This window comes from Pelodiscus sinensis, chromosome 18 (assembly GCF_049634645.1).
Source record: "Pelodiscus sinensis isolate JC-2024 chromosome 18, ASM4963464v1, whole genome shotgun sequence".
NCBI classification, from domain to species: domain Eukaryota; kingdom Metazoa; phylum Chordata; order Testudines; family Trionychidae; genus Pelodiscus; species Pelodiscus sinensis.
Genome location: NC_134728.1, coordinates 23,998,263 through 24,139,685, shown reverse-complemented (window position 1 = coordinate 24,139,685; position 141,423 = coordinate 23,998,263). Strand labels below are relative to the sequence as shown.

The 141,423-nt window shown below is 49.4% G+C and overlaps 3 protein-coding genes and 1 long non-coding RNA gene across 14 annotated transcripts; 2 read left to right on the top strand and 2 right to left on the bottom strand.

The window, feature by feature from the left end:
• Positions 1–24,546: 24,546 nt before the first annotated feature.
• Positions 24,547–68,372, bottom strand: RBPJL (recombination signal binding protein for immunoglobulin kappa J region like). Of its 5 annotated transcripts, none has more exons than XM_075901288.1 (12): positions 68,039–68,370; positions 54,700–54,814; positions 42,197–42,322; positions 38,357–38,427; positions 35,973–36,088; positions 32,431–32,605; positions 30,773–30,910; positions 28,367–28,476; positions 27,734–27,931; positions 26,550–26,705; positions 25,732–25,835; positions 24,547–25,067 (listed from the first exon to the last, which is right to left on the bottom strand). In XM_075901288.1, exons 1-12 carry the CDS (start codon positions 68,058–68,060, stop codon positions 24,794–24,796), a joined length of 1,605 nt encoding a protein of 534 aa, XP_075757403.1. In that variant the 5' UTR covers positions 68,061–68,370; the 3' UTR covers positions 24,547–24,793. The 5 variants fall into 5 exon arrangements, with proteins under 5 accessions (XP_075757403.1, XP_075757404.1, XP_075757405.1 ...); XM_075901289.1 differs by having other exon boundaries at positions 27,734–27,874; XM_075901290.1 differs by lacking the exon at positions 42,197–42,322.
• On the top strand, positions 54,646–90,956 carry MATN4 (matrilin 4). 2 transcript variants are annotated; one of them, XM_075901286.1, is made up of 12 exons: positions 54,646–54,782; positions 56,388–56,439; positions 73,447–73,564; positions 77,010–77,579; positions 80,646–80,768; positions 81,817–81,939; positions 82,802–82,924; positions 83,488–83,610; positions 84,716–85,129; positions 85,641–85,793; positions 87,942–88,046; positions 88,578–90,956. In XM_075901286.1, exons 3-12 carry the CDS (start codon positions 73,489–73,491, stop codon positions 88,634–88,636), a joined length of 1,869 nt encoding a protein of 622 aa, XP_075757401.1. In that variant the 5' UTR covers positions 54,646–54,782; positions 56,388–56,439; positions 73,447–73,488; the 3' UTR covers positions 88,637–90,956. The 2 variants fall into 2 exon arrangements, with proteins under 2 accessions (XP_075757401.1, XP_006121967.2); XM_006121905.3 differs by lacking the exon at positions 56,388–56,439.
• Positions 90,957–94,926: 3,970 nt separating this feature from the next.
• Positions 94,927–108,974, bottom strand: LOC142818800 (uncharacterized). Its single transcript, XR_012896452.1, has 3 exons — positions 108,555–108,974; positions 99,990–100,098; positions 94,927–95,031 (listed from the first exon to the last, which is right to left on the bottom strand). It is a non-coding gene; the product is annotated as an uncharacterized LOC142818800 (long non-coding RNA).
• Positions 108,975–110,371: 1,397 nt separating this feature from the next.
• LOC102445729 (uncharacterized) lies at positions 110,372–138,618 on the top strand. Of its 6 annotated transcripts, none has more exons than XM_075901282.1 (14): positions 110,372–110,493; positions 118,833–118,979; positions 120,259–120,405; positions 121,685–121,831; positions 123,111–123,257; positions 124,537–124,683; positions 125,963–126,109; positions 127,389–127,535; positions 128,675–128,815; positions 130,491–130,637; positions 131,178–131,324; positions 133,298–133,444; positions 134,549–134,695; positions 136,264–138,618. In XM_075901282.1, exons 1-14 carry the CDS (start codon positions 110,412–110,414, stop codon positions 136,266–136,268), a joined length of 1,845 nt encoding a protein of 614 aa, XP_075757397.1. In that variant the 5' UTR covers positions 110,372–110,411; the 3' UTR covers positions 136,269–138,618. The 6 variants fall into 6 exon arrangements, with proteins under 6 accessions (XP_075757397.1, XP_075757398.1, XP_075757396.1 ...); XM_075901283.1 differs by having other exon boundaries at positions 128,669–128,815; positions 130,497–130,637; XM_075901281.1 differs by having other exon boundaries at positions 128,669–128,815; positions 131,184–131,324.
• The last annotated feature ends 2,805 nt before the right edge of the window (positions 138,619–141,423 follow it).

Sequence of the window (141,423 nt, the reverse complement as noted above, 5' to 3'; positions counted from 1 at the left end):
AGGGCAGCCTTGTCTTCTGTTTCTCTTAATTTCCTTAGGCAAGTCCTTCAGGAGGATGCTCCCCACCCATCCATCACCCCTGTCACTCCTGTCCTCCTGGAATTTATCATTGGGCCCCTTTCTAGTGGGCCTTCCTAGCTGCCCTGACACACCACAATATCCAGCCTGTCTGCCTGTGAACCACACCCAAAGAAGATCTGTACAGGCCGATGCTTCATGCCAGCCATCTCCTCGCTCGTGTGTCCCATCCCAACACCACGTGGGGAGACTTGATGCCACCTATGCAGGGTGAGGAACCTGGGGGGAGGGGCAGTCTGTACACCATGCTGGTTCTGTGTCCCATGGGAGATATTGGCAGCTCCTCCACGGGGCAGTGAGCATGTCCTGTACCTGGAGCAGCTCACAGACTCCACTGACAGTTGTTCCTATTGGGGTGAGAGGGAGACCCTGGCCCACACCTGTGCAGGGTACATCAGACTGCAGCCCTTTTTCTACCTCCTCCAGATCCCCTCACTGAGGTTCTGGCTCCATGTCCTCCTGCGCCTCCTCCTTTATGTGCACCACACATGGCCCCCCAAGTCACAAGACCATCCCATCAAGGAGGAAGATGCTGAACAGGGTAGGTAGGGGAGCGCTCTGTGAGGGTGGAGCCTATTTCAGGTCCCATATTCTATCATGCGTCTAGGCAGAGTTCCTCTGGGTAAAGTTCACTGACTACCCCGGTGCTTTTGAGGAGCAGCGGGTGCCCTCAGGAGCTATCCTCTGGATTTCTCATTTTCAAACTCTCACCCCATTCCCTTGAATATTTTTTCCATTTGTTGCCTCCACTAATCAATTGTAACCTGGGCTTAGTGGTTCTCCCCCTTTAATATAGGAGGAAGGACCTTTCTTTGAAGGAGGCCTAGACCTGCTGGCCCCAGTACTGCAAATGGAGTAAGTAGGCTAGTGTGACACCCGCCATCCATGAAACACAAGACAGAAGCAGCTCCAGCACCTGCATTACATCATTGCAGGAGTAGCTCATGGGCTAATTGTACCTTTTGGGGAGTTATTTAGCTATGAAAATGGGCCAGCCACCTCCCAAATGCCTCTTCATTGCTTGAGGTGGCCCTGCAGGTACCCTGCCCCAGTTTCCCTCTTCAGTTCAGCACATCATAAATCAACCTGCCCAAACTCTTCTCTGATTCAGCTACATCCCTCTCTGGCACTGGATTCACTAAAATAACAAACAAACAACCCCCTCAAACAAACAAAAACAAACACAAATTAAAAAAAAAAACCTCAAAATCCTCAACAAGTCCATATGCCCACTCTACAGCTAGGGGTCTGACTGAACCGAAGGCAGTCTTCCCAAAGACTCAGGAGTTCATAGAATTATAGAATCCTAGAACTGGAAGAGACCTCAGGAGGCCATCACATCTAGCCCCTGTCCCCTACTGGAACTCCCTCAGTCCTGTAGCCTCTCCCCCCAGCCAGCCAGCCAGCCCCTGCCATGTAGCATCCTGCTGCTCTTTATAGGAGAACCAGCTCTTCCATGCACAACTTGTTCTAGGAGGAAACATGCCCCACCAATCCTGGGTGTGGCTCACAGAGCTAATTGGATTGGGCTGGGTGGCTCCAGCTCTTAAAGGAGCAGCGTCTCACCAATTACAAGCAAGTGCCGATTAATTTGTCTGTGGTTATTTCATCCCACATGCTGACTGCTCATGGCAGGAAATTTCCTACAATCTCACGTGCCTAAAAAAGCTGAGGGTATAACTGAGGTGGCCAAGGCAGGTTACATGATGCGACACAGTGAGACCTTCAGCCAGTTTCAATGGCAGCGAACAGGCCAGTAAGGGGAGGAAGTTGTTAGTGTAAGCGGGGGAATGATCCCGCTATTGTGGGGAACTTTCCTGGCTTCTATACCACCCCGGTGAAATGAACCAGCGAAAGGATCTGAGTCCCCGCTCCCACTTCCTTTACCCCACGGCTCCCTGATCCTGAGGGCTCCCCCTCCACTCTCCTGAGTAGCAGAGCCCTTGAAACCCCAACAAGGCTGGGCCCAGGTTTCCTGGGGCTTAATCCCTGACCTTGTAGTCACTTGGGGCAGGAGTTAGGGTGTCCCCACTCCGAGGTGCTCTCTTCACACTGCAGGCCTTCTTGGCCCAGCGATCACTTCATAAGGTTCAAAGCAAATACAATTTATTAAACAACAACTGATTAAAGAGAAAAGAATAAGACAAAATGAGAATGGTTAAATGAGAACACACAGCCCTGCTCGGTAGCACAGGGACATCAAAACAGCAGTCTGCAGAGTGTAAGGACAGTCCACAGTCTCTTTCTTAGAGGCCCTGGATATGCTGCAGGGGGCTACAGGCTGGACACGCTAGCTCTGGTAGTGACCACACAGTCTCAAGCTCGAAGTGGCCAGACCCCTCTCCCAGTCCAGAGCCTTTCCCCACACTTTGCTGGTCCCAGGTGCTCACCACATCCAGCTGCAGGCTGTACTGCTTGGCCAGTTCCAGTTCCTTGTGTTGCTTCTCTGTTCCTTTTGGCTCTCTGAGCACTGCCAGTCTGCTGCTCAACACAGGGTCTGCACTCTCTGTGCTGTGTATGCCTGGCTCTGCTGCTGCAAAAACTGCCCCTCAGCACAGCTTGCTCCTCTTAGCAGTCTCTCCGCTCTCTGTTCCTTTGGCAGGACGACTTCTGCACACAGCTTGCTCTGCTCTCTCAGCTCTCTCCTTGCTCAGAGAGACCCAGAACAATCCCTGCTCACAGGGAGGACCGGGCCTGGCCTCTCACTGTCCTCACTGGCCTGTCCAACCTGTCAATCAGGCTGAGCTGGAGTGTTGGCTGCTTTCCATTGTCTCTGGGGTCTGTCAGTCTCATGAACTCTTCCCCTTCAGATACTGCAAGCTGGCAAACCAAAAACTCCCACAGAGTTTTAGTAAGGGGTAACAGTCCCCTTACATTAGCAAATAGTCAACAAAACTGAGACCAAAGCTATGTCTAGATTGCTGCTTTTTGTCGGAAAATAGTACGCAAATTGCGCTCTGCAATTTGCATACCTTTTTCCGATTGTTTTTTCAGAAGAAGCTTTTCCAAAATTTGGCCCGTCTACACTGGGCCAAATTTCGGACAAACCCTCCTCTTTCAGAAGAACCCTTCTTCCTGGTAAAATGAGGAAGACAGGACTTCCGAAAGAGCGTGTCTGCTCTTCCACAAAAAATGTTGGAAGAACAGACGCATTCTCTGGATGTGGCGGAGTTTTGGTATCCCGGAAAAACTCTGTAGTCTAGACATAGCCCAAGTGGACTCGCTAGCCTGGTCCAGCTGCTCCATGGGGCGTGTTCTGCTCAGCAGCCAACAGAGGGCAGTAGGGCAGGATCCAAAGTGAGAAGTGATTTTCTCAGCCTGCATCAGTGTTAATGGGGCAGCTGGAGAATGCTCATGGTCATGGCTGTCAGTGAAGGCTCCTAGAGCAGGCAGCTCATTGCTGCCACCCAGACAGAACAGAGGCGCCCCCAGGAGGAAAGCACCACTGTGAATGAAAGCAAACAGGCTGAGGCTGGCTGGGCTGGCATCCTCTGGGCACAGAGCCCTGGCCGGCCTGCCACTAGTGTTTGCTCACTGCTGCTGCTCTGTGTAGTTACTGAGCAAAGAGTAGCTGGAGTGACTGGCGGTCCTGACAGCTAAGGCTCCCTGCATCCAGGGCAAGATTCATACGGCTCAGGAGGGCTTTAAATGCACCAGAGGCTGCCTTGTCCCAACGGGGCCTCAACACAGCTTGCAGGTGCAGTGAGATATCTCAGTTGCCCAAGAGTCTGAGATGTGGTGGACTTGATGCCAACGAGGTAAACCCAGCATTCCTAGGGCAGAAGTAGCTCCCTCCCTCTGTGCTGGGTCTCTTTGGGGCATAGCACCCAAGACAAATAATCACTGAATGCTTCATGATCTCCTGCAAGGTAACCACACAGAGCAGCGCAGGGAGGGGAACAGGCTGGACTAGAAATGGGTATATTAGTGGAGGGGAGGGCAGGGAAAAACCAACAGCATGAAGACTACATGCCCTCCCCTTCTCCCCCTACAGCAGGTGGTAAGAGGAGGAGGGTGCCTGGGAAAGGCTGCTCCAGTGCCCCAGAAGCTCACGTTCACCGGCAAGGAGGTTCTGATTTCAGCTGAGCATTTCCCAAAGTGCCTGAGCCTGGTCTACACTACATGGGAAGGTCAAAGTAAGATACGCAACTCCAGCTATGTAAATGATGTAGCTGGAGTTGACGTATTTTGCATCGTGTTTCTGCACTGTCCACACAGTCAGCTTCCCTTAGTCCTTGTGAGGAGCAGGAGTACCGGTGCCGACGGGGGCGCTGTTTGAGTTCCATCTAGTGGCTCTATACTACACCCACTAAATGAAACCCCAGAAGATCAACAGTGGCAGCGTCGATCGTCCATGTAGTGTAGATGTGCCCTTGGGATTTGACTCATGGTTTCTGGAGCCTGCCGAGGGCATTTCCAACCACTGAGGCTCCTCCTTCCTTGAATTGAGTTGGATGGGGGAAGTGACCTTGATGGGGGGCAGTCAGGACCCAGTCATTCCTTCCTAAATCCTGGATATATCAGGGACATAAATGCTTGTCTAAGCTGCAGGTATATATATTAGAGAATGACAGTGACTCTGCATGGAAATTAGGGCTGCATTTGCCATGTCCAATTGTTTATCTAAGCTGTTTAAAAATTTGCCCCCTTGCTCTAGCGAACCCTGAGAAACAACTTCCCTGGGTTTCTTTTTAAACAGGATTAAACAACATTGCCAGCAAACTATGCATGCTGCTCCTCAGCATTGTTCTCCCATCCGGGTGCCCCTTCCGAGACTCCTCCCTTCTTTACTGCCCCTCCCTTTAACGCAACATTGGCTTTGCAGCCGGCAAATGCTTAGGAAGAGTCCTTGCCGGGTTTGCGCTCCTGCTTTTATGTATGAATGAATCATTCTTAGGGCTGAAGCACCAGACAGAATCATAGAACACTATAGAACTGAAGGGACCTTGAGAAGTCATTGAGTCCAGTCCCCTCCCCTCAGGGCAGGATCCAGTACCATAGACCATCCCTGAGAGATGTCTGTCTAACCTGCTCTTAAATATCGCCAGAGATGCAGATTCCACAACCTCCCTAGGCAATTTATTACAGTGTTTAACCACCCTGACAGTGAGGACGTTTTTCCTCATGTCCAACCTAAACCTCCCTTGCTGCAGTTTAAGCCCATTGCTTCTTGTCCTATATACTGGGGTCTAGATACTGGGGTATGGCCAGTTTTCCACTAATCTCCCTCAATGGGCATGAAATGGAACCATAACTAGCTAATTCCAATGAGATCAATGGCCGAATCTAGCTTCCTTCACTGCCTTCAGCTGTTGGAAACAGCTGTAAAAGCCCATGGGCAATTGGGGATGATTCCTACCTGGCTCTAGCCAGCTATTGAGCTAAGATCCTCAGCATGAGGACTGAGAGCCCTCGTTGGAGCAGACCCTAGGAACTAGTCTACAGTGTAGCTCTTCACAGCCATTGCACACAGAGTCTGGTGTGAGGTGTTGCTGTTCTCCCATGATCTCACCTCAGATATTCTGGTCACAGTATCCATGAGACCCTGTGACATTTATCCCCTGCTTCTTGGATGGAGGACTCTGTCCTGCTGACTCTTGGAGGAAACAGGGCTGTTTGGAGCTTCTAAAGCCATTTTAAAAACTGACTTCAGTACAAGAGTGCTGGGTGTCCAAGAAGGACCTGCCAGCTCTCATGGCTCATGTGCTGGGGAGGGAGCAGCAGGGACATGCCCTGCAGTCAGAGCACTGTGGATCTCTGGCTTTGGGAGAATCGCCAATAATACCAGAGCCTGGTGGCTTGAACCATCTGTTATAATTTTAGTCCTGGTTGGTATCTGCCCCACTCTGTGATTAAAGCTCGTTATGTGTGATTCTGGTCAGCAAGCACATATGCATAGGCTGTTCTTGGAGCAAGTAATTGAAATTCCTAAGCAACCAAATTCAGCTTGGGTTTGGCCAATGGACCCTCCTGCATCCCGCCGCCCCAAGCAGCACATTTATAGTCCTGAGAGGAAAAGGGTAAAGTCAGCACATATGTCACGGGCTCTGCTGCTCCCCAACCCTCCTACAGTGCAAACAGGGTCAGAGGAGAGCAGCTGAGGTGAGGAGACTTATAGCAAATGCTCAGCCAGGCTGAGCAGAACATTCCATTTGAAGTGAGCTGGGGCCTGCTGTGTAGTGCAGGGGAGGCTTTTCAGGAAAGTGGTGCATTTTCTCTCCTAATTTGCCCCACACCTGGCTTGCAAAGTGGAGTCCTCTCCCATCTTCTTTCCTCCAATATGTGTGCTCCTGGGGTAGCAGGTGGTGGGGGCTCCAGGGTAGAATTGGCTAATACATTAGCACGGAGGATTGTTCCCAGAAGAGGACACACTTGCCTTGGTAGGCCTGCCAGACTGGGGCACAGGGCTCAGAGACCGTGAGCACGGGGGGCTCTGAGCACCGACTGCCTCCTTTAAATCAAAGCTTCCTTTTCCAAGACCTGCTTTACGGTGGCCTGCAGAACTGTTGGGCTGAACCCAAGGAAGCACTGTAAGCATCTTCAGGTCTATCGGGGGGGGGTTTCATCTGTCTACAGAATCAAACCAGTTCACAGAGTATCTAAATGGGAACAGAACTCACTAATCACTCTACTAGAGGGAAGCTCAGAGTAACAGAACGGCTGATGAACTCTCAGCAGGACAGATGGGATGAGCCATCTTCTCCCTGTGGCACTGGCACGGGATGGGAGGAGGACAAAAAGCAGCCCTTGGGCTGGGAAGAGCTGGCTCAGGGTCACACCTGGGAAGCCATAGCCGGTTCTCAGGCTACGGGGTGGCAGTTTGCTCATCACAACAGTTCCAGGATGCACCCCAGCCCCTCCATCGACTTCCATCCTGTCCTGTCTTCTGGCCCCCCAGAACAAACCCCCGGCCGAAGTGGGCAGGGAGATCTGGTTATGAGATGCTGCTGTTCATGTTCTGGTGCACGAGATGGCAGTAGCTGCTTACACAAATAAACGGGAGCCAGAGTGCTGTCAGAACTCAGCCACTAAAAGCCATCTGGGACGCAGGCACATGGGCTGGTACCATAACAGCGCTGGGCTCAGATCTCCACTGACCCTGTGTCCTGAAGACCAGAGAAAGCAGTGTGGTGGGGCGGCTTTGTCTTCATTATGGAATGGGAGATGTCTCCCCAGAGCAGGGTTGTTTTGCTCCTCATTCAACTAAAAGGGGGGTGGAAGGTGGGGATTTATTTGTGCTGGATCTGCAGGAGCAGGCTGGACCTGGGCATGGATGTACCTGCAGCTCCCCTGGGAGGCTGAGCACAGACAAACACTATGCATTTTAGTGCAGCTAATGCAAATGTCTACACACAGGAAGAGAGAATGTTAGTCATACTGACAGCATGGGGAATTCTGTCGGGGAAGCCACGACTTGGAAAAGGGATGGGAGGAGGGGGATCATGTGGATAATCAGTTGACGATGAGCTCCTGGTACCATGCTGTGGCTGGCAGAATCATTAGTTGCATAAGCAGGGGCGTCTCAAACAGGAGTGGAGAGATTATTTTACCCTTTGTATTTGGCACTGGTGTGACTGCTGATGGAATCCTATGACCAGTTCTAGTGTCCACAGTACAAAGAGGATGTTGATACATGGGAGAGGTTTCAGAGAAGAGCTATGAGATTAAAAGATTAGCAAGCCTGCTGCACAGTGACAGGGAAGGTTACCGGCTGGTTTGATCATAGTTTATAAGGACTAACACAGGGAACAAATATTTCATAATAGGCCCTTCTGGCTAGCAGAGAAAGCTCTAATATGAGCCAATGACTGGAAGTTGAAGCTAGACAAATTCAGGTTGAAAATTAGGGGAACATTTTTAACAGTGAGAATAATGAACCACTGGAACTGTTTCCCAAGGGTGGTGGCGGATTCTCCATTTCTGACACATTTTAAATGCTCAGCTCTAGGAATTATTTGGGAAAGTTCTCTGCCATGTGTTACCTAGAATAGATAAACACCATGTTCCCTTCTGGCCTTGGAATCTCTCAGCCCTAACAGTTTAGCATGGCCAGCTAAGAAGGCTACACTCTCTCAATATGTTGGTGGTGCAAAGATTGTTTGTTGGACTCATTCGGAGCTCAGCCCCACGGCCTGCTTGCAGTATTTTGTTATCCTCAGCCTGACAATCTATGAAGGCCAAAGTCACAGGCCAAGCTGACAGGCAAATGACACAGAGCCCACAACATAGAATTTGGGAATTTCTGAGGCCACAGCCTCTTCCCATATGCACTGTCTGAAATAAATTAACTTCAAAACCACCTAGTGCTTATACTGTTCTTACTAAACCTGAAGGACGCATCTCAGGAGCCAAGATTTTCACTCTTTTACCCCACTGCAAACTCTACTGATTTCACTGGGCTTGCTCCTGATTTACAGCCTGTGTGAGTCACAGAAAAATCAGGCCCCCCCAAAATAAAAGGAGTTAAAACGTGACAGAGAAGCGCTGAGCTGTCTGGGCTGGGTTTGCTGCATAGCCATAGGTCACAACCTGTCTGATAGGTGAGTCCTCTAGGGCTGGAGCGGACAGTCCCTTAGGGACCTGCACTGCTGGAAGAGCAACTGCCAACATCACACACCTCCTCTAGTTTATTCTTTTACCTCAATCCCTCTGGCCTCCTTTTCAGAGGTGGGTGAGGCGGATGAGTCTACAACAATGCCAGTCGGCTGAGACTAGGCCTATACTACAAGCGCTGCAGTGCCAGGCTATAGTATTGCAGCTAGCTACTGTAAACACTTGCTACAGACATGGAAGGATTTTTTTCCCCTTCGCTTTTAGAAATCCACCCCCTTGAGAAGTGGTAGCTAGGTCAACAGAAGAACTCTGCCACTGTTCTAGCAGAGTCTGTAGCAGGGCTTAGCTTGACTTAACGACATCTCTCCTCACTAGGTCGAGCTCAGTTGTAGGTGTAGACCAGGCCTGAGTGTGTTTTGGGTGCTTGTGGGCAGGATGCCTCACTGAATTGATGGAAACCTAAAGATCTCTTTGGTCTAGGTCTTCCCATGGGAAGCTCAGGCACGTTTGGGGATCCTTGGGAACTGACTGCCTCGACATACGAGGGGATTTAACAAGACTTCACTAAAAACAATCGGAAAAAGTCCAGTGACTCTCAGCTGGTACTTGTAAGGTCAGGGTGGAAGTGACCTGCACTGCTCAAATCAAAACAGATGCTGCTGTTACTTTTGCCCATCAACACCATGCCTGGCCCCTCAGGAGGAAGCAGGACGTAGGGAGGAGTCGTGGTACTGACTGGCCAGGTTGGTTAAGCCAAAGTCAGATCCTCCAGGTGGCCTGCGTTGCCTTAGTAACAGCCCGGTCATGTTCCTTTGTGTAAAATCCTTGTCACTGTGACAGCCAGGTGGTAGCATTTGCTGACGCTCATGATTTTATCACAAGTCTCACAGAAGCTGGTGCTTTTCAGCTCCAGCCTCTGGGTTCATGTGATTAGGTGAGGAGCTCAGCTTTCATTTTTAATAAAAGCGCATTTTTAGCTTTCGCTATTGAGGAGAGAAACTTAAAAACCAGCCCTGGGTGTGACACAACAGCTCAGGCACACCCAGATGACGACAAGGAGCCCCAGGCATGTTGAAAAGCCACGTTTGAGGGTTAAGCCTGTGGTGTGATTTTTCTGAATGTGTGGGGCTGGTCAGACGCTTGGGGGCAGCAGGTGCAAGACAGGCCTAAAGAGTTTGCTTTGAGCTTTCGATACCTGCCATGGGATTAACCCTGCTCCAATACCACAGAACATACCAGGCTGGCTTCAGCTTCGGGGCAGGAGTCCTGAGAGCTGCAGCGAGGGGCAGGAGCGGGAGGGGTTGATCCTATGGAAGCTAGTGGGCCACTCAGTGCTCATGCTTTCTAATACTTGCAGCTTTATGTTACATTCTAGTAGGAAATGGGGCTGCTGATTTACCACTGGGGAGTGAGACTTTACGACTGGAGGCCAGGCACTCTCAGAAATGTCTGTGTTCATCAGTGAGTATGCAAATAAACAGCGCGCACGGCACAACCCCTGGCACTTCCACTGGGAGTCCGAACACACGGTCCCCCCAGTCGTCAGGAGGGAGCCCCTCTCCCCCAGCCTTTAAGGGTGGTGGATTCCTGTGTACAAATCATTTGCAGCAGTTGGCGGGAAAAGCAGAGGGCAAAAATGCACACAGGCTGCTGGCATTTCCGTCTGGTTTAAGGGAGGATGAAATCGATCCTGTCACGATGCAAGCGGACGGGCTGGGCAACCCACGCTAGGTTCCTTCCAAGGAACCCAGGAGCTGCTGAGTTTTCCATTTTACCATGCGATTCAAATTCCTGCAGCTGTTTGCTTAATCCATTAGACTTTAAAAATATGCCACTTGCTGCTTTTCTGGCAGCTCCAGCAAAGTGCTTTGCCATAAACAAAACCAAACAAATCTCTCTATTGTTCAAAGCCCTTGATGTCTAGTCAAAAGTGTCACGTCTTCTCTACACAACACAAAATGCTGCTAAATAGAGCGGCGGGCTCTTTTCATTCACAAAATTGGAGAGGCAGACGGTGAGGAAGCTTCCAGGGAATGGGGGAAGTGGCTCCAGCTGTTTGTTTATCCCATCTGTCCCGGCGATAGAACTGAAGAATTAAGGCACCAATTTAAAAGAATCTCCCATCCTTTCATGGGATTCCAACACTTGTCAGAGAAGCTCTGGGTAGGAAATAGTTTCAGGAGGGAATTACAAGTGGCAGGGATTAGAGCTATGGTGTCCATTCAATTCTGAAGCCACACTCAACCAGCCAAATAGCCACATGCGGCTAGTGCGTTGGACATCATGGGACTAGAGCAACGACTTTGTCATGGGGTCATTGATTGAAGGGGTTGTTTTGGGCTTGATGCCTATGTACACTAAGGTCCCTTTTCACCACCCTGGTGCTCTGTACAACCTGCAAAGTAGGTATAAATAAAAGTCTAATGTCAGCTCAGCTGATTTACATCAGCTGAGGATCTGTCCATCACCTGAAGGACAGGCATAGTGCCCATGAGGAGAAGCCCTACAGAATTTACAAGGATTAAAGCAATAGGGCTCTATGGAAATGTAATTGGGGCCTACGGCAACTACACTAAAGAAATTAAGGGAAATCTCATTTGCTTTCTACAGTCTTTTTCTTTCTCTAAACCAGTGACACTCAGACCTCAATGGTGCAGGAGTCCAATTAGCGATCAACATTACCCTGGGGAGCCACAATAGTGTGACTGCATCGTTTCATTTGCTTAATACTACAGCTTCCTATTTAAACAGTATGACGGGGAAACATTTAGTATACACTGACTCTCATGATTTTATCGTGAGTCTCATGGTAGCTGATGTTTTTAAGCTCCAGCTCCCAGAGTTGTGTGATTAGATGAGGATCTCAGCACTTTTTTAGCTTTTGCTATTGTGGAGAGAAGCTTAAAAACCTATCCGGGGGTTGAGACAAAAATGATTCTCTTAGCAAAATGACTGACCAGGTGTTATTATTTTATCAGTGACAGTTGCAGTGCCAGAAATCTTAATGTTACTTGCACCCTGCTTACTCGGAACCATGTGGTATCCAGACTTCAAATGCTGACCCTGACCTGTTTGGCTGTCACTGTGACACTCCTTCCCTGAAGCCAGCGCTGGGGAGTTGGGCTCTCTGCTGGAGACAGCAATTAGAAGGCACTCTTCTGTGGGTTGGAGATGGGTTAATTGGCTAATAACATAGTAAAAGCATTCTCATTGGTTGGTAATTAAAACACACAGCACTTTAGTGTCATGCGCTACAAAGAGCCATATGGAGACATATTAAAAAGCCACTTGTGGCTCCCAAGCATCAGTCTGAGTATCCCTGGTCTAAATCATCCTGTACAATTCCTCAACAGGGGTATTACTGTCTCTTACACTCTATAGGGTAGTTAAAAAAATCTACAGAACAGAATCATTTTCTGTGCTATTGGCTAGAACTTTTCCGCAAAGCTGTCACACCATTCTCAGTGCCAGCTAAGTTGCATGCATGCACACATATTGCCTGCTTGCCCCTGCCAATGTGCCTTAGCTGTGCCCCGGAAGGAAACTTTCTTTGGGTGTGAGGGGCATCCAGGCTCCATGATGTTCTGCTGATGGCTAAGCAAGAAGTTCTGATGTGGTCTAGTAGCTGGAGCATTGGATTAGGACACAGGAGACCTGGAGTTTATCCCTGGCTTTACTACTCAGCTGCTATTTGCTTAACCTTAAACCGTTCCTTTACACATAGTTTTGTCTTCTGATAAAAAGTGCTATATAAATGCTAGGAACTATTATTACTCGGGAATTACCACAAGCTAGTTCCAATTATTTTGCAATGCTAGCAGAGCCTGGAAACCCTGGAGAACAAGGCTCCTTTGTTGTTATCATTTTGTTATCACAATTCAGGCCTTAATGATGAAAGGCACGTGCTAATTTTGAAACAATGCAATAGACTGTCACACCATATTTTCTCAATATTCAGAAAAGATGTTTTGTAGATTCATTTTTGCCATCCTTTTCTATTCATGCTAATTTCAGAGACAGAATAACCCAGTATATCTTTATCACATTCTCGCTAGGTCTGAATTGGAATAATTTTGTCAGCATTTTATTTCCAGCCAGCAATTCCCTGGTAGCTAAACATACCTGTGCAGCGAGGAGGCTTGGAGCAGAAATGCCAGAAAGGTTTCACTGTGACTCTGTTGTGTACTTACTCTGGGGTATGTACAAATAATATCTGTGGGTATGTCTACACTACAGAGTTAGTTCGAACTAACTTAGTTCGAATTAGTTAATTCGAACTAAGCTAATTCGAACTAACGCGTCTAGAACTAAAAACTAGTTTGAATTAGCGTTTTGCTAATTCGAACTAGCATGTCCACATTGAGTGGACTCTGAACAGGGCTTAAGGATGGCTGGAAGCAGTGCCGGCAGGGCATCAGAGGAGGACTTAGAGCGTGGAGATGCTGTCTCAGGCTAGCCGAGGGCTGCGCTTAAAGGGACCCGACCCCCACCCCGGACAGACAGTTCTCAGGGGTGCCCTGCTTGAAAACCAGTCCTGGTTTGGAGTGCCTGGAGTGCCCACACTGGGCACATCACAGCACTCGGCCATCAGACCGGCTGCACTTGCCGCAGGCTGCCATCTGGGGAGAGGGGGCAATTGGGGGGCTGCAGGAGAGCTTCCACCCCCAGAAGCCCGCAGAGCCAGCCCAGTCCTCCCCATCATGGCTCGTACCCCATTCCTCCCTCACCTCCTTCCACTTACCCTTCCCAGCCCCTCTTCTTGATGTACAAAATAAAGATAACGTGTCTTCCAAAATGGAATCTGTCTTTATTGAACAAAACTGGGGGAGACTGGGAAAAGGAGGTGGGAGAGGGGAAGAGAAAGGCTGGGAGAGGGGAGGGCAACTAACATGATCAGGGGTTGGGAACAGGTCCCAGATGAAGAGAGGCTACAGAGACTGGGACTGTTCAGCTTAGAAAAGAGGAGATGGAGCGGGGACAGGATAGAGGTCTCTAAAAGCAGGGGTTGGGTGGAGAGGGTGCATTCAGAAAAGTTCTTCATGAGTTCCCATAAGGAAGGACTAGAGGACACCAAAGGAAAGGAATGGGTAGCAAGCTTCAAACTAGTAATAGAAAGTTGTTCTTGACAAAGCAAATAGTTAACCTGTGGAACTCCTTGCTGCAGGAGGCTGTGAAGGCTACAACTAGAACAGAGTTTAAAGGGAAGTGAGATCAAGTCATGGAGGCTGGGTCCATGTAGTGCTATTAGCCAGGGGGTAGGAGTGGTGTCCCTGCCCAAAGTTTGTGGAAGGCTGGAGAGGGATGGCACGACACAAATGGCTTGGTCACTGTCTTCGGTCCATCCCCTCCAGGGTCCCTAGGGTTGGCCGCTGTCGGCAGACAGGCTACTGGGCTAGATGGACCTTTGGTCTGACCCAGGACGGCCATTGTAAGTTCAGGGCTCAGGGTCGGGGGTCTCAGTGGACCCCCTTGATTCTCTTACACACCTGCTTCTGGGTGGCCAGGCTGGCAGCTCTCCTGCCCTAGACAGCCACTTTCCTGTGCCTAGTGCAGAGGTTGTGGACGAGGTCCACGATGTCCGCACTAGACCAGGCGGGTGCCCGCCTCTTGCGGTCCCGGGCAAGCTCCCAGGAACTGCCAGCTTGGTCCCGGGAAGAGGGGGAGGGCTGGGGGGCATCGGGTGGCTGGCTCGATCCGTGCCAGGTGCAGGGTCTGCTGGCTGGGTGCTGGCAGGCTTGCACCTGGCACTGGCACCGTAGCCAGCCCGTGCCCCTTTAAGGGGTCCGGGGCCGGGAGGGGGGCAGAAGAGTTTCCCTGATGTTGGCCAGAGTGGCCACCAGGGAAAGCTGGGGAGGGCTAGCCTCCCACTAGTTCAAATTAAGGGGCTACACACCCCTTAATTCGAACTAGCTAGTTCGAACTAGGCTTAATCCTCGTAAAATGAGGTTTTCCTAGTTCAAACTAAGCGCTCTGTTAGTTCGAATTAAATTCGAACTAACAGAGCGCTAGTGTAGCGCCTATGAAAGTTAGTTCGAACTAACGTCCATTAGTTCGAACTAACTTTGTAGTGTAGACATACCCTGTCTCTTTTCATCACTAGATCTCAAAGTGCTTTACAAAGGAGTTTCACTACTCCCATTTTACAGAGGGGGAAACTGAGGCAGGGAGTAATGACGTGACTTGTCCATGGTCACTCTAAGCCAGGACAGAGCTGGGAATAGGATCTAGGCCCGAGTACCATGACCCTGTTCTATGTAGTAGGCCCAACCCTGTGGATGAGGGTGCGTGTGTGTGGCAAAGGGAGCAGCTGTCCCAGGGCCTAGCGCAGACCAAGCAGCGCTGAAGGGCTGGCTGGCTGAGGCTAGCTCCCAGCCCTGCCCCTTTTACATGAGGCCCAGCCCCTTCCAGGGGCCTGGAGCTGCCCCACCCACCTTGCCCATGGCTGGCAAAGTCTGTCAGCTGCCCCGACTAGGCCATGCTTCTCCAGAGCTAATAAGGTTTACAGTTTACTTTTCATAAGCATTCCAGGGAGTTTCTTTGGCTGGCTTATGTACTGCTTCGAGCGGCCCAAGCAAGGCTAACAGAAGAATATAAGAACGGCCTTACTGGGTCAGACCAGTAGTCCATTTAGCTCAGTATCCTGACTTCTGACAGTGGCCAGTGCCAGATGCTTCTGAGAGAATGAAGAGAACAATTAGGAATTGAGACCTTTGTCCAGTCCCAGCATCTGGAAGTCAGTGACACCCAGTCTAACATGTTAGAAAGAAGCTCTGGGCTCCACTGTATATGAGAACCAGGATGCAATCATGTAATCAAGGAGTATTCTGTAAAGAAACTGCACATGGTACCACTAGATTGAGCAGGAAACCTTAACCCTGGCATTTCCGGGTTCTCTGTGCAAAACTGTGCAATTGTAATGTTCCCTTAACATATATATATTTATTCAAATGTGGTAAATATTTTCTTAGCTCTCTTTGGCATTAGAGCTTATCTTTGATGCTTCTCTTTTAACTCGGTGCTTCCTGGAACCGAAGGAATCTTTACTATTGTGGCCCCTTTCTCCAAAAACCTTTCCTCTTGTTTATGGACGCCCATGCCACATGACTGGGTGCAGAAACTGTGGGAAGGATTCTCAGTGGGTATAAATGGATGTTGCCCCATAGGAAGGTTCTCATGAAGGCCAGCTCACATCTTTCAGACACTGGTGATAAGTGAGCTGCACCAGGTGAGGATCTGCTCCTGTAATATTGCATTAAAAACACAAATTATAGAATCACAGAACACTAGAACTGGAAGGAACCTCAGGAGGTCATCAAGTCCAGTCCACTGCCCTCACAGCAGGACCAAGTGCCATCTAGATCATCCCTGACAGATGTCTATCTAACCTGCTCTTCAATATCTCCAGTGATGGAGATTCCATGACCTCCTTAGGCAATTCATTCCAGTGTTTAACCACCCTCACAGCTGGGAAGTTTTTCCTAATATCTGATTTAAACCTCTCACTGTAGTTTAAACCCATTGCTTCTTGTCTTATCATCAGAGGCCAAGGAGAACAATTTTTCTCCCGTCTCCTTGTAACACCCTTTTAGGTACTTGAAAACTGCTATCATGTCCCCTCTCAGTCTTCTCTTTTCCAAACTAAACATGCCCAATTCCTTCAGCCTTCCCTCATAGGTCATGTTTTCCAGACCTTTAATCAGAGTCTCCCACTGATCCCAGGCTCCACGCTGCACTGCCACTTTGAAATGCCATGCTGGAGCCGGGTTCAGCTGGGGATTCCCCAGCTGATCCTGGGCTCCAGCGTGGCATTTCAGTGGAACCTGGGATCAGCTGGGGACTCCTTAGCTGATCCCAGGTTCCGCGGAAATGCCGCCCTGGAGGCCGGGCTCAGCTGGACAGTTCCCAGCTGACCCCTGGCTCCATGCATGCCGTGCTGTGCAGCTGACCTGGGGGTCAGCTGTGTGGTGCTGCCCCTTTGAACGCCTTGGTGTTTCACGCCTCGGTGTGTCAAAGCGGCAGTGCTGCATAGCTGATCCTGGGCTCAGCCGTGTGGCGCTGCCACCTGCCGCTTTCAAGTACCCCCTTTTCTCCTCCCTTCGCTGCCTCTATCTGATAGAGGCAGCAAGGGGGGAAATTGACTAGTCAACTGATTATCTGATAAGCATTTGTTTAGCGGATACCTGACTAGTCGACTAGTCTTTAATATCCCCTGTTTGTGGTCCACTCTGACCCCTAGGTCCCTTTCTGCAATACTCCTTCCTAGACAGTCGCTTCCCATTCTGTATGTGTGAAATGGATTGTTCCTTCCTAAGCAGAGCACTTTGCATTTGTCCTTATTAAACTTCATCCTATTTACCTCAGACCATTTCTCCAGTTATATGTATTGCCTTCTGCAACTAGCCCTGAGGTGTATTTTTAGCCTCTGTGCATTGCTCTCTTCTGCCTGTAAAAATCAATTCCAGAAGCGTTGCCAGTGCAGAACCAGTGTCATAAAGTAGAAATTGACTCGACCCCAAGGCAGTTCAGCACCTCTGCTGGCCTCATTTGCCTGCAACTGGAGCCAGCAGAGGCAATCCAACACATTTTTCTTCTCACCACTCTGCCTGGAATGGTCTGGGGCTACACATTGTGCCATTCATGCCTCATGCCCTAGGGACCACATAGCCGCCAGACCTACCTAGAGTTCTACTGTGCAATATATCTGCCCCTGAGTCAACAGAGAGCTCTGTTGAATCGATGGCGAGGTGCCGTCTTGTAGACATAATGGCTCTTTTTTCTTTATGTACTAAAATTAGAGTTAACGGACTAGCTCAGTAGAATACAGGAAACTATGCCATGGGGAGCAGACTCTTGAGTCTTGACTTGTGCTCTCTGGGGATCACAGACACTGCTTTCCTCTGATCCATCTGCTGGACACTAGCGGGGTGGGGGGCAGCAGGGTGGAAGGGCAGATTCTAGCAGAGTATCACTAAGTGGGGAGGTTAATAGCCTTCTACCTTCCTTAGCCCCTTCCTCCTTCTCCAAGTGCTTTGCAAACTAATGAATTTGGCATGAGCCAGAAGGCAAGTCAGAATCATTCTTTCCACCATTCTAAGGAAAGGAAGGAGTAAGAGCAGTAGAATGAGGATCCTGAACTACAAACAAACCCAGAGTGCGGGTGGCAAGGTCCTATGCTATTAAAGGCACAACTGCAAATTAGCCTGATGTGAAGGAAAAATAGTAAGAGGCCATCGGGATAGCTGGCAGTTGTGCTTGTACCATTGTCTTCTTGAGAAACACCAGCTCTTCTGAACTCCTTTCTCACTAGATTTTCTTCCCAGGAGATCTTCCCTACCAGTGCTCTGCAGGACCAAAATCAGAAAGGCTACCACACCAAGTTAGTTACACCTAGCAGGGAACATAAAAGCCAATAAGGGGGAGGGAAGAAAAGCCAAAACAGGGAAAGAATATTGGGATAAGGTAAATGTATTCAAGTTGGCAGGGACTGATGAAATTCATTGTTGGGTGTTTAAGGAACTAGCTGTTGCAATCCTGGAATAGTTATCAATGATCTTTGAGAGCTCAGATGGGTCCCAGAGGACTGGAAAAAGGCAAACACAGTCGCAATCTTTAAAAATGGGAACAACGAGATTATGAGGGATTATGGACCAGACAGTTTAGCTTCTGTACCTGGAAGGGTACCGGAATAAATTATTAGATAATTCATTGGTAAGCACCAAGTTGAGAAAAGGATTTTAAGAAATAGCCAGCATGGATCTGTCAAAAACAAATGACATCAAACCATTTGACTGGGTCACTCGCCTACTGTCGGGGGTGGGGAGAGAGAATGGAAGCAGCATATGTTAATATAGCTTGATTTTAGCAAGGCTTTTGTCATAGTCCCACATCATAGTCTCATGAGCAACCTAGCGAAATATGGACAAGATGAAAGGGCCAGGGTGGGTGTACAACACGTTGAAAGACCACACTCTAAGAGTGGTTTTCAATGATTCAGCACCAAACTGGTAGGAGACATTTAGTGGGATCTCGCGGGGATCTATCCTGGGTCCAATACTGTTCAATATTTTCATTAATGGCTGGGATAATGGAATGGAGAGTATGTTGATACATTTTGCAGATGACATCAAGCTGGGGAGGGGAGGATTGATAGCACTTTGGAGGACAGGATTAGAAATTAAATTTGACAAATTAGAAAATTGGTCTAAAACATCTGCATCTGATGAAGTGGGTCTTTGCCCATGAAAGCTCATGCTCCAACACTTCGGTTAGTCTATAAGGTGCCACAGGACTCCTCGCTGCTTTTGGTCTAAAACAGTGTTTCTTAAACTTTTTAAGACCGAGGAACACCAAACAATATTTTTTTTTAATGCGGAACACCAAGGATTTTTTTGTTGAGGAAAAAAAAGGGTGGGGGAAAGATATTCAACAACAACAACAACAACAAAAAGGGTCGGGGGGAGGGGAGGAAGTTATTGAACATTAAAAAAAGAAAAGTTGCCAGGCCCTGTAAGAATGGCCACTTGAACTCTGTTCTCCGCAGCACACCTCCGACTGCCACAGTTTAATAAACACTGGTTTAAAATCAACAGGATGAAATTCAATAATGACAAGTTGATCTAGATGGTGCTTGGTCCTGCCATGAGTGAGGGGACTGGACTTGATGACCTCTCGAGGTCCCTTCCAGATGTAGTATATTGAGGGCCGGATTAAGGGGGGGGCTAGCCGGGCAGCTGCCCAGGGCGCCAACCTATGGTGCCTGATGGCAGCTGTAAGGGGCGCTGCGTGCCCGGCTGTGCAGCGCCCCTTACAGCTGTCATCAGGCGCCGCACGCCCAGGACTGGGGGCTGCGCAGCGCCCCTTAGAGCTGCCATCAGGCGCCGCGCGCCCGATGGCAGCTGTAAGGTGCACAGCATGCCGGTGGGTGGGGCTGTACATGCGCCGTGCACCCGGGGACAGAGCCGCGCATGTGTCGTGCACCTGCTGCCTGGGGCATAGGAATGGCTCGAGCTGGCCCTAAGTATATTCTGATTCTATGAATCTAAGTGCAAAGCACTGCACTTAGGAAATAACAATCAAATGCACAATTACAAAATGGGGAATAACCAGCCACACAATACAACTACTGAAAAGGATCTGCGCGTTAGAGTGGATCACAAATCAAATGAGTGAGTCACCAATGTGGAGCAGTTGCGAAAAAGGCTAATATCAATCTTGGGGGGGTTAACAAGAACATAAGAACGGCCGTACTGGGTCAGATCAAAGGTCCTTCTAGCCCAGTATCCTGTCTGCTGACAGTGGCCAGCACCAGGTGCCCCAGAGAGGGTGGACCAATGACAACGATCAAGCAATTTGTCTCCTGCCATCTCTCTCCAGCCTCTGACAAACAGAGGCCAAGGACACCATTTTATCCCCGGCTAATAGCCTTTTATGGATCTAACCTCCATGAAATTATCGAGCTTCTCTTTAAACTCTATTATAGTCCTAGCCTTCACAGCCTCCTCTGGCAAGGAGTTCCACAGGTTGACTACACGCTGTGTGAAGAAGAACTTTCTTTTATTAGTTTTAAACCTGCTCTCCATTAATTTCATTAGGTGTCCTCTAGTTCTTCTATTTAGGGAAGTAATAAATAACTTTTCTTTATCGGCCCTCTCTACACCACTCATGATTTTATAGACCTCTATCATATCCCCCCTCAGTCTCCTCTTTTCTAAACTGAAAAGTCCCAGTCGCTTTAACCTCTCCTCATATGGGACCCGTTCCAAATCCCTAATCATTTTAGTTGCCCTTTTCTGAACCCTTTCCAAGGCCAAAATATCTTTTGTAAGATATTATATGGAGTATCATATGTAAGACACTCATCAGCCCTGATAAGGCCTCAGCTGGACTATTGTGTGCAATTCTGGGCACCACACCTTAGATGAGATATTGACAAATTAGAGAGGGCCCAAAGGCTACCAAATGATAAAATGATAAAAGTTTTAGAAACCTGAAAGCTTAAAAAATTGGTCCTGTTTAGTCTTGAGAAAAGTAGACTGAAGGGAGACATCACAAAAGTCTTCAAGTAGTTCAAGAGCTGTTACAAAGAGGACAGTGATCAATTGTCCTTCACATCCACTGAAGGTAGGGCAAGAAGTACTGGGCTTAATCTGCAGCAAGGGAGAGTCCAATTATATATTAAGGGAAACTCTTTAACTATCAGGATAGTTAAGCTCTGGAACAGGCTTCAAAGGGAGGTTGTGGAATCCGCATTACTGGAGATATTTTAAGAACAGAGTGGACCAATACCTGTCAGGGATCATCTAGATTTATTTGGTCCTGCCTCAGTGCAGGGGGTTGGATTTGCCACCTGAAGGTCCCTCCTAGCCCAACATTTCTATGATCCCAAGACTAACTCCATTTTACCACTGGGGAAACTGAGGCTCAGAGAGATTGCCACTTGCCTATAGTCATGCAGTGGTTTGTGAACAGAATCTAGCGGTTCCGCCTCTCAACCCTTGCTCTGACCTCTAGGCAACTGTAGTACCTGAAATCCCTGTGGGCCATATTTTTAAAGGCATTTAGGACCTAATGATGCAGGTAGGCAGCTAGTAGGATTTTCAAGAGCAAGAACGGCCTAACTCCTATTGATTTCAATGAGAATCCCATTAGATGTCTGCCTGTCTCTTAGGCACCTCACTACTATTTAAAAAGTTGACCCTAAAAGATTCTTACTGTTCTTGACCCAACTGCTCCTCTGCTTGTTATCTCAACAGAGCCATGTCTAGAAACAGAATGAGGCATATAGGTGACTGTGAGGGTGATAGGGCAAAGAGCTTTCCTCCTCTGTCTCCCCCAGCAGGTTAGTTTGAGCCAGTACTAGAAGAGGGGTGCAGAGCAGCTAGATTTGGGGTTCTCTTTCTGGCCACTCCATGGCACACTGCCTCGATGCCATGATCAGAGGCTTGCCCAGAGATGGGGCAAAAACTAGGCCAGGCCAAGCAAGTCTTTCAGCAAATATGCCTATAGTAGGGGTTGGCAACCTTTTCAAACCAAAGAGCCAAACTGCATTGAAATTCAGAACAAGTGGTCAACAAAGAGCCATCTAAGAATGCTCATTGGCATGACTGAAAATACACAGCTTAATATTATTGATAATTGACGTGATGATTAATAATAGCATAAATGAAACTGTCCTCGCAGACAGAGCCTGGTTGTCACAGCTTGGAGAAACTCACCTGTGCTGTGGAGTATTTTCACCCTAAATTGGACTCCCCATCATCACTACTAGATTGCTGAGATGGTATACGCAGTGGAAAACTGAGTGGCTCTGTAGGTTCTTGTAGGAAGGGGAGATATCTACTGCTGGGACAAAATAATAAGGATTTTAAAAGGACAGTGAATCCAAAACTCACTCTGGGAGCAGCCACATCACAGCCCTGGCCCCAGCTCCTGCACACAGAGCAAGCTGCCTGCCACACGACCCTGTCCCAGGAACATGGGGCCTGCCCTGGCTGCAGCTCCAGCCCTGGGGAAGGGCTAAAACTAGGGCCAGAGCCACATGGTGGCTACCTGGCTCCTCTTGGGGCACGCTCACACAGGTGCGCATCCTAGAAGGAACTTAGCAGTTGGGGATGGCCAAAAGAGCCATATTTGGTGCTGTACTGAGCCATATTTGGCTCGCGAGCCATAGGTTGCGACCCCTGGCCTATAGCGGATATCGAAAGGGCAAAGGTTCCAGTGTGTTTTGGTGCCAGACTGAGCTTTGCTGCATGTGGCAAGGGTGGACTACAGAAGACCAAACCAAAGCATGGAGCAGGGCCAGGACTCCCATGGAGTTAGCAGGGGTTGTGCGGGTCTGAACAAGAGCAGAATTTGGTCCCGTGTCTTGAAAAAAACCAAACAAACCCTCAAGAGCTGCCCGTTGGACCTGCGTGGAACTTGGACATTGAGACACATGAAAAATCCAGCTCCCACTCCATGGAAATAAAGTACCTTGCGTAGCATCATCCAACACACGCCCGCCCCATGACTGCACATGCCCGCGAAACACAGTCGTAAACAGGAGGGGCCCCCAGGAGCCCCACTGCTACTAGATGGGCAAACGAAAGAGCCGTTGGTTGCAAAGCTCTGCCAGCCCTCACCAGATTCTGAAGTTCACTAGGCAGCGGCAAGTTTCTTCCAGGTCTCCAGGTATCGTTTTAAGAGTTCAGTGCGGGTTAAAAGCCAGTGTGGCTTTGGCAGGTAAGTCACTTCTAATTCAGCCTCAGCTGAGTTTCAAAATATACCAGAGGGCTTTCGACATAATGGTAAAGTACAGACTCTAAACAGAGAAGGTGACCATCTGGACTATAGTCCCTCCCCTTGTTTTTTACTGGGACAGTCCCTTATTTAAATCTTCCTGTCAGCACCCTGGCACATTTTTTTAAAAAATGGGCACGTTATCCTGTATTTCCCCTGCAGCGGGATGGGGGAGGAGTGAGATGGGGGTGAGAGAGGAGCTGCCGGGGGCTCCCCTCCCCGCTCCACATGCTGCAGGGTTGAATTTCATCCCTGTAGCGGGGGAAGGAGGGTGGGCAGCCGGCACGCGGCGCTTCAGCCGCTGGAGCCCCAAGTGTTAGCGGCTCCTCCTCCCCATCCTCCACTGTGGGTCTGAAGTCCCAAGTGCTGGCGGCTCCCCCCACCTTGGGGCTGAAGTGCTGAGCACCAGCAGCCCTCTTCTCTGAAGGCTAAAGCCTCAAGTGTCAGCAGCCCCCCCTCCGCTTGGTGCCCTGTATTCAGCACAGGGCAATATGGTCACCCTATAAACAGAGCTCTCAAGCCCACGTGAGTGTAGTGCACAGAACTCCAGTTCCATGAAACGTGGATTCTCCTTAAGGCAACTTTAACTCAGCAACTTGCTACTGAGGCATAGGTTGACGTGTGGGGGATGCAGGGCTGGCCTTACCATGAGGTGAACTGAGGCAGCCGCCTCAGGTGCCAGACTGGGGAGGGGGAGTCGCCACTAGGACCCAGAGAATTGAGACCTTTCAAAGTTTTGTCCCAAGCGAGGGGGCATGAGGGTGTCATTTGAGCTCCCCGCCTCAGGTGCCAAAGTGTTGTGGGCCAGCCCTGGGGGATGACAAGGCTAGTAATTGTCCAGGAAACTCAGACTGTTCTGCTGAAACTCAGACTGAAGTTTCTATTTGTTTAAAGCCAAGAGAAAGCAAGAAAGAAAGGGCTGCTAATAAAAAGCACATTTGGGCTCAGATTCTCAGCTGCAATAAATCAATATAGCTCCACTGAAACCCAAGGCCTCTGTGCAGGAATTACTAGGTGAAAAAATCTTTGGGTATGTCTACACTTGCAGCCTAATTTGAACTAGTGCTGCAAATGTAGGCATTCGGAATTGCAAATCAAGCCTGGGATTTAAATATCCCGCGCTTGATTTGCATCTTCCCAGCCGGGAGCCATTTTTTGGAATTTACAAGCCCGAAGTAACTGCCCGCGTCTACATGCGGCAGTGAAACGGGCATTCGAAATAAAGCCCTAGTTCAAGCTACCTGTTAAACCTCATTGCAGGAAGAATAACAGGTAGTTCGAACTAGGGCTTTATTTCGAGCGCCCGTTTCACAGCTGCGTGTAGACGCGGGCAGTTACTTCGGGCTTGTAAATTCCAAAAAATGGCTCCCGGCTGGGAAGATGCAAATCAAGCACAGGATATTTAAATCCCAGGCTTGATTTGCAATTCCGAATGCCTACATTTGCAGCCCTAGTTCGAATTAGGCTGCAAGTGTAGACGTACCCTTTGAGGTCAGACTAGGGGATCACAATGGTCCTTGCTGGCCTTAATCTCTATGAATCCATGAAATAAGTGAAGCCGCTTTACACCAGCTAAAGATCCACACTATGAAATCTGAAAAATGTCTAGTGAAAAGATCACTTGAACTACTTAAACGCTCCGTGAGGCATGGATTTATTGTTCACTTTGTTAGTAAATTTCACAGAAGGGTGATGCTTCCTTCTAAATCAATTAAAAAAATAGACTGGGCACAGCTAGAGCATCAGGGAGGGGGCTAAGTCCCGGTCCTGCAGACCACAGGGATGACTGTATCCATCTCTCAGTATTCACGTCAGCTCCTCAGGATGCTGAGAGACCTTGTCCTAAGCCCGGTTTCTGTGAATGTCCTCCACCATCCCAGGCTTGCTAGCTCTGCACGAAGAGGTGAAAATTGGTCCTGGTGAATTCCTGGTGGATGCTGTTGAGTAAGGAATCGGAGTCCTGGGTCAGCTCTGGAAGCAACTGCAGGGCAGGGAGGAAGCTCTGCTCTGGGGTGTAGGTAAATGTGAACGAGCTGGAGTAGATCAGCCCATCGTTCCTTATCAGCGAGAGCGGCACGGTGATGGGGTATCTCAGCCATCGCCAGTCACTGCCGAACGCCGAGACGTCAGGGACAACACACACTAAGGACTTGGGGCTCCTGAGAACAGTGCACCAAAAAAAGATCACATATATTACTGTAGCCTTTCCAGTGTGGAGCCTGCACCCTGCCCTGGTCACAGCTGTAGGGCAGCTTTCTTCTGCATAGGGCGCCTTTGCATAGGACAAACTCTGTTTTGCCACATGCTGGCAAGCGTTTAGTTTTGGGATCAATGATGGCTCCTGATTTGTTCAATATCCTCCCTTCTCTCTTGTGCCTCTTTTTCCCTCCTCTGCTTTGTAGGGTTTCTGTTCTAGGGTTTGGTCCTTTGGGTCCAGACTCTTACCCTGTTTTATTTTTGCCTCATGTTGCAGTCAGAGCTGCAGGGATAACACCACAAAGCCCCGGACGTGGCCTCATGCTCCCAGCCTGAGAGCCGGGCTGTAAATGCGGGCGCACTCATCAATGGTCATTGAGAGCAATCCTGAGCTGGTGCCGGCATGGACCAGATGCCATAGGAAGCCATTCCCCTCTACTTATGATGCTTTCGTATTGGTATGCTAGTCCCAGACTCGTCCTGGTTTGTTTTGTGGGTTACCCAGCACAAATCTCCCACCTAAACCAAAGGCCTCCCAGATATAGCTTTTTGGACCAATACCATTTATGCCACCCACCACCACCTCCCCCACTGCCTGAGTCTAAACTGGCTGGTTCCTCGCTTTACCTGTACATAGTCTCAGCTTCCACGTCTCCAAACCAGACCCTCAGGTTTGCATTGAAATACTCGCCCTGCACCTCCAGCATGGCCACGTCCCCACCGCCAGTTAGCTGTCACAACCAGAGCACACGGAGGGGGTCACACGCTTGGCCCCACAAGGGGCTCTGAGGGCATGCAGTGACATTCCCACTGGAGGGCTTGCTGCCTTCCCTGCCAGGGGTGCCGACAGCCTCTAAGGGCCCCTGGGCAAGGTGGTGGGGCCCTGGCTCCGAGCTCCTGAAAGGGGCGGGGTCTCGGGTGGAAGGCCTGGGCTAGGGCACCCCCAGCCCTCAGAGCTGTCTGGAGTGTGTGGCGTGGCACTTGGACGGTGACTTAAAGGGGCTGGGGCTCCTGCCACCACTGTAGCAGCAGCAATGTCCGAGAGCCCTTTGAATTGCCAGGCCTTGGGGCAGCTGCCCACTTTCCCCCTTCCCCGCAGCAGTCCATCTCCCTGCAGAAGAGTGGGCAGTGCACACGGCTCTACCCCAGGAGAGGGGAGTAGGGCCCTGAGCTGTGGGTGGTCACAAGGAGAGGAAGCTGAAGAGACACTAGGCCCAGTTATTGAGCAGAGGGGAAAAGATCAAATTGTATTGATTCCGCAAACCATCTGTGAAAAGTCTGCCCGTCACATGCCCAGAGGGCAGCCCTTGGTAAGAGGTCTGGGGGCAGGCGATTCAGCCGCACTTGCAGAGTTAGGGGAGGGGAGCTGCTTAGATTTGCAGCCACTTGTGTGTAGGTAAGTTAGGTTAACAAAAGCCTCCCACGGGATGACAAGCCAGCCATACCTCCAGCACGGTTATAAGTGGGACTGGGCTCACGGGATGCTGAATGCAGGCCAGGCTGTCACTGAACGTGTACTCCACAGTCTCCGTCCCAATTATCGTCCAGCAGGAGCCGTCGTTCAGCAGCTCACGGTTCGCTTCCTTTGGGCACGGAGAGGCCTGCATGGAATTTCAGTGTCACGAAGGCCACGTGCCTGCGGGGTTGAGAAAATTGCTGGGCCCCTGAGTTGGGGTGGGGGGGCGCTCTGTGCTCCCGGAAGGGGTGTGGCCTCAGGTGGAATGGGTGGGGCTGCCAGCTCCCAGCGCTGCCTGGTCCATGCTGCGCCCCCTCTGCGCCAAGCCCTTAGCATTGCCTGGAGCATGCCGCCCAGGGCTCCAGCAGTGATTTAAAGGGATCGAGGTTCCAGCTGCTGCTGTTGTGGCAGCGGCGGCTGGGAGCCCTGGGCCCTTTTGAATTCGCTGGGCCCCAGGGCTACTTGCCCCTTTGCTGCCCACCCGTCAGCAGGCCTGCACACACCATAGTGGTGCCAGCAGGGGACCGTAGCCCGGACCCCTCAGTCCTATTCCTGACTCTGTCATTGTCACTCCACCACTCTGTGCTGCTGCCTCGCTGTCAGTCGGGGTCAATAATTCCTCTCGACCTTTGTAAATGAATCTGAGAGTCCTGAATGGAGGGCGCTATATAAACACATTGCTATAGCCAGTGCTATTGTTATTCGCCAGCGGCCGCAGCTTCACATTCAGGGCGAGGGAGATGAACTCTGCTGGCCTGAAGGAGCGGTGAGGATCAGTGACTTCACCCTGAAACACTTCTGGCTGAACACAATCACACGGAAGCTTGGCTATGTGACTGCGGGAGGCGGCAAGAAGGGCAGGGCCAAGTGGGGAGCGAGCGAGGGGGAATGCCACGTTGCTATGGGGTGACAGGTGAACTCAGAGCAAATCTCAGCATGGGCAGGTGAAGTGGGGGGGGTATCCACCCACAGGTTCGCTGCTTGTGCCCACAACACAAGAAGGGCTGAATTTCACCTGGGGGCTGAGGGGGACTTCAAGGTAAGGAGCCGCAAGTGATGGACTCAGAGCAAGTGACAGAAGGAGGAGCTGGAACTGAAGGGAGTTTGCTTCACTAGCATCTGGGCAGTTTCCCACTTCACGCTGCCTCCCCTGGAACTGGATGACTGAATTACCTGGAACTGGATCACTTTCTCAGTCGAGAGACACAGGTACATCCTTTCGCTGCCCTGGAACTGGAAAGCGCACTTGTGGAGCTGGGAGATGGGTTCATCCACATCCAGCATGGCATACTGTTTGGTAACTTTCCGAATGATCTGTGGGGAGGGACACACAGGCAGGCGGACTGGCTGCGGCAGGCAGCAGCTCAGCGGCTGGAGGGAACCGTCAGCTCCAGTGAGTTCAGCATTTTTATCCTTCAGAGATTTTCTCAGCCTGAAACCTGTTCTGGGACCAGTCATGGGAACGCCCTGCCCCCGCCCCTATTGTCTGACATGGACACATAGAACAAAATCAGCGCCTGGCTTTCTATAGCTTGTCCCATTACTGCCCTCTTGTTCGCGACACCAGAATGGCTTGCAGAGGGGTATCATTTCCCAGAAGGCATTGCTCCATCTTGACTGGGTCTCCAGGCCACACTGCATGCTGGAATCTGTTGTCTCTATAAGCCACGTTTTATTAATAAAGGTCAGAATGGCTGCAGCCTGCTCTGTGTTATGCCTCAACTGCCAGCCACTGCCTGAGCAAAGTTGAGGCATGGCACTGAAGCCGGAAGCTTTCTCCATCCTGTCTGGTGCTAGGAGCCTTACCAGGGGAGGCAGGGTCACGCCGGTGGATGTGCAGATGAGCTGGACGACAGAGCCGTAGCGAATGTACCCTTCCCGCAGTGGAAACTCACCCCGGGTGCAGTGCTCATCAGCTTCCCATGGAAAGGAAAAGAGATGGAGAGTTGCCAACCGGGAGCAAAAAGACGACCACAGCTCACTCTGGTCCAGCTGCAGGACCACGGCAGAAGAGAACTCTCTCTCCATGGAGCCGGGCATCACAGTGGATGAGGAACACTTGCCAGGCAGCTGGTAACATTCTTAGTACATAGCTCACTCCAATTTGTGCATTTTCAAGGCGCAGGGTAAATGCAGCCTGCAGAAGGGAGTGTTCCCATTCCATTGCACCCGTGTTTTCCCTTGCAACAGGAGCAGGCAGGTCAGCACGCTGGCAGCGGCAGTCTCTGCAGGCAGGGATTACATTACCTCTCCTACAAAGTGGCCAGGCCTTTGGGCTCCAGCCACGTGCCAATGTGGCCCTTGGAAAGGCACAGCCTGAGCTGCCCTTGCTCAAACCCAGTGTGCTTTGGAAGCCTGAGCCAAAGCTTGTTTCAGTCAATGGAAGTCTTTCCACTGAGCTCAAAGGGCACTGGATCAGGCCTGAGTGAGGAAAGGGCTTGGGGCGTCAGGGATAAGCTGAGACTGCTCCCAGCCCTTTCTCCCGCTGTCTCCATCCTGGAGAATGACACACCAGTGCAGGAGAAGGGAAATGGCTTGTTACTGAGTCTGGGCCACGCTCTGGGATGCCAGGAGGCAAAACATGGTGGCAAAGGGAAGGGAAGGCAGAGAGGTGACCAGTCCTGGGAATGGGGTGGATGGAGGAGGTGCATTCATAGGGAGGATATTTTCACACTGCCTGGGAGTGCCGGTAGCAAGTACCAAAGAAACCAATGTGGTCAAAATAGGTACCACCTCCTATCTGTTCTTGGTACTTAGGCGGCCCCATCATTGTAGCGTCACAACGGCTCGCGCTCTTTCATGTAATTATTCTCACAATGCCCAGGGAGGAGGGCAGAGCTAGTTTAGATAGGAGCTACAGCCTACACCCTCAACGTAAGTAGGCTTAGGCCTTGTCTTTACTTACTTGGAGAGCGATGCTCTGGAGATCGATCTTCCAGGGTTCAATTTAGCAGGTCTAGTAAGGACTCACTAAATCAGGCCTGGGCAAAATACGGCCTGTAGGCCAGATTCAGCCCACCGAGCCACCAGATCTGGCCTGCAGATGCTATGGGGAGCCCCAGGCAGGCTCCCCGCTTGCCTTGCCCCACCTGCATGCTGCTCAGAAAAGCGGCTGTGGGGTGGTTTTTATTTAAAAACTGTGAGTCTGGAGAGGAGGGGGGAAGCTTTAGGAACTGCTCCTGCCCCCAGCATAATCCCATTGGCCAGTTTCTGGCCAGAAATCGGCCAATGAGATCTGCCTGTTTCAATAGCAGGCAGCCATGAAGCACAATGGGCTCCAGAGCACATGGCTGCAGCCTGTGCGGAGGTAGGGGGGGCTGATTCAGGAATGGCTGCTGGTTGGTAAGTCTCCTGGCAAAGCCTACCTCTGGCACCCCAGCCCCTCCTTTCCCCAACCCTCTGCCCCCTACTCCACATACACAAATCCTCTGCCCCCCTCCTGTACCCATATCCCCTCCCAGATCCATAATATAATGGAAGAATGCGGCCCAAATTCGATCACTTTCCAAATTCTTGGAGTGGTCCCCCATCAAAAATTATTGCCCACCCCTGCACTAAATCAAACACTGATGGTGCCCCCGTAGACCCTGGTACTCCACAGGGTCGTGAGGAATAAGGGAAGTCAATGGGAGAGTTTCTCTTACTGACCGCCTGCAATGGGGACGCTGCAGAAATTCGACTTAAGGTACGTCGACTCCAGCCATTCTATTCATGTAGCTGGAGTTCTGTATCTTAAGTCGACTTTCTCCCTAAGTCTAGACCTGGCCCTTTCATTGGCATCTGGGACTAAATGACTGAGTGAAGGTCACACAGGAAGCCAGCACTGGAGCAGAGAATTGAATCCAGAACTCTGAAATCCCAGACTAGCCACCTACCCAATGGACCATCCTTCTACCCCCTGCAGAGCTCTGTCTGCAGGGAGGGAGGAGAAATGGGCTGCAAAGAGACACAGACCTCCTGCTGGAAGCTGACCTCATGGCTCCTGACAGTTGATACTTCTGGTGACCTATGATTATGACTCATTAAAACCAGTCAGTGCCATTGTTCAGCTAGGAGTTGACTGCCCTGTTTGTCCTTCATTATCACTATGCTTGCGTGGCCAAATCTACCCTGTTAATGAACCAAGCTCCATTGACTTCCCCCACCACGTACCAGCAATGAATTTGGCCCCCTATAAACTGCTGGAGTTTGCTGCACATGTAAGGTCCTCACCCAGGTGCAGAGTGAATGCTGCCCATTGCCTGGCGCTAGCGATGAAGGCGCCGCCCTCCACGGACAGATAACGGGTGCTGACCGTCTGGGAGCGGAGGCGGTTAAAGAGAGAAACCTTGGACCCAGATGAGATGCACACTGCAAAAGACAGACAGACGCTGGCATTATGGAAACCCACTGTAACCACGATTAGCTTGCCTGAATACTGGATCATGGCTGAGCACTTGGATAGCTACAGAGGCCAGATATTGCTTGGCATAGAGATGGGATAAAAAATGCAGCGAACCATCATGTTACAAAATCTTGTTCTTCTATGACTGCATACTCCTCCTGGTGTGTGAGTGAGATCCTGGCAGACAAAACACCTTGAAAAACCGGTGACCTCTATAAGGTAAGTAATCATTCTTCTTGCTGCCGATATTTCATCTTTTCTTCAAAACCAGTGGCAGAAAAGACCTATTAAGTCATAGCTTGTTCATTATGGGATTGTTTCCCCCTGTTCTATGGGACTTTAGCTAATGCTCCATGTGTTGTTCTATTTCTGTAGTAGCATGTGGTTTGAAAGCACTGCTCTGCCATTCTCAGACTCCCTGGTGCTGTCACACTGAAGCTGGGGCTATGCAGGTGTACACGACATAATGAACACTAGCCCTTTCTGGATGGCTTCCCCTTTATCCAAGTACCAGCTGAACTGGACTGTTTACAAACCAATTCCACAAGCCAAATACACAGAGAAGGACTGGAACTACAACTCATTCACAAGTTCGATTCTAACGCCCATGGACTGAATAAAGATACTGGATGGCTGGGTCATTATCAACCTACCAAACAATGAAGGTGACAATGGTTCTTGGTCTATGTAGAATCTCATAATACCATCTACAAGTTTTGTCAGTAATGGTTCTTATTTGCCTCTTTTGACTATCCAGCCGTTTAGGTACTTAGACACTATTTGTTTGTCCTATTACATTCCAGCTCGGCTTTCCCCTTGATAATTTTTACCCACTTCCTCTACTTGTCCCCTCCCCTCCCATTTTTTCCTTCTTCCACCCCCTTCCCTTCTCCCCTATTTATTTTGGTCCTGGACATCCAACACTCTGGTCATCTGAAGAAGCGGGCTGTGCCCATGAAAGCTCATGATACTATCCACATGTTTTGTTAGTCAGTGCTACCAGACTATTTGTTGTTTTTTTAAGTTTATCCTTTACAGACCAACTTGGCTACCCCCTGAAGCTTCTGGACTTTTAAGATGAGTGATGTCTTTGTCTGAACGTGTTGCACAGAACCAGATAAAGGTCCCGCATTAGATCTTTTCACAGAGTGGTAGGATAAATTCTCAAGAAAGTGGACATAAATATGCCCTGATCCATTCTTCCTTCTGGTGACTTCACTGGACTTTGGATCAGGCAGCCTATAATGCACAAACTTGCCATGTGGGAAGACTCAGTCCTCTATTTGTGATCGTTTCCTGTTTGCTTTACATCCGTGCCCCATTCTGATAAAGCATCTGAAAAACTGATTCAGGTGTTAGCTACTCAGACAGCTGAAATGGGGCATGCTGCTGAACCAACAGAGAACAGAGAGTAAGACAGAGATTGCCGTTAAAAAACCTCCAGCACTCAGCTCCCAGGAGCGAGGCTGGCTGCCTCGCTACTTACAGTCTGTGTTCTTCAGGGACTGCTTCTTCTGTGAGGGCTTGGAAATCACTTTAATCAGCTTGCTGTGGAAAGTGCCGATCTCCTGCCCATTGCTGAAGAAGAGCTTCAAAACCAGCCGGAAATGTTTCCTCTTCTCTGTGTCTGAGATGTAGAGTGCTTTGGCACAGCCGAACTCCTGTAAATAACAAGGGGCTATTGTCATAAGCTGGAGACTGTCTGGAGTGTTTGAGAGCATCTTCCCTGAATAAACAGGCAGAAGTGGAAGTCCTGGCATAGTCAAGGAACCATGAAGTGATTGGAATAACAGCGGTAACTCACGTGACTGGAGCATTGTCATGGATGGATATAAACTGTTCAGGAAGGACAGGTGGGGGGAGAAAAGGCAGAGGTGTTGCACAGTCTGACTGTTCAGAGCTTCAGTATGAAACTGGAGAAAGGCCTGTTCAGAGTCTTTGGGTTAAGATTAGAGCTGACAGTGACAAGGGTGATGTGGTGGTGGGTGTCTATGTGGCTTCTTTGGACTACTAACAGAAGTTTCTAGATCACAGGCTCTGGTTCTCATGGGGGACTTCAATCACCCTGGCATCTGCTGAGAGAGTAATACAGCAGTACACAGACAATCCAGAAAGTGTTTGCAGAGTGTTGGGGACAACTTCCTAGTGTAAGTGCTGGAAGAACCAACTAGGGTCCATGCGCCTCTTGACCTGCTGTAGTGGGTGGCACAGTTTGGGGAGGAGGTGAGCAGCCCTCAATAGTGAAGGAACAGGTTAAGGAGTATTTAGAAAAGCTGGACATGCACAAGTCCATGGGGGCCCATGCAATGCTTGTGTGGAGGGAGCCGGTTGATATGATTTCAGAGCCATTGGCCATTACCTTTGAAAACTTGTGGTGATCGGGGGAGGTGCCAGGCGACTGGAAAAAGGCAAATGTAGTGCCTATCTTTAAAAAAGGGAAGAAGGAGGTCCTCAATGAATACATTTTGAAACACTTTGAGGAAAGGAAGGTGATCAGGAACTTGAGCTCACTAAAGGCAAGTCATGCCTGACCAACCTAATTGTCTTCTATGATAACTGTGTATAGGGGAAAGTTATGATATGGTCTCCCACGGTTTTCTTGCCAACAAGTTAAAGAGGCATGACTTGGATGAATGGACTATATGGTGAATAGAAAGCTGGTTAGATTATTGGGCTCAATTGGTAGAGAACATTGGCCTGATGTCTAATTGGCAGCCGGTATCAAGCAGAGTGCCCCAGGGGTCGGACCTGTTACTGTTTTGGTTCAACATCTTCATTAATTATCTGTACGAGGGGAAGGATTGCACCCCTGACAAGCTTGCAGATGACACTAAGCTAAGAGGAGAGGTAGAGACACCTGCGGGTAGGAATAGGGTCCAGAGTGACCTAGACAAATTGGAGGCTTCAGCCAAAAGAAATCTGATGAGGTTCAACAAGGACCAGTGCAGAGTCCTGCAGCTGAGACGGAAGAATCCCAAGCATTGTTACAGGCTGGGGACCGACTGGCTAAGCAGCAGTTCGGCAGAAAAAGACCTGGGGATTACAGTGGATGAGAAGCTGGATATGAGTCAACAGTGTGCCCTTGTAGCCACAAGAACATAAGAACAGCCATACTGGGTCAGACCAACAGTCCATCTAGCCCAGTATCCTGTCTGCCGACAGTGGCCAATACCAGATGCCCCAGAGGGACGGATCACAACAGGTAATCCTCATGTGCACAACTCTGTACAAACACAGGCCAAATAGACAATCCTTTCCTCCAGAGGCTCATAGGTACTCATGGTGCTTTCCAGACAACAAACAAGACACAGGCCATCCTCCAAGGAGCTTGTCTTTTAGTTTCGATTGAACAAAAGAGACAATAACAAGAAGGCAGGAGCCCCTAGAGGCTGTGACCATGGCCCCACCAGTCCTTTCACCATATCAAATTGTGCTTAATTCACCGGTGTTTTAGGCAAAAGAGCTTTTAAATTAGTGCATGTGTGAAAAGGCTGGGTGGATGGGAATCTGCAGAATTTGGCACGGAACATTTCACTCTTTCGTTCCAAACTAATTTTGTTTCCTGGGACCTTGAGCCTTTTCCTTGAAATGTTGCCGAGCTAACATTTTGGGGTTCTCTTGCCTCCCCAAAATGTCATAGAAAACCAGGAAATCAACTTCATCATGAAAATTGATGCTGAAGTGTAAGTGCTGGAAAGTGGAAGTGGCTATTTTTGAAACTCTCCCATGGGTCTTTGGGATGGTTAATGCAGGCTCCGATCGTGTAAATGCTGAACTTTACAGATGATTGGTCTTGCTTGGTTCAATGTAAATGACCATGACCATATTAGTAGGGTGGCTAAGACTGCAAGCTCTTTGGGACAAAAACTATATTTTCATATGTGATTGCAACGTGCCCGGTCTAAGGAGGCCCTGATCCTGGCTGGAGCCTCTGGGTACTACCAAGCAGTAATACAGAGCTACCGCCTGGCTTCTGTTAGTCACGTGGCTGAACAAACAGCTCTCTAAGCCAAGATGCCTGGGCCTTCCCTAGAAGGGGTGTTTTTAATAATGGTATCGCTCTGAATAGCTTCAGTGTCTATCAATAAGACTTGGATGAACGAAAGTGTGGGGATGGGAGACCCACTGGGGGCTGCAGGACCCAGGTGGTTGTTCTTCGCTGTCCTTCCTTATGTGCTTTGGGTTTTCAGAAAGGAAAATGCCCACGTTGCACTGTGCTGTGTGTATTAACGAGGATTCTTAAGCACTGCCCTGCCCTTGTCCGGAAAACAAGACTCCCTTCACCAGGGCCATCACCACCTCGCTTTGTACACCCAAGAAAATGCGCTGCAGGACACAGCAGCTCCCACCAGGACATGAAAGGGTCCATTCAATGGATCTATAGGTTCATTTAAAGGGGGAAATGATTAGAGATGTTATTTCAGGTGGAGTGAAGTGATGAGGAATGGTGGAGGCTTTATTTACACTGGGGCTAGAGAATTCCAAATGGAAATTAATGTTCACATGTGATCTACCCAACATAACAGAAGAAATCTCCCTAGGTTTACAGTTTCCCAGTCATCTTGGCGCTTCAGCTGCGCTGATATGCCTTGCTGTAGCATACAAAGGTCCTTTTTGTTATGTTTCTGGCCAACCCCAGATCCTACATTCTTTGGAGCCCCAAGATAATACTTGATAGATTTCTTTCCCTATAGAAAGATGCCAAGTTATAGCTCCAGCCCGTGATGTTTGTGACAGGTCGGTGATTTTCTTAGCAGTAAATGAAGGACCACGCTCTTGTTTTGTGATGAGTGGTGTTGCCATGTGTCAGGAGAATACTATGGGCTGGGGACACTGCGTAATCCCTGGCCATTCTCCAGCCACAAGGGCCAGGAAGTTGAAAAGATGGTGACAAAGAAAGATTGGTTTCCTGGCAAGCCATGAGTGAAGAACTCAAAGTGCTGCCGGGAGATGCCAGGTCACATGTGGCTCTGGGGCGGGGGAGCCTAAAGAGGTGTTGTGTTAGGGCAGTCACTTTACTCCTCTTACCTTGGAGTCGGGCTGCTCCTCAAAGCTGAGTTTCTGGGTCTCCATATGGCTGCTGCCCACACTGTCCAGCCCCATGTACCCGCACACCCTGAAATCAGCCTCTCCCAAATCCCTCGCTGGAAAAGAGAAGGAGAAACATTTCCCAGACACAGAAACCTGGACACCAGCAGAAGCCATGGAAGCTGGGACCATAGAGCCTGGAGCCAAAGAGTCTAGGCTGCTGCTGCCCTGAGCGCTGGTGGCAATGGAGAGAGAAGGAGGGCTGAGCTGTTGCTGCCCCCCCCCCCCCACTACAGAAAAAGAGGAGCCGGGGTAGCTACCGCCCCTCTGAGAGGGCACAAGCTGGTGACCCTCCCCAGAAGCGCCAGCAGCATCTTTGGGACACTTGGACACTTCTGGTCATTAACTGCCCTGATGTGAGAATGCTGCTTTCCTGTGTCGCACCCTTCCTGCCCAGCACCTTAGACGCCTTCAACAACAGGCTGCCAGACAGCTTCTCCTGACTGCCCTGCTTCACCAGGGACCCATTGATGGAGCCATGTAGATTAGGCTGATCGGCAAAGGGAAATGAAGCCGCAATTTAAATAATCACGGCTTCATTTAAATTTAAATGGCTGCCGTGCTGAGCCTACAAACAGCTGATCAGCTGTTTGTCGGCTCAGCGCGCTAGTTTGGACGCTCCTGCATCGACCTGAAAGCCCTTTATCAACCTCCCCGTTATGCCTCGTAGGATGAGGTTTACCGGGAAGGTCGATAAAGGGCTTTCATGTCGGCAGGGGAGCGTCCAGACTAGCGCGCTGAGCCGACAAACAGCTGATCAGCTGTTTGTCGGCTCAGCGCGGCAGCCATTTGAATTTAAATGAAGCCGCGATTATTTAAATCACGGCTTCATTTCCCTTTGCTGAACAAACAAATCTACATGGCTCCGTCGACGGAGCCATGTAGTTTAGACGTATCCAAGGGCTCGATAACTCCATCCACACAGAGAGCTAGGAAACTATTCCCTGAGGAAGACCTTGATTCACCTGCCTTTATAGAGGGCAGGGTCCTTAGACCAGATACAGAAGTTCTTACTCAGCTGACATGTCCATTGCCTTTCTGTGAGCCTAGGAGAGGAGAGGAACATCTAATTCCCCCCGATGCATCAAGTAGTAGAGACACCATTATAGGACCATACCAATTGTTAATGGGTATGTCTACATGGCAAAGAAAACCCCACAGCAGTAAGTCTTCAAGCCCACTTCAATTCACTTGTGCTCATGGGGCTCAAGCTGTTGGGCTAAAAGTAGCAGTGTAGACATTCCCACTCAGCAAACCTGGCAAATGGGGCTCTAGCCCAAGTGGTAATGTCTATACTGCTGTTTTAGCCCTTCATCCTGAGCCCAAGCTATTGACCTGGGCAGTGAGACTTGCTACTGCGGTTTTTATATTGCAGTGTAGACATGTCCTAAGTGAGCTTATGGTGTAGAATTCCTTTCCCCTGCTCCCACCCCCACCCACGATAGCTCCCCTCACTCTCCCTTCTGTATCTTCATCCTTGCTCCTGCTGGTGCTGGTCCAGAAATGATCTTTTTCCCCATCCATTTTTTTGATGTATCTGAACATTTTTTATTTCCAGCCACTATTTTCTTTGAAATTGTTCAGGTTTTTTGGCTGAAAACAGGGAAAATGTCAAGTTTTTGGTTGCAGAAAACAAAATAAATAATCTGTGAAAAATTCCGGTTTTGAACGTTTTGTCATCTTGTCTGAAAACCTGAACATTTTGGCCAAAATGGATTTTTCCCCATGAACATTTCCATTTGATAGAAAAGACGTTTTCCATTCATCAAAAACTTTCATGAACAAATGTAGACCAGCTCTTGGTCCCATCCCCTTTGTCTCCATGCATAGTGCCACCCTCCACGTCCTGACACCTGGGTCTTGTCCACATTCTCCCAAGCAGCTCACGTGGCGCCTCCAGACTCTCCTTAGAGGACATACCCTCTGCCCTTCGGCATTTAATTGCTTCTTTTTAGATCCTCTTCAATGTCTCAGTCCTGTGAATGGAACACATGTGGCTTCTTCCCATCAGCTCAAGCCTAGTTCCAGCTGCTTTTCATTGCCCCTACTCCACCCGGTTCTGTGAACTTACTAATAGAGCTGAACAAATCACTAATTTTATGGATTTAACCTTGCAATCTGAGTACATGAACTATGTATTCCTTTGTCACGGGTATTTGCTCTGTTAAGGCTCAAGCTCTCGGGCACTCAAGCCAAAAATCAATTTCTGTCTGAAGGAATATGTGCAGACAGCTTTTCTCACTGTGCTCAACTCTGATGATTGGGAGTGGATCAGTGGCAGGACTTCCGCTCTCCGAACACACATGGCTTTCTTCTGCCCTTACCTTTTATCTGTTCCCGCTTCAGTTTCCATCCTGGGCCAGTCAGATAAACACAAGGTGGGGGGCAGAAAAACCTGACAAAACAAAACATCTTTGTTAAGTGAACCCTTAGGGTGTGTCTACACTACGCAGCTTTTAGCAACAAGGCTGTGTTGACACAGCCCTGTCTCTAAAAGTTGGTGTGCGAAAATGCTGTTTGTCGGCACTTTTATCGACAAAATACTTCCACCACAAACAAGGGGGCTTCACTTTGTCAGCAGCAGAGGGTTTCTACCCACAAAGCAACACTTACATTTTCACTTGCCACAGCAAAATTTTGTCATTGATTGGTGGGTAGGGTTAAGCTATGATTCTATGATTCTAAACACCTGAGAACCACTAAAGTTTTGTCAATCCAGTGCAAGTGTAGACATAGCCTAAGGTAAAGGACTTCACCAAGAAGGGTTGTTTCTTAGAATCATAGAGCTGGAAGAGACCTCAGGAGGTCATCAAGTCCAGCCCCCTGCCCAAGGCAGGACCAATCCCAATTAAATCAACCCATCTCTAGGGATGGAGATTCCACCACCACCCTAGGTAAACCCATTCCAGTACTTCACCACCATCCTCGTAAAATAGTTTTTCCTAATACCCAATCTAGACCTCCTCCACTGTAACTTGAGACCATTGCTGCTTGTTCTGCCATCCATCACTGCTGTGAACAGCCTTTCTCCATCCTTTTTGGAACCTTCCTTCAGGAAGTTGAAGGCTGCTATCAAATCCCCCCTCACTCTTCGCTTCTGCAGACTAAACAAACCCAACTCCCTCAGTCTCTCCTCATAGGTCACGTGCTCCAGTTTCCTTATCATATTGGTCACCTTCCACTGGACCCTCTCCAATGTGACCACATCCTTTCTATAGTGGGGGGCCCAGAACTGGACACAATACTCCAGTTGTGGCTTCACCAGAGCCAAATAAAGGGGAATAATCACTTCTTTAGATCTGCTGGCAATGCTCCTCCTAATGCAACCTAATATGCCAATAGCCTTGTTGGCTACAAGGGCCCGCTGTTAACTCATATCCAGCTTCTCATCCACTATAATACCCAGATCCTTTTCTGCAGAATTGCTACTTAGCCATTCGGTCCCCAGCCTGTAACAATGCTTGGGATTCTTTTGTCTCAAGTGTAGGACTCTACACTTGTCCTTGTTGAACCTCATCAGTTGGTCTGTATGATTGTGAATCCAGAGTCTTCCTCATTGCTTAACAAAGTGTGAGAGGCTTAGACATGACCTGCTTTGGGATCACTAATGCCAGCATATACCCAGAACAGGTCTAGGGTACAGCTTTGAATGGCTTGCTATCTCTGCAGTGAAAGGGGGATGGTACTGCTGGGAATTAGTCTGGCAAGCAGCTTTAGAATGAAAACACCAATAAGAGAGCTATAAAACTTGGAAGAGCAACATGAGCGAGGGCAAAAGTCATAAGGGTTAGCGCATCTGCTATGTTGCTATCCCAAGGCAAGATTGCATGGGAGATGTACCCAGGGAATAGTGGGTGCCTACATTGCACCCATATTCACATGTGCAGCTATGTGCAAAGTGCACAGTCATGCAGTCTGCAAGGCCAATGGAAGATGCTTGAAGGCCACAGAATCATAGAAACATAGGGCTGGATGGGACCTCAAGATGTCATCTGCCCATTCTCTGGTGCTGGAGCAAGTTAAAGTCTACCTAGCCCATCCCTGACAGATGTTGGGGCCACGATGGGAGGGAGCTCAGTGCACTCGTGGCAAGAGGCGGTCTCACCCCTCCAGCGCTATGCAGGGTACTGGGTTGGTTGACTTGTCATGCGAGGGGGAGAAGCTAAAAGAGCTGCCTTTGCATGACCTAACTCGTGCTGACCCCTTGCTAATGGCACTTCCACATGGTTGATCAGCTGCTGCATTTTCATCCTCCTCAAGTGCTTCAAGAGGTGAGTTTAGGGACGTGCTCTGTGTCTTCATTAGCAAGGGGTCAGCATGAGTTAGGTCATGCAAAGGCAGCTCTTTTAGCTTCTCCCCCTTGCATATCAAGTCAACCGCATCCAGAGCCTTGCAGAGCACTGGAGAGGTGAGACCGCCTCTTGCCGCAATGTCCTTCCTCCTGCCCCAGGCGCCTGTGTTCACAGCCACATCTCTCAGGTGCTCTGTTAGTGGAACATGCCAGTCCTGCCCCAGGGCAGATGGCTGATAGGGCTCTTATGGAAAGCAGACTTCAGATCTTCCCTCTTGGAGTCAAGAGAGAATTTGTTACAGTGACTTTTTCAGCGTGCATTGTGGAAGTTTCAGCTGGTTGAGAACACAGTTTGTATTCACAGCCAGCTCCTGAGACCAATGCAAACAAATCTATAGCCAAAGTTTTGGAAACACATTTTCCTGTGTTTTATTTGGGTTTCCACTGTCTTTGCATTCATGTGAATAGCACAGATTCATCTCATATTGATACCGTGTAACACGTTAGCAGTGAAAACACCAGTCTTGGCGGGTTCCAGATTTTTGGGTCCTAATCTCCTTGGAGATGTGTTTATTTAAACAAGTTAGCTACACTGTAGGACCCTGAATCCTCTTATCCAGGAAAAATAGCACTAGTTTATTTAAACTTTAACCTAGAAGCTCTGTGCCAGCTCGTAATCACTTTTTAGATTTGCTTCTGTTTTTCTTGCCAAACCCACAAAAACCTGCTTCCCAGCAGCCTTTGCATCATGCCTGAACCGGGATGCGCCAGGGCTATGTTTTTGGTTAGCCCCAGTGACGCAGCAGCTCCGCTGCCTGGCTCAGTGCCCCAAGAAGATAACAATCTCAGGGCTGTTTGGGATGGGCCTGAACCAAAATCCCAGATCCAAGCACCTGTAAGCTCTGGAGAAGGCTGGATCTGGACTTGCATTTTGTAGCTGGCTGCCAGAGCTTGCAGCTTTCCTCTGGGGAAGTCTGGATCTCAGCTCTACAGCCAGGGTCTGTCTCTGTGAAAAGTATCCTCCATTGATCCAGTGATGGGAGAGGGAGTCAAAAAAGCAAAACTCCATCCTCAGTACAATAAGGCCTGTCTCAACCTCCTACAGAGAGAGGGGAGTAGAGGAGAGGGAAGGGCATGAGAGAGAAGAGCAGAGAAAGGCGAAGGAGGAAGAAGGAGGGTCTCTCACTGAGCTGGACAAAGACTATGAAATGCAGTGAGGAGGGGCTGCAGCAAAGACGGATTGCCGATGGCTCCAGCTAGCTGTGTGGGGGAGCGGAAATGGCCAGTGGAGTTCCAAAGGAGTCAGTATTCAACCCTTCCCCCCTTTGACTGATCCGTGACTGAGTGTTCGAGCCCAAACCCCCTTTTTGTTGCCTGTCAGAGCAGCGTGTAGCGCAGTAGGGCCCTGATCCCTAATTGGGGCGCCTAGGCGCTATCAGAATTGTCATCATGAATGATTGTACGATTACGACACTGCGGGAAGATGGAAAGGTGAGCACAGCGGGGTTATGTTAGCTCAGCTGCATCATCAGACTAGATAATGAAACCCTAGGGCCTTTGAAAGGGCATTGTAAGAGTTTGGTGTTTGGAAGCTGCTATCTAAAGGCAAATCTCAGAGGGGCTGCTATGTTCATCTGTATCCACAAAAACCACGAGAAATCCTGTGACACCTTAAAGACTAACAGATTTATTTGGGTGCCAGCTTTCGTGGGCGAAGATCCACTTCATCAAATGCATTTGGGTCTTCACCCATGAATGCTGATGCCCAAATAAATCCATTAGTCTTTAAGGTGCCACAGGACTTCGCGTGGTTTTTATCTAAAGGCAGGGCTGTATAAGAAGAGCTGTATAAGAAGCTGAGCAAATATCCTACCTTTTTTCACTGCCATAGGATTTCTGTGCAACCTTTGCATGCAGTATAAGCACCGTCTGATCAGCTGGGAGCTGTAGGTATCTGCGCACCCCATCCCGGAGAAGGCCTATTTGATCTGGATTGGATCTGAAAGAGAGTCCAGAGTAGTACCATACTGAAGGCAGCACAATGGTTGGCTCCCTATAAACCCCAACTACTGCTTGATACTGCCTCGGATCCAGAGCCACCCTGAGGGGTATTTAATATGGAGACAGCCAGCATAGTCCCTTATCTATAGGTGGTAGCTTCTGTCCTCGTTTCCCTGATTCTAATGGGCTCACTGTGCACCGGACCTTGGCAATAGCCAGGTGCTATAACAGGCAAAAGCCAATTATAGCCAGGTGCTGCAAACCCCACTCTGCTCACTGCACCGGTGTGATATTGCATATAACAAATGCCCCGCAGCTGTGAAGCGTCCCGCTTCCCTGTGTCAGCATCTGCATCAGTGAGACAGGTGCCTCTCTCTGTAAAAGCTGCCAGGGGCCCAGTTTAAAGATGCAAAATAGGGATGTAAGAGAGTAGGAGAGTACTTGACTACCCAGTAAGCCTAGGCTTATCAGACAATCAGTCGAGTACTAGGCTACTTGACTTGCATTCTCCCCCTGCCCCCGCAAGGATCCGGGACAAGCCAGCTGTTCTGGGGGCAGCTCAGCTGCCACTCTGCTCTCTGCCTGTCTCGTGCCAGGTTGGCCCCGCTCTCCCAGGAGCCTTGCTCATGCCCAGCAGGCAGAGAAGGGGTCAGGGCTGCCTGGCGCTATACCAGGAGCTGAGGACTGAAGCCCAGTGGGAGGAGCGCAGCACCCAGGCGAGTGTGGCGTTCCTAGGCTGGGCACGGGAAGATGTGGGCTCACCTCACTGGCCAGGCTGGCGGTGCTCCGCGGCCAGGTCTCCAGTGGTGAGCCAGGCCGATGCTGCCGGCGGCGCTGTGCGGAGTCCTAGGCTGGGTAGGTGGGGGCAGCGTAAATGTAGTAAAAGAGCCGCATCAGGAGTAGCTCCCGGAGGCTTCCAACCCAATTGACTAATCATGTAGTCGACAGAAATTCTATCGACTACACGATTAGCTGATTTTTCGTTTCTTAACATCCCGAATGCAAAATAGGACAAGAAGAAATCCCATTAGAATGCATTGGGATCGTGAATGTTTCAAAGCTGCTGTAAGGCAAGTCCATCATTCCAATTGTGTGGTTAGTTTACTAACTACTTTCTCCAGCACATTACAACACATATAGGGAAAGCTTATCTTACACCTTGAAAACATTCCCATTCCCACTGCTTCCTAATGGGGAAGCGCATCCTCTTACGCCTCTCGGTCCCATGTTACCACAATAGAGACATGCTGATTGTCACTGTTGTTCTTTTCTTGTATGCATGGCCCTTAAAGACATGTGACCAGCTGCCCTGTGTCTTGTGCAGTCACATGCTATCCAATTGGAGTGGTGCCATTTTACACCCATTCCCTGTATACCAGCATAAATGGTGCTGGGCAATGGTAAATCAGGTGCTGTTATCTTTAGTGATCTCCTCCTCCTTATATAACTGACTGTGATAATTACAGTCTCATTCATGGCAGTGGAGCTTTCCACCATATAATGTGATATCCTTATGTGCATTGTTTAATGTACCTTGGTTTTTACATCACCCCTTTGTACATTATGGATGTTTATGTTAGCTCATAATGAGCCTGGCTAGGAAGCCATCATTCTGGGGATTGGGAACTTATTTGGTTACTGCTGGTGATTGCTCCATGGAAATGTCCCCATTTTGCCATACTGTGAACTAAGGGCCAGGTTCTCCACTGGTGGAAACTGGCATAGCTCCATTGACTTCAGGGGAATTACCCAAGCTGAGAATCTGGCCCGCCAACTTTGTTCCCACAGTAGGTTATGTTTTCACTGATTGGAAGCAGATAAGGCTGGTCTAAATCACACAGCCCTTTGCTGTGTTGTGCTGTGACCTGCATACAGGATGTTTGTTTCGGAAGGAAGACAGGCCATAGAGAAGTTGGAAAAGCTAGGCAGTTGGCAAGCACTGTGGAGATGTCCCATACTGTACTGCCATCCCATCTTTGCAGGAAGTGAAATTCACCCTGTGCAGAGTTCTAGAACAGAGCCTACAAAGCATTCCACAAAACCATCTCAGTACGGAGTAGGTGGGTGCATGGACTTTGTGCTTTAATAGGGCAATGGGCCACTTTCTTAAGGGAAGGAAACTGAGAAGGGAGGAAGCAGGAGCTGTTCAGACAGGTCCTCTCATTCCCACACTGACACCCTTTTGATGGAGGGCAGTGCAGTGTAGCCAATGAAAATGTACCCATCAGTGGAGGACCATACCGGCCAAATGTGGCAAGAACATCATTTAAACTAAGTTCACGTTTCTTGTCTCCATGCCCAGTGACACTCACAAATGAGGGTGTTCATACACACAGGACCAGGCACAACCTGAATATCTGTGCCATGCTCATGATTGATAAACCTGTATGAAAACTGTATAGAAACTGGTTCCCAGCCTTTGGCATGGGGTCCTCCTTCACCGCAGAGGTCATGCATTGTGTTAGAGAAATAACCTAACATATTAGGGGGTCAAAGCAATGGTGGCCGCATGGTGGAGGCTCAGAACTACCAGCTATTATTAAAAATGTTGTTTGCAGATACACTGGCACAGTGGCTTCCAAGTGCACAGAGCTTCTCACTGCTCACACTTACAAGCTACACAGCTGTGAAAAATGGGGACATTTGCTTTTAAGGACACAACAGACCCTTAGATGTAAAAAGGACGAGCAGAAGCTAGAAACCCCAGATCACAGCTGCATACATGATGCTGTACCACTGGTTAGACAATGCCAGGTGACAGCCAATCCTTGGTGATTTGCTCAAAGGACAAGCTGGCGATTGGAAACTCAGAGCGGCATCTGCTACAGCACAGGGAAATTCCGGCAGCAGCAATTTGGCTGCGTTTTCATTGAAAAAATAATCCATCCGGCTCTCAAATACACTTCACACTAGCCAGAAGCTACAAGTAGCAAATATGTAAAATACCAACCGTTTGGGAGCAACTACAAATCTGATCCCGTTCAGGATTCCAGACCATCTTATACTTATCTCCTTTGGACTCAAAATAATGTAGCACCTGGACTTCTTAGAAAAACAGAAACAAACAGCAGCAAATGATCTTCATCCCAGAAATCCTGAGGAAGTCTTTAAGACGTTTCACCTGCCAATGCTGCACTTTTCAGGAGAGCGCAACTCTCCTGGAAAAGGACAGTGCCCTTTACAGCTTTTAGGAACAACTCTATGCACCGGCTTAAGCTTGCGGACACTCCGACAAAGATTCATTGCCTGGCACTGTGATGCTGGTGGCTCTATCTTCAGGTTGTCCTGGAGACTAGAACAGGCAACACTATTGATACAGCAGATGTCTCCAGCACAAGAATGTAACAACCTGGAATCTTCTTTATCTGCAGTCCTCCTCTCATAATAGCTCCGGCTGTGTTTTCACTGCACCATCTTTTCCACCACTGTTTCCCCTGGTTTTTAGAGGGATACTCTTGATCTCCTTCTCTCCTTGTTCCCCAGTGTCTTCTATACAGACACTAAGCTCTCCAATGTGTGACTGAGACTCTCAGCAGGTGTATGTTGGCACAGCTTCACTGAAGTCAGTATGGCAATGCTGATTGATCTGGCCTTGGGTCAGCAGATAACATTAGCTGCTGCTTTGTATCTGAGAAATGAGGGGTTTATGGTTGCTGAACCTATTCAGAACCACCTAGTACAAACTGCAACCGACATTCACTGGCACCCAGATGTGCTGTTGCTACTGACGAGGCTGACACGTTGGCTGTAGTTGTTAGTACAGTGACAGTTCTCTGCAGACATTTCATTATTTATTGCCCGATGCCAATTAGCTTCTTTGCCAAAGTGCTGGGGCAGTTCTACTTATCAGATGGTCTCAAAAACATTGACATAGGTTTGCTTCTGAGCCAGTGGTAGGTGCTTCTGAGCTCCCAACTTTGTCCCTGGAAAACAATCGGCACACTCCATTCCACTTATCGTAGTCAGTTAGTCCTGGCAGGTGATTTAATTCATTTATTTATATCTATTTAATGGTTTATACCCAGGCCCGGCCAAAGACAAAGCAAGCCAGCACGTTGAAATAATATTGGCCTCCAGTCCATGTCATCATATGCCTCACATGTAATGCTGAAAACCCAAACTGCAATGTGCAGTTTCCACTTCAGTTTGCCTTTGTGAGTTTTTCCCCCTCATTGAACCCTGCAAAAAGACTGATCTTCACCTGGGAGAGGCCTCTCTTTGTCCCTTGGCGGAGAATTGGACCCCGTTTTGGTTAGGAACCAGCTTGAAGTGTACTGCATGCCAAGAGGCAGTGTCATGCAGCATGGCCATCCTGTAAAACTTCCCGCGGGCCAAACGTGGTGCTGGCTGACTCTGTTTCTTTCCTCAAGGTGGGTCTCTTCAGCTCTCCATGCGCTGTGCTGAAGATATGGCTTAGCCCTTTGGCCAAGTCGCAACAAAGCGTATACCTTCTGGGTGGCACAAAAAGTAACTAGGAAGGTTCTTCTGCCCTTCATGGGCTTTTCTTTGACCCACTCTCTGGGCCCTGTTCCCACTCCTTTATCCTTCATTGTCTTTCCAGCTCTGGGATAAAGCACTTAACCCCTGGGCTGGTTCCCCTGGAATCCCCAAACTCCTATAGACCTTGGCTCAGGGCTTTCCACAGGAGCCAGACCATTCTGCAATTCCATTCTCCCACTGGTGTTTCACCACCCTTCTATATGGTCACCACTCTTCTATAAGGTTTAGGTGTCTATTAAGTGATCACCTGATAGTTTCTCAGTCCCACCCTCTCAGGCTGGGAAGCAGCTAATTAATTTCGGAACAAACTGGATAATGAGTAATGAGTGGATGCAAACTGTTGCCATTCCATTTGGTAGCATTTATACTTTGCAAATGAGGCTCCAGGGAAAATTAGACACAAAGATGCTGATTTTTTTTTCAGCATCCCAGCCTGGCTTTCAGTACCATGGGTGCAAAATCGTGGGTGCACTGGTGGGTCCCAGTTCAAGTCTTAGCTGTGACAATGTGCCCAGCTCATTCACAAAGAGTCTGGCCCCCGATGAAGGATTCTGCTGATACATCAATCCGCTCTAATGCTGGGCCACCAGCATAGAAGCTTGTCAAGTTTTCTATCCACGTGGTTCTGTAGCTGCTTAATGGGCTTTGATCAGAGACCAGCTTCAGAGATACACATTCCTCCTTGATTCAAGTATTAAAGGATTGTCTGGAAATGGAGTCAAATGCTGAAGAAACAACAAAAGGGAGCATTATTCTCTGGAGTTATCTTGATTTAAGCAGAAGGAGCTGCTCGGAGACAAAGACTAGGTTTGTGGAGCATGAATCAGTGGGAAAAAACATGCTGCTCAGATTTCTGTTTAGCCCTTTTTACTTGCCTGCCTTCCAACATTTAACCCAGCAAAGAAGCAAAGCTCCCATCAGTCATCCGCTCCACTCCAGAGCTGCAGGATTCTGTTTTCGTACAGTTCTCATTCACCTGCATAGGGATCAGATAGCTCCTGATTTGCAGAATAGCTAAATATCCCAAGCAGTGTGAAATCGGACCATTTCCAAAGCTTGTTGGGAGGAAAGGATCTGGGACAAGGTCTGTGCGCCCTTTGTGAAGATGGATTCTGCTTTCAGAGTCCCTGAAATACCAACAGCAGGTGGAAGCAGAAAGGAAAGCTGTGACCAAGGCCAACGGCCTAGCCAATAAATATTACTAACTGGAAAAATAACCATGGTAATTCCAGAATAGGGAACAACTACAAGATGAGCAAGGGGCAGCAGCAAGGAGTCCTGTAGAGGTAGTGGGTTGCAGTCAGACACACTGAGTTGAATGGTAACTCCCCTGCTCAGGTTTGCATGGGAGGATATTTCTGCATAGGGTTATCAATGTGCATTTAGAGGGCTATTGAACCAGGGAGGTGTTATTTAAAATTTGCAAAGAGAACCACGAGTATGTGGGTTATTGCACAGGGCTTACTGAAGGGCACAGTTGTCCCTGTGGGGTTGTTTACCTCACAAGACTGACAAAGCAAGGACAATCAGACTTCTTCCAGCTGTGCTGACAATGGAGGATATGAATCAGCTACAATGATCATTTAGGAAAGTGAGGCCCTGTCCCCCTGTCCTTCCTCTGCAGCCATTGCTGTCTAAATATTTGGACTAAATTGTTTCAGTGATGCACTTTTAAACAGAGTTCAGCATTCTGAACTCAGGCGACCACCCAGAGTCCATCTGGTTTAAATTTACCTCATGAAAGTCAAAGGGCCTTTGCCAGAGACCCGCTCTGCAGTTTTCTGGCACTTCCCAACTGTTATGGAGTAGGGAATTATTCACTCTGTATGCCATTTATTGTATGGAACTATTAAAATGCTTGGATCAAAGTATTGTGTTATTACAGCATCATGTTTGCAGTGGAGCATGGGCCAGGTTATTGGAGCTCTTTCTAAAACCCCCTTTTCAGTGCCTGAATTTCTAGCTGGGAATGGAATGACTGTGTAGAGTGAACTATTGTTTGGAAGCAAAATCAAATAGAGGATTTCTCCCCCAAAGACCTTTCTCCTCGTTGGTTGATTTTTGTAAACCACGCCAAGTATAGGATGTACTGTACTCAGGGCGTATTGCTTGTCCCTTGGGCTCTTTCCTTTCTAGAGATATTATCTTAGAGAAGGGTTAACCCTTAGGGAGGGGTTAAATTGGTAGTTTATTATCAAATGTGGTTTGAGCTATGACAAGGGAACTGAAGTATTTAGGTAGCAAGGAACTTCTGGGTAAGTAACGATTTGCTCTATGAGGCCATATCAATCAATGCTTTGTCTTGGTTCCACAGTTCAAATGGACCCTTCCTCTTTCTTTCTTTCTTTCTTTCTTTCTTTCTTTCTTTCTTTCTTTCTTTCTTTCTTTCTTTCTTTCTTTCTTTCTTTCTTTCTTTCTTTCTTTCTTTCTTTCTTTCTTTCTTTCTTTCTTTCTTTCTTTCTTTCTTTCTTTCTTTCTTTCTTTCTTTCTTTCTTCTCACTAGATAAGGTGACACCATACATTTGCTACGCACATGCTGTCTTAAAGCTCGCCTTCCATTTTATCTTATACTTGGGGCCTTGTGCTGGCTGCTCCTATCACAACATGACTGCTAGGATTCTATTTTGCAAATATATTATATTGGATTTTTAAATTAAACAAAACAAAGGTACATTCATCTCTGATATCTCTACTGTGCTTCTGCTGCCCAGCCTTTCTGCTGGTTTGTAACATGACCCCTCATAATTAAGCAAGAATTGCAATTTATTCTGTGGCAAATTTAGAGTTAACGGAGCCCCTGCACAACTTCATTGTGCCATCCTGCAGCTCCCATTGACTGAAGTTCCTGGCCAATGGGAGCTGCAGAGTGGACATTGGCCGGGGCAGGGACAAAGCACAGAGACATCTCCCTAGGCCATGGTGTCCAAACTAGCCATACTCATCCAGCCAAAGAGCCACATTTTTCAAGCCATCTAGCCACACTCAACTGGCCAAAGTCACATGTGGCTAGTGGCTAGTGTGTTGGACACCACAGCCCTAGGGGCTGCAGGGACAGAGGGCAAAAAGGCACAGAGGGAGGAAGGCAAAAAAGGAGGGAGCTGCTTTAGCCCTGCTCTACTATTGTTGGCATGTCTCTGCATGTCCCTTGTGGGGAGGGAGTCTCTGTGTGCTGCCCAGGGCAGGGGCAGCATGTGTGGAGCTGCCTCCCTCACCACACACACATCCCCCCACAGGGGCATGCAGAGACTTGTCAGCAGCTGGCCACTTCCAGGAGTGGCGTGGGGTCACTGGCCATGGTATGCAGGCAACCTGCCTGAGTCCTGCTGCACTGCCGCATTTTGGGGGCCCCCTGTCATTGGGGGTCCCATGCTAACAAATGTGTGTTTAATGGTAAATCTGTTCTTGAATGTATTGTTTAATATGAATTCCCATCAGGAAGGTATTATAGCTCTATCCCAGCTTCCCTTCCTTTGTGGGGGCAAATAAGGAATCTGTCCTACAACTCATATTTGTGCCCACAATTGAGGACAAGTGCAGAAAAACATGGGTGCAATGGTACAAGCACAAATTGTGCTTTCTGGGTCTTAGAAACTGTTACTCTTTGTATGAAATCATAGCTCTAATGTTAATATGTGCTCTCTAACACACAAACAGGATTAAAAATGCATTCATTTCTGTGAAGGGAGTTTTCCAGCTATTCTGGTCTCTAGGGCTACGTCTACACAGCAGCGCTATTTTGGGATACCAGAGGTACCCCGAAATAGCTATTCCACGTTTTTTGAGCGTGCCTGTTATTTTGAAATATAACAGGTTCGCTATTCTGAGATCGCTGTAAACCTCATTCCATAAGGAATAAGGGATATTTCGGAATAGTGATTTATTTCGAAATAAGTGCTGTGTAGACAGTGCCAAATTTAGAAATAAGCTATTTTGAAATTGACTCGAAATAAGCTACGCAATTTGCATACCTCAAATTGCATAGCTTATTTCGAGCTACGGGTGCAGTGTAGACTCACCCTAGGTAAATAAAGTAGAATTCCATGAAGATCAAAATATGTTCCACATAAGGTTAGGGCCTGATTCTTCAACTCTTTAGTCATGTTATCCTTTACCCATGTAAATAACCTCTCATGAATAACTACTTATGAGAAAGATTTGCAGGGCTGGGTCCTTAGCTTATATTTACACCTTCTCTCAGCTGAAGGACTTGATTGTTTTGACTTTCTGCCTGCTGAATCCAACTGCATTAGAGCTTGACTGAGTGTCACTGTTACCACGAGTTATTATAGTTTTGTACTGGAAATAGAACAATTTAAGTAAAAAAAGAAACCCACTTTACAGGTTTGTGATACACATTTTACTGAGTGTTTGTGATAGTTGCTGAATGCATTGCTCCTTTATATGATGTCAATGCTATATTTTGTGTGAATGGAAAAGTCATTACAAATCTCGTTGATAGGAAACCTGTAGTGACTGAGAGCCCTAACTTTTCAATACTTCTTTTAATTCAGAAGAACCCGCCCTTGAGGTGTTGTGAGTGAATGTATATTTAAAAGTGATATATTTTGGTTACTTCACCCACAAATGAAATGCAGCCTTTTTCTGGATTTGAGCCCAGATACAGCAGCACCAATAACACATAAGAATAGTGAGTAAAAAAATGTGGCCACTTGAAATTCACCAGGAAACTTATGTCAGCTAGGGGGTTAATTACTTCAGGCAGAATGTAACTGGTTATTTAAGTCATATATCACCTGCCCACAGCTGACTGGGCTCATGAAAATCTACTGTAATACAATACTAACTTTGTTTCCCTGAGCAGCACGCTGGGAGGAATTGATCTAATTAATTAGACAAGCCAGATTCTCCACTGCCCTGTACCTCAGGCCAGTTATTTATGGCACTTCAAAGTGTGTATAAAATGCAGCTAAATCGGAATGGTAATGGTTCACACGCCCTTTGCACTTGTGTAAATGACTGCATAAGGAGCAGGGCAATGTGTCTAATTGGTCATGCCTAATTTCTCCATAACCAGAAGTCACAATATTGTACATGAATTTTGTGCTGCGTTATGCAGAAGGTCTGACCAGATATTTGTAATAGTCAATTCTGTCCTTAAAATCTATGAATCCATGGCCTCAAAACTACTTGCTATCCCCATACATTTCCCTACACAGGGATACCCAAACTGCCCAATCAATAGCTTCAGGGGGTAGTCGAGTTTTTTAAGTTTTTGAAATTTTTACTATCACATACCTTTGCTTGCCACCCTATTATGTATTTTAAGACTATTTGTTGTTTTTTAAAGTTTATGCCAAATCAATGCAATCTGGACAGGCACATTCTCACTCATTTTCCCCTGGGGCCTTCACAGTTAAAAGGTTTTCCAAACATATGCTAATAGTGCAATAGGGAAGAAAAACAAAACCACTCCCAGGCCTTTAAGATGAGTGCAGATAAAGGCTAAGCAGGTGTGAATAATTCTGTAATTATATAAAGTTTGAATTTGATGGATATTTTTTATGATTGAAATTTTCCCTAGCACATCCCTTTGCTTGCCACCCTATTCTGTACATGCACGAACATGAAAAACTCAAGACAAATTATGTGGATATATGATTATGACCTGCCAAGGAAATTCCATACAATTAACCACATCACTATATAAAGTAATGAAACTCTATAGCTATTGAAGTCCAATTAATCCACCTGGAAACAAAATATTCTCAGAACCTTTAACTTGTCCCAAGTTATTCCTGCTTAGGTCTGTAGGAATTATGTGTTCTTCAACATGCTCTGGTTCAGAGTCCCTGCTTGTTTATACTCATGTAACTTCATTAAAACTTCAGTGGAGACACTCCTTATTTACCTCAGCAGTTTGGGGTCAGAAGGAAGTCAGTCAGGGGGTACATCTAGACTACAGGCTTTTGTCCACAGAGGCTTTGTCAACAGATACTGTTGACAAAGCCTCTGTTGAGAAAGAGCATCTAGACTACAGCCAGTTCTGTCAACAAAGCAAGCCGCTTTTTCGACAGAGAGCCTAGATGCTCTCTTTTGAAAAAGCACAGCGTGGATGCAATAGTGCCTTTTTTCGACAGTTATGTCGAAAATAAGGTGTTATTCCTCGTAGAATTAGGTTTACCGCCATCAACAAAACTGCCGCGTTCTTTCAACTTACTGTAGATATGCTGCTGAGGATCAGAAGAAACTCTTTAAACAGAGCGTAGCCAGGTCAGATTTGGATTTGATTCTCCTCTCATCTGTGCTAGTATAAATGGGGAGTAATGCTATTCAAGTCCATGAAGCTACACAACTCTATAACTGGTGTAGATGAGAGTCGGGGGGGGGGGGGGGGGGGTCAGGCCCATTGCTTGTTGCTCTGTACATGGATGCTGCAAATATAAACAGGAGCAAAAACCTGGGCACGTTAGAGATGCAGTGTTTATATTAGCGGTGGCTTGGTGTCTACATACAAAAGTAGATAATATAAATGTGGGTCTCCTTATGGCAGTGGTCTCCAACTTTTTTAAGCACAAGATCACTTTTTGAATTTAAATGCAATCCAGGATCTACCTTAAACCCATATACCCTTGCCCCGCCTCTTTCGTGCCTCTTCTCCTAGGCCCTGCCTCTCCCATCCTCCCTCCTTTTCACCAGGCATGGACAGAGGGTTGGGGCACAAGATCTGGTCTTGGGCTAAGGGATTTAGAGTGTGAGAGGGGCTCTGAGCTCATCCTGGGGCAGGGAGCTGGGGTGCAGGAGGGGGTTCAAGGTATGAGCTCTGTAAAGAAGTTTGAGTCCAGGGGCTCAGGGCTAGGGCTAGGGCAGGGCTTGGGGTGCATGACTGGGGCAGGGGTTCTGAGTTGGCTCCAGCTGGACACTGCTTACCTCAGGAGGCTCCTGGGTGGTGGTGTAGTGGGCTCAAGGCAGGCTCACCCCAGCCCTGGCCCTGCACCATTCCCAAAAGCAGCCAGCAAACTCCCTCTATCCCAAGCCCTGTTGTGCCCCCTTCCATTCTGTGGAGATAGAATACAGGGTGGGAGAGGGGGCCCCTTGACATCATGCCCCCTCCTCTCCCTTCCCTACTCTGCACAGCAAGCAGGAGGCGCCTAGGAAGTGGGGGGAGGTCGCTCCAGGAGATGCACAGCAGTGGGGGAAGAGGCAGCTGAAGTGCTGTGCTTGATAGTCTCTTGGCCAAACCAGTCAGGATCACCTGTCAGAGGCTCCAAGATCTACCGGTTGGTGACCGCTGCCATGCAGGAGGCTAATTGTCTGCGATAGATTGTATCTTGGAAACTACAGCCCTAAGTCAAACCAAGACCCCTCCTTACACGTGTGACCCTTTCGTGCGCTGAAGCCACCTCTGAGCCGCCACGGGGCTAGCAACCTGCGGCAGCGCCTGGCCCCCGGGCGCCGGCAGAGCTGTGCAGCGGAGCCCGTGTGCAGAAGCGCACGTGTCAGGCCCCCGCCCCGGCTCGGTCGCTCTGTGCGAGGGGCCGCGCGTGCCAGGCAGCGCTCGGGGGCCGCCCCGTGCAGCGCCCGTGACTCTGCCCCGCGGTGTCCCGCCAGCCCCGGGACCGGCCGCTGCTGGGAGCCGCTGGCGGCGCCAGATGCCCGCGGGGCGGGGGGGGGGGGGAGCGGCTGGCAGCGCCGCCGGCCCCTCCCGCGCCCCCCGCCGTGCGCCAGCTCCTGGGGCCCCGCCCGGCCCCTCTCCCCGGAGCAGCCCCGCTCGCTGCGGTGTGAAAGGGGGAGGGGTCGGCTCCTTCCCCGGGCCCCCGCCCGCGAGGCCGGGTTAAATGCGCCGGCCGCTGCCCCGGCCCCTCTCAGTGCAGGACACGCCGGCGGCTGGAGGGGGTCCCCGGGCGCAGCACCCACCTGTACCAGCAGCACGGGGGTGTCCTCCGCCCGCCTTCCGCCTGGCTCCGCAGCCGCCCCTCCGCGCTCTCCAGCCGGCCGAGGTGAGTGAGGGGCTCCGGGGGCAGCAGGGCACCTGCGGGGCAAGGCGCAGCGGTGGGCGCGGGGCTGCCCTTGGCCGGCGGGGACACCCCGGAACCGGCCGGCGGGGCCCCCTGTGTTAGCGCTGTGCCCCAGCGGAGAGTGGGCGCGACCCCCGATCTCCCCGCCCCAGGGCCACCCGCTAGTTAGAGGAATGCAGACTTCCGGGGCTCCCCGCCAGCCAAAGGGAGTGGGGCACACCCCAGTGCCCCCCACCAGAGCAGGGAAGCGAACCCTTTAGGGTTAGGGGCGCCCCACCACAGTGCCCCCCAGTGGACCCATTTGGATTCTCCACCTCAGTGCCACCTGAATGATTGGGAACCCCCAAGAATCTCCCCACCCCAGCGGTACCTGCCAGTCAGAGGGGAGCAGTCCTGCTATGGGGTTCCTGTGCCCAAAGTTCTCTAGCCCATTGACCTCTTCCAGTGCAGAACCATCTTTGCCCCCAGGAGCTGTCCACTCCAAGTAACCCTACCCCCAGCTCCAGCCAAAAGGGAACAGTCACACTGTGAACTTGTCGGGACAGCAATTGTCTTTTGTGGGACATGATCTGCTCAGCTTTTGCCTGCTTCCCCTGAGACCTGGGCCATTGCACGCCAAGAATCAACTCTCTTCTCTGTTTGTACAGCACCTACCACCGGTTCATATTTGGGTCTTGTAGGTGCTAACATAATACAAATAAATAATGACCATGGGGATTTCCCAACCACCTTATTCCCTGCTACACTTCCCAGCTCCCTGCCTGTCAGGATAGATGAGCTCTCCAAGACTGTCCTAATGTTAGGTGTTGGATGCAATGGATGGACTGGGCCAAGAATCAGTCTCCACACAGAGAACTGTGTGGTGATGAGTTGTTTGTATAGCAGCAGCAGCATACTGGGCACTTGTGCTTGGGGTTCATGATGCCAGGGAAGTGGTGGTGGAGGTGGGAGAAGGAATAGAGAGGTGCATGCCTTGGGAAAGTGATTCCCTTTTAGCTCACTGTGCCCCCAAAAGGTAGGAGCTGCTGCCTGCCTGATCAGAGACCCTGTCATTCTGATGCCCAGGAAAGAGCTGGGGGAGCTGAGCCCCAGAATGGTGCTTTGGAGGAGCATGGTGCTCAGAGGGAGTGGGAGCCCACAGGTCATGCCATTTGGACGGTGCAGGTGCCCACAGCAGCCAGCTCACGGATAGGCTCCCAGGAGTACAGACCTGGCGTGTGTTCAGAGCCAGCAGGAGCTCATAGGACCTGAGATCTAACACCATGGGCAAAGAGGCTCCCAGGGACCAGGTCTGGAAACATCAGTGAGAAAAGGTGGGAACTGAGTTCCCAAGAGCCAAGTCCTGGCCCCAGCGCTCAGAAGAAGCGGAATCCCAACATTTCCCAGGAGTTAATCGCTGCCTGAGTGCATAGAAAGGAAGGATGCAAAGAGCTGAAGAATGAAATACCTGGTCAGTGGGAGGAAAACTAGAGGAGGAAGGAAGGGTCCATTGGGACATGTGCTGCTCAGCTTTTGCCTGCTTCCCTGAGACCTGGTCCATTGCATGCCAAAAATCAACTCTCTTCTCTGCCTTTGTTCTCTGCCCAGGTTCAGATCTAAACTGCAGCAATCCAGGACTCCCCACTCTTTCCTTCCCACGGTAAGCACTCGGTATTGGGGATGTGGTGCTGGGAATAAGCCTACATCTATGCTGCCTTTTTTTCCAGTAAAATATGCAAATCATGCTCTCATTTGCATATCTTCTGCTGATTCTTTTTGCGGAAGAGGTTTTGCCGCCAAAAGGCCCTGTATAGATGGGAGCATTTGTCAGAAAAAAACCCTTTTTAACACAAGATCCCTTATTCCTCAAAAAATGAGGTTTACAGGATCCTTGTGCAGGAGGGTTTTTTCCCAACAAATAGCCCCGTCTACACGGGGCTTTTTAGTGGCAAAACCTCTTTTGCAAAAAGGATCGGAAGAAGATATGCAAATGAGTGTGATTTGCATATCTTCCGCTGAAAAAAATGGCAGTGTAGACGTAGCCTAACTGAGCATGCTCAAACGTATTGCTATTTAGGAATTATGACACACTGTGTCTCTGGAATACTTTTCATCTCTCTTTATAGTCTCATTGGAGATTATGCTCCAGTAACGTGTTCCCAATTGTGTGGGTGATTTATCTCACACTGGGCTACTTAACACGTGGCCCACGGCCTGTTTGTTTGCGGCCCGCAGTGTGGTTTGGGTCTATGTGGGGCTCAACACACGGCCCACGGATAGTATCCTTTGAACATAGCCTCCACTGAACGGTGAGGCGTCTACCAGGTGGGGTGAGCATTGAAAGACGCAAGTGGACGGGCTGGCTGGATCAGAAGGGTACAGGGTATTGGTGTTTCTAGCCCCCAAGGAGGAGGTTCCGGGAGCGCTGGGGCATTGTAGGAAGTGCTGGCTGCTTAGCCTTGTGGGAAGAGCCTGAGAGGTGCTAACTGTCTCACACTGGCCACCTTTGGGTTCGGTGCTGCAGCTTAAGGCTTAATTTTTGTATTCATGCCCGTCAGTGTGAAAGAAGCTATTTGCATTTATATTTGCATGCATATGCAACCACACTTAAGTTGCTGCCTTCGGCATATGCTGTGAGTATCATTGTGGCCCCCGGGGCTTCCAAAGTTGAGTAGCCCTGTCTTACACCATGCATGTTCATCATCTGCCGGTGTTAAGAAAGTTCCTACAGATACAGTTCAATATCTTATTTGACAGTGAGGCATACAGATTGATATCCGTAGTGTGATGTAGCATATCAAGCATTGGAATGTCTGGTTTGTGTAATAAAATATGCATTATACATGCAAACTGGATAATTGTGATAATTATGTGGGAAAATGAACCATTCTGTTGCATGCACATTTCACACAAGCAATTATTCAGCTAACTCATTTCGAATCTCATACTGTTATACATTCATAGTATCTGTGCTAATATGCAATAATTTGAACAAAATTATTAAGCTGAAGTTAAGCAGATGTAGAACATGAAGTTACTTGCATTTTCCCATTGTGCGGGATGGAATAAGAGAAGCATTTGTGATGGTGCAGAGAATCACTGGGTTTTACCTAAGTCCTTCTTTTGTCCCTTCGAGGCAGTTTTAGAGTTTCAATGTTAGGGTTAGCAATGTCCCACCTTCCAAATGTATGGAATTGATGATAGCCTCTCAGAAGGAAACTAACAAGCTTGATATGATCATCAGATTGGAAGTCTGGCATGCAAAGGAACATTCTGTAATTTGAATGGAGCCTACCACATATATAAAGTGACATGGGGGGGGGGGAGGAGAGCTCCCAGGACTGGTGCAGGTTTACTGGGCCTCAGCTGCCAGGAAATGTATCATTTCAGTATTGAGATGCAGGGTCTAGTCACACACCAAGAAAATGAGTGGGGTCCTGCCTCATTTGAGCCCCAAGTGCATGTGGGCTAAAGTTGTTACACTGAAATTACCTACAGAAACTTTTCCACACTTCATAGAGGAGCCTTTGATAATGAACAGCAGATTTTGCAATAATAATAGGAATTAATAAAAGGCATTGAACGTGTAGTTCAGAACTACCATTCCAAATTGAGTTTCAGAAGCAGGTCTGAGTGGTCCATTCTGAGTTGTCATTAGAATTGCCTTTAATTTGTGCAAAATCCCATCTCAAATCCTGCACTCACATCTACCTGGTATCTATCAGCTCTGATATTCTTCTCTCAGAGCATGGCTCAGTGAAGCGAATAGCTTTTCTGCATCTGGAAGGCATGCAGAAGATCTTGGTATTTTGGGCAAAAATAACGCATTGCGTCTGAGCAGACAGGCCATGACCACATCCAGTTGGAAACGTCCAAACACTTTCATAAACTCCACAAAAAGGAAGAATTAAAAAAAAGTTTAATCAGATTAGACAGGCTAGAGTGTGGGCGTTGCCTTAAAGATGCTTTTGTTGGAAATCACAATGAACAGAAAGAACACAGCTAATTAGGCTGCAATTGCCGGTGGTTTGTGGTCCTAAAAAGGGCTTGTGCTGTGCTTGCTCCTAACGCAGTTATTTATTTCCTTGGAGGCTTCCAGCAAGAGTTAAAGGGTTTCAAGGGAAGCCTTGCTTAAATCATTTAAAAGTTTCCAATAGGGGCCCCTTTGTTAGATTTCTGAACAATGCGTCTCCCTTGTTAAAAATGGGGAAAATCAGAAAATGCAGTTCATGAATGTTTGCATGAATAGGGCTGAAACATGAAGGATGAGGAGCAAGGTAGTGTGTGAGAGTGAATGACAACCAGATGCTACCATGAGTAAATAAGAGAGGAAGGGAAAACGGTTGTGAAAATAATTCACTTGTTTTTAGAAAAACTTGCTGGAAATCGGCTGTTTCCACAGAAACTGGCTGATCGATTTATGCCAAAAGTCAAGCACAAGCATCACCTGGGAATAGTACAGGGCTGAGCTGCTCATTTGACTTGTTGACAGTAATGATTATCTAATAACTTTATCTCCATCATGGTAGCAGCTGGAACATCTGGGTTCAATCCACTTAATGTGAACTCATCCAGATTTTAATCAGAACTGGCATAAGAATTTTATTCAGAGGTCAGTCACTGAAACCCAGCATCCATGCTTCTTTGTTACCTGTGGCTGTGGCTGGAAGAATTGGCCCCCTGTAGATCTTTGCAGGCAACACAGACGTAGCCTTCAGTGTCATGTAACACTTTTAGCAGATAGAAGGGTACTTTCCCCTTTCCAGTCTTGGCAATATAAGATTCTAAAAATAGTCCAGTTAATACAGGGAATGGTACAAAAATGTGCATAGAATACACTATACAGCAGGGCTACTCAACTTTGGAAGCCCCGGGGGCCACAGTGATACTCATAGCACATGCCAAGGGCAGCAACTTGAGTGTGGTTCCTTATACATGCAAATATATATGCAAATATATGCAAATAGTGTATTTCACACTGACGGAAATGAATACAAAGGTTAAGGCAAGACTACACAACATGCAGGCCCCATTTAAGTCAGTTCTGCTGATATTAATAAAATGCAACATTTACCCGATTTCCACCCATACAACAGCACTTTTAATGAGCAATGTCAGTCCAGGAATTTAACTACTAAAACGCATCTCAACAGAGGACCATTATATTGACTTGCCATTGTGGAGCATGTTCCCAGTGTAGGCCATGCTCAAAGGATCCCACCCACAGGCTCCGTGTTGAGCTCTGCATAAACCCAAACTGCACCGCAGGCCACAAACAAAAGGACTGCGGGCCGCATGCAGCCCATGGGCCGCTTATTGAGTAGCCCTGCTATACAGTCTACCCTTTGGGGGCAGGGCAGGATAAAATTGTAGATCATCTTGTTTCAGTTTTAACTTTATAAGCTTGCAGTAAAATGACAAAATATTTTATTCCATCTCTAAATGCAACATTGTGGGAAACAGGTAAAATCATGCTTCTGTTCTTGGGTTTCTGTTTTCCTGGGGTCTAATGAGCCTCTTTTGTCAAGTAGAGAGGTGTGTGTGTGTGTGTGTGTGTGTGTGTAAGTAGATGGATCATTATTTATCAAAGGTACTGATACGGACTACTCGTTCCATAGTCAATTTAAGCACCTTATAATCTTGAATGCTTTTATCCTCACACACCTCTTGCAAGATGGAGAAGTGCTGTTACTCCAATTTACAGATGGGAAACTAAGGCCCAGAGCTGCTAAGTGACTTGCCCAAGCTCACACAGGAAGTCTATCACAGAATAGGAAACTGAGTGCCATTCTTTCAAGTATCAGGCTACCACTGGACTATGATTGGACCCCTCTTCAGTGGTGGGATTTTGGTGTGCTTGATGAGTTGTCTAAGCCTATTAGTGGAGTATGTTGGGCTTCCCTCCCCATCCAGAATAAATTTGTAGAATCTCTCTCTCTCTCTCCTGTTGAAAGGCAGCTAATACCTTAATATCTAAGGGTATGTCTACACTAGCCCACTAGTTCAAACTAGGGAGGCTAATGTAGGCATTTGAAATTGCAAATGAAGCCCAGGATTTAAATATCTTGGGCTGTATTTGCATGTTCCCGTCCGGTCGCCATTTTGAAATTCCACTAGCCCGAAGTAACTGCCCGCGGCTACACGCGGAAGTGAAACGGTAATTCGAACTAAATCCTTAGTTCTAATTAACTGTTACACCTCATTCCAGGAGGAGTAACAGTTAATTTGAACTAAGGTCTTAGTTCGAATTACCGTTTTACTGCCGCGTGTAGCTGCGGGCAGTTACTTAGGGCTAGTGGAATTTCAAAATGGCGACTGGACGGGAACATGCAAATAAAGCCTGGGATATTTAAATCCCGGGCTTCATTTGCAATTTCGAATGCCTACATTAGCCTCCCTAGTTCGAACAAGGGGGCTAGTGTAGACATACCCTAAGCTCCTTTCCATTCTTTTGACCACAGTGGACCTATCTTTTCAAGGATATATTCTCTTAAACACTGTACATGATCAGTAAAACATCCAGGCCATATATAACTCAAATACGCTATTTAAAAGCATGAGGCCATTTCTCATATGTTTGCGTTTAGAATTAAAAGTTTAGAAGAGAAGACTAGTTTGTACCTTAAGGAAACTGGTGTAAGTGGTTGACTAGTGACATGGGAGCTACAGTTCATGAAAGGTTTGCTGTTTCTAAAGAGGGATTTTATTTGAAAGGTGGGATGTGGTGGAGCTGCAAGATTGTCCCATTGGGTTGGAGAGAAACTGGTATGTCAGGTGGGAGGTAACTGTGTCTTTCAGACTCAAATGTCACATACTTCCCTAGATGCTCCTCTGAACTGCTTAGTTCAGTTCTGGTGGGTGTCATGCCTGGGGGTACGTCTACACTACAACGTTAATTCAAACTAACTTAGTTCGAATTAGTTAATTCAAACTAAGCTAATTCGAACTAACGGATCTAGACTAAAAAACTAGTTTGAATTAGCGTTTTGCTAATTCGAACTAGCATGTCCACATTAAGTGGACCCTGAACCAGGCTTAAGGATGGCCGGAAGCAGTGCCAGCAGGGCATCAGAGGAGGACTTAGAGCGTGGAGATGCTGTCTCAGGCTAGCCGAGGGCTGCGCTTAAAGGGTCCCGACCCCCACCCCGGACAGACAGTTCTCGGGTGCCCCGCTTGCAAAGCAGTCCTGGCTTGGAGTGCCCAGAGTACCCACACTGGGCACATCACAGCACTCGGCCATCAGCCCGGCTGCACTTGCCGCAGGCTGCCATCTGGGGAGAGGGGGCAATCGGGGGGCTGCAGGAGAGGTTCCACCCCAAAAGCCCGCAGAGCCAGCCCAGTCCTCCCCATCGGGGGCTCATGCCCCATTCCTCCCTCACCTCCTTCCACTTACCCTTCCCTAGCCCCTTTTCTTGATGTACAAAATAAAGGACAATTGTGTTCAAAAATGGAATCTGTCTTTATTGAACAAAACTGGGGGAGACTGGGAAAAGGAGGTGGGAGAGGGGAAAAGAGAGGCTGGGAGAGGGGAGGGCAACTAAAATGATCAGGGGTTGGGAACAGGTCCCATATAAAGAGAGGCTAAAGAGACTGGGACTTTTCAGCTTAGAAAAGAGGAGACGGAGGGGGGACAGGATAGAGGTCTCTAAAAGCAGGAGTTGGGTGGAGAGGGTGCATAAAGAAAAGTTCTTCATTAGTTCCCATAAAGAAGGACTAGAGGACACCAAAGGAAAGGAATGGGTAGCAGGCTTCAAACTAGTAACAGAAAGTTCTTCTTCACAAAGCAAAGAGTCAACCTGTGGAACTACTTGCTGCAGGAGGCTGTGAAGGATAGAACTGGAACAGAGTTTAAAGGGAAATGAGATCAAGTCATGGAGGTTGGGTCCATGGAGTGCTATTAGCCAGGGGGTAGGAGTGGTGTCCCTGCCCAAGGTTTGTGGAAGGCTGGAGAGGGATGGCACGAGACAAATGGCTTGGTCACTGTCTTCGGTCCATCCCCTCCAGGGTCCCTAGGGTTGGCCACTGTCGGCAGACAGGCTACTGGGCTAGATGGACCTTTGGTCTGACACAGGACGGCCATTGTAAGCTCAGGGCTCAGGGTCAGGGGTCTCAGTGGACCCCCTCGATTTTCATGCATACCTGCTCCTGGGTGGCCAGGCTGGCAGCTCTCCTGCCCTAGCCAGCCATTTTCCTGTGCCTAGTGCGGAGATCGTGGATGAGGTCCACGATGTCCGCACTAGCCCAGGCGGTTGCCCGCCTCTTGCGGTCCCGGGCACGCTCCCGGGAGCCGTCAGCCTGGTCCCGGGAAGAGGGGGAGGGCTGGGGGGCATCGGGTGGGTGGCTCGATCCGTGCCAGGTGCAGGGTCTGCTGGCTGGGTGCTGGCAGGCTTGCACCTGGCATGGGCACCGTAGCCAGCCCGTGCCCCTTTAAGGGGTCCGGGGCCGGGAGGGGGGCAGACGAGTTTCCCTGGTGTTGGCCAGAGTGGCCACCAGGGAAAGCTGGGGAGGGCTAGCCTCCCACTAGTTCGAATTAAGGGGCTACAGAGCCCTTAATTCGAACTAGTAAGTTCGAACTAGGCTTAATCCTCGTGGAATGAGGATTACCTAGTTCGAACTAAGCGCTCTGTTAGTTCGAATTAAATTCGAACTAACGGAGCGCTAGTGTAGCGCCTATGAAAGTTAGTTCGAACTAACTTTGTAGTGTAGACATACCCTGGGAGTGTTAGGAAGCTGGGTCATTTTCCAATGAACTCGGTAGCTAAAGTCAAGATGCTATTTTGCACGGCAGAAGCATTTCACATAGATTTGCAAGTCCTGGTATTTGGAAAGGCTTGGGATCAAGAGAACCATTGTCTCAATCATAAACTGAGGAGAGGTTTAAGTTTACTATGGGTTTACACAAACCACAGAGAGGACTTGTGGCTATCCTGGAATTTTTATGCAAAATTTCCAAGGGAATCCATTTTAGTGTCAAAACCCTATGGAGAACATGAGGAGCAGCCTCAGAATCTTCCTGGATCTCCAAAGGCAGCAGAAAAGTTTGCATGCAGCTCTGAGAGCTTTGTGAACACAAGCAGAGTTAGAGCTGATTACATCTGGTTCACACATGCAGATCAGACTCAAACCAGGGCTCATTTCAAATTTGTCTGAGATTCAAATTGAATGCTTCTCAGCAAGAATCTAAATCCCGCTTGGTGGAATTGTAGAATGCTGCTGAATGTTTCCATTATGTGCCTCTTCGGGCACATCTACTCTGCAGCTGGGAGTATGCTTCACAGCTTGAGTAAACAAACATACACTACTTAGATGAAGCAGTAATGCAGGCTCCATGATTATGGATTATAATGTGCACTAAGGTGTTGCACATAAACTGGTCCATATAAGTCCTGCTGGAGTGCACTAAGAGTTCCCAAGTGTATTATTTGAAACACTACTCCACTAAAGTGTACTAGGGAGCATTGCAAAGAGATTATTAATTACATTACATACTGCCATAATGAGTAATGTATTTTATATACATTGCTCATTATAGTATATAGAGAGAGCCTTGAAAATTCCCAGGTTTTGGATATCTGCATACAATACAAAATTGGCTAAAAATAAAGCTGAAAATGAAATTAATAACTTGGCATAGCAGAAGCAGGTTATGTGCATTTTAATTTACTATATGTTTGAGAGAGTTTGTGTGTCTGTGAGTCTATTTGTTCAAGAACTCCTAAATGGTAGGAGCTAGGACCACCAAATTTGGTATGCAGCTTCCTCTTATCATAACTTAAAGCAAGATAAGGGGTTGGGTGTGCCAGGACAATAGAATGTGCCTGGAATGCGATTGTTTCTCATAAAATGGAAAGGGAGGGTCTGCTAAAAGGTACAGTTATGCTGTATAATGACCACAGGAGGGCAGCAAAGGGTCAGAGATGGGGACCAGGATAGCCATAACACCATTGGGGCAGCAGGGGTAGAGAAAGGGACAGCTATGTACTATGTATTTGGGAGTTTGTGGGTGTGTCTGTCCCCCAGCCAAGGGACATGCACCACTCTCCCAGCTGTGCTCGTTGCAGCAGCCATGGACAGGCACTTTTTTACATGTCCCCGGGCGGCTTTGGTGCCAGAGGGCTGGGGTTGCCCCAGGGCAGCCTACATACTGGACCTCTCATCCCCAGACCTATCCCAGAACAATTTAAATGAGGAAAATAAAAAAATATTTCAGTCAAGGACCCGAGCAATGTCAGATAAATCCTCTAGTGTGATCTATTACATTGAGCATTATATTTAATATTATAATGTTAAATTATAATTGCACTTTTTTGGCATGATTAGAATTAAATAATTCAACACTGTTGACATGAAACATTGTGATGTTTCCAGGCTGCTGTGTAATAGCCACCATTTCCTTCACGTCATCGTCCATGTGAAGGTACTTGAGGAAGCGATGGCTATTGCCCTGCAGGGAACTGCACGCGTCTGACTGTACAAACAGGAAGCATCCAACCCTTTGGTTGCTGGTCATCCTCTTTACATTCCAGTGTAATGTCAGGAAGCACCTGGAATGTCTGACAATAGGTAAAGTGCAGGTTCTATACCTGGGATGCCTGGCCACGCTTCTTACTCTAAAGAGTCCTTGGCTGGTTTGGGATGGGGTATCCAGCGAGAGGAAATGGAAGAATTATCATGGACCTAGTGAGAAGCATTTGTTGATCTCATCTTTGCTCCTCTCTTTCTGTTGTGCTATTGGTGTCCGAGAGCAGACACCACCTGCAGCTACTGTTCTGTCTTTCTCTTGGTTCACATAAACCTCTCCAGCTGCATGAATTCAGCACAGCTGGTGGGGAAGGCAATGTTAAACCTCAGCCTTTTTTGCTATGCTGCTGGAATGGGGTCCTGCAGAAGGGGGTGTGTGTGTAAGTTAATTTGTGCCTTGGATGATAAAAATGAGTCCCAAAATATTTAGAACTGGGATTTGCTTACCCCACTAGTGGAATTTAATGCAACATAGAAAAGTGTCACCCTACAATACCAGCACTGGCCCACTAGTATTGTATTGTGGGAGAATCTAGGGGCTCCAGGCACAGACCAAGGTTCCATTACGTTAGGTGCTGTACAAATACAAAACAGAAAGAAGTCACTGTCCCGAGGAGTCTACAATCCCAGACCCTTTCTAGGGAGATAGCATTACCAAAGGCACAGTATGATGCCATGCTCATCCTGTCCAGCAGGTGGACCCTATGCACCCCTGATCTCTTGCCATGAGAATTTTCACCCCTTAGCTAGCAGCTTAAATTGCTTCTCTCCTGTCTCCTCCCAGGATCCTCAGGAATGAAGGAGCTGCCCCGTTTAGTTTTGCAAATGGCATGTATTTATGCGTAGGGTTCTTAGGCCAGAGTAGGAAAGAAATAGCTGAATTACAGTGTGTCTTGCATAGAGTGGAGCCCTAATATTCAGTAAGAAAGGGGCTAACCCCTTGCTCACACACATGCAGGGACTCAGGGAAAGTGATGAAGCAGGGTTTGGGAGAAATGGCTCCATCAGACTTGGGGGCTGAGGAAAAGAGGCAGGGAATTTTGTAAGAACAGCTTCTTGTAAAGCAGGAGAAAGTGCTTGAGAGAGGCCAGGTGTCTGCACCAGGGAATACAGGTTTTTTCCATGTGAGAGGGTTCCTGTGTCCCTGCTTGGTTTTCCCTTTCCTTTGTGCAATGACCAGACCTAAAAGCCACTCAAGAATGAAGATGCTTGGTCCCTACGCAACTTCCCTGCTCAATGTGCTTCGAGTGTTGTTAAGTCATTAGCTAAGTGCTGGCATAACCAGTGAGGAGTGCAGATACAAAGCCCATTCTGGCATGAGTCAGAAATCAGCTGAACAGTTTGCTTGACCTGGCTCTGCAGTCTGACTGATCCAATGATGACTCAGCCAGCGGTTGCTCTGTGGGAGCTAGGAGACCAGGCTTCCAGGCTTTGTCACGGGCCTGCAGCATGACCATGGCAAATCACCTCTATGGCTTAGCTTCCCCCTCTGTGTAATGGGGAGAATAGCCCTGTTTTCAGATCTGTGCTGCAAAGCTTTGTAAAAGGCCACAATGTTAGAATTTCTACTAGAGCTGAGTGCAGACAGGCAGTTCCCTCGCACGGAGGCTTGAGATATGTCACAAACTGTTAGGAACGAAACCCAAACATTTCACAATTCTCCATGCAAGGAATGGAATCCCAGCTCTGGGGCTGTCCGCTTGGTGGAACCCTGCGGACCCTAAAAAGGCCCTGCCTAGCCCTGTGACAGTCCACTTAGTTGGCTGCCCCAGAGCTGTGGAGCCTAGAAGCTGGGGCTCCCCAGCAAAACCTGCCTTCAGAACTTGCCTGGCCAACCTGTTTCCATCAGAACTCTGGCAGAATCAGACAGTCTTTGTGGCACACTTCACATTTTCCAAACGGGGACATTCTCACAAAACAACGGGTAGTTGGAATTTTTCCAGGCAACTCTAATTATGACTCTTGTCCCCCATTCCCATACCAGGTGATGCTGGAGCAGCTCATGAAACTTCCTGGCTATTGACCTTCCCTGTCCTCCACCAGCTTTCCAAAAAGTCTCTTTCTCAAGTGGACTTTGAGAGTGACTGGTGCCTCACCACAGACCTTGGGACATTGCCCCATCTCCTCTGGCTCTTGATCTCAATGTGGCCATCTTTGCTATTATCATTTTAGCAGGCGGAACACGCCGTTCTGAGTCGGAGTCTTGTTTGCTCCTGGAGTGTTGAGCAAAGCAGCAGAAATCCCAGCAATGCAGACAAGCTGTGTGAGTCACAGGAACACTGGGGCATGTCCAAGTGACTCCCAGGGTCTAATCCAGAATCCATTTCTCTTCCTAAAACACGAGGGACAGAGATTTTTCTGTCTGTGAAAGTGCTTCAGTCCCCCCTCCCACTTCCATCTCCTCTCTCATCCACTCATAGGGTCCAACAAGTAAAACCCTCCCATCCTATGATAGCAATTGATCTGCATTCTCTGTGCATTCAGGTCCTTAACCTGTGATTACGGGTCATATGTGGAATATGCCAAACATTTCTGTTAACCTATTGCCAGGAGAAAAATTGCAAAGGAGGCCGCGCTGAAATCTGAAGCTGCTGTTTTTCCTGAGAGTCAGGATTTGGCAGATAATCCAGACAGACAGGCAGTCTGAGCAGAGAGTACTATAAGAGAGTTGGCTCTTTGCTTGGACGTGCCAGTGTGCATGGAAGCAGTGGCACGCAGAGGGTGCTGGGCTGACGTACCTGCTTGCCCTGGGGGATCCATTGTGAGGTGGGACGCCTCCTCGTCTGCAATCGCTTGGTGAGCTGAGAGGAATCTGAAGCCACCATCTACTCTTCTGCTGCGTACTTTCCCCGTGCTGCCCTTTTGCTCACGTATCAACCACCAGATGAGGCATCTTTCTGTCCAATGCAAAGCAACTGATTATTTATGTCCTTGCGCCACTCTGAAAGTCAGAGAAGTTTGATCTTGGCACCCGTCTTGTTTTGGAAACCTTTTTGTTTCCTGAGCTGGAGCCAAAGCCCCTGCTGGAACAGCTCCCAGCAGCCTTTACCTTGAGCAATTACACCCTGACTGTATCTCTAACACTTTATGGCTGAACCATTATCTCCCAGGGCTCCTGATTATTTCCCAATTTTTCAGCCAGCCCTACCCAGTATTTGCTTTTCCTTTCAGCACCTGTTTCCCAGCTGTGTGCTTCCCACACGTCTCCTGCCTCTGCCAGACAAACAACAGCAGTGGCCAAGGGAGACAGGGCAAAGCAGAGAAGGCAGAGAGAGTCAAACAGGCAGAGCCCGGTGGGCAAATCCCACCTCACTCCTGGGAGGGAGGAGTGGAGAAATGGGGGGTCACCCTGTGGGCTGTCGTGGGTGCATGGCATGGCATTAACCACAGCTGGCACAGATGCACTGCCTCTGAGCTGCCTCTGCTATGCTGATCACAGCATCAGGCATTACAGTGTGCTTCAGGGCCGATATGCAGTATTGCCTACTGTCCTGAGTGGGGTGCAGCATGCAGTCTTATTCTACAGACCTTCCTCAGGCTGACAGTAACCCCTTCCAGCCCAGTGGAATTCTCTCTCTTCTGTCTCTGCTGGCTTTGAAGTTACCTGGATATTGACAAACCTGGGCTTCATGCCAGCCTGCCACTGGAGTAAGGGTTGGACTCTAGAAATGTGATGTGTGGCTTACCTGCCTAGAAATATGTGTGGTTAGCAACTGCTTTTCCCCAGACTAGTATCTCTGGAAAAAAAATCTGTTAAAAAAGGATGGAACAAAACAGATTTCTATGGGCTGCAAGTGTTTCCTGCAGACGATTTCACTTGCGGATGTTTAGCTGTGTCTCAACAGATGCTCCTAAACTGGGTCAGCTTATGTCAAAGAAGGCAGTGGCAAAGAAGAGGATCTAGTGTGATATGAGGGGAGGTTTAGATTGGACATTAGGAAAAAATTCCTAACTGTCAGGGTGGTCAAATATTGGAATAAATTGCCAAGGGAGGTGGTGGAATCTCCCTCTCTGGAGATATTTAAGAACAGGTTAGATAGACATCTGTCAGGGATGGTGTAGGTGGAGCTTGGTCCTGCCTTGAGGGCGGGGGGCTGGACTCGATGACCTCTTGAGGTCCCTTCCAGTCCTATTATTCTATGATTCTATGATACTTTAATATCTTCATACTGCTCATTTCAGCAATACGCATGCTAAGCTGCAAGCAAATGTACATTGTTCAGGAAGAATTCATGGTGTCATAAACTTTAAAGGGTAGGAGGGATCTTTATGATCTTCTAGCATGAATTCTTGCATAACACAAGCCAGAGAACCTCACCCAGTAATTCTGGTATCAATCCAATAACTTCTGGTTGATCTATTATAGCATCTCTTTTGGAAAGGTATCTTATCTTGATTTAGAGACTTCAAGGGATGGAGAATCCACAACATCTCTAGAGACATTGTTCCAGGGCTTAATCATATTAAAAATGTGTGCATTGTTTCTAGTCTGAATTTGCTGAGTTTCAGCTGCTAATCACAGGATCTCATTGAGTCCTTTGTGATAGACTAAAGGACTTACTACTGAACTCCCTTCCCCATATAGGTGATTACAGACTATGGCCAAGTCAACTCAACTATTTCTTGGTTAGAACTAAATCGTTTGAGCATCTTAGCTCTCTCGCTGCAAGATATCTTTTCCAGATCTCCAATAATGCTTGAAGCTCTTTTCTGACTTTCAGTCCTTTCCAGTTTTTCAACATCCTTTTTCAAGTGTGAACACGAGAATTGGAGACAGTGTTAAGAATACAGTTTTAAACCTATTAACTGGGCCTGCTTCCGAACAAGAGATTGAGTCAATGGTTGTATATTGGTGGTTAAAAGAACATTCAAGAGATTAGTTATGTCTATGACCTTAGAGCACTAAATAAATATTTACTGATGATTAGATTTTAAATGACTTTCTAAAAAAGCATTTTTTCAGCATCTTGACTCTGTAAGTGGTGTTGCTGCTCTCTCAGGGAGGTAGTTTATTACTGATATTTTCCAAGATGGGGCCGTAAATCTAAATTGCTCCACAACAACTTGAGGAGATTGATTTCCAATGTGTGGGTGAATAGGAGATGCACTTCAGAATGAAATCAAATGGACTATCTGTTCTGATACTCTGTCTCCCACAAAGGTTAGAGAGGCAAATGATTCAGAGTAAGGTAAAAAAGCAGTAAAAAGGTGTTCTCCTGAAAAAAGAATTGTGCAGTAACATACGCAGGAAGAATCTTCCGAGCTGCAGGAAGTTTGCTGTTGATTTCTGTCCTGGATATGTGGACTGGCATAGGAACCATGGGGGTTCTAAAGGGAAAGATAGCTCAGTTCTACTCTTCACTGGCTGACTCTCAGAGTATTTGCATGGCTGGTTATTGCAGCCGCACAGATGATCCAGGTAAATATCTGCTGAGATTAGAGATACAAATGCACGTGGTTTTCATGCTTGAAAGCATGGGCATCCAGTAGCCTAGAAGGGGGAAACAACCAGGCAAGGCCATGCCCACACTCCGCTCCCAGAGCACCTTCTGTCTGTGTATTGAGGGAGGAGTATTGCTGCCCCTGGATGTTCTGGGGCAAGAGAGGCTGGAGCCACGTGCCTTCCTGGCTCCCCGGTGCTCTGGGGCCCAGGGAGGCTGGGGCGCACGTGATCACCGCCTACCCTCCCTGTGTGGTGGGGGGGGGGGGGACTGCATCTTGCCCTGCCTCCTCCGCTCCCTGTGGTAGAGAAGCATGGCCTCAGCAGAAGGGGTGGGGCTCTAGGTGGGGCTAGGGGCCTGCCCCTCCCAACCCTACCTTTACCAATCGCCCATGCTTGAAAGCAGGGTTGCATTCCTGAGAATCTGGGCCCTAAATATTTTTGTAGTGTTTTTGTTGCCTTGGTAATTAGATGAAATGAGCAGAGTCTCACCCTTACTGTAATTAAGTTCTCCTTTAATCATTAGGCAGGGAGAACATCCCCCAGATAATGGATTTATCACCTGACTTACATGTTAACTCAGACCAACAGCACTTTTGGCATGGTCCATGTCTGGAAACCTGCCACTTCTTAAGTTCCCTGGTGTGTCGTAGTTCAACTTTCTATGATTCCAGACGGCACCAGTCCTGGAGTATGATCCTCTAGTCCCAGGGCTGTGTCTCCCAGCAAAGCCAGTAACGTATCTACCTCAGCTGGCCATGAACGACAGGCCTAAATGGCCTTCAGAACTTATTCTAACCAACCTTCCTTTCTCTAAAGCAATCCCAAAAAAGGGATTGATCCTAAATCTGAGAAAAAGCCAGAGAGGCCCTAGTTCAGTTTCCAGGGCTGAGGTAACTTACACAATTTGTTCGTATTCCAAAGAGATGGTGTCTTAAGACTTCTATTTTATCTCCTTAAAGTGATATTTCCTGAGCGTTGCCTGGTATTTCCTTTGCATGGCTCCGATGCGGATAACATGCAAACAGACCGCGACAGACCTGGCTCTGTCCATCCAGATCTCGCTGTTTGCCGCCTTTGCTGTGATACCTTTCTGTCTAATAAACCATCTTGTTAGTCTTTAAAGTGCTACATAGTCCTGTATTTTGTTTCTGTCTCCCATTGCTTTGCTCTTGCTACATTCCTTGCTTTGCGCTGTGCTGCAATTTGCATTTTAATGGCCATTTGCAGCCCTCCTGGGGACCTGTGGGGGATATGAGCTGCTCTCCCAAATTGGCCTGCCTGTTTGGGAATGTGGGGTCTCCCTGCCTCCTCTTGGATGGAATGTGCTGCCCGCAGAGAGCTCAGCACAGAGAGCTCCTTTGTGCATTGAAAGATTCAGGGCTAGAGCAGAGTTTGAGTTTCACTGTGCACATCCAGAAAGGGGAGAGTCAGGTTATTCTGAGGGTATCTAGCTATTTGCTCCCTATTAAGCTTTCCCCCAGCATAGAGAGCCCTATTGTTTGGCCATTAGGATTATTCATTTATTTTACTCATACAGCACCATGATTACATTAATACAAGCAAAGAAGTAAATAAAGATCCCCAAAGGAGATGGGCACATGCAGTGTAGAACTCACATACTCAGGGAGGAGAAAAATGGGGGTGGGCATTACATCCTGAGGTTTTGAAAAAGCAAACCAAATATCTTTCCCCCCTAAGAGCCCGAACACCCAGTTTTCTGCATCAGACAAATAAAATCAATATCGGAGCACAGAGGGTGCAGTAGAAAGGCAAACAAGGAATTATCTCAGGAAGAAACAGCAGAAAAACCCTAGAGATTCAATGAGGTAGCATCTGCTTGCTGGATTCTGTGGGGAAGGGTGATAGGCATAAACGGATGGTGGCCCTTGCTCTTCAAGGCAGGGAGCAATTTTCTCTATGTATGTACAGCACCTAGTGCATGGGGCAGGGCTGGCATTTCATTCATGAGTGCTTCATACATAACCAGTGTCCCTCCGTCCAGTCTGATGCTCTTCTCTGAGAAGAGAAGGTGACTAGATAAAGACTGTCTCACTTTCCCTGATACAGGTCTCCTCCTCCCTTGTTGGCTCGAGAGGGCTGTGGTGCAGCCAGTTGAGCTAGTGTTCGGCAATAAATCTGGTCTGCCTGGTTTATGCCATAAGGCTTGCCTGACTGTCAGCTCGGCACACGCTTTGCAAATCCAACGGAGCTTGTTCTGTTGGTGCATCAGCCCCAACACCTAATGGAATTTAACTGCAGTGAAGTTGCTAAACCACAGATGGGAAAACTCACCCATGTGTGAAGAGGAATTTAGGTGTCGGTTTAAAACTACTGCCGGTGCTCTAGGTTGAGGCTTTGAAAGCTGACTAAGGGATTTGGGTACCAGTTCCCATTAACATGCATTGGAACTGTGTGCCTGAATTACCTACTCTTTGGAAAGCTTATCTTTAACTTTTGTTGTTGGTTTTTGGCTGCCGCTCTTCTCCACCCTGTCACTGGCTTAAATTCCTACCTTCTCCTATATTTAACATCCAGATAAGCCTTTTGAAATGCTGCTGCATCCATCTTCCTGGTTGATACTTTGGATCATTCACCATGGGCTAGGATAGTGACTGTTGTTGGCTTTTAAGATCCCAATGTATGTTTGTATTTGCATATGACATCCCAGAGTAGCATTGTGATTTCTCTGTCCTCTTCTTGCAGTGACCCTTCTAACCTCCAGAGGCTGTGTGGACTTGGAGCTGAATGATGAAGCTGCTACTTACTGTCCCTTTTCTCCTGCTGCTCTTAACCACCTTAGAAGCCAGACCAAAGCCTGCAGGTGAGCAGCTGGCCAAAGCTATGCAAATCATAAGCAAGGAGCCAAAGCCCTGGCTGGCTCAGACGCATGTGTGTGTAAGTCAGAATAACAGAGACCCTATACAGTGAGCAAGAGTCCCGTAAATCATTAGCTCTCGCTTCCAAACTCATCAGCGCAGCAGAATCAGACTTTGTAAATGACCTGAGCAACAGGTAAAGAACCAGAAAAACTCTTTGCCTCCCCTATCATGGACACCACATTTCCTAATAGAGTAATAGTAATTAAGGAGCTTCAGGGGGTAGCCAAGTTAGTCTGTACAGGTAAACTGAAAAAGCAGTTACAGGTCGATGGTATCACAAGCTTTCGTGGGCACAGCCCACTTCTTCAGATGACCGGAGTGTTGGTCTAGGACCAAAGTACATCCAACACTCCGGTCATCTGAAGAAGTGGGCTGTGCCCACGAAAGCTCGTGATCCCATCGACAGGTTTTGTTAGTCTTTAAAGCGCTACCAGACTATTTGATGTTTTTTCAGTAATTAAGGAGACAAGCAAACTCCAAGAGCAAGACAGAGATGAGGGCTGACCTCCCAGTCCCACTGCAGCATTTGCCTGAGGTGAGAAAAGTCCATCCCAAGTTTTATGCCTGCAAAACAGGAGCTTGATAAAAATCCAGGCAATGTTGACGTTAAAGGGAATAAAAGCATTATCCTCATTGACACTATTGCAGTTTAATGCTTGCACTAGAAAGAACAACAAAGTGCTCCTACTTGTGCAGGCTTTTATTGTATGCAAACTGTAGGCCCCAAAGAACACCACCATCTCACCCCCAGACAAACTGCTCGGGGCGGCTGCCTCATTCGTTGTCAGGGCCCAAGCAGACAAGCACTGGAACATGCTTTTCTATATTGGGACCCCATGAGCCGGTGCAGAAACGTCAGCACCTCTCCCTAAAATGACCGCTCACAGCAAGGAGCCAGGAAAGTCTGGACCGGTTCGATTGCCCCCCAAAGTAGTTTAAATGCTTTGGCAGAAGTAGATAGACAAACAGACAGGCAGATGAGGAGTCTGCAGCAAATCATAGTCTCCTTGGAACAGAATGGGGTGAATAATAGATAGACTGACAGCTGGGACAGTAAACAAAGGGTTAACTTCTAGTTGAAGTCAGGGGAGCTGACAGCTGTGCTGGGCCTCTGGGCAAGGTGAGGTGGTGAGGAGGCGGCTCTGGGCTCTGGGAAGGGGTGGGGCTTGGGGCAGAAAGGGCGGGCAGCCGAGCCGTCCCTCATTGTCGCTCACACCGTGTTGTGCTGCCCCCACCCCTCCGCAGCCCTTAGAACTGGCCAGAGTGTGCCACACGGCACTCTGGCGGCCATTCAAAGGGCCTGGGGCTCCGGGCGCAGCGGCGACAACCCGAGTCCCAGGCGTTTTGGAACCGCTGCCCCTCCCCACCCTCCGTCTCCCGGCAGCGGCCTGTTTGAAATTGACAGGGAGGAAGAGCTCTTGCTCGAAGGCTTACTGATGAGATCGAGGAAGGGCCCAATCCTGACTCCTGAGCCCTGCGGTGGCCCCTGCGTGCAGGTGGTTAAATAGTCAGCTCAGGAATCCCCAGTGGTGGGGGAATCCCTTGGATAGCATAAAGCCAGGGCAGACTGTGACACTCCCCTGAGGGATGGAAGGGGTGTGCCTGGTGCTCCGTAGCCAGCTAGGCATAGCTTTGAGCAGCCCAGGTGAGCATAAAGCGTGTGAACAGCAGACTGGGGATTGGAGGAGCTGAGGTGGAATTCAGCTGCCAGGACCAAGAGAGCCACTTCCACGTAGTCGGAATCACCCTTCCCAAAGCTGCTGAGCAGCTCTGCCTCCCGAAGCTCCCGGGCACGGCTCCAGCATTGCCCGTGAGATTTGTCAGGCGTGTTGTTAGAGCTGATTTGCTGAGGAGCATTAACAGGGCTCGAGTCAGCCACACATCCAGAGAGGCCGCTAATCCTCACTACACGGCTCTTCTGGCAACAGGCCCAGGGGACTCCGCTTGTGGGAGTTGAAACTGGGGCAAGGGTTAGCTCTGCAGGGACCCTAGTGGCTGCAGATTGGTCTCCTTCCTTCCACTTGTCTCTGGAACAGGCAGTGCTTGGGTTTTAGGAGAGGCCGGGGGAGTATGCGTGAGCCCCATTGGTGCCTCGTCGGTCCATCTGGGCAGTCCAAGCCTGTGTCCCTGTGTTGGCTCTGCCAGGATGCTCTCATTTACAATCCTTCACAAGCCCAAATCTCAGCCCCCAGGCTGTTGGTGGCAGGTGCCGGGAGGAAAGTTTGAGGCATCAGAAACTTCCCGGCGAGCTCAGCCAGGAAAGCTTTGAGCTCCCCTTGGAAATGAGGGTCTGTCCCAGAGGGTGAAACACTGGGCGGAGGGATTTCAGGCGTCTCCACCAAACATGACTGCATGTGTGACCTCCACTCTCCCGCCATGCCGCCATGCGCGTGTAGTTAGCACCTGAATGGCTGTCCTGTTCACAATGCAGCAAGAGCGCAGCTGCTGGGAATCCCTTGTTCTGTGAGGTCATTTGGGGCCCCCCTTGACCTTGGGCACTTGAGGACTCTGTGACATCCCTAGGATCGGGGGGGGCCTCAGGGAGCCCAGGGCAAGTTTTAACCTTCCCATGGCGACGGGCAGTGCCCTCTTTTTTCACCCAGTCTGGCACATCCATCTCCTCCATCCTCTGCTGACATCCTGTCTCCCCCCTCCGTGGTAATGGTGTGGAGCTCAGAGGAGTTCCAGACTCAGGGTGTGTCTAGACTACATGCCTCCGTCGACGGAGGCATGTAGATTAGCCAGATTGGCAGAGGGAAATGAAGCCGCGATTAAAATAATCGCGGCTTCATTTAAATTTAAATGGCTGCCCCGCTCTGCCGATCAGCTGTTTGTCGGCAGATCGGGGCAGTCTGGATGCGACGCGCCGACAAAGAAGCCTTTCTTGATTGGCACAGGTATACCTCGTGAAACCAGGTTTACCTGTGCCGATCAAGAAAGGCTTCTTTGTCGGCGCGTCGCATCCAGACTGCCCCGATCTGCCGACAAACAGCTGATCGGCAGAGCGGGGCAGCCATTTAAATTTAAATGAAGCCGCGATTATTTTAATCGCGGCTTCATTTCCCTCTGCCGATCTGGCTAATCTACATGCCTCCGTCGACGGAGGCATGTAGTTTAGACGTACCCTCAGTGTGTATTTTGATCCCATTCTTCCGTGACTCCTGCTATCTCCATGAAACTGTTACCTCCAAGATACGAGGGGCAGCACCAAGCCTGATCTCTTATCCCCACCCCTCATCACACCTGCAGGGGCTCTTGCTATGCGGCCGGGTACGAATGGTGCAGCTGTAAAGTTGCCTGGAGAAGGAATAAACCCTGCGCCCTCCACCTCCCCAGCCATAGAAAGGCAGGGAGATCCAACCAGCTCTTTGCTTTCTCCTCCTCCAGCGGTAAAATGTAAGACTGGCCCCCTGGACATGGTGTTTGTGATCGACAGCTCACGCAGCGTGCGCCCCTTCGAGTTCGAGACCATGCGGAGGTTCATGATCGACATCATCCACAACCTGGAGGTGGGGCCCAACGCCACGCGGGTGGGGGTGATCCAGTACTCCAGCCAGGTGCAGAACGTTTTCTCCCTCAAGACCTTCTTCAAGCGGGCTGACATGGAAAAATCCATCAACAGCATTGTGCCCCTGGCCCAGGGCACCATGACGGGGCTCGCCATCCAGTATGCCATGAACGTGGCCTTCACCGTCCAGGAGGGAGCGCGCCCGCTGCACAAGAAGATCCCCCGGGTGGCTGTCATTGTGACGGATGGGCGGCCCCAGGACCGCGTGACAGAGGTGGCAGCCCAGGCCCGGGGTGCTGGCATTGAGATCTATGCCGTGGGCGTCCAGCGGGCAGACATGAACTCCTTGCGGGCCATGGCCTCCCACCCGCTGGAGGAGCATGTCTTCCTGGTGGAGTCTTTCGACCTTATCCAGCAGTTCGGCAAACAGTTCCAAGACAAGCTGTGTGGTGAGTGAAGGGGGAGAACCTTAGCCCCGGCCTGTTGTGGGACCAGACGGGCCCCGGGATTTACTACCCACGTGTGGAGGGGCAGAATGAAACGTGAGCTGGCAAGGCGCTGGGTGGGAGTGGGGAGCAGCAGCTGCTCCTGCCTTTTGCCTCTGGAGTCTTGCTGAGATCATGGGTGCAGTGAGCATGGGGTGTCTCCCACACGTTGCAAAACCACAGTGCCGTTCAGAGCAACTGCTCCCCTGGGCTCAGGAGAAACCCACTTCTGAGGGGCAGAGAAACCCACAAGGTAGGGTTAAAGAACTGAATGCTGGTGCCCAGGACTGGGATAGCTGGGGGCGCTGCAGTGTCAGGACTAGGGTGCATTGGTCATGCAGTTGCGGGGAACAGTTTAGGAAGAGCAGGCACTGACACAGGGTCAGGACCAGTGTTCCCTCTAATCTTTTCCATCCACGTGCAGAACACACATTTTATGTGCACCACCAGTAGAAACCAGTGGGTGCTCTGCTAATCAGCTGGGCGGAATTTGAATGTCTCCTGAAGGGCCACACAAGCGCCAGCTCACAGGGAACACTGCTCAGAGCTAAGGTGCATTGGCCGACCTGTGGGTAGGAGGTTGTAGAGCATCTGTCTGCAGGATACCTGTTTGTAAAAAGTGAAGACCTGTATCTTTCAGGAGTGAATATGTGCACCCATGTCAACCCTCCCAGGCTCTCCCCACACCCTCAGAGAACAAAACCAGCCCATTGCTAAGTCAACTTCTGCTGTGTAAGAAACTGAGCTGTGGGGGAAGCAACATTTCCCCAGGGTAGCACAGAACGGGGAATGTTGCAGTGCTGGGCTGTGTCTAGACTGCATCCCTTTTACGGAAAAGGGATGCAAATTAGACATATCGCAATTGCAAATGAAGTGAGGATAAGGGATCTTTCGGAAAAGGCTTTATTTTCCGAAAGATCCACGTCTAGACTGACGCTTTTTTCTGGCAAAGCTCCGAGCCGGATAAAAGCGGCAGCCATTTTTATGCTAACAAAGCGGGGGAGATTTAAATCCCCACTTCATTTGCAATTGCGATATGTCTAATTTGCATCCCTTTTACGAAAAAGGGATGCAGTCTAGACACAGCCCTGATGTTCTTGAGAAGCTGCTACAGACAACGAGGCGATGACACTCATGCTAGACTCCTAGATAGGGACCTTTACGAGGAGTCCTTTTCTCACCCTTTCCCCTTATTGTACATATTTTTAAAGGAAGGTTCCAAACATTTCATAAGCCAGCACATGCACCCCCTAGATCTGCTCTATGTCAGAGTTCTGAGCTGCATTTGATATTAGGGATGTGAGCTCACAGAAGCATAGAGCTCATTTCCCCCCGCCCCCCCCCCCCAGTGAAGGGGTGGGTGGGGTCACAGAGCTCAGAAACAGTTATTTGAGAGACCTCAGGCAAGGCTTGGATCGTGCTTGCCTTGTGTCACTCTGGATGGGCAGATTTCCTCGTACGCACGCGCAGGGCAGTAACTGCGCGCTTCCCATTTGTGCATCAGTATTTGACCAAGCCTGGCCGGCATCGCTTCCTCGCAATCACCTTGCTGGCTTTGGCCTGAAATGGGGTGGAGGGGGGGAAGGCTTGTTTCCACCACAAGCTGCTTTGCGCTGTGGCAGCTCAATAATGGGAAAGGCTGGTGCCTGCTTGCCCCTTTTGTGTCGACAGACAACACTGAACCTTGGAGACTTTGCCTGGGACCTTGTGTTGCAGCCAGTTGCTGTGAGCTTGGTTGCAATGTCTAAGGGGACTGTGCAGGAAAAGGACACAGTCGGCTTTTCTTTGTGGGAAACCTGAAGCCTCTGTAAGCCAGTGACTGGCCTCCACAGCTTGCTCTCCCGTTCCCTGTGCCTCCCTACCTTGAGAGCTGAATCAAGGGCTCGTCTATGCACAAACATGCACTGATTTGGTTAAACTGGAGCAGAAGACTGACACATTGCAGGTTAGCTTAAGCCTTTATCTGCTCAGCTTCAATTGCTGCAGTTAATGAGACCCAGCTCTTACACATTAGTAAATCTCATAGCATTTGGCAAGGAGGGTGACTTGCCCACAGTCATCTAGCAGGTCAGTGTCAATTAGGACTAGAAGCCAGTCTTCTGAGTCACTGGTGCTTTATCTGCTAGGCCACACTGCCTCCCTAAACCAAAGTAAGCCTGGTTTAAGGAAGCACTTCTTCACACAAGGCACAGGCAACCTGTGGAACTCATTGCTGGGGGGTGCTGTGAAGGCCAAAGCAATAACTGGCAGATCTATGTTAATGACAGATAGGTCCGTTGATGGCTATCAGCTAAGATGACCAGAGATTCAGCTCCATGCGCTGGTGTTCCTTGGCATCTGACTGCCAGATGTTGGGGTTAGGTGATGGGATGGATCACTTGATTATTGCCCTGTTTTGTTCATTCCCTTTGAAGACTTGGCTATTTTTGAAAGACAGATACTGGGCTAGATGGACTATTGGTCTGACCCAACATGGCCTTTCTTATGTTCTTAAACTGAAATTAAAGCACCCACCCAGACTTTTCCACTGGTTTACTTATGTCAGTGTAAAGTCACATGATTAGTTCAACTGGTGTAAATCTGCATGTAGACAAGCCTTGAATCTTATTGTGTCTGTGGATTTTCCCAGCTTTAGGGGCTCAGCTGAATTTGGAACATTTCTTAGATCCTTTGTCTCAAGATACAGAGCCCCAAGACCTTGTTTAGGTGAAGAAATCCTAAAACTAGCACTGTGCAGCATCAGTAACTTGGAGAATTCTGGCAAACAGTCGCTAACTTGTGGGGCTGTTAAGGGCCCATTGTGCTGGTAGCAGCTCTCATGTCCCCCAGTGGTGGGTGAGTGGTCTCTGTGTGTCTGTGTGTCAACTTGAGATGCTTTTGAAGATGAAAACACTGAGAATGTGAGTTCTACCCACTGATAGCGGAGACCTGAACACCATCAACAGATACTGGAGGGATGGGGGCAGTATAAGATCTTAGGTAGATCACTTGAGTCAATGAATGCCTGGCAGGATCAACTATGTCTTTCAGGTGTGGATATGTGCACAGAGATGGACCATGGCTGTCAGCACACCTGTGTCAGCATCCCGGGCTCCTTCTATTGTGAATGTAACCCTGGATACAAGCTCAACACAGATGGAAAGACATGTTCCCGTAAGAGCACGTTTTATGTGATCTGTGTTTATATCTTAGATCTCAAAGTGCTTTACGCAGGAGGCCAGTAACATTATTGCTTCTTTATAAATGGGGAAACTGAGGCACAGGGCTAAAGAGACCTGTCTAAGGTCACCCAACAGGGCAGGGGCAAAGCAGGGAATAAAAACCAGGTGTCCTGAGTCCCAGTCCAATGCATTACCCACTAGCCCATTTGATTAACTTGCTGGTGTTGTGCAGGATGTAGGTACAAGTGCTAATGAGCTATTAGTACCTTATGACCATATGGCTAGGTCTGCATTAAGGATCCTTGCTGACAGCAATAGGAATGCCGGCAAACTAGCTTTCGTTCTATTGCCAGGTGATAACTGTGTTACTGAGGTAGGAATGATTCATCTGAAATATAATCACCAACAGCTCTGGCATCTTTTTGTTTGAGATCCAGGCAGAACAAGTTGAATGGGGACATAGGCTCTTGTCCAAAATACATGGGAACTCTATACGTGATCCCTGCACAATGTCACCTGATCAAGGGCAGGGGAGGGGAAAATGTGCATTCAGATAAGCAGAAGACAAACTACCGAGGCCCTGTGCTTTGGAAGTGGGTTGTAAATGCATAATCCCACAATGGTCACCTGGTCCTGTCTTTCTGCCCCGTTGGCGGTGTGTTTGGGAGCGATCCCTAAGACTATACAACAATTTTTCCTCTAATTTTTTCCATCCATGTGCAGAATAAATATTGTTGTGTGCACCCAGGCATGTGTGGATGAGCATCACCAACAGAAACACATGCTGCCCATTGTGGGAGGCTGTGGGTGCTCTAATCAGCTGAGCAACATTTGAATCTCTCTAGCCCCAGTAGTGACTCCAGCTCTGCCTGTGAGTTTGTGGGAGATGCCTCCCCATCCTTGTTTGAGAAATGTACTGCCTGGGCTGCCTCTTCTTTCCGATGCCAGGAGGGCAGAGGGGGGGAGAGGCTCTCTGGGAGGGTTCTGAGGAGTGAGATAGTGAAGGATTGGGTAAGAAGGTGGTGCCTTTTCCTCTGCAGCCATTGATGCCTGTGCCGACGGGAAGCACGGCTGTGAGCACCAGTGTGTCAGCTCTCGTGGGTCCTACACTTGCCGCTGCCGGATGGGTTATGAGCTCAACCAGGACAAAAAGACCTGTACCAGTACGTAGCCGTCTCCTCCGTGCCACCTCCTCTTGTTTTGCATTCTCTGGCCTCATCCCCTCATTGCCCCAGACGTTCCCTCCTTTCCCCGGTGTCCTCTATTCCCCCCACCCTCCTCTCTTTGTGGGCAGCCCAGTCCTCCCACTCTCCAGCATTTGCCTCCTCTTACTTCTCCCAGACCATGGGCTCTGCTCCCTTTGGCTCCTTCCTGACATCTGTGGCAGCCCCGTATTTCCAGAGCATTGTAGAACCTCAGGACAAGTGGCAGCAAAGAGCTGATAAAAGACCTGTGCTACCCACCTTGGGGACAAGCCCAGCAGGTCATTTTGCTTTTGGGGTTGCCAGGAGTCCAATGTTGACCCAGACAGTTTAGTATTTTTTCCTCCTGTCAGGTAAAAAAAAAATCAGAAAATACCAGACACTAAAATGCCAGGAGGCGAAAATACGAGACACCTGGCAACCCAATGAAACTCAGTAACAGGGCCCAGCCCCCAGTCCCTCCTGGACCCCTCTCCCTCCCCAGCTCCTGGGCCTCTCCTCCCCTCCGTTTATGTAGTTCTGCAGGGAAGCTGTCTTGTGGCACAGAGGAAGAAAACAAAATGGCCACCGGCTTAAAGGAGCCATGCTGGAGTTTTTGGCTTAATAATTGTCATGGTTTTTTTTTTTTTTGGCGCAGCAACTTTGGTCTCCCCTTTTTTTTCTCTCTCAACAGTATTGGGTTTTTTTTGGGGGAGGGGGTTGTTCGGTATTTTTGGTTAAACCATCTGGCAACCCTGTTTGCTTCTGAGCTCTTTGCAAGGTTCACGGGCGAGCTCTGGGAAGCTGGTGTCTCTCATTCAAACACGTCTCCTTCTCTTTCCAGTGATTAATTACTGCAACTTTGGCAACCACAGCTGCCAGCACGAGTGCGTGAGCATCCTGAACGGATTCTACTGCCGCTGTCGCGACGGCTTCACTCTGCAGGCCGACGGCAAGGCATGCCGAGGTGAGCGCTGCATAGGCATCTCTGCCGCAGAGGCCGCCCTCACTCCAGCCAGCACAGGCAGGCGGCTCCCCTCAGAATCCCAGCAAGTCTCACCATCGTGGGTCCTGTGGGTCAAGGTGCTCGTTTGCCTGTGAGGCTCCTAAATGCCCTTCCAGCACCTAGCGAGTGCACTGGTTCCCAGGGTGTGCCCTGAGGTCATATCTGAGGGACAGATGTGTTGCTGCTGGCGCTTCTGATTCCTTTCCAGCCTTCAGAGGAATTAATTTCTGCAAATGTGGGCCGCAGCTCTGAGCACCCAAGGATTGTGGTGCACAAACCCCAAGTTCCCTTGGGCTGAACGAGAGCTGTCAGTGCAGAGCATGCCACTGAACTGCCCAGGGTCCGGCTTCCCGGCAAGTTAGCCAGTGGCCTGCCTCTCCCATTGGTGGGGGTGGGTGTATCAGCAGCTCCACTGAGCACCCATCTGAGAAGAGGTTGTTCTCTGCATGGCACTTTTGTGGTCACCACACAGGTAATGTCATGTCCTGTAACAGGGTGTCATGTCCCTTTGGTTTGTGTTTTAGCCACTGACTTTTGCAATGGGATAGATCACGGCTGTGAGTTTAAATGTGTCAGCACTGCTGGCTCTTACCACTGCATTTGCCCAGAGGGACAGCAGCTCCAGGCAGATGGGAAAACATGCAACAGTGAGTATCCATGACATGGTCTGCATGCTGTGCCCTTAATGTATAGACTTGGGTCTGTAGCAACTGGCGTCTAGACTCACTGTGCTCCCCATGAGGTCTGGGCAGCTCAAGATGTGAAATTGAACCTGGATCTAGGTGGGAATTTCAAACCACCCTAAGGTTCAGGAATGCTTGATCTTGGGGTTTTGCTCCAGACTCATCTCTGCTCCTGGCACCTCCAAAGCCCAATCAGCGACAGGAATTCCAGGGGCATTCTCTCATTAGAACATACAGGGAAACTGCTGGATAACAACGCAGCCCTGAGGCTGGCGGGATTGGACACGAAAGGTTAGGAGAGAACTGGGAGATGTGAGGCACAAGGGGGTGAATGTGCTGGAGAAGCTAGCATGGACCCCTGGGAAAAGACAGAGAAGCCTCTGGCTGACAAAGGAGAAGCGATGACTTGTCTCTGAATGGAAGGGTTAAGGCACCATCTGGTCCTCTTTGGTCAGAGGGACAGAAGCAGCAGAGCAAGGTGTGGGCTGGAGATGTGCAATGGATGTGAGAGGGAAGCACAGAGCCCTCAGAGGGAATTATTGGGGGTGGGAGTTTTGGGGGCTTCGACCAGGGTGCCCTAGAACCACCGAGGCCAAGCGGAAGGCCGGAGTGGAATTCTCGGGCTGCTTGCAGTGCTGTTGTAGCCGTGTTGGTCGCAGGATGCTACGGACTCAAGGCGAGCAAGGAATATCTTTTACCGGACCAGCTTGTGTGGGTGAGAGAGACAGGCTTTCGAGCCAGGCAGCGCTTGCCCAGGCCTGGAGAAGAGCTCTGTGAGCTGGAAAGCTTGTCTCTCTCAGAAGCTGGTCCAGCAGAGATAATCACCTCACCCACCTTGCTTCGCAGGGCGGTGACTGTGTAGCCACATCTTTTCCAGTTGCACTTTGCCCTGCTTTCCTGCAGCCCACGCATCTAGCTCAGCAGTGAATGCAGAGGGAAGAATCCGTATTGAGTCCCAGAGCTCTGCTCCACCCTACCCCGGTATCTGCCCACTCTCAGGCCTCCCTTGGTACCCTCGGGAGGCAGAGCTGGTGCCCTCTAAAAACTTTCACTTCCTGCTTCGGCGCAGAGTGCAAGAGCGGCCATGTCGACCTGGTGCTGCTGATCGACGGCTCCAAGAGCGTCCGGCCGCAGAACTTCGAGCTGGTGAAGCAGTTTGTGAACCAGATTGTGGATTTCCTGGATGTGTCGCCCCACGGCACGCGGGTGGGGCTGGTCCAGTACTCCAGCCGCGTGCGCACCGAGTTCCCACTCAGCCAGTACAGGACGGCAGCAGACATCAAGAAGGCGGTGCTGAGGGTGGAGTATATGGAGAAGGGCACCATGACCGGCCTGGCCCTCAAGCACATGCTAGAGCACAGCTTCTCTGAGGCCGAAGGGGCCAGGCCCCTCTCCCAGAACATTCCCAGAATTGGGCTGGTCTTCACCGATGGGCGCTCGCAGGATGATATCTCCGAATGGGCCCGGAAAGCAAAGGAGTCAGGTGAGGGTGCAGTGGGGAAGGGTGACGAACCAGAGGTTCAAAACACATTGGGCTCTGTGTGGGCGGGACTCAGGGGCACTCTTCATGCACCCAGCGTTCCAGGCCAGTTTGCCGCAGCTGCCCCTTGCTGGGGGTGTTCCCTGGGTGCCTGCAGGGACTGTGGCTTCTCAGCACACTGAGTCTCCTGGTCCCTGGTACATGTAACCTGCTGGCTCTCAACTGGATAACACCCATCTTAGCTTATAGCTGAGGCAGAGAAAATGAAGGACTGGCCACTTTGACCAGGCCTTTGCTTTTAGCCCCAGCTACCTGGCCCATCCACACAGCTGCCACATTCAAAGGATGCTCCCAGAAGCACCCAGGGCCTTATGGTCACGAGCCTTGTGGCAGCACCGGCACAGCTGATCGATGATTCTAGATGGTCCCACCCTGCGTGCATGAGCCATTGAGCCCAGGATGCTGGTGGAGCATGTTCAGCTCGTACAGAACCACCCTTCCCTCCTTTGCGCAGGGATCACCATGTTCGCCGTCGGGGTTGGAAAAGCTGTCGAGGAGGAGCTGAGACAAATCGCCTCTGAGCCGGTGGAGCAGCATTACTCCTACTCTGCGGATTTTAGCACCATGACTCATATCGTCGACAACCTCAAAGTTAACATCTGCCCAGGTAGGTCCTGGCAGAGTCCGTGTGATGGCTTCACCCAGGCTGGGCCTTGGATTGTCACCTTTTTAATGTCTGGCAACAGGACCCTAGAGGCCCCGCCCTTTCTCTGCCTCTTCCCCCCATGCCCCGCCTCTTCTCTGCCTCTTCCCCCCATGCCCCGCCTCTTCTCTGCCTCTTCCCCCATGCCCCGCCTCTTCTCTGCCTCTTCCCCCCATGCCCCGCCTCTTCTCTGCCTCTTCCCCCATGCCCCGCCTCTTCTCTGCCTCTTCCCCCCATGCCCCGCCTCTTCTCTGCCTCTTCCCCCATGCTCCGCCCCTTTGCTGCCTCTTCAGTCATCTGAAGAAGTGGGCTGTGCCCACAAAAGCTCACAATGCCATCGACATGTTTTGTTAGTCTTTAAAGTGCTGCCAGACTATTTGTTGTTTTTTACATTTTTCCAGTTACAGACGAACTTGGCCACCCCCTGAAGCTTCTTCCCCCAAGTCCTGCCTTTGTTCTGCCTCTTTTTTTCCCAGATCATCAAAATCAGGGCTTGTCAAACAGCATGTTGAAACCCTGGACAGGTGGCAATTCCAGCTGGGCCAGGGCCCTCAGCCTTGATTTCTTGTGTGATCTTGATTATTATTTAATATTGCAGTAGCCCTTAGACACCCCTCTTCGGTCACCTCTAGGTAAGAAAGAGAAACAGCTCAGTCTGTTCAGCAGAGACCTTTCCATAGCCAAGCAACCAAATATATGAGTGATTGAGTTAGGGAGGCTGCATCAAAGTCCCTGTCCCATATGGTGTCTCTCCTGATTGCAAAGCACCTGCAGGCAGGAATGCAGAGGCAGAACGCTGGCATCTGTGACATTCAGGATCCGAGTCTTTCCTAGTTAGCAACAATGCAACGTGCCCTGCTAGTGTTTGTCATGGCTCCTTCCCCACTCTGGCATGATAAATGCAGAAGTGGGGGCCAGCAAGTGTATCCCAAAGCCTCATCTACCAGGCTTTGGTATAAAACTTCCCCCCAAGATCTTAAAAACCTAGATCTTGGGAATAAAACTTCCGCTGCCACCACCCAAATGTTGATAAAGAAATCAGGGGAAAGATCATTTAGGAAATCTTACCCCTAAAACAAAAATCAGGGCACACCATTAACCACTGCCAGGTTAATAAAAAGAAAAGAAAGAACTTTTATTATTACAACAATATTCCTGTTGCAAGCATAATGACTAGATAGGAAGGTAACAAAATATACTCATGGAGAAACTCCATGGGCCTAGAACTTAGTTACAAAGAAAAGCCAAAACATCTTTAAGCAGTGCCAGATCTCAGATCCCATACCCAATCCTTAAAACAATAAAACCTAACGAAACTACCTAAACTTTACCCTACTTAGAGAAAATGAAGAATGGTGTCTTGGAGAGAGAGAGACATGCTTGTCCCTCTCTGTAGCTGCAGAGAACTCTCCCAGAGAGACAAAAAGGCCAAAAGACAAAAAACCAAATTCCTTTGTCCCAGTTTGAAAAGTCCCACCTACATTCCTACTGGTCACTCCACCTGGCTAGGTGTAGTTAACCCCTTAATCCCCAGGCTGCTGGCTAACCCTCATAATCATGACAGTGTTGGCTACAGATACTCTGTCTGGAAGTTTGCTTGGCAAATATGGGGAATTTGAAAAAGGAAGTGTGTTGTCCGGGCTGTTTGACGTTATGAGTTCCCTGTGATAGGCCTGTTGGGATTTTATTAGATAAGCAGAGATACGGTGCTGGGCGAATTATCCGGGACTTAGAAATGCTTGCATTCGAATAATAGAATCATAGGGCTGGAAGATACCTCAGGAGAGAGAGACTGATAAAATCACAGGGCAGAAGGGCAGTGACGGGTTCTGCTGGGCTTTTTCCAAGAAGAGTTAATGGTGATGTTAAACCCAAAGGATCTATTCCCTCATCACGGCACAGGCTTTGCCCTTGTTAACAGGCCCTGGTCTCATCGCTGAGCTGAGCGCCTGCGTATCTTTGGGCACATCACTTCCAAATGCCCCATCTATAAATGCGGAGAGTAGCCACCTGCCTCCCACAAGGGCTGTGGGTAAGGCTGATCAAGCCCTTTCATAGGGTTCCACAGAAGGACGGCGGGTCTCAGATGCTGTTTAAACTCTTGTTTTCCAGAGGAGGGCAAAGGGGAGATGGAGATCCGGAGCCCGTGTGAATGTGAGGCCCTTGTGCAGTTCCAGTCAAATACTGTGGCCATCCTGGAAGACCTGACAGAGAAACATATCCTTTTGGGTCACCAGCTGGACTGAGCAGCAGGGAGTGCAGGACCCAAATAGAGCTGGGTTTGTTCCAGCTGCTGCAAGGAAAGTGTCTGCCTTGATTTGTCCTCTGTGTAGTTCAGCCAGTGGGATTTCCTGGGCTGCACTGTCCACCATGGCAGAGTTTGGCCTGTAGCGTTTATGATATTGACCAGGCAGTGATGGGTACAGGGGGTCTCTGGAACTGTTTGGTCCCAACAGGAAGGGGAAAATGAGTGCACTGGGGGCAGAGGCATGTTTGTGGATGTCCAAAAGTTGTCCTGGGGAAGACTATCTGTGTGTCAGGGTGCAGGCCTCCCAGGAAAGCGGTAGCTCTAGCAGACACAAAGGAGGTCTTGCCTCATTTAGCATGGATGAAATACTCACGCCGGTAGTTACTAGCCATATGTTGTTGGGCTGACACTCTCCTGACCTGATGCTAAGCCTCCCAGCCCTCTTCTCACCAGCAGACCACTCTGGTTCCTTTCTGTGTCAACTTCCTTAACACGACCACTCGCTCAGATGACAGCCAGACTCGAAGCCTTGGAAAACCAGATCGCCAACAAGAAATGATCCCTGCAGAGGGCCCGGCGGCACCTGGACTTGGGGGGGCAGAACCGTTCCATAGCTGCACGTCATTGTTATACCTAGAGTATTGTAAAGGGTCGTTGTTTGTTCTTGTATCGCAAAATTCTGACGGGGACTCAGAGGGTAAAAAACCTCGCTCTGAAAGTGAATGGACAGGGCCTTCCAGGCTGTTCCATTCTGCTGGACTAACAGGGTCAGGCTGAGGTGTGACGAACGGGTCAGTTTGGAGCTTCAGAGAGGAGACCTGAGAGGGACAATCAGCATCTTCCAGCCCACCTGCTGTTAACTGACAGTAGCTGGCCACCGGTTTCTCTAGTGAGGCCCATGCGCACAGCTGAGAGCGTCCATCCGGCCGCAAGATTCTTCGCAAAGCAGGCATTTCCACCCTGAAGGCTTCCAGTAGCTCAGTTCCTGCTTAGCTGTAACTTGACTGTGTGTAAGTGTGGGAAGGAAATACAGCAGCTTCCAATCTACTTTCTGCCCCTCACCCTATGTGGGAAACTCCCTCCACTGCCCTGTGAAATCAGAGCACCTGCAGCCACCTCATTGTCTCTGAAGCTTTTTGCTTTAATTGCACAGGAATTTAATTATATTTGATTTCAGTTAGAGAGGGAAAAGAAAAAAACCCAGAATAAATCGTCAGGCAGAAAAGAAGACCAAATACAACTGGAATATTCCTCATCAAACACTCTTGCACCCTGATATTGGCAGAATTGTTGCAGGATTTGTCATTATCTTTTTTTATCAAATACCAAAAAATCCTATAAATGTGTATGTGAATATAGCTTTACTTCTGAAAGCAGGATAGTGCTATTTTTAAACACCTTTTATTTATATATATATATATATATATATATATAAATCTCTATTCTGACAATAAACACACTGAAGAATTTCATGACACTTCTCTCTCCTCTTCACTAGGCACCTCGGAAAATTAGGTCTCTGCATCAAGTCACACTTCATACAACTCCAGCTTTCACAAAGCCAGGCCAATGTGCTCCCAGCCAGACAGTCCTTGGGCCATTAGTACTCCTCTCCCAGGGAGGAAGAACTGACTAGTATAAAATCTCTACTTTATCGGTTACACGTGATATATTGCACAAAGTGCCTTAAGTGATGGCAACTCCTTTTGATGGGAAATCACTGTGACAGTGCTGGTATCCCTGACACTTGCCTTTTTGTTGCCTGTCCCCCTCCTCGAAATGGACTCTACCTTCTGTTAATATTGCATAATGGACCCAGGCCTTCATGGACAGCTAATAACCAGGTTCCCTGTAAGCTGAGCACTTGAGCAGCCATCCAGGAGAGATTCAAATGCTGACCAGCTGATTAGCAGAGCATCCACAGCCAGCAGCATGTGTTTCTACTGTTGGTGCACATTTGCATATGCCTCGATGCACATAAAATTTATTCCATACATGGATGGAAAAAATTAGAGGGACCACTGCTCATAATCCCCCTGGTATATGTCACCAGGAGTCAACTGTACAAAGCACCCACATCGGTGGAGCTATGCCAGTTGACTCCCAGCTGAAGACCTGGTCTGTAGGCTCTTAACTTTGGGCCCAATGAATAATAACTGGGGAGCAGCCTTGCAAGCTGACCCTGTGGAAAAGTTCTGCCCCAAAGCATGTGCAGGATTACACCGGAGACGTAACAGCATTAAAGACTGCCTTCCTTATTAGCTTGTCCTTCTGATGTGATGCATGAGCTACCAGGTCTTCTCCATCTCCAGCTGCTGTGACAACCAGGGATTGTGCTTGAAGTGTGTTATGATAAAGGCTGTTGATGGCAGTCAACAAGATAGAGGCCTGAGTAGATACCAAATTATATAGAAAACAGATATCCATGAATTTGCAGGGCTCTAGAGAATGGAACATCTGGCCCTCATTAGTCCCGAGCCATTGTGATGCCATGAAAGCCACATTCACATGAAGGGGACTAGCCTGGGTGTGAGGCTAACTCCCAAGCCCTAGCCCCCTCCCACACTGCACTGCGGGGGGGGGGGGGGGGAGTTGTCTCCCTATGTCCTGGGGAGTGTGTTCTGCCAGTCGAACAGTGGGCTTCTCAGGAGTGCCAGGCCTGGAAACTGAACCCTCCTACTCCTGACTGAGCTTTATTTAAATGGCTGCCACATCCCAAGGTGCTCATGGTCCCACAGCACGTGGCATGTCTGAGTGCAAAGTTGTGCCTCAAAGTCTCCTCTTGCCTGGGGGAGCTGAATCTGCTAGAGGCTAATGTGCCCTGGCTTCGAATCTCATCAATAAAGAGACCTTTTCCAGACAGCGCCTGGCTTTGACTGGTGTCTTAATCTCACGATTGTTTTGTTACAAGTATCGGCCCTGAGATCGGGCACTAAATGCACAGGTGGAGCAGCGCAGGCTACAAATCCCAGTGCGCAGCATGATGCCAGCCTTCAGCCAGTTTCTCCCCAGATCTCAGACTTTGCCCTGGCGCATACACAGCCCCAGGCGGTGTTAGTGTGTGAGCGAGGGTTCTGCGGTGCTCTCAGGAGCCCTCAGCTACTGACTCACCAGGGCTGGGGGAGGAGCTGTTCAAGATAACGCAGTATACGCACTGCCAGGGGAGGAGCTGCACGGGGCTGGCATCCATGTGCCAAGCAGGCAGGGAGTTGCTGGGGTACAGCACTGGCAGTGGTGGGGTGAGCTGCCCACATGCTGTCTTGCAGGGACTCGCAGAGGGAAGAGGGGGGCACAAGAATCAAAGCCGGGTCACAGGTTCAGCTGATTGCCAGTCCTGCAAAGGAAGGCTCTAGCTGTGCGAAGTGTCTTGTGTGTTAAAACACTAAGCTGCGCTCTGCACACCTGGGGAGTGGTTCTCCTGTGCTAGTGACTCATGGAACATGCGGATGGACACAGACCCCGCCCTGAAGGTCTTACCCGGGCCTGGAGCAACAACCAGCTGGAAAGGAGGAGGAGGGAGACAGCAATGCCAATGGCTTGGGTTAAGCACATGTGCAGCTTCTCTCCCCCTAGCAATAACACCACTGCAGATTGACTTCCCCTTGTGGGCACAGGGGAAGGGGGAGCTTGCCCTGGTCTGCGTGCCTCAGGAGGCACTAAGGCCTATTGGTGACTGTCACTGCTGGCCTGAGTCGTTCTGCGAGTGGCTCCTGCCTGTGGCGAGAGCAAAGGGACACTTGTGGGGTAAGAGGCTGAGTGAGCAAGACTGGCAGAACCTGGCCCCTTCTCATCAGCAGTGACAGATTTGAACTGGCAAAGGGCCCAGTTCAGATACACTTACACCAAGCAGCACCGCAGGCCAGAAGCAGGGTGGGGGAGACACTGCAATCAGAGGGGTGACTGCGGCATGGACAGGCATGCCCACATAGGCTGTAATCTAGCCGAGTGGTTACAAGAGCCATGAAGACATGGCAATGTGGATTTCAGCACAGACTGCACACACCCGCTTAGGCTCTGAGTGCAGCCACACAGGGCTAGTCTATATTGAAACTTATGCCACTGTATCTACTGCAGATTTAAGCTAAAAATAGCAGGGAAGAGAGAGAGCCTGGAACATGGATGGTGCAAAGCCCAAAACAAGAGCCATGCTACGAACCAAAGCCAGGCCCTAGAGCAGATGTTTGCTGACAGGGTCACTGACCAGTACAGGAACTTGGCCAAAAGCACAGCCAGCATTGGTAGACCTCAGGCACTGGATAGTCACGTAGACACATTCCTGGGAGGGAGTACAGGCACATGTCAAGGATGAGCCAGGACAAGGATGGAAGTTCAGGAACCAGCAAATACAAGAGGGAGGGTCAGTCACGAACCGCAGCAGGAGTGTAATACCTAAATCGTTTGTATCGGTGTATGGAAAGGAAAGCACAGGAGGGCATCTTTGTCCAGCCGAGTATCCCCTTGCTAACTGCGCTGAGTCCATTGTCATGAGCATACATTTGGGAGAGCATTCATACCAGTCGCCATGGATCCAGGACTCACTGACGGTAAACCTAACCAAGCGTCTTTGTCCCTGAACTGGGTGGCCTGTCTGGGTAGTGCTAGCCTGGTTGCTGGGCCAGCTAGCTGCACTGACCTGGTACAGTGCACAGAGAGCACACACAGACAACACACATGCACCATCAGCTGTCTACCCACGCAGAAATCACCCCTCCAAATGCAGCACAGTCAACACACCTTTGAGAGAAAGGGGGCTGAGTCTGTCCCAAAACAAAGGGGCAGGGTTGTAACTGTTCCCCCTGCTAAGCTCAGGAGGAGAAAGCAGAGCGCCACGCATCCTTATGGGGCTGCTGTTTAGATTTTTTCCCTGGGGAAGGAAATTGGAGACGGCTCTGATTGGAGATGAATTGAAAAGTTTTCAAATCTTTATTTTGCTGAAGGTTCCATGTGACATTAGAAGGAGCCTTGCCCTTGATAAATCTGGGGGTTTGAAGCAACAGCTTTCAAAGCCAGCCTGATGGCAGAGCAACACATTACAAGCAAACAAGATCCCTGATGCTTCACAGCAAGTAGGACATCAGCACAGAGCATCTGCTGTTGGAACCTTATTCACTGTGAAGTAGGTCCCTGAGCGTGGCGCCAGCATGTTTCTGGGGGAGCCAGATGGAGGAAGGAGAGCAGCATTTTGGGATAGGGCAGGTCTGAGTGTCAGCTGGGGGCCACTAACCTGCACAGAAGCTGCCTGTATTGGTGGGGTTTCTATCATGGGCAAGATTTGGAGAACAGCCCAGCTCTTCTCAAAAATACCCCCTACACCAAAGTCTCCCAGCCTGCAACTAAGGGAAACACATGTAAAAGTCTCAGGGGTCTCTGGTTGTCTCCCACCTGCAGCCCCAGCATCGCACCCCTACAGAGTAGATGCAAAGAGAACAGGCTGGCTCCTGTGTTCATTGGACCTTTCATAGCCACTTGGCCAGCTAATCCCTGATTCTGCTGCAGCTCCCTGAGGGCCTGGCTTCTCTGTCCTGGTATGATGGTTGTAGCCACACTAGCAGGAGAGATGTAACTGCTCATCCTCTGCCCTTCTGTCAGGCATGGAAGGCTAACATTACCCCTTGCTTCAGCTCTGGCCATGGCTCTGGCCATGGCTAAGTTCATGTTCCATGGCAAATTCCCCTCAGATCTTCTGCTGCTTTCAAGTTCCTAAAAGGGTGTTACATGGAGTTGGGAGAAAAAATATTCTCCTGGTGCTAGGAGAAGCAGCAAAGGGCTTACATTGTAGCAGGGGAGGTTTAGGTTGGACATTAGGAAACATGTCCTGTCAGGGTGGTTAAGCACTGGAATAAATTACCTTGAATCTGTCTAGATTGCAGCGCTATTTCGGGATACAAGCAACGCTGCGTCTTTAAATGCGCCCGCTATTTCCCGAAATAGCAGGCACGCTATTCTGGCGTCTCTGTAACCCTCGTTCCACAAGGATTAAGGGATTTGTCGGAATATGCCTTATTTTGAAATTTTGGCCAAAGTGCAAATTGCGTAGCTTATTCCGACAGAAGGGTGCTGTCTAGACGCACCCCTAGGGAGGCTGTGGAATCTCCATCATTGGAGATATTTACGAGCAGGTTAGATAAACATCTGTCAGGGATGATTTACATGGTGCTTGGTCCCACTGTGAGGGCAGGGGACAGGACTTGATGACCTCTCAAGGTCCCTCCCAGTTCTAGTATTCTATCAGTTTATGATTGGCAGGTGCCAATTCCCAGGAGCAAAGATAAAAGTTTGGGGAAGTGAGCCGGCAGAAAGACACACCTACTTTGCCAGGGAACCCAGCAGGAAACAGCCACAATGACCTCGGCTGGCCGTGACCATGGTGCCTCGCTCTGGGACCCTGCAGCCTAAGCTCTAAAGCACTTTGCAGACATTATTGACTCTGCTTTCATAAGCTCACTGTCTGTATCAGTACCCCATTTTACAGATGAGGAACTGAGGCACAGAGAGGGGAAACAACTTCTCAGTGCCAGGCAGTGTGTTACCGGGGGGAGTCAGGAATAGAACAGGGTTCTGCTTTATCCATTAGACTGTGCTACAGCTCAGAAGCCAGCCACATGAATAGTGCACTTTCCTCCCACCTCTTACATAGCTGCCCTGTCTGCTACACAGCTGGGAAGTGAAAACTCCTGCAGATGGTTCTTCCCACCATAGTGTAGGAGATGCATCCATTCTATTCCCTGTTTAAGCCCCCACAGGGATTTGGTTTTCAGAAGAAAACCACAAATAATCTATCAGCCAAACCAAAGACGCTTTGCAGGCGACAAAGCAAAACCTTACAAAATAAGCATACTCAGAAGCAAATGCCACTGAAGCCTGTAATAAATTGGAGAGTCTTATACAATGTTAAAAAGGAATACACAGATTGTCCTGCCATCTCCTCAAGGCACGGATGGGGCAATCTATAACCTAGGAAAAGTACAAAGACCAGCATTTAAGAAAAGCAATACAAGCACTACTACTCACACAAAAACCACCCACCTTGGCATATAAAAATGAGACTGGGGTAAAATAGGGAGAATTTCAAATCTCTTCAAAAATGATTTTCAATTATTGCTAAGGCCAAAATTTTGTCTCTGAACCAAACATTAGCCCTGCAGAGCATTGGCGATATTACTTCCGCATATGAGCTAGTACCTTTGTGACCTTATATTCCATATTCTTTATGAAATTGTGCTTACAACATGAATATGGCATAGCTAAGATCTGCTTTCTGCAAGATAACTCATATGAGGTGTCACTGGAAAGGTTATGATTTACTGAATAGGATTCTTTTCTTTGTGTGCATGTGTCGTGGTAGCTGAAGATAAGAATATTGACTAGTGTAGCTGTCTTTCAAATATGCTACTTTGGTTGATGCCCACTGCTTACATTTTAAGTACCACAATGGAAAAGCCAGGAAGGGCTGATGGCCCATCAGTGAGGACAATGGACTGTGAAAAAGGCTTGGCTATCCTGCTGACCTCTATACTACTGACTCATGGATGCTAGAATGCTACAGTCAGGTGACCTAGTCACTTGATACTAATCTCCATTTTGGACTGCTCAACTGTTCCACTGGTAGATGGTGGTGGTGGTGGTGGTGGTGGGGGGGGGGGGAATCAAAGGATTCTTGCCTTATGGAAATTCTATATAAGGCAGGAAAGGAAAACAATCAATGCCTCCAAGATACTTTGCCTCCGCACCCAGAGGGGAAAACACCTGGAAACAAAAGGATTCCAACTTGGGGGTTAGTGGGGGAAAGAACTGCTGGACCTCTGGCTTGTGAAGGACTCTACCTAAATAATATCTAGGACTAGGAATTGTTATGTTCATCAATTTCTTTAGTGAATCTAGCTAAGCTTGCATGCATTGCATTGCATTATTTTCTTAGTAATCTGCTTGTGTTCTGTTTACTACCTCTTTAGCCACTTAACATACACTTTTTTTTAGTTAATAAACTTAATTCCACCTAATATGTACATTTTTAGAACAAAGCTACCTCATAATCTTAACAGAGTTTGACGATAAATGTAAATGAACCTTATCAACCAATAACTGATCTGCATCAATATCTGTAGGAGCTGTTTGTCTTGGAAAACTAAACAGCCATACAAGAGTCCATTTATGTTAAATCCTAGCGAGCCAAACTTTTGGCATCTTCTGAGACTCCGCTATTTCAAGGATATGTAAGGAAGGGGGATTATGCTTGGAAGTATTTAAATCAAGAGACAGGATTTCTGGAACCTTGGAGATCCTGTCTATGGTAAGTCATGAAGAAGAGTCAATTTTTCTTAAATTTGTTTTTGGAGCTTTAAGAAAGCTCTGTCTATTTCTCTCCTAAGTCTGAGTCAAATTATCTATCTCTGTAGGGCTGTTTCTATATTGGCATCCCTTTCCGGAAAAGGGATGCTAATGAGACACTTCGGAATTGCAAATCCACGGGGGATTTAAACATCCCCCGCGGCATTTGCATTTACATGGCTGCCGCTTTTTTCCGGCTCGGGGTTTTTGCCGGAGAAAAGCGCCAGTGTAGACGCGATTTTCCAGAAAATAAGCCCTTTTACACTGGCGCTTTTCTCCGGCAAAAACCCCGAGCTGGAAAAAAGCGGCAGCCATGTAAATGCAAATGCCGTGGGTGGATATATAAATCCCCCGCGGATTTGCAATTCTGAAGTGTCTCATTAGCATCCCTTTTCCGGAAAGGGATGCCAATGTAGACACAGTCTAGGTGTTTTCTGTTCCAGATCAGACTTATTGTTGGGGTCTCTCACTTGCCAGTGAGACCATTCCTCTCACCCCACAGAATTTTAAATTCAGAAAAAGTTCTCAATGCACGCTAAAACCTCCACAAGAAGTTTTAGCCAAGATAAAATCAATGGGAACTGAGAATCATTAAAAGAAGGTGGGTCAAAACTCACCAGGTCTGATACTAGAGACTTGTAGATTTTGCTCCTACTATTCATAAATTCTAAGTCTGTATGGGTATGTCTACACTGCAGCACTAATTCGAACTAACTTAATTCGAATTAGTTAATTCGAACTAAGCTAATTCGAATTAGTGCATCTAAACTTAAAAACTAGTTCGAATTAGCGTTTTGCTAATCCGAACTAGCGTGTCCACATTGAGTGGTCCCTGAACCGAAGTTAAGGCTGGCCGGAACCAGTGCCGGCAGGGCATCAGGTTAGGACTTGGAGTGTGGAGCTGCTCCCTCAGGCTCGCCGAGGGCTGTGCTTAAAGGGACCCGACCCTCACCCCGGACAGACAGTTCTCAGGGTTCCCCGCTTGCTTGTCTACCTCGATGAGGGACAGCAAAGCCCTTAATTTGAACTACTTAATTCGAACTAGGCGTTAGTCCTTGTAGAATGAGGTTTACCTAGTTCGAATGAAGCGCTCCGCTAGTTCGAATTAAGTTCGAACTAGCGGTTTGCATGTGTAGCGCCTACGAAAGTTAATTTGAACTAACAGCCATTAGTTCGAATTAACTTTGTAGTGTAGACATACCCCCGCAGAGGAGGTTTCATCTCCACTCTCCTGTTGCAACTTTCTTGTCAGGCATTCAGAGTACCACAGGCAACCATGTGACCAACTATCAGGCCATATGTACGTAAATACCATTAAAAGTCTAATATCCCCATGGGGAAGTGAGGCATTAGAGGGCCCACTTTTTAAAGATATTTAGGTGCCTAACTCCCACTGACGTCTATGGGAGGTAGGCACCTAAATACCTTTAAAAATCTAGCCCATAGTGTTGTATCTCAGGTCACACAGGAGCTGTGTAGCAGACCATGCCTCGTGAGCAGGCCTATATTCTAACCACTGGACTCTCCCATGTCTCCTTATATGCATGAGTCTCTAGTTGGGTACCTAGATAAGTGACCTGGTTTTAAAAAATGCTGAGCACCCAACAGCTCCCGTTGTCTGCCACTTTTGAAAATCAGGCCACTGACTAAGGTGTCTAACTCCAGATTTACAGGGAGCCTAACTGTAAGCACCCATTTTTCAAAGCCCTGCCCAATACCCGGAAGACTTGATAACTGAAATAGGATAATCCAAATACAAAAACCCAAAGATGGAACTTGTTTGCATTGTGATACAGTGAAGGGCTTTTTCATTTGGTTGAAAACCTTGATTGGCTTTCCTTGCGATGGTGGCAATAGAAGCATTGTTGATTGCACAGGGCACAAAAAAGATTAGTCTCCGGGGAATGCTGCACAGACTCGCCTGGCAGGTTGTTCGGAGACAAATCTTATATATTGGAAAGTTTTTCCTTCCTTTTTGGCTCTTCCCAGGAAGGTGTTAGTGACAGGAGTGGATTGTGGTCTTGCCTAATGTGGACCTCATGGGTTCATTTGTTGTGTGACTAACCGGCATTTCAGGTTACAGCACTCCATTTAAGACTGGAGATGGAGAATAAGGAAACAAGAAGGATCCCAATGATGGCTGAAGGAACTCTGCCAACAATACCATGCCAGCTGGGAAATCTGATGCACCTAGAGCTCCTTGTAATTTATTCTTGAAGGGTTTACCTGTGATTTTGCAATGTTATGATGCAATGTCAGCGTCTTGAAGCACAGACACTTCCTTGAAAGGAGACAAATAGGCCCCTTGGCACCTAAGGAGTGATACAAGGGAGCTGGAAAGTTATGCCCCTGCAGAGGAATCTCATTGGGGGTTGCTGCAGCCAGAACTTATTAGGGCAGCTCTAATTTGTGTCAGTAGTGGAACCCAATCCTCAGCATGCCTGCGGGTCAGGGGTGAGCAAAGATGGCATATAGGCACTTTGCTTCCATGCTGAGCAGAACTCAGCAGCATTCAAGAATCAGAGCCCGCGCATCTGCTCAGCTCAAATCCTTAAAATGATTAGTGCCAACAACCACCAAGCCCTCAGCTGAAATCAGGGAACGTGCAGAAGCTAAGCCGAAAAAACACACAGCACCCTGCAAACAGGTTTGCAAGAGTGTGTTGCACATGCAAACACACACAGAGCAAATTCTGTGAGCTAAGTCATTCACTGAGACAGCAACCAGACACCCACCACAAAATGTATCCTGCTTTTTCTCCAGGGCATTTCTAAGGGAAAAGAAAACCAGTTTTTTTTCCTTGAATGCACAGAAGAACTAAACAATTCGGCTGTTTTACTGTGGGTATGAATAGGGGGCCTGTGAAAGGTAGGTGAAGTATTAACCTTTTACCCACTCCTGAGAACAATCCTTTTTTCACAGGGGAAACACTGAATGGACCATTATGTCCTAGGCTCCCAGTTAATCCATTAAGGGTTCGACTCCCATTAAACCCTGAGCTGACGGCCTGGCTCAGAGCAGGACATTGCTCTGCTCTGCAGGAATCCATGGGCAAAGCTGAGCAGACTAGTGAGTCTGAGCATCTTCTGAGCTGCCACCAAATTCAAACGATAATTCTTCCTCTTGGGTGGTGCACAGAAGAGTCCAACGCCCATAGGTATTTCAGTCCCAAATAGGCCATTCATTCCCCACACATGACAACTGCTCCCCTGATTCAGGATTAAGGCCAGGACACTGGACCTCCCTGATTTCACCCACACGCCTTTCACCCCGGCCCATCTCCCCCATGGGCAAAATCAAAAGGTGCCCTGTTGAGTCCAAACAAACAAACAAACAAGACAGTGTGTTCATGTTGCCCTGAGTGGGTTAGAAAGCCCTGTCTCTCTCAAGTGCCAGGTGAGCAGCCCATCCCAGAGAGAGCGGCTTTGAGAGAAGGTACAGACGGTTCGTTGAGTTATTCAGAGATGGGCCTAGCCACGAAGGGAGTGTGGGCTTGGCCTGCCGGGCAGGAGGCTCTGCCAGAGGCGTGTTTGTGGTTGGGAAGATGGCAGGGGGTGGAAGGTGAAGTGAGGTGCTTCATTTACCTCAGCCTGGGAATTTCCCTTTATGTTGCTCTTTAGGGGGAATGCGGAGCCACCCATGATCCTCTGGGCTGTTGTTTGGATGGGAGGTTGATGGCAACATTAGCAACACCTATGTAGGAAGAAAAATTAGGTAAATTAAAGCCAGTTTGGACCATAGCCAGGCAACACATCAGATGAGAACGGACAGCCCAAATGAGCTGAGCAAGGGGGTTGTCAGCCAATGGTCAGGGCAGTGTGTGTGTGTATGCTTCCGAGAAAAGGTTTAACGTCCGTGTCTTTACTGCTAGGACCGGGGTCCCGTCGCAGAGGGTGGCCAGCAGGCCAACAGACGCCCCGTTATATAGGAAGAGCTTATTACACCTTAGATTTTAACTGCTAGAACACAAAGTTCCTTCGCAGCGGGCAGCCTGGGAAAGGCTGGAAAGGTGCCCCAACGGATCTTGTCACCTGGGAGTGACACAGATCCAAACGCCCAAGCTCTCCCTATGTCTGTCCCTTTATGACCGGCTGAAGTTCTTTTAAATTGTGCTTGGTTCTGTTACAGCAACTGAAGGAGTCAGGTTAAAACTTAAACAGTTACAGGTTTATTAAAAGACTTATAAAAGCATATGGTTACAATGGCTATTGCTCTATTTCTTAAATGCTAACAAATACAGATTTTAAAAATGGTTACAAAGAAAATAAAGATAGAAAATAGAAATAATGGTACCAAGTGACAGCTTAATCTTTAAAGAGCTCTAACACTGTGTATATATATACTTAAACAAAGGACCACATCCAGGTACAATTTTTACCCCTTTCTGTGCCTCTCAACTCCAGCGTATCAGGCCAGGGCCGGTCTCTCAATTCCTAGGAAAGACGAATACGAGGTGGGCGTCCCCTTGGAACCTCGGGAGATCAAACACCTAACCCGACCAGCAGATAGATGGTAGATTGACACTCAGAGAAAATGTGCGGCTGAACCCATCTTTATACCCCTGGGGGCCCGTATCCTCTTTCTTATCTAAGAAGCCGAATTCTACTGGTCCGTTTTGTGGCGCCAGTTCTTACAAGCAAGTTTCAAGTTAATTTATACTTGCAAGAGAGATAACTAAATTGTGAGCACTAGACATTTTTTTACTGGGCGAGAGATTCCTCCCCCCCGCGGATGGATGTGTGTTCGTATCAATATGGGTTTGAGTCAAGGGCACTCCTTGGCAGCCTCTTGGTCAGCAATTGGCGTATCTCTGTTTACAGCCATTCACGGTCACACAGCCTGGGCCTTCTGCTCTGTGTGCCCTGTATGCTCCAGGCAAGCAAAAATGGATGTTACAAGGGGGGGTTCCTGTCTGGCTACAGGGGTGGACGTGCCATCGCAGTGCTGGAGAGCACAGTCCTCTCTCCAAGGCATGGCCAGTGGCCTGGCAGGCTTTTCCACGTTTCTTTGCCAATATGCTTTGCCCTGACCTAGAGGACCTACCTCTAGAGGCAAGGAAGGGTTTAATTTCCAGCCCAGGTGGTAGTCCCTGGCCTCCTAGACAGACAAGCTGAGGGGAGGGTGGGCCAGAGAGAAGGCTCCATCCAGAGCACATTCAGGTATTGGCCTCCCAAAGGTGTTTTGAAACCTTAGGGTGCTGGGTTAGTGGAATGAGCCATGAGGCAGCATTACATAGCAGGGCTGGCTCTTCAGCTAGGTCATCCCTGCCTACGTGCAGGGAGAGCCACGGAGCAGGTGTCACACGACAAGGATGCTGATGGCATTAGCTGGACACTTGAGTGTTTCCTCTGCTACTCCTACACATTGTTGAGACAAGAGGCACATGTGGGCCTGCTGCGTGCTTAGATCTGGAGTCCTGGCTGGCAGAAATGTACCTTCATTCACCCCTCAACCCTCTCCATATGGGGAAATGGGCGTAGCGGGGGCTGTAGAAGTGCTACGGTTCTCACAAGTTAGGGGCTCGATATAGAAATTACTGGCTGAGGTTCTCCGGCCAGGGGTTTCCGGGAGGTCTGACTCAGAGGATCAGGATGGTCCTGTCTGGTTTTAAAATCGAGTGTTCCATGAATTTCATGATCAGACTTGTCCTTCCTCTTCCCTCCCCCCTCCGGGCCTGTTGTTGGCTTCCCACGGTTATGACAGATCAGTCCTACAGTCTGTGGCGCAGGGCTGGATTTGTGTGGGTTTTGTTTCGAGATGCCCATCATGCTGCTAATTTGCATCATCGAACTCCCTCCAGCCTGCGGGCGGGGGCAGTGTCCTGGTCCCAGAGCCAGAAACTTGTCAATAACATTGGCTGTTGGTTCTGGCCCATGGGCCAACCTGGAGGCCACTGCTCTTGTATTCACACAGGGCACACGTTGCCATGGATTCACCCCCCTCTTTGATTAACAGTCTGTTGCATACACCACATAGATGAGGCCCTTTCACTCCAGCCCAGCAGCTCAGAGGGTCCCCAATCTACCATCCAGAAAGGGCTAATTGTGAAGAATCACCCTTCCCATATCCCGGAGAGTGCAGACTTCAGCCTGGCCCGTGGTAAAGTAAATACACAAACCAGGCAGACTCCTGCTCCTGAGAGTGCGGCCGGGTTCATGTTTCTCTGTGCTACTGTGAATTATGCGCTCCATGTTTGGATAGCAAGACCCTCCCCACCCCAACACACACACACCCAACCCCTGATCGTTTTAAAGAAAACAAATAGCTTTTTAGCTAGCCACACAGGCTGATCCGCAGAGCAGGCTGCCTGTCAGAGGTGTGCCGACAGCAGTCCCGCAAGCTTGTTATTCTTGGAGTCCGGAAGGGAGGCGGCCCGGCTTGGTGTGCAGCTTGCTCTGCTGGAATCCTGCGTGGCACTGACAAGCAGCCCCGAGCGCTACAGATACAGGGACTGATAGGTCCCTGTCGGTCTCTTCCTTGTTTTCTGCAAACAGGACTCAGTCGGGTACCCCTCCCCCCGGCCCCACTGCAAAGACTAGGACTCTGAGGAGCAGCATGATCCCTCATACTTGAATTGCTTAGGACTTGTGTGTCCCCAGTGCAACTCTGACGGCATGGAGGGATGTGACTACAGAGTGTGACATCAGTGGGGCTCCACAGGCATTAAACCTGGTCCAATATAGAAGCAGACTAATGAAATCCAATTGCAATTCTCTTATGCCGTCAGCTGCTCAGCCAGGCTGGAGCCAGTCCTGTTGACAGAGAGATGTAGATTAGGCACATCGAAATTGCTAATGAAGCGGGCATTTAAATATCCCGCGCTTCATTAGCATAAACATGGCCACCGCTTTTTTTTCCCCCGAAATGGAGCTTTTTTGAAAAAACCTGGCAGTCTAGACGCGGATCTTTCAAAAAATAAACCCTTTTTCGAAAGATCCTGTAAACCTCATTTTATGAGGGATAAGGGATCTTCTGAAAAAGGGTTGTATTTTCGAAAGATCTGCATCTAGACTGCCATTTTTTTTCGAAAAAGCTCAGTTTAGAAAAAAACGGCGGCCATGTATATGCTAATAATGTGCCGGATATTTAAATGCCTGCTTCATTAGCAATTTCGACGTGCCTAATCTACATCTTGCTGTCGACAGAGAGGTGTAGGCTAGACACATCCCTGGTTGCCCCCATCCTATGCCTCAGAGTGGGGCTAGTGCTGAACTGACTCTCAAACCCCAGCCTGTGAGACTGGCTTGTTGAATTAACCCCTGGACGGTTGGTTGGGTAGAAAGCTGGTCTCAGGCCTATGATCATCTTTGCCTTGCTGGTTTCTGACACAGGGACCCTGGTAAAAGGGGCCATTTCTACAAACAAGGGAAGCATTTGGGGCATGGCAGAGGAACTAAAAATGGACCTAATGAGCGGAGCATGGTGTGATGTAACTGCAAACACCGAGGGGGATGGGTAGTCAAAAGGGACCATACTATTTGGGGAATCCTCTTATGGGACAGCCTTGAAACAACTAGGGGACGTCTACACTTCATGGCTATTTTGGGATACTGGAGTTTATCCTGAAATAGCTACCCCACGTCTACACAAGCCCCCCGTTGTTTCAAATTATTTTTCAAAATAATGGGCGCACTATTTTGCCATCCCGGTAAACCTCGTTGCACAAGGGATAAGGAATGGCTTGAAATAGTGTGTTATATCAAAATTTGGCACTGTATAGAGGTGCCAATTTTCAAAATAAGCTATTTTGAAATAGATTTGAGATAAGATACGCAATTTGCATAGCGGAAATTGCAGATCTTATTTCGAGTTTAGGGTGCTGTGTAGACACGCCTATTAGATTCCAGTTTGGACCCCTACGTACTAACAAATGGGTTCTGAGCCTTCTCAAGGGACCCTGCCCCATTGCTAGTCTGGCACTGATGGTGGGAGCCTCCCTCCTCCCCAGTGATTAGTCTGGAGCTGAGCAAAGAATTCATACTGAATAACTGCACCCCAAAATGTGAAATATGCCTCCCCCCAGCACAGAAACCCTGCTCTAAATGGGATAACTCTGCTTCACAATGGATCTCACAGTCTCTCACTTTACTGGGCTGCCCTCCTTACCCACAGTGGCTACTGGGACAAGAACAGCCATGCATTATGGATATGGAAGGAGCTATAGGCGAGGGCTGTTTCTGGAGGGTAAAGACACCTCCCTCCATCACCTGACCCAGCCCCCCCACTTGTGAGCCTAGCCTTGGATGAATTCAAGGGCAAAATGCACAAGTCACACTTAAAACAGGTTCTTTGCTATTTGGGACTTGTTATAGAGAATGAGATTGGTGAGGTACGTACAGAGAGGCACAAGGACTTTATTCAGTGTCTTCCCTCCTATCCTATCTACTGGGGTGGGGCTAGTACCAAAGTATCTCCCAGGCCCTAGGTTGTGAGAGCTGATCTCAGGCATATGAACATCTTTATCCCAATGGCTGCAGACGCAGAGGCCCTAGCTCCCAACAGCAGAGGCTCCTGCCAACTTGGCAGTCCAGGCTTCCTGGACTTCCAGGGCTTTTGGCACCTGACTGGGCTCCCAGACTCAGGTGCAAGAGGAATGAGGGGGAGGTGTCAACCTCTCCTGCAGGAGTAGTAAGCATTGCTCATTTCTCTCTGCAGTGGATGTCACCCCAGGGTAAGAAAATCCCTGTGATGTGGTTTTTACTGGTCTCTCCTTCCAGTTCTCAGCTCTCCATCCAAACAGACGACTGCCTCAGGTCCTGGCTCGCACAGGCAGCAGGGAGAAGTCCTCAGACCCTCCCAAAAGAGCAACTCCTCCTCAAAACCAAAATAAAATCGCCACCTCTGACTCACAAATTATAGCACTCTCCAGCTACTCCCTTTGCCTTAGGTGTGTGTTCAATAACGTTAATTGAAGGTTGAGTATACAGCCATCCACCTCAATCATCTTAATTAGGTGTGTGATTTATCTAGTCGTTAGTACCTCGCTGTTTAACAGTAGGAGCCAGTGGAAGGAAATGGTAATTGAGAAGCCTGTATCTCAAGACCCTCCAAATTAAATTACCTCAACTTTGACACACTAAAGCTGCCCTGCACCTCCATGAGATACGCTGATTTTCTGAGCAATGTGAGTAACCGTTTGGATGGTAGACCACTCATAAGTACAGGCAGTCCCTGGGTTACGTACAAGATAGGGACTGTAGGTTTGTTCTTAAGTTGAATTTGTATGTAAGTCGGAACTGGTACATATTGTAGGGGAAACTCTAGCCAAACATTTCTCCAGAGCTCAGTTTTATTCTCCCACACCTCACTTCCCTCAGTCCTTTATTCTCAAGCTGAGGTGTCTGCTGAGAAAAGCCGCTCTGCGTCTCCCTGGTCTGCTGGGGGGAAGCAGCTAGTGCGGGGTTGCCTCACCCCGTTTGTAAGTAGGGATCCAATGTAAGTCGGATCCATGTAACCCGGGGACTGCCTGTATAACACTTTAAAGCAGGGATGGGGAATCTCAGGCCCAGGGGCCGGATGCAGCCCCCAGCTTGCCTGGATCTAGCCCCCGAGGCTCAGGCACTTCAGTTCCATCCCCCACTGTCCCACCACAGGTCTGGATCACACAAAATCTACTAGGCTGGGCCTGCCCCCCTAAGCTCTGGTGTGGGAGGGGAATGTGGGGAATGTCTTAGTGTCTTTCTCCTCAGACACATGAGTGAGGGGTTTGGGTTTTTTTTTTAACTTCTCACTTGTGTGCGGCCTCCGGCTGATTTTTCTGTGGGTCAGTGGCCCCCTGACCCAAAAAAGGTTCCCTACTCCTGCTTTAAAACATATAAAATGGCACCTCTAGCCTTTTGTTCAGTATTGGTGCATGCGCACTGTAAAAAACACTGTTCTGAAATATCATTCTCAATTTGGAGCCCCCCACGATACAGTGGATGTCAGTGCATTACCTCAGGTAAATGTCCCCAGCCTGAGATCATTGTGACCCACATCATAACACCATTTTGATCTTCAGGGCTGCACAAAACACATCACCACCACCACCACACAGAAATGGTTTGGAAACTGGCTGTTTTTTCAGGGATGACATCACCCCTATTCCGGTCTTAAATGGTTCCAAATTTGGATCACTAACCCTACTCTGGAACACACTGAATTTCAGAGGAAATGGACTAAGCGGGGCCTGATTGAGAAAGGTCGACTTTTAAGCAGACGGGATGCAACCTTAATTATATTGGTGCTGCTCTGCTATAAAAGTTTGAGTACCTTACATAATATAATGAATTTATTTTTCAGACTCCAGCCTGGCTTTGCAGGGCTCTGATGGGCTATTCCAACAGCCAGAGGTATGTCCATTTCACAGAGGATTTTGATAGCTCAAAATCTGGTTTCACTCTGATTTGGATTGAAAAGCAAATTGCGGAATTCTCTGGTATGGGGTCCAGTGCCAGGGCATGTGGTCTGGTGAGCTGCTGCAGAGCCACGCCGCCTCCCCCCGCCCCGGCAACTCAGCTTTTGAAACCTGCATTGAAATCAAACCAACCCTACAAAGTGTTTCAGGTTCAATGAACTGGCACATTCACACAACAAATGTTTTGCTGGAATATTTCAAACCTGCTCTGCAGTATAGGCTTAGAACATTAACACCTTCCGCTGGACTGTGTTTAGTGGGGAGAACTTGTAGCGAGACAAGCATGCAAATTCCTGTACTCATCTTAGTTAATTAAATGCCACTACATGGCACTTACACACCCACATGTGAGACACCAGCTTGTAATTAAGCTTGGAAGGATTAGATTTATATTGGTAAATTTATACTGGTAAATGTGGGCAAATGTCAATGTCGCTGCACACATACAAATCAAAATTTACAAATGGTCAAAGTAAGAAAATTGAAAACTAATTAGAGATTGTTTTGAGTTCTGAGGTGAACAATCTGTGTTTTAACCATTCCAAAGCTTTAACTTTCAGAAGCTCATTTATGATTTTTAAATAATTATGCCACGACTCCCTCTTTGTCTGAATTCCCCATCATTTCCCACAACTGCAAAAAGGTAGATGGATAAAAACAGAAAAAATTCTTAAAAGTAAACACAGATATTATCAATCTAAATATATAAATAAAAATAAACATGGAATACTACCAACCATACTTTTAAATACCAACGCATGTTACAGCCCTGGGCTATCTATCTATCTATCTATCTATCTATCTATCTATCTATCTATCTATCTCATAGAACTGGAAGGGGCCTTGAGAGGTCATCGAGTCCAGTCCCCTGCTCTCATGGCAGGACCAAGTACCATCCCTGACAGATTTGCCCCAGATCCCTAAATAGCCCCCTCAAGGATTAAACTCACAAGTCTGAACTATCCCTCCCCGCTGAGCAGAGCTGCTGACTAGGGTATGTCTACACGGCAGGGCTAAAGTCGAATTAAGCTTCGCAACTTCAGTGATGTCAATTGCGTAGCTTAAGTTGAAATAGCTGAACTCAGCTTTTGGCACTGCCTACACACTGGGAAGTCGAAGGAAGAGCACTCTCCCTTCGATGTCCCTTACTCCTCATGAAATGAGGGTTACCACGAGTCGGAGTAAAAAGTCCTCCAGCTCGACATTGTTTTGAAATAAAGGCTTGTTGTGTAAACGCACACTCTGTTATTTCAGAATAACATCAGTTACTCCGAAATAAGGCTGCTGTGTAGATGCACCCTAGGGGACTAACATTTCAGTTTACCAAAGACCAGCCTGGATACCTGGCATGTTCCTTTCCCAGTTTCCCCAGCCACTGTCACACTGGGATACCACGGACAAGCTGGTGCTGTGCCTGAAATGGCCCATTCACTGGGTTCCAAGTACCGAGATCTGCCCAGTGCTGCCATGGGTGTAATGGAGGGGACTGGGTGTGGGGCTGTGCACAGTTAGACGCTCTCCAGCAGCAGCAGCAGGTCCAGCATCAGGTGTTAATTTCCTCCCCACCACTGCCTGCCACGGAGGCACTGGGGTTGGTGGGCTGTGTGCAAATAACTTGCTTCTGGGTAACACAAAGCTGGGACTAAAGGTACCCAGGGCCCTGAGCCCAGTGCTGCCTGGGCTCATTTCTTACTTAATCTCTCATCTTCTGCTTATGGGGTTGGGAGATCAGTTACTGGATCCCCCCGCTTACCAGGTGGCCCAGCTGCATCCAGCGAGGAAGCTCCAGAGCCCCTGCCTGCAACCCACATTGGCACCAGGTGCTGGAATTTAGTGCCTGGTCTCTGGAAGGTGTTTGAACGCTCCATGGCCGAAAGAGCCAGGTGACACCAGCAAAGAGGCAGTAACAATCTGAGACCTAAGGAAGGGTGAGGCAAATTGTTGAAACTCTGTACCAACGTTCCCCCCTCCTCAGTCTTCTCCTACGTCCTTCCAGCCTCCTTCTCGCCCCTCACATTTCTCTGCCTCCTGAGAGTTCCCTCCCCACATCCCACATCCCACATCCCACCAGGGACTCTGGGGGTGGCTGGGTGCTTTGGAACTGGCAGTTCTGTGCCTGGTACCCCGCGTCAGCAGCCAGCGCTGTGCCCTGCCCTGCCCTGCCCTGCCCAAGGCAAAGGTGGTGTCTGTCCCGTCCTGCACAGCTTGCAGTAGAAAGCCCCTGTAATGCAGGCCAGTCCAGCGCTGTCATGGCAACAGCAGCTGGACAGGGCCTGTTCCAGTGGTCAGGCCGCACCTGCCTAACGGTCACACTGGGGGTGCACAGAGTAGCATTTCCTCTGAGGCTCTGACCATTTTTCCTTTTCCTGGGTTAAGTTCCTGCTTCAGTGTCAGGCTGGAGGAGTCCCCAGGAGAAGCACTGGCACCGCCTGCCTGCAGCCCGGACTCCCCAGGCCACTGGCACCGCCGGCTGCAGGAAATCATTTCCCACAACTACGGCTGGTGAATGACAGGACAACCTGGGCTCTGGTTCTTTCTATTCTGGGTCTGGGGGAGGGGCAGCTTGTGTGTCGGTGGGGTCTGGGATGTGGAAATGGGCCTTTCCCCTCTGGCTTTCACTGCCTGGGAAGGTGTGGATGGGGTGGAGGAGCAAAATTGTTGTGAGGCTGGGTTTTCTCTCCTCTTTCGGTCCCTGGTGCCTTAAACAAGCTTTACCTAGACTGTCTGGTTTTGTTAAAAATCCTCTTATTCCTTCAGCTGCTCTGATTTTTCTAACTCCTGGGTCAATCTTGTGTTTTCCTCTATTGATTCACTAGCAGCACGTGATTCTGGGCCCAACAGGTATTCCCCTTTCTCCAATGTTTGCACAATTGCTGGTTTTTGCCTGATGGGGAGGAACTGGCAGGGTAGAATTTATAAGGCAGACTGTTTTTTTTCCTGAAAAATCATTAGCACCATCTGGGATTTGGGGGGGTCCAGGACCAAGGGTTGGATTGTGCTTGTCATAGATCTGTTGCTTAAGAGATTTGCATAGTGTTTTAAAGGAAAAATCTCTGCTAGAAAGTCTTTGAAAGGGCACCAGACGCTCTTTTTGGAAATGGGGGGGGGGGGAGTTACCAGTGGGGGTCTCAGCTTCTGTTCAGGGTTCTGTTTTGCTCTTTCCTCTTAAGACAAGAGCTCACAAGGGTGCCAAGATCCCAGGCAAAGCAAAGGAGAGGAACATGCAGCTGATGTCTCTGATACCCATGGCTAGATTGAGTCCAATAAACCAAGCAACTAAGCCCAACTCTTACTAGACAGAGGCCAAACACATGAAGGCAGAGAAGAATGTAGGAGAGGGTGGAAACTACAACCTGAGGGACCAGATGGACCATAGGATGTCCCAGGCTGCTGCTGAATCATGTAAACACACTCCTTGCAGCATGGCAGGTCATTTCATCCCTTCCCAAGAATGGTTGGGCCGGCATGTGAACCTGATTGTGAACTAGACAAAAGGAATGCTGGCAGACTCCCAAGCACCTTCCACTTCCTGCCAAGCCTCACTGATGGGAGTATTTAAATCCCAGATGGCCCAGCTAATGGCACTTAGTCCCAGCTCTTGGACAGCACAATGAAGTCATCGGGCGCCCTCATCCTCATGGGGCTCCTCGCCCTTTGGATGGAACCGCTGGCCGCTTCTCAGCAAAAGCAAGGTTAGTGCCCAGGTTGGCTATCCCCAGGGAGGCCTGGGGCAGAGGGCAGCAGGCTGGGATCCCATGGGAGGGCAGAGAGCAGGGACTCAGCAGGGATCCCTGCTCCGTGTGACCCGTGCAGGGCAGCAGTGGACAATGTCCTATTTGGCATTTTGTAGGGCAACACTTTGCTTTAGTTGCAGCCGTTTTGCCCAAAGGAGTGAGGCCTGATCTGCCAATCAAACCTAAGGCCAGATTTTTAACCCTTTGATGGCAGCACCCAAACATTCTTGGTTCCAAATTCCTTTCTAGACCAAAGAAAGTAGCAGCCCTTTGTCTTTGCTGTGACCCCTGCGTGAAAGTCAATCCAGGGGGGCAGATATGAAAACTCCCAGTTCTGTGGCATTTAGTCTAAATCAACAGGGGTGGATGGTGTCTAAGGAACTCCCCTGGTACCAAGAGCCTGGAATTCAATGTGTCCATGGGCTGACCATCTTTGCCTAGTCTCATTTCTCTCCCTAACCTCAGTTTTACAGTGAGTAAGGGGAGAAATTATTTCTCCATATTATTTTTTTTTCCTGTGGGACAACAGAATGACATCATCACACCATCTGCATCCACAGGAGTCAAGCCCCACCCTCTCCCAGCCTGGCCCTCCCCAGCGGCCATATGGAGAACCGGGGCTGCTGCACTGTGTTCCCAGCCGGGCCTCCCCGGTGGCCGAGGGAGGGGTCAAGGCTGGTGCGGCCTTGGCCTGGCCCTCTCTGGTGACTGGTGGGGTGGAGAGCTGGGGCTGCCTACCCCCAGAGAGAGGGGAGTTGGTGAGCATAGCAAGCAAGGGGCACAGCTCCCTTTTTTTTTTTTTACTGAAAAAGTTCTCCCAGAAATCTTTCATAGAATCATAGAACCATAGAATACTAGGACTGGAAGAGACCTCGAGAGGTCATCGAGTCCAGTCCCTTGCCCCCATGGCAGGACCAAATATGGTCTAGACCATCCCTAATAGACATTTATCTAATCTACTCTTAATCCCATCTGTCTCCTCTATCTCTTTATCTAACAATGTTAAGATACCATGACAAGAGCACTATATAAAAGCTTTGGATATGTATCTAGAGTGATAGTCATACTGTTCTCCTGACTGTCATATCTGAGCATGCAATAAATGGAGTTAGCAGAATTCAATTTCTATTTTTGATGGATAACGTGGCTTTATTTTTTTCCAGTTTTTATCTATTTACATTTTCACAGTTAAGGAAAATTAAGGGGGAGGACAGTTAGCCAATAATTACTTAGTGACAGTACACATTGAGATTCAAAAAGTTAAAACACAAGTTAATATCACGTGTCAAAATATCCAAAAGAAATATCCTGAAATCAAACTAATCTGCTTTCAAGCTCTCAATTTTTTTATTTTGCCCATCTGTAAATTTGGATTATTATTGATGAAAATATTTTTGTTGGTTTCAGTGTACAGTGAAATCAACATTTTCCAACATTTTAACAGTAAAATACTAATCCTCCAAGCCTGCTTACACATATAAGTCCAAACAGATGTCCTACATACAGACGGAGATCCTACAGTTTGGGCTGAGAGGTATCTTTTGTTTTTCAATGGGAAACACCCCAGGTCAAATGTGTGAATCATACAGCAGTAATGGCAGCAGTAGGGACTGAAACTGTGAATGAGCTTTTGTGGGAGGAGATCTGCTGCAATGAGCAGGCCACTGAAAATTCTCTCTTCCCCACTGTTACTAGTCTCAGCTTTATTGCTGAAAATCATCCCTGAGGATTGATTGCAGCTTACATGTGAATTTTAGATTATGGAAGGAGAGATGGTAATTGTGGGCGCCCGGTCCATCAAGAGCCTTGCACATAGAGACCGGGATCTCAGATTGTGTCCAGTGCCTGGTGGACAGCTAGTGAGTGATTGAAATTTTAGAGTGTAGAGCGCTTACATTCCTCCGTTTTCTCCTTCATCCACCACAAGGGACCAGAGTCACAGTGGCTCTCCTTCCAGCTCTTGAAGAGTGGAAGCAGCACCATCCAGAGCTAGGCGGTATAGCCCTGTATCCTGACTAGTAGCTGTTGTTCGAGTCCTGAATGATGATCCTGACAGGGCAGTGAATGGCATTGCCGCTAGCCTGCTGGGTGATACGTGGGAATTCAATCAACAATCTCCTCTGGCAACAGGACAGTGATGGGCAACCTAGGTTAGTGAGTGGGCCACATAGGAGGCCATCTTTCATCTCAATGGCCCCTAAGGCTGTTGTAACCAAGACAGTCTCCCAGAATAGGGGAGTTTAGGTAACTGTGCTTGAGTACCTAGAATTTGCAAGGGGTGCCGATTGAACTGTAGCAGCTCTTGGATTGGCTGCAGAGGGAGTGCACAGTTCTCAGAATCAATGCTGTGTGCAGCCAGCATGCACCTCACTTCCCATGCACTTGATGTACGTGTGTGTCACCTTAGTAACACTAAAAACAACAATACAGACAGAAACCACTGGAATCTGACAACCTTGTGTATGGACAGTGGCAAACAACATGTCTTGTGGATTGCATATGTAACACTGATGGGCCGCATATGTCCCATGCACTGCAGGTTGCCCAACAGTGCAATAGGAAGTTGTTCATAATGTGACTGTTTTCTGTTAAAGTGAAACCTGGGACCTGCCCGCCAGCAAACATAAGGGCTACGTCTACACTGGCATGATTTTCCGGAAATGCTTTTAACGGAAACGTTATCCGTTAAAAGCATTTTCGGAAAAGCGCATCTAGATTGGCAGGACACTTTTCCACAAAAGCACTTTTTTGCGGAAAAACATCCGTGGCCAATCTCGATGCGCTTTTCCACAAAAAAGCCCCGATCGCCATTCTCACGATCGGGGCTTTTTGCGGAAAAACAAATCTTTGCTGTCTACACTGGCCCTTTTGTGGAAATGTTTTTCGGAAAAAGACTTTTGCCCGAACGGGAACAGCATAGTATTTCCGCAAAAGCACTGACAATCTTACATGAGATCGTCAGTGTTTTTGCGGAAATTCAAGCGGCCAGTGTAGACAGCTGGCAAGTTTTTCCGCAAAAACAGATGATTTTGCGGAAAATGTTGCCAGTCTAGACACAGCCAAGATGCATACGGGCAGAACCTGAGGAGTGTGATTTCGATTGTGCGTGTGAAGGACAACAGAAGTGCTGTTTCACCAGTTGTGCCAAGCACTGTGTGGACCCAGTAGAAGATACATGACTCAGATTGTCCCAGCATGTAATATCTCACTTAAGGTCAAACTTTCCCCACTACAGATCAGCTGAAGGATTCAGAGCCATCTTGAGCAGGCACCTTTTGATGAGGTCAGCAGACAGAAAAATGCCTGTGGAGCTCAGAGTAGGAATTCTACCAGGTGACAGCGGCTCACATGTGTAAAGGATGCTCTTTGAGGAGCTTCCAATTGCCAGAAACCCCACGGGGCCAGGAGCAAGCAGCCAGCAGCTGAGCCCTGTGGTTAGAGGGTTAATATTTTTCTATATTTTTTACATCTCTTGCTAGGGATGTACCTTATGTCTCTCTCTGGAAGGTGAGTTCATGCAGGGTGGAACACTAAATATCTCCTCCAGTTACCTGTGGACTGGGGTTAAATGTGTTTGTCAGGGGCTGACTCCAGCCATGATTGGTCTCATCTCTCTCCGATCCCCTCATATCTGAGCGGCAGGTCTCCAGTCACAGGATTTCTCTTAATTCAGGGCTGCAGCAGTGCCTTGCTCTCGGTTAACCCTCAAATCTTCAGCTGTAGGAAAAAAGCAAGGCGATGTGGTACTGAAAGGTCGGTGGAACTTCCAAAAGGGGCCCAGTGACTTCCCAGTTCTCCTCCATCAGATAGGAGGCCCTGCCTCCCCCTTTGGAGACTGGAAGCACCAGCATCCATGACTAAGCAAGACAGCCCTCCATGCTGACCAGTAGGTGTCAGTAATGATCAGGATTGGGCAGTGAATGACATTACCAGCAGCCTACCTGGTGACATGCCGGGTGGATCTCAACCACTAGTCCCCTGATCTTAAAGCAGGTTGTTCACATTGTGGCATTTTTCAGTTACAGTCAAACCTGGGACTTGCCCACCAGATAACATAAGATGCGTCCGGGCAGAACCTGACGAGTGTGCGAGGGATTGCGACTGCGAAGGAGATCAGAAGTGCTGTCATTCCTCTTGTGCCATGCGCTGTGTGGACCCCGTAGAAGGTACAGGACACAGCTCGTGCCAGAGCATGTTGTGTTTTCATTTCGGGTGAATCTCTCCCCCCCCACTCCAGATGAGCCGGGGTTGACTGGAGCATTCAGAGAAGGGATGCAAATGGGTAACCAGCTAAGAGTATTTGTTAGACAGTTTAACTGGTACCCCACCTGCATGGAGCAGCCCCTCCACCCACAGTGCGGTACAGCTGGTCCTGCCCGGCACGACCGGGCCTGTTGTGCCATTGGCTGAGATGCTCCAGACCAGCTGGACCCACAGCACCACGCTGTGGTCCGGAGCCAGCAACCCTGTGGAGTCAGGAGCCAGCAGCTGAATCCCGCGGTTAGACTGTTAAGATATGTCTACATCCCTAATTCAGAGCCATCTTGGTGAGGTTCCCTTGGACATTTCAAAGGCCAAAAAAATGCCTGGGGAGCTCAGAGTAGGAATTCTACCAGGTGACAGCTGGTCACACCATTCAGAGGCCTTAGTGAGAGCCAGTCACTGAGTGAGAGGAGCAGGCTGAGTTTGGTTTTGCTCTGAGCAGCAGTTGGAAGCTCCTTGAAGAGCAGCAGAGAATAGGTCTGGATAGATCCAACCCTTGATGAGTGTTTCAAATGTGTAAGGATGCTGTTTGAGGAGCTTCCAATTGCCAGAAACCCCGAGGGGCCAGGAGCAAGCAGCCAGCAGCTGAGCCCTGTGGTTAGAGGGTTAATATTTTTCTATATTTTTTACATCTCTTGCTAGGGATGTACCTTGTGTCTCTCTCTGGAAGGTGAGTTCATGTAGGGTGGAACACTAAATACCTCCACCAGTTACCCGTGGACTGGGGTTAAATGTGTTTGTCAGGGGCTGACTCCAGCCATGATTGGCCTCATCTCTCTCCAATCCCCTCATCTCTGAGCGGCAGGTCTCCAGTCACAGGATTTCTCTTAATTCAGGGCTGCAGCAGTGCCTTGCTCTCGGTTAACCCTCAAATCTTCAGCTGTAGGAAAAAAGCAAGGCGATGTGGTACTGAAAGGTCGGTGGAACTTCCAAAAGGGGCCCAGTGACTTCCCAGTTCTCCTCCATCAGATAGGAGGCCCTGCCTCCCCCTTTGGAGACTGGAAGCACCAGCATCCATGACTAAGCAAGACAGCCCTCCATGCTGACCAGTAGGTGTCAGTAATGATCAGGATTGGGCAGTGAATGACATTACCAGCAGCCTACCTGGTGACATGCCGGGTGGATCTCAACCACTAGTCCCCTGATCTTAAAGCAGGTTGTTCACATTGTGGCATTTTTCAGTTACAGTCAAACCTGGGACTTGCCCACCAGATAACATAAGATGCGTCCGGGCAGAACCTGACGAGTGTGCGAGGGATTGCGACTGCGAAGGAGATCAGAAGTGCTGTCATTCCTCTTGTGCCATGCGCTGTGTGGACCCCGTAGAAGGTACAGGACACAGCTCGTGCCAGAGCATGTTGTGTTTTCATTTCGGGTGAATCTCTCCCCCCCCACTCCAGATGAGCCGGGGTTGACTGGAGCATTCAGAGAAGGGATGCAAATGGGTAACCAGCTAAGAGTATTTGTTAGACAGTTTAACTGGTACCCCACCTGCATGGAGCAGCCCCTCCACCCACAGTGCGGTACAGCTGGTCCTGCCCGGCACGACCGGGCCTGTTGTGCCATTGGCTGAGATGCTCCAGACCAGCTGGACCCACAGCACCACGCTGTGGTCCGGAGCCAGCAACCCTGTGGAGTCAGGAGCCAGCAGCTGAATCCCGCGGTTAGACTGTTAAGATATGTCTACATCCCTAATTCAGAGCCATCTTGGTGAGGTTCCCTTGGACATTTCAAAGGCCAAAAAAATGCCTGGGGAGCTCAGAGTAGGAATTCTACCAGGTGACAGCTGGTCACACCATTCAGAGGCCTTAGTGAGAGCCAGTCACTGAGTGAGAGGAGCAGGCTGAGTTTGGTTTTGCTCTGAGCAGCAGTTGGAAGCTCCTTGAAGAGCAGCAGAGAATAGGTCTGGATAGATCCAACCCTTGATGAGTGTTTCAAATGTGTAAGGATGCTGTTTGAGGAGCTTCCAATTGCCAGAAACCCCGAGGGGCCAGGAGCAAGCAGCCAGCAGCTGAGCCCTGTGGTTAGAGGGTTAATATTTTTCTATATTTTTTACATCTCTTGCTAGGGATGTACCTTGTGTCTCTCTCTGGAAGGTGAGTTCATGTAGGGTGGAACACTAAATACCTCCACCAGTTACCCGTGGACTGGGGTTAAATGTGTTTGTCAGGGGCTGACTCCAGCCATGATTGGCCTCATCTCTCTCCAATCCCCTCATCTCTGAGCGGCAGGTCTCCAGTCACAGGATTTCTCTTAATTCAGGGCTGCAGCAGTGCCTTGCTCTCGGTTAACCCTCAAATCTTCAGCTGTAGGAAAAAAGCAAGGCGATGTGGTACTGAAAGGTCGGTGGAACTTCCAAAAGGGGCCCAGTGACTTCCCAGTTCTCCTCCATCAGATAGGAGGCCCTGCCTCCCCCTTTGGAGACTGGAAGCACCAGCATCCATGACTAAGCAAGACAGCCCTCCATGCTGACCAGTAGGTGTCAGTAATGATCAGGATTGGGCAGTGAATGACATTACCAGCAGCCTACCTGGTGACATGCCGGGTGGATCTCAACCACTAGTCCCCTGATCTTAAAGCAGGTTGTTCACATTGTGGCATTTTTCAGTTACAGTCAAACCTGGGACTTGCCCACCAGATAACATAAGATGCGTCCGGGCAGAACCTGACGAGTGTGCGAGGGATTGCGACTGCGAAGGAGATCAGAAGTGCTGTCATTCCTCTTGTGCCATGCGCTGTGTGGACCCCGTAGAAGGTACAGGACACAGCTCGTGCCAGAGCATGTTGTGTTTTCATTTCGGGTGAATCTCTCCCCCCCCACTCCAGATGAGCCGGGGTTGACTGGAGCATTCAGAGAAGGGATGCAAATGGGTAACCAGCTAAGAGTATTTGTTAGACAGTTTAACTGGTACCCCACCTGCATGGAGCAGCCCCTCCACCCACAGTGCGGTACAGCTGGTCCTGCCCGGCACGACCGGGCCTGTTGTGCCATTGGCTGAGATGCTCCAGACCAGCTGGACCCACAGCACCACGCTGTGGTCCGGAGCCAGCAACCCTGTGGAGTCAGGAGCCAGCAGCTGAATCCCGCGGTTAGACTGTTAAGATATGTCTACATCCCTAATTCAGAGCCATCTTGGTGAGGTTCCCTTGGACATTTCAAAGGCCAAAAAAATGCCTGGGGAGCTCAGAGTAGGAATTCTACCAGGTGACAGCTGGTCACACCATTCAGAGGCCTTAGTGAGAGCCAGTCACTGAGTGAGAGGAGCAGGCTGAGTTTGGTTTTGCTCTGAGCAGCAGTTGGAAGCTCCTTGAAGAGCAGCAGAGAATAGGTCTGGATAGATCCAACCCTTGATGAGTGTTTCAAATGTGTAAGGATGCTGTTTGAGGAGCTTCCAATTGCCAGAAACCCCGAGGGGCCAGGAGCAAGCAGCCAGCAGCTGAGCCCTGTGGTTAGAGGGTTAATATTTTTCTATATTTTTTACATCTCTTGCTAGGGATGTACCTTGTGTCTCTCTCTGGAAGGTGAGTTCATGTAGGGTGGAACACTAAATACCTCCACCAGTTACCCGTGGACTGGGGTTAAATGTGTTTGTCAGGGGCTGACTCCAGCCATGATTGGCCTCATCTCTCTCCAATCCCCTCATCTCTGAGCGGCAGGTCTCCAGTCACAGGATTTCTCTTAATTCAGGGCTGCAGCAGTGCCTTGCTCTCGGTTAACCCTCAAATCTTCAGCTGTAGGAAAAAAGCAAGGCGATGTGGTACTGAAGGGTCGGTGGAACTTCCAAAAGGGGCCCAGTGACTTCCCAGTTCTCCTCCATCAGATAGGAGGCCCTGCCTCCCCCTTTGGAGACTGGAAGCACCAGCATCCATGACTAAGCAAGACAGCCCTCCATGCTGACCAGTAGGTGTCAGTAATGATCAGGATTGGGCAGTGAATGACATTACCAGCAGCCTACCTGGTGACATGCCGGGTGGATCTCAACCACTAGTCCCCTGGTCTTAAAGCAGGTTGTTCACATTGTGGCATTTTTCAGTTACAGTCAAACCTGGGACCTGCCCACCAGATAACATAAGATGCGTCCGGGCAGAACCTGACGAGTGTGCGAGGGATTGCGACTGCGAAGGAGATCAGAAGTGCTGTCATTCCTCTTGTGCCATGCGCTGCGTGGACCCCGTAGAAGGTACAGGACACAGCTCGTGCCAGAGCATGTTGTGTTTTCATTTCGGGTGAATCTCTCCCCCCCCACTCCAGATGAGCCGGGGTTGACTGGAGCATTCAGAGAAGGGATGCAAATGGGTAACCAGCTAAGAGTGTTTGTTAGACAGTTTAACTGGTACCCCACCTGCATGGAGCAGCCCCTCCACCCACAGTGCGGTACAGCTGGTCCTGCCCGGCACGACCGGGCCTGTTGTGCCATTGGCTGAGATGCTCCAGACCAGCTGGACCCACAGCACCACGCTGCGGTCCGGAGCCAGCAACCCTGTGGAGTCAGGAGCCAGCAGCTGAATCCCGCGGTTAGACTGTTAAGATATGTCTACATCCCTAATTCAGAGCCATCTTGGTGAGGTTCCCTTGGACATTTCAAAGGCCAAAAAAATGCCTGGGGAGCTCAGAGTAGGAATTCTACCAGGTGACAGCTGGTCACACCATTCAGAGGCCTTAGTGAGAGCCAGTCACTGAGTGAGAGGAGCAGGCTGAGTTTGGTTTTGCTCTGAGCAGCAGTTGGAAGCTCCTTGAAGAGCAGCAGAGAATAGGTCTGGATAGATCCAACCCTTGATGAGTGTTTCAAATGTGTAAGGATGCTGTTTGAGGAGCTTCCAATTGCCAGAAACCCCGAGGGGCCAGGAGCAAGCAGCCAGCAGCTGAGCCCTGTGGTTAGAGGGTTAATATTTTTCTATATTTTTTACATCTCTTGCTAGGGATGTACCTTGTGTCTCTCTCTGGAAGGTGAGTTCATGCAGGGTGGAACACTAAATACCTCCACCAGTTACCCGTGGACTGGGGTTAAATGTGTTTGTCAGGGGCTGACTCCAGCCATGATTGGCCTCATCTCTCTCCAATCCCCTCATCTCTGAGCGGCAGGTCTCCAGTCACAGGATTTCTCTTAATTCAGGGCTGCAGCAGTGCCTTGCTCTCGGTTAACCCTCAAATCTTCAGCTGTAGGAAAAAAGCAAGGCGATGTGGTACTGAAGGGTCGGTGGAACTTCCAAAAGGGGCCCAGTGACTTCCCAGTTCTCCTCCATCAGATAGGAGGCCCTGCCTCCCCCTTTGGAGACTGGAAGCACCAGCATCCATGACTAAGCAAGACAGCCCTCCATGCTGACCAGTAGGTGTCAGTAATGATCAGGATTGGGCAGTGAATGACATTACCAGCAGCCTACCTGGTGACATGCCGGGTGGATCTCAACCACTAGTCCCCTGGTCTTAAAGCAGGTTGTTCACATTGTGGCATTTTTCAGTTACAGTCAAACCTGGGACCTGCCCACCAGATAACATAAGATGCGTCCGGGCAGAACCTGACGAGTGTGCGAGGGATTGCGACTGCGAAGGAGATCAGAAGTGCTGTCATTCCTCTTGTGCCATGCGCTGCGTGGACCCCGTAGAAGGTACAGGACACAGCTCGTGCCAGAGCATGTTGTGTTTTCATTTCGGGTGAATCTCTCCCCCCCCACTCCAGATGAGCCGGGGTTGACTGGAGCATTCAGAGAAGGGATGCAAATGGGTAACCAGCTAAGAGTGTTTGTTAGACAGTTTAACTGGTACCCCACCTGCATGGAGCAGCCCCTCCACCCACAGTGCGGTACAGCTGGTCCTGCCCGGCACGACCGGGCCTGTTGTGCCATTGGCTGAGATGCTCCAGACCAGCTGGACCCACAGCACCACGCTGCGGTCCGGAGCCAGCAACCCTGTGGAGTCAGGAGCCAGCAGCTGAATCCCGCGGTTAGACTGTTAAGATATGTCTACATCCCTAATTCAGAGCCATCTTGGTGAGGTTCCCTTGGACATTTCAAAGGCCAAAAAAATGCCTGGGGAGCTCAGAGTAGGAATTCTACCAGGTGACAGCTGGTCACACCATTCAGAGGCCTTAGTGAGAGCCAGTCACTGAGTGAGAGGAGCAGGCTGAGTTTGGTTTTGCTCTGAGCAGCAGTTGGAAGCTCCTTGAAGAGCAGCAGAGAATAGGTCTGGATAGATCCAACCCTTGATGAGTGTTTCAAATGTGTAAGGATGCTGTTTGAGGAGCTTCCAATTGCCAGAAACCCCGAGGGGCCAGGAGCAAGCAGCCAGCAGCTGAGCCCTGTGGTTAGAGGGTTAATATTTTTCTATATTTTTTACATCTCTTGCTAGGGATGTACCTTGTGTCTCTCTCTGGAAGGTGAGTTCATGCAGGGTGGAACACTAAATACCTCCACCAGTTACCCGTGGACTGGGGTTAAATGTGTTTGTCAGGGGCTGACTCCAGCCATGATTGGCCTCATCTCTCTCCAATCCCCTCATCTCTGAGCGGCAGGTCTCCAGTCACAGGATTTCTCTTAATTCAGGGCTGCAGCAGTGCCTTGCTCTCGGTTAACCCTCAAATCTTCAGCTGTAGGAAAAAAGCAAGGCGATGTGGTACTGAAGGGTCGGTGGAACTTCCAAAAGGGGCCCAGTGACTTCCCAGTTCTCCTCCATCAGATAGGAGGCCCTGCCTCCCCCTTTGGAGACTGGAAGCACCAGCATCCATGACTAAGCAAGACAGCCCTCCATGCTGATCAGTAGGTGTCAGTAATGATCAGGATTGGGCAGTGAATGACATTACCAGCAGCCTACCTGGTGACATGCCGGGTGGATCTCAACCACTAGTCCCCTGATCTTAAAGCAGGTTGTTCACATTGTGGCATTTTTCAGTTACAGTCAAACCTGGGACCTGCCCACCAGATAACATAAGATGCGTCCGGGCAGAACCTGACGAGTGTGCGAGGGATTGCGACTGCGAAGGAGATCAGAAGTGCTGTCATTCCTCTTGTGCCATGCGCTGCGTGGACCCCGTAGAAGGTACAGGACACAGCTCGTGCCAGAGCATGTTGTGTTTTCATTTCGGGTGAATCTCTCCCCCCCCACTCCAGATGAGCCGGGGTTGACTGGAGCATTCAGAGAAGGGATGCAAATGGGTAACCAGCTAAGAGTGTTTGTTAGACAGTTTAACTGGTACCCCACCTGCATGGAGCAGCCCCTCCACCCACAGTGCGGTACAGCTGGTCCTGCCCGGCACGACCGGGCCTGTTGTGCCATTGGCTGAGATGCTCCAGACCAGCTGGACCCACAGCACCACGCTGCGGTCCGGAGCCAGCAACCCTGTGGAGTCAGGAGCCAGCAGCTGAATCCCGCGGTTAGACTGTTAAGATATGTCTACATCCCTAATTCAGAGCCATCTTGGTGAGGTTCCCTTGGACATTTCAAAGGCCAAAAAAATGCCTGGGGAGCTCAGAGTAGGAATTCTACCAGGTGACAGCTGGTCACACCATTCAGAGGCCTTAGTGAGAGCCAGTCACTGAGTGAGAGGAGCAGGCTGAGTTTGGTTTTGCTCTGAGCAGCAGTTGGAAGCTCCTTGAAGAGCAGCAGAGAATAGGTCTGGATAGATCCAACCCTTGATGAGTGTTTCAAATGTGTAAGGATGCTGTTTGAGGAGCTTCCAATTGCCAGAAACCCCGAGGGGCCAGGAGCAAGCAGCCAGCAGCTGAGCCCTGTGGTTAGAGGGTTAATATTTTTCTATATTTTTTACATCTCTTGCTAGGGATGTACCTTGTGTCTCTCTCTGGAAGGTGAGTTCATGTAGGGTGGAACACTAAATACCTCCACCAGTTACCCGTGGACTGGGGTTAAATGTGTTTGTCAGGGGCTGACTCCAGCCATGATTGGCCTCATCTCTCTCCAATCCCCTCATCTCTGAGCGGCAGGTCTCCAGTCACAGGATTTCTCTTAATTCAGGGCTGCAGCAGTGCCTTGCTCTCGGTTAACCCTCAAATCTTCAGCTGTAGGAAAAAAGCAAGGCGATGTGGTACTGAAGGGTCGGTGGAACTTCCAAAAGGGGCCCAGTGACTTCCCAGTTCTCCTCCATCAGATAGGAGGCCCTGCCTCCCCCTTTGGAGACTGGAAGCACCAGCATCCATGACTAAGCAAGACAGCCCTCCATGCTGACCAGTAGGTGTCAGTAATGATCAGGATTGGGCAGTGAATGACATTACCAGCAGCCTACCTGGTGACATGCCGGGTGGATCTCAACCACTAGTCCCCTGATCTTAAAGCAGGTTGTTCACATTGTGGCATTTTTCAGTTACAGTCAAACCTGGGACCTGCCCACCAGATAACATAAGATGCGTCCGGGCAGAACCTGACGAGTGTGCGAGGGATTGCGACTGCGAAGGAGATCAGAAGTGCTGTCATTCCTCTTGTGCCATGCGCTGCGTGGACCCCGTAGAAGGTACAGGACACAGCTCGTGCCAGAGCATGTTGTGTTTTCATTTCGGGTGAATCTCTCCCCCCCCACTCCAGATGAGCCGGGGTTGACTGGAGCATTCAGAGAAGGGATGCAAATGGGTAACCAGCTAAGAGTGTTTGTTAGACAGTTTAACTGGTACCCCACCTGCATGGAGCAGCCCCTCCTCCCACAGTGCGGTACAGCTGGTCCTGCCCGGCACGACCGGGCCTGTTGTGCCATTGGCTGAGATGCTCCAGACCAGCTGGACCCACAGCACCACGCTGCGGTCCAGAGCCAGCAACCCTGTGGAGTCAGGAGCCAGCAGCTGAATCCCGCGGTTAGACTGTTAAGATATGTCTACATCCCTAATTCAGAGCCATCTTGGTGAGGTTCCCTTGGACATTTCAAAGGCCAAAAAAATGCCTGGGGAGCTCAGAGTAGGAATTCTACCAGGTGACAGCTGGTCACACCATTCAGAGGCCTTAGTGAGAGCCAGTCACTGAGTGAGAGGAGCAGGCTGAGTTTGGTTTTGCTCTGAGCAGCAGTTGGAAGCTCCTTGAAGAGCAGCAGAGAATAGGTCTGGATAGATCCAACCCTTGATGAGTGTTTCAAATGTGTAAGGATGCTGTTTGAGGAGCTTCCAATTGCCAGAAACCCCGAGGGGCCAGGAGCAAGCAGCCAGCAGCTGAGCCCTGTGGTTAGAGGGTTAATATTTTTCTATATTTTTTACATCTCTTGCTAGGGATGTACCTTGTGTCTCTCTCTGGAAGGTGAGTTCATGTAGGGTGGAACACTAAATACCTCCACCAGTTACCCGTGGACTGGGGTTAAATGTGTTTGTCAGGGGCTGACTCCAGCCATGATTGGCCTCATCTCTCTCCAATCCCCTCATCTCTGAGCGGCAGGTCTCCAGTCACAGGATTTCTCTTAATTCAGGGCTGCAGCAGTGCCTTGCTCTCGGTTAACCCTCAAATCTTCAGCTGTAGGAAAAAAGCAAGGCGATGTGGTACTGAAGGGTCGGTGGAACTTCCAAAAGGGGCCCAGTGACTTCCCAGTTCTCCTCCATCAGATAGGAGGCCCTGCCTCCCCCTTTGGAGACTGGAAGCACCAGCATCCATGACTAAGCAAGACAGCCCTCCATGCTGACCAGTAGGTGTCAGTAATGATCAGGATTGGGCAGTGAATGACATTACCAGCAGCCTACCTGGTGACATGCCGGGTGGATCTCAACCACTAGTCCCCTGGTCTTAAAGCAGGTTGTTCACATTGTGGCATTTTTCAGTTACAGTCAAACCTGGGACCTGCCCACCAGATAACATAAGATGCGTCCGGGCAGAACCTGACGAGTGTGCGAGGGATTGCGACTGCGAAGGAGATCAGAAGTGCTGTCATTCCTCTTGTGCCATGCGCTGCGTGGACCCCGTAGAAGGTACAGGACACAGCTCGTGCCAGAGCATGTTGTGTTTTCATTTCGGGTGAATCTCTCCCCCCCCACTCCAGATGAGCCGGGGTTGACTGGAGCATTCAGAGAAGGGATGCAAATGGGTAACCAGCTAAGAGTGTTTGTTAGACAGTTTAACTGGTACCCCACCTGCATGGAGCAGCCCCTCCACCCACAGTGCGGTACAGCTGGTCCTGCCCGGCACGACCGGGCCTGTTGTGCCATTGGCTGAGATGCTCCAGACCAGCTGGACCCACAGCACCACGCTGCGGTCCGGAGCCAGCAACCCTGTGGAGTCAGGAGCCAGCAGCTGAATCCCGCGGTTAGACTGTTAAGATATGTCTACATCCCTAATTCAGAGCCATCTTGGTGAGGTTCCCTTGGACATTTCAAAGGCCAAAAAAATGCCTGGGGAGCTCAGAGTAGGAATTCTACCAGGTGACAGCTGGTCACACCATTCAGAGGCCTTAGTGAGAGCCAGTCACTGAGTGAGAGGAGCAGGCTGAGTTTGGTTTTGCTCTGAGCAGCAGTTGGAAGCTCCTTGAAGAGCAGCAGAGAATAGGTCTGGATAGATCCAACCCTTGATGAGTGTTTCAAATGTGTAAGGATGCTGTTTGAGGAGCTTCCAATTGCCAGAAACCCCGAGGGGCCAGGAGCAAGCAGCCAGCAGCTGAGCCCTGTGGTTAGAGGGTTAATATTTTTCTATATTTTTTACATCTCTTGCTAGGGATGTACCTTGTGTCTCTCTCTGGAAGGTGAGTTCATGCAGGGTGGAACACTAAATACCTCCACCAGTTACCCGTGGACTGGGGTTAAATGTGTTTGTCAGGGGCTGACTCCAGCCATGATTGGCCTCATCTCTCTCCAATCCCCTCATCTCTGAGCGGCAGGTCTCCAGTCACAGGATTTCTCTTAATTCAGGGCTGCAGCAGTGCCTTGCTCTCGGTTAACCCTCAAATCTTCAGCTGTAGGAAAAAAGCAAGGCGATGTGGTACTGAAGGGTCGGTGGAACTTCCAAAAGGGGCCCAGTGACTTCCCAGTTCTCCTCCATCAGATAGGAGGCCCTGCCTCCCCCTTTGGAGACTGGAAGCACCAGCATCCATGACTAAGCAAGACAGCCCTCCATGCTGATCAGTAGGTGTCAGTAATGATCAGGATTGGGCAGTGAATGACATTACCAGCAGCCTACCTGGTGACATGCCGGGTGGATCTCAACCACTAGTCCCCTGATCTTAAAGCAGGTTGTTCACATTGTGGCATTTTTCAGTTACAGTCAAACCTGGGACCTGCCCACCAGATAACATAAGATGCGTCCGGGCAGAACCTGACGAGTGTGCGAGGGATTGCGACTGCGAAGGAGATCAGAAGTGCTGTCATTCCTCTTGTGCCATGCGCTGCGTGGACCCCGTAGAAGGTACAGGACACAGCTCGTGCCAGAGCATGTTGTGTTTTCATTTCGGGTGAATCTCTCCCCCCCCACTCCAGATGAGCCGGGGTTGACTGGAGCATTCAGAGAAGGGATGCAAATGGGTAACCAGCTAAGAGTGTTTGTTAGACAGTTTAACTGGTACCCCACCTGCATGGAGCAGCCCCTCCACCCACAGTGCGGTACAGCTGGTCCTGCCCGGCACGACCGGGCCTGTTGTGCCATTGGCTGAGATGCTCCAGACCAGCTGGACCCACAGCACCACGCTGCGGTCCGGAGCCAGCAACCCTGTGGAGTCAGGAGCCAGCAGCTGAATCCCGCGGTTAGACTGTTAAGATATGTCTACATCCCTAATTCAGAGCCATCTTGGTGAGGTTCCCTTGGACATTTCAAAGGCCAAAAAAATGCCTGGGGAGCTCAGAGTAGGAATTCTACCAGGTGACAGCTGGTCACACCATTCAGAGGCCTTAGTGAGAGCCAGTCACTGAGTGAGAGGAGCAGGCTGAGTTTGGTTTTGCTCTGAGCAGCAGTTGGAAGCTCCTTGAAGAGCAGCAGAGAATAGGTCTGGATAGATCCAACCCTTGATGAGTGTTTCAAATGTGTAAGGATGCTGTTTGAGGAGCTTCCAATTGCCAGAAACCCCGAGGGGCCAGGAGCAAGCAGCCAGCAGCTGAGCCCTGTGGTTAGAGGGTTAATATTTTTCTATATTTTTTACATCTCTTGCTAGGGATGTACCTTGTGTCTCTCTCTGGAAGGTGAGTTCATGTAGGGTGGAACACTAAATACCTCCACCAGTTACCCGTGGACTGGGGTTAAATGTGTTTGTCAGGGGCTGACTCCAGCCATGATTGGCCTCATCTCTCTCCAATCCCCTCATCTCTGAGCGGCAGGTCTCCAGTCACAGGATTTCTCTTAATTCAGGGCTGCAGCAGTGCCTTGCTCTCGGTTAACCCTCAAATCTTCAGCTGTAGGAAAAAAGCAAGGCGATGTGGTACTGAAGGGTCGGTGGAACTTCCAAAAGGGGCCCAGTGACTTCCCAGTTCTCCTCCATCAGATAGGAGGCCCTGCCTCCCCCTTTGGAGACTGGAAGCACCAGCATCCATGACTAAGCAAGACAGCCCTCCATGCTGACCAGTAGGTGTCAGTAATGATCAGGATTGGGCAGTGAATGACATTACCAGCAGCCTACCTGGTGACATGCCGGGTGGATCTCAACCACTAGTCCCCTGATCTTAAAGCAGGTTGTTCACATTGTGGCATTTTTCAGTTACAGTCAAACCTGGGACCTGCCCACCAGATAACATAAGATGCGTCCGGGCAGAACCTGACGAGTGTGCGAGGGATTGCGACTGCGAAGGAGATCAGAAGTGCTGTCATTCCTCTTGTGCCATGCGCTGCGTGGACCCCGTAGAAGGTACAGGACACAGCTCGTGCCAGAGCATGTTGTGTTTTCATTTCGGGTGAATCTCTCCCCCCCCACTCCAGATGAGCCGGGGTTGACTGGTGCATTCAGAGAAGGGATGCAAATGGGTAACCAGCTAAGAGTGTTTGTTAGACAGTTTAACTGGTACCCCACCTGCATGGAGCAGCCCCTCCACCCACAGTGCGGTACAGCTGGTCCTGCCCGGCACGACCGGGCCTGTTGTGCCATTGGCTGAGATGCTCCAGACCAGCTGGACCCACAGCACCACGCTGCGGTCCGGAGCCAGCAACCCTGTGGAGTCAGGAGCCAGCAGCTGAATCCCACGGTTAGACTGTTAAGATATGTCTACATCCCTAATTCAGAGCCATCTTGGTGAGGTTCCCTTGGACATTTCAACAGACAGAAAAATATCTGAGGAGCTCAGAGTAGGAATTCCACCAGGTGACACCTGGTCACAACATTCAGGGTGTGTCTAGACTATTGGTTTTTTTCAAAAACATTTTCCTTTTTTCAATAAAGCTTCTCCTGCATCTAGACGATGCCGCGTTCTTTTGAAATTAAATCGAAAGAACGCGGCAGTTTTTTTGACGTCGGAATAGCTCCTTTTACAAGCAATAACACCTTTTTTTGAAAGTGTTATTGAATGCAAACAGTGCTTTTTCGAAAGAGACCATCCAGACTGCCCGAGCCTGGGTTCGCTCTTTCGAAAAAGCGGCTCCCATTTTTTAAAATAATGGTTGCTGTCTAGACACTCTCTTTCGAAAGAGGTTTTAGTCTAGATGTAGCCTCAGAGGTCTTGGTGAGAGCCAGTCACTGAGTGAGAGGAGCTGGCTGAGTTGGGCATTGTTATGAGCAGCAGTTGGAAGCTCCTCCTGTAGTAGCAGTGGGTACAGTTGGACCAACTCAACCCTAGGGATGCTCATTATAAGCTCAAAGGATGCAGTGTTGTAGACTTAAATAGTTCCTCCAGGTACCAACTTGGGGACTGGAGTTAAATGTGTTTGCTGGGGGCTCGCTCCAGCCCAGTCTGGCCTCATCTTTCTCCAGTCACCTCATCTCCAGGCGGCAGAAAACACTAATCCCCTGAGCCGAAAGCAGGTTGTCCACATTGTGGCATTTTTCAGTTACAGTGAAACCTGGGACCTGCCCTCCAGATAACATGAGATGCTTTGTTGAAGGACCCAGTGAGTGTGACAGTGATTCCGACTGTGACGGGGAAAAGAAGTGCTGTCACGCCCGTTGTGCCATGCGCTGCGTGGACCCAGCAGAAGGTGCGTGACGCAGTGTGTGTTAGCACGTAGTGTCGATTTAGGGCGAATCTCTCCCCCTCCAGATGAGGCCGGGGTTTCTCAAGGGCTTCAGAGCCATCTTGGTGAGGTGCCTTTGGAGAGTGCAACAGACAGAAAATTCCCTGGGGAGCTCAGAATGGGAATTGCACCAGGTGACCCCTGCCAGTCACCTTGGGGAGAGCCAGGCACTGAGTGAGAGGAGCTGGCTGGGTTGGGCACTGTTAGCAGCAGCAGTTGGGAGCACCTCGAAGAGCAGCAGAGGGACAGCTTGACTGACCCAATGCCTGAGATGGTTGTTTCAACTGCGCCTTGTTTCTCTCACTGGAATGTGAGTTCATGCCTGGTGTAAAACTAAATATCTCCCCAGTTACCTGTGGACTGGGGTTATCAAAATGTGTTTGTCAGGGGCTGACTCCAGCTGTGACTGGCCTCATCTCTCTCCAGTCCCCTCATCTCTGAGTGGCAGGTCTCCAGTCACAGGACTTGTCTTAATTCAGAGCTGGAGCAGTGCCCTGCTCTTGGTTAACCCTCAAATGGTCAGCTGTATGAGAAAAGCAAGGTGATGTGATGCTGATGGGTCAGTGAAACATCCAAAAGGGATCCAGGGCCAGCAGCCCTGCAGGGCCAGGTGCCAGCAACTGAGCCGCATGGTTAGACGGTTAAGATTTTTCTATATTTCGTACATCCTTGATTCAGAGCCATCTTGGTGAGGTTCCTTTCATCAATTCAGTGGACAGTAAAATACCCGGGGAATTCAGAGGAGGAATTCCACCAGGTGACTGCTGGTCACCCCATGCAGAGACCTTGGTGAGGCCAGGCACTGAGTGATAGGAGCTGGCTGGGTGGTCACTGTTATGAGCAGCAGTTGGAAGCTCCTTCTGAAACTGCCCTGCCTGGTCCCATTTTTCTCCAGTCCCTTCATCTTCAAGTGGCAGGTGTCCAGTTACAGGTCTCAGAATTAGGAGTCCAGCAGAGCCTGGCTCTCCATTAACCCTTAAATGCTCCTCTGTATTAAAAAGGTAAGGTGATGTGATGCTGCTGGTTTTGTGAAAATCCAGAAATGGGTCCAGTGTCCATGGGAAATTGCTTCAGGATGATGCCAATATGAGGCTGGTGCATCGAAGCCCGAAGAGTGGAAGCTGCTGTCAAGTGTTCTAAGAATTCCCCTTCCAGAATGGCAGGGGTTTGGGATTTCATTCTCCTTGCAGAGGATGGTCTGGACAGACACATAAAGCGGATTATGGAATGGACAATGGAAGGACAAAGTGCCTGCAGGCCCACAGGCATGTCTACCTTCCCCACAACTCTACCCTGGAGAGCACTTAGATTCCAGCTGGCACAGATCAGGGTGTTCAGACCCAGTTCTTCAACAGCATCACTGGCATCCTCCTCCCAACACTTTCAACCTTGCTTCTGTTTTCTCCTCCATCAGAAAGAATGTGGTTTGATAGATCCTCCATTCTGCTGCTGCAGACTTGAAGAAGCAGCATCCAGGGCTAAGCATAGTAGCCCTCCTTGCTGACCACTAGTGTTAATTATGATCATCACAGGGCAATGAATGTCATTGCTAGTAGTCCCCTGGGTGGCATCCCGGGGGGATTTCAACCACCAATCCCCTTAGCCAAGAGCAGGTTGTTCACACTGTGGCATTTTCCAGTTACAGTGAAACCTGGGACCTGCCCACAAGATTGCTTGATATGCACTCAGGCAGAACTTGACCAGTGCGCGAAGGATGCTGACTGCGAAGGGGGAAAGAAGTGCTGTCACTCCAATTGTGCCTTGAGCTGCGTGGACCCAGAGGAAGGTACATGATGTTGCTTGTAACAACATGTAGTGTCTCAGTTAGAGCGACTCTCTCCCCACTTCACATGAGCCAGGGGTTGACTGTAGGATTCAGAGCCATCTTGGTGAGGTGCCTTTGGAGGATTCAACCAATAGATAATTCCCTGGGGAGCTCAGAGTAGGAATTCCACCAGCAACAGCAGGACACTCCACACACAGGTCTTGGCGAGAGCCAGACCCTGCATGAAAGGAGCAGGCTGAGGTGATGAGGAGATGTTGGAAGGTCTCCCAGAGCAGCACAAGATACAGGTGGACTGAGATGATTGTTTTAACTTCAAAAGATGCACCTTTGTTTCTCTCTCTGAAATGGGAATTCATGGGTGGTGAAGACTTAAATAATTCCCCCAGGTAGCAACTTGGGGATTGGAGTTAAATGTGTTTGCTGGGGGCTCGCTCCAGCCCAGTCTGGCCTCATCTTTCTCCAGTCACCTCATCTCCAGGCGGCAGAAAACACTAATCCCCTGAGCCGAAAGCAGGTTGTCCACATTGTGGCATTTTTCAGTTACAGTGAAACCTGGGACCTGCCCTCCAGATAACATGAGATGCTTTGTTGAAGAACCCAGTGAGTGTGACAGTGATTCCGACTGTGACGGGGAAAAGAAGTGCTGTCATGCCCGTTGTGCCATGCGCTGCGTGGACCCAGCAGAAGGTGCGTGACGCAGTGTGTGTTAGCACGTAGTGTCGATTTAGGGCGAATCTCTCCCCCTCCAGATGAGGCCGGGGTTTCTCAAGGGCTTCAGAGCCATCTTGGTGAGGTGCCTTTGGAGAGTGCAACAGACAGAAAATTCCCTGGGGAGCTCAGAATGGGAATTGCACCAGGTGACCCCTGCCAGTCACCTTGGGGAGAGCCAGGCACTGAGTGAGAGGAGCTGGCTGGGTTGGGCACTGTTAGCAGCAGCAGTTGGGAGCACCTCGAAGAGCAGCAGAGGGACAGCTTGACTGACCCAATGCCTGAGATGGTTGTTTCAACTGCGCCTTGTTTCTCTCACTGGAATGTGAGTTCATGCCTGGTGTAAAACTAAATATCTCCCCAGTTACCTGTGGACTGGGGTTATCAAAATGTGTTTGTCAGGGGCTGACTCCAGCTGTGACTGGCCTCATCTCTCTCCAGTCCCCTCATCTCTGAGTGGCAGGTCTCCAGTCACAGGACTTGTCTTAATTCAGAGCTGGAGCAGTGCCCTGCTCTTGGTTAACCCTCAAATGGTCAGCTGTATGAGAAAAGCAAGGTGATGTGATGCTGATGGGTCAGTGAAACATCCAAAATGGGCCCAGTGCCTTCCCTGTTCTCCTCCATCAGATAGGATGTGGGTGGATGGTCCTGCCCCCCACCCCCGTTTTGTAGATTGGAAGCACCAGCATGCATGGCTAAGCAAGACAGCCCTCCATGCTGACCAGTAGGTGTCAGTAATGATCAACATAGGGTAAGGGTCTCCAGCCAAATATGGCTCAGTATGGAACCAAATATGGCTCTTGTCCTTCCCAAGAGGCATACAACTTTTTTATTAAAATGTAAATTAATTCAAAATGTTAAAAACACGTAATTACTCATGTAGCTTGAATGCGCGCATGAACCTGAACGTGACCAGTTATGATGTTAACTTTAAAGAAATGTGTGAAAAGATGCAGTGGCAGAAGTCCCATTAAATAAAGTCTAAGTACAATGTCCCCCAGGGCTGGCTCCCCCTGCCCCACACACACTGGGAGCAGGCAGCAGCTTTCCTGGGCCCCGGGCAGGGATCGCAACAAGCCCTTCTGGGAGCAGCCTGGGAAAGCCTTCTCCTGCAGCCCTGGGCACCGCTCCCAGAGGGAAAGGGGTCTCTCTTACCTGGCCCTGAAGTGCTGCCTGCCCTGCGGCAGGGGATGGGCGGGCCAGGCTGGGGGCACTGTCCTGGGAGAGGCTCCTGGGGAGTAGCCAGACTGTCCCAGCTGGAGACTTCCACTCGTGGCTGCAACCTGGGCTCTGGGGGCCCAGCAGCAGCCCCCGCTGGGACTCAGGGATCCAGCCCAGAGCCTGGCCCCAGAGTCACCACGAGCAACAGCTGCAAGTTGTTTCCTGCTGCAGGGACCAAGCCCAGCCCAGTACCCACTGCTGCTGAGTTCAAGCGAGCAACCCACCGAACTGCAGCCCATGCCTCTAGGGACACCCAACCCTGGGCTAGAGCACCATCCCGCATCAAGAGAGAGTCATGAAGAGAAGGCAATGCAACGCTGGGCACAGAGAGAAGAGACAATCTTGGGGAGAGGAGAAGGGGGGTTTCTGGGCAGACTAGGCCTTACTCCAGAGTCCCGCTGACCAAATCATCAAGACATGGGTGTGGCCTGGCAGCATGTCACAGTCTGGCAGACAGTGGTTCAAAGCCCAGCTCCGGTCCACAGACATGTGGCTGGGAACCACTGGACTGGAGGATTCAGAGTAGGGATGCAAATGGGTAACAAGTTAAGAGCGTTTGTCAGACCGGTTAACTGGTGTCCCATCCAGACGGAGCAGGCACCTGCCCGCGGCTCAGTGTAGTGTAGTGGGGTCCTGTCCTGCTTCACCGGGCCTCGTGTGTCATGCGCTGGGATGCTCCCTACTAATCTCCATAGCCAACAGCAGGTTGTTCACACTGTGGCATTTTTCAGTTACAGTGAAACCTGGGACCTGCCCAGAAGATTGTTTGATATGCACTGAGGCGGAACTTGACCAGTGCGAGAAGGATGCTGACTGCGAAGGGGAACAGAAATGCTGTCACTCCAATTGTGCCATGCGCTGTGTAGACCCAGAAGAAGGTACATGATGCAATTCGTAACAAAACATAGTGTCTCAGGGCAACTCTCCCCACTTCACATTAGCCAGGGATTGACTGTAGGATTCAGAGCCATCTTGGGGAGGTGCCTTTGGAGGATTCAACTAATAGAAAATTCTCTAGGGAGCTCAGAGTAGGAATTTTACCAGGTGACAGCAGGACACCCCGTCCAGATGCACTGGGGAGAGCCAGGCACTGAGTGAGGGGAGTTGGCTGAGGTGGGCACGGTTCTGAGTAGCTGTTGGAAGCTCCTACCACATCTGCAGAGTGTACAGCTGGACCGACCCAACTCCTGAGATGATTGTTTCAACTTTGTAAGGATGCCCCTGTTTTTCCCTCAGTGGAATGGGAGTTCAGATGTGGCGTAGAATTAAATAATTCCCCAGGTTCCCACCTAGGGACTGAGGTTAAATGTGTTCGTTGGGGGCTGATTTCCACCCTGCCTGGCCTCATTTTTTCCAGTCCCCTCATCTCCGAGGGACAGGTCTCCTGTCATGGGACTGCTCAGAATTCAGGTCACTAGCAGAGCTTGGCTCTCATTAACCATTAATCGATCTGCTATATTAAAGAAGTGAGGGGATGTGATGCCGATGGGCCCGTGAAACACTGAAAACAGGTCCAGTGCCCATAGAAAATTGCTGCTTGAAAAGCTTCGGAGTGATGTTCTGGTGAGGAAGCCACGGGGACAGGAGGTTGGGACCTGCTGTGGCCGTGTGGGGTGATGGGAGGCCTGCTTTAGTCGTTGGAGCTGCCATATGGTGGGGAGGTCTGGGCCTGTTCTGGTGGCTGGGGTAGGGAATGGGACCTGCCATATGACGGGGGTGGGATCTGATTCGGTGGCTGGGAACATGTGTGTGTTAATAAATTGGGTGCCACGGTGGCACACGTCCAAACCTGCGCACATGAGCTCAATATTAGTGCACAAGCCAAAACTCAATCTGTTTGTGGTTGGAAAATCTTAGAGGGAACACTGGTCAGAGGGCAGTGAATGACATTGCTAGTAACCAACCGGGCGACACGCCAAGTGTATCTCAACCTCTAAACCCATCAGCCAATGGCAGCTTGTTCACATGGTGCCATTTTTCAGTTACAGTGAAACCTGGGACCTGCCCACCAAATTACACAGTCTGTGTCCAGCCAGAACCTGATGAGTGTGCGAGGGATTCTGACTGCGAAGGGGAACAGAAGTGCTGTTATAACACTTGTGCCATGCGCTGCATGGACCCAGTGAAAGGTACATGACGCAGCTCGTGCCAGCATGTAGTGTAAGATTTAGGGTGAATCTCTGCTCACTCCAGATTAGGCAGGGGTTGGGCATAGGATACAGAGCTATAGTGGAGAGGTGCTTTTGGACAGGGCAACAGACAGAGAAATCCCTGGGGAGCTCATAGTAGAAATTCCGCCAGATGACAGGTGGTCACCCCATCTAGACAGCTTGGAGAAAGCCAGGCACTGAGTGAGAGGGGCTGGCTGGCTTGGGCTTTGTTATGAGCTGTAGCTGGAAGCTCCTACCGCAGCAGCAGAGGGTACAGCTGGACCGACCCAACCCGAGATGATTGTGTTAACTTCTTAAGTATGTTTTTCTCTCCAGATTGAGAGTTCATAAGTGGTGCAGAATTAAATACTGGGGGATGGGTTAAATGAGTTGCCAGGAATTGATTACAGCCCTGCCTGGCCTTATCTTTCTCCTGCCCCTCATCTTCAAGTGGCAGGTCTCCAGTCACTGCGCAGCTCAGCTGGGTTCTGAGCGTTATCTGAGATCAGCACAGCTCATGGGGGGAAGGAGATGGGGCAGAAGTGAGTCTGTGCCTCCCAGGTGTCAGCTGCACAGGAGTGGACCCCTCACAGGCGAGAGAGGCCCGTAAGGAGCCATCTGCCTGCAGTGCAGGGTAGGAAGGAATGGCGTTCAACTCACCTGTCCCTTCTCATGCCAGACCTAGGCCAGCAGCCGTCAACAGGGCTGCATAAAGCCACTCTGGTATCTGGCCCTGTATCAGAGAAGCAGTGGCCAGTGTGGTGAACAGAGGACTCGTGGCCCCTGTACACTCACACACCTGGCACAGACGAGCTGAGAACAAAGACCTGGGTGTTTTACCAGGGACTTGCCAAGTAAGGAGGAGTATTACTGAGCACAGGCCAGTGCTGCCCCAGGGAGGGAATCACAGCTCTGAGCACAGACACAGAGCACTGCACTGACCAAAGCGCAGGCCCAGGTCAGAACATGCTGCTTTAGCTGTGAGGGATGTGGGTCCTTGGCTTCCCCGGCACTCCTCACGCTAGGACACTCTGGGGACAAGCTGATGCTAAACCTGGACCTGATTAGATTTCAAATCCAATGGCCTCTCAGTCCCTTCAGATGCCCCCTTTGTGCCCTGATGCAATATAGGGGCCAGGTGGAAGGAGGAAGCTGAGCTGGGAGTGGAGAGACAAGTAGAAGGAGGCGGCATGAGAGGGGGCTGGAGGTCCCTGCCAAGAGGGCAATGGGGAACCTCTGTGCCTGTGAATTCTGAGGGAGTGGGATCCTGAGGACTCATGCAGCAGGCTCCGCATGTGGGCCGGACTCTTTCTGTAGGCGCTCAGCTCTCCAGCACATACGGAATCAGGCAGAGCTGGCCAGACTGCAAGGGCACAATGCCCAGACTGTCCTCAGCCACAAACATTGTCAGGATACAGCTGCCCCAATGGGATGCACTGAGAATGGGCCCAGCCCTGCACAAGACGCAGTCCTGTAGTGCTGAGAGCAGTTGAGTTTGTACCGACCTCGATTGTCTCATAATGTCTTTTATTTTTTCATATTTTCAGTGTAACTTCCTGCCGAATGAACAGGCCGAGGGCACCGCTAGAGCAGTGCTGACCCCGATACCTGAGTCCTGGGCTATCCAGATCCCTGCAGGCTGCATTACAGAATCACAGAGATGGAAGAGACCTCAGGAGGTCATCACGTCCAGCTCCCTGCCCAAGGCAACTAAATCAACCCAGCCAGGGCTTTGTCAAGCAAGACTTAAAAACCTCTAGGGATGGAGATTCCACCACCTCCCTACGGAACCCATTCCAGTGCTTCACCACCCTCCTAGTGAAATAGTTTTTCCTAATATCCAACGTAGACCTCCCCCACTGTATCCCAAGGCTCTCATCCAGCCTCTCACATGGTTACAAATAAACACATTTACACCTCAGCTTTGCCACTGGCCAGTCCTGAGCCTCATTGTCTCACCTTCATCTCTCTGTTGAGCAATCTACCCAGTCATTATAGCCATGGGTCCAAATGTTCTTGTTACTGCTATTGAAACAGTTCCTGATGGTATCTGTAGGCAGGTCTTGTAAGGGGTATGAGGTGGGAGTGTTGCCTGGGATCTAAACAGTCCACCTCAAAACATCTTTTAGTATCAAGGTACATAGGGCCCTACTCATAATCCAGGAGCCACCGAACAAAAGGCCCATTAAATGAGAGCAGGATCATTTGTGACGTATCTCTAGAAATGAATGCAAAATGAGACAGACCAACACACATGGGCTGTGGCTAGACTGGCCAGTTTTTCCGGAAAATCAGCCGCTTTTCCGGAAAAACTTGCCAGCTGTCTACATTGGCCGCTTGAATTTCCAGAAAAGCACTGACTTCCTACTGTAAGAAATCAGTGCTTTTTGCAGAAATACTATGCTGCTCCTGTTCGGGCAAAAGTCCCTTTTGCGCAAAACATTTGCGCAAAAGGGCCAGTGTAGACAGCTCAGATTTGTTTTCCGCAAAAAAGCCCTGATCGCGAAAATGGCGATCGGGGCTTTTTTGCGGAAAAGCGCGTCTAGATTGGCCACGGACGCTTTTCCACAAAAAGTGCTTTTGCGGAAAAGCGTCCATGCCAATCTAGACACGCTTTTCCGAAAATTCTTTTAACGGAAAACTTTTCCGTTAAAAGCATTTCCGGAAAATCATGCCAGTCTAGACGTAGCCATGCAGCAGAGCCTCTTTGATGGCTAGTATAAAGCACTTCCATGAGGGCATGTGGCCACGTGTCTCTACCAATGAACTTTACTGAAGAACCAGGTTTTTTTCTGGAGTACACAGAAGAGTTAAACCTCTGGGCTGCTTGGCTGCTTGCTCCAACGTGTTTTCGTGGACCTTCACCTATTGCAGGACACCAATATACAGGTTTATACAAGGCAACTGCTGTTCCTACACACCTTTATGGATGTGAAACCTGAGTGACTTATTGACAGAATCGCTAGCATTTAGGCTACGTCTACACTACAATGTTTTTGTGCAAAAATGGCTGATTTTGTGCAAAAACCTGTGGCGCGTCCACACCTCAAATGTGCTTTTGCACAAGAAAATCTAGAGTCAATCGACAGAACAGAGAGCTTTTTGCTGTGTACGTATACCTCCTTCTACAAGGCATAACTCCTTTTTGCGCTACAGCTCTTGCACAAAAAGGCAAGTGTGGATGCTCCGCAGGGGTTTCTTGCGCAAAAAGAGCCTATTCGGTGCTCCGATGGCCATTCTGTGCATAGCAATCAGAGCTTTTTTGCACAAGGGTGTCCATGCAGTGTGGATGTTCTCTTGTGCAAAAGTGCATCGCAAAAGCTTTGAGGTCTGCACAAACTTTCGTGCAAGAAGTTTTTGCACAAGAACTCTTCCGCAAAAGACTTCTTGCACAAAAACCCTGCAGTGTAGATGTAGCCCCAGAGAGGTACCTCCAAAGATGTCTCTGGGGGTATGTCATGATTATGAGGGTTAGCCAGCAGCCTGGGGATTAAGGAGTTAACTACACCTAGCCAGGTGGAGTGACCAGTAGGAATGCAGGTGGGACTTTCAAACTGGGATAAAGGAATTTGGGTTTTTTCCTTTCTCCTTTTGTCTCTGGGTGGGTTCTCTGCAGCTACAGAGAGGGACAAGCATGTCTCTCTTTCTCCAAGACACCATTCTTCATTTTCTATAAGGAGGGTAAAGTTTAGGTAGTTTCGTTAGGCTTTATTGTTTTAAGGGTTGGGTATGGGATCTGAGATCTGGCATGCTTAAGAGATGTTTGGCCTTTCTTTTTAACTAAGTTTTAGTTTATACTATATTCCTCCATGAGTATATTTTGTAACCTTTCCATTTGATTCTTATGCTTGCAGCAGGAATATTGTTGTAATAATAAAAGTTTTCTCTTTTCATTAACCTGGCATTGGTTACTTGTGTGTCCTGATTTTTATAATGGGGTGAGATTTCCCAAATGATCTTTTCCCTAATCTCGTTATTAATATTTGGGTGGTGGCAGCGGAAGTTTTATTCCCAAAATCTAGGTTTTTTAAGATTTTGGGGGAAGTTTTATACCAAAGCCTGGTAGATAAGGCTTTGGGATACACTTGCTGGCCCCCACTTCTGCATTTATCATACCAGAGTGGGGAAGGAGCCATGACAATTCTGGCTTTTTAGATTTAAAAAGTTGCAACCTTCCTGGGCAAACACAAGTCTTGCCCCTCCCCCATGCCCTGTGGGTTTAGGTTGTGAACTCTCTCCCACACAGACATAGGCCTGGCTGTGTGTGGCTCTCCTGCTCACAATGGCTATGGAATTCCTTTGCTCCTCACAGGATCCGTCTCTGATCTCCCCCCAGAGGAGTCTGTGTGTTTTCCTGAAGGGGGGTTGTGTGAAGACCTGCCTGTTCAGGGGATAGAGGGATCACAGGAGGAGTCGGTGGTGGCTCAGCAGGGTGAGGCTTCTGTTGGGCCAGGGGAAGATGAGCTTTCACTTGCAGAAAGTCATAAGGAAGAGGATCCTTATGGTGAGGTTGGCCAGCAGGTTGCTGTGCCTGAGGTGGGGTAAAAGTGACTTGGGGATAGAAGGATCCTGTGAGGAGCAAAGGTCCATCTAGCCCAGTATCCTGTCTGCCGACAGTGACCAATGCCAGATGCCCCAGAGAGAGGGATCACAACAAGTAATCGTCACGTGATCCCTCCCTGTCACCAGAAACAAAGGCTAGGGCTATAGTAGCAGCCTCACTGAAGCCCCTGACACCAGCAATGAAGCAATGGTCCACAGGCACTAACTTTGCAGGGCTGAACTCCCCCCAAATCTCTCCCCCCAAATCAACCCTTCTATGCCCAGTGCCCTGAGAGCCTGTGCTGGTCAGAGGAAATGCTACAAAGACACACTGAAAGTGTATCTTAAGAAAACTGATGTGGAAATGTCATACTGGGACGAGCAAGCCACCAACTGACCTCAGTGGCGTCATATTCTCCATCAGGCAGTGGCCTGCTTCGAGAAGATGCGCCTTGCCCTCGAAGGTGAAAAGAGGGAGAGAAGGAAGGCAAATGAAAGAACTTTCTCCCAGTAGGCAGCTGGCCTGCCATGAAATGTCTGTAGCTCCAGTAGGAGGAGTTATGGCTCCAGGACGTCAGAGACATCTCAGGGAACACCAGTGAAGGAATAATATGCTTGTGGCATGAAAGACAACTGCCTGCTGGGAGGGAGCTTTCCCTTCCACTTTCCCCACATTTCCGGCCCTTTCCGAGCTTCCTCAGGGTAGACACCGAGCTGAGCATAGTCTGCAAAGGTCCAAGTCCTGTTGTGCTCAGGGGCCTCTCACATCTCCATGGTGAGAGCTGCAGAGCTCAGCAAAGCTCGGGGGAGCTGGAGCCCTGCAGAAGCCACAGTCACATATTGGCTTTTCTTCAGGTTTCCTTTGTCAGCAGCAGCATCCTTCAACCCCCGCACTGTAAGAAAGGGAGACTGACCCCTTTAGCCTGTTGCAAACAGACACGTCACAGAGACACAATCACTGCCCACACAAGGCAGCCCCCACTGGCTCTAAGAAAGAACCAAACTCCTCTCTAGTGTGATTAAATGAAAAGTGGGGCACAGCCCCTAGGCTCAGGCGACATAAATAAACCTGAAGTCACACACACACGGTCAGGAGCAGAACCAATATCTGCTGCCAGCCATTGGAGTTTTCACTCAGGACACCATAACTGCTCCCCTGAAAGGGCAGGATTAAGGCAGGAACTCCAGACCACGCTGACTTCACCCCACACGCTCTGCATCTTCACGTCCCCTCTGCGAATAAATAAAAAGTTCCTTATTTAAAAAGAGGGATACACAGACAGAGAGATGGTGCTTATATTACCCTGAGCCAGTTAGAAAAGTCTGCATCTCTGATCCACCCAATGGCCAATCCCAGAGAGAGCAGCTGTGAGAGAAGCAACAGACAGCTTTCAGAGACGGTGCTAGCCACAAAAAAAGGGTGTGTCTAGACTACATGGTTTTGTCGATAAAAGTGGACTTTTGTCGACAAAACTATACCTGCGTCTACACTGCCACTGAGTTCTGTCGACAGAATGTTGACAGAACTCAGCAGTTTTGTCAATGACTGTAAACCTCATTCTACGAGGAATGACGCCTTTTGTTGACAGAGTTCTGTTATTGCATCGACACTGTCTTTTGCATCTACACTCGGATGTAGTCTAGACACTCTTTGTTAACAGAAGCTTTGTTGACAGTATCTGTCAACAAAACTTCTGTCGACAAAAGCCTGTAGTCTAGATGTAGCCAAAGGGAGGATGGGCTTGGACTGCTGGAGATGAGGGGGAAGGGAGGCTTTTCCATTCTGCTGAGGTGCCATGGAGGCAGGAGGCGAGCTGTGATGTTTCACAAACCTCAGGCAGGCATTCCTGGGAATTTTCCTCCCTCACGCTCCTCAGGCAGGGGTGGATAAGAGTGCCACAGGGCCCAGGGCAGTGCTGCGAGGCCCCGGGCAGCGAAATTTCGCAGGGCTCCTTCTTTGATACAGTGCATGCGCAGGGCCTCGGGAAGCGCGGGGCCCAAGGCAGCCGCCCCACTCGCCCTGCCCTAAATATGCCGCTGTCCTCAGGGGAAGGATCAGAGGCACCTACAAACCAGATCACAGCACCCCAGGCGGGAAATGACATCAGTGTCAACGTCGGCCATAGCACACAGTATGAGCTATTTGAACTTAGGGCGGAAGGTCT

What these genes read in the sequence shown, in the direction of transcription:
- LOC102445729 (XM_075901280.1), top strand. Translation starts at nt 110,412, where the DNA reads ATGAAGTCATCGGGCGCCCTCATCCTCATGGGGCTCCTCGCCCTTTGG. An exon ending in CTGCGTGGACCCCGTAGAAG is followed by an intron (nt 121,832 to 123,110) that starts GTACAGGACACA and finishes GGCATTTTTCAG; the next exon opens with TTACAGTCAAACCTGGGACC. An exon ending in CTGCGTGGACCCCGTAGAAG is followed by an intron (nt 123,258 to 124,536) that starts GTACAGGACACA and finishes GGCATTTTTCAG; the next exon opens with TTACAGTCAAACCTGGGACC.
- RBPJL (XM_075901288.1), bottom strand. Translation starts at nt 68,060, where the DNA reads ATGGATCCCCCAGGGCAAGCAG. An exon ending in GGATCCCCCAGGGCAAGCAG is followed by an intron (nt 54,815 to 68,038) that starts GTACGTCAGCCC and finishes CTTGCCCCGCAG; the next exon opens with GTGCCCTGCTGCCCCCGGAG. An exon ending in CCCCCGTGCTGCTGGTACAG is followed by an intron (nt 42,323 to 54,699) that starts GTGGGTGCTGCG and finishes ACTCTCTTTCAG; the next exon opens with ATCCAATCCAGATCAAATAG.
- MATN4 (XM_006121905.3), top strand. Translation starts at nt 73,489, where the DNA reads ATGATGAAGCTGCTACTTACTGTCCCTTTTCTCCTGCTGCTCTTAACC. An exon ending in AGATGGAAAGACATGTTCCC is followed by an intron (nt 80,769 to 81,816) that starts GTAAGAGCACGT and finishes TTTCCTCTGCAG; the next exon opens with CCATTGATGCCTGTGCCGAC. An exon ending in CCGGAAAGCAAAGGAGTCAG is followed by an intron (nt 85,130 to 85,640) that starts GTGAGGGTGCAG and finishes TCCTTTGCGCAG; the next exon opens with GGATCACCATGTTCGCCGTC.